Raw genomic sequence first — 144,179 nt, forward strand, 5'->3', positions numbered from 1 at the left:
AATTTCTGTTTTTTTGTCACCTTGCCTCCCAAAAATAGGATAAAAAGTGATCAAAAAGTTGCATGTACCCCAAAATGGTACCAATTATAACTACAGCTCATCCCGCAAAAAAACAGCCCTCATCCCACTACGTCTATGAAAAATAAAATGAGTTAAGGCTCCAATAAGTCAGGAAATAAAATATGCGGTTGTGCAGATCAGAGGGGAACATATCTTCTGTTTCAAGAGGCGATTTATAGGGGCCCTAAAATTAAGGAACCAGGAAGGGGAGGGCCCAAACATATCTTCTGGAAGTAAGGGTGCCCGTATTATACCAGGACAACACTTCCCAGCAAAATTCCCCAAACTGCAAAGGTGCCGAGTGTGGGCCAAAAATGGGGATAATAAAGACACCATTTATCAGTGCGACACCGGACTGTGCTGAATGGATTGCTTCACAGTGTAAGGCCGGATTTACACGAGCATGTGCGTTTTGCGCGCGCAAAAAATGCGGCGTTTTGCGCGCGCAAAAGGTACTTAACAGCTCCGTGTGTCATCACCTTATGATTCGCGGCTGCGTGATTTTCTCGCAGCCGCCATCATTATGGCACTCTGTTTGTATGTTTGTAAGCAGAAAAGCACGTGGTGCTTTTCTGTTTTCATTCATACTTTTACTGCTGTTGCGCGAATCACGCGAGTCACACGGCAGTGCTTCCGTGTGCTGCGCGTGATTTTCACGCACCCATTGACTTCAATGGGTGCGTGATGCGCGAACAACGCACAAATATAGGACATGTCGTGAGTTTTACGCAGCGGACACACGCTGCGCGAAACTCACGGACAGTCTGCACGGCCCCATAGACTAACATAGGTCTGTGCGAGGCGCGTGAAAATCGCGTGCGTTGCACGGACATATTACACTTTCGTCTAAATAAGCCCTAACACACATCTATGGATTATTTTATTGTTTACCCCATTATTATACCACCTAACTATGCCCCTGATGTACTCTGCCCAGATTGCATATGCCCCCAAATTAAATACCAGTAAAACTCCAAACAAAACTAGTACCAAGCAAAATCTGCGCTGCAAAAGCCAAATGGCTCTCCCTCCCTTCTGAGCCCTACAGTGTGCCCAAACAGCAGTTTACTTCCACATATATGGCACCGCCATACCCGGGAAAACCCTTTTAACAATTTTTGGGGTGTGTGTCTCCAGTGACATAAGCTGGGCATTACATATATGCCACTGAATTGGCATATCTGGTAAAAAAAATAAATTTTTACTTTGCACCATTTGCATTCATTTATGGAAAAGACCTGTAGGGTGAAAATGCTCTGTACACCCCTTAATAAATGCCTTGAGGGGTGTAGTTTTTAAAATGGGGTCACTTATCATGGGGTTTCTTTTATTATTTCACATCAGAGCCCTGCAATTGTGAAACAGTTTTCACTCTGCAACACCGAATGCACACTAATTTCTGCAAAACACCTGCAGGGTTAACATGCTCACTACACCCCTAGGTGAATACCTTGAGGGGTTTAGTTTCCAAAATGTGGTCACTTCTGGGGGGTTCCCACTGTTTTGGTCCCACAGGGGCTTTGCAAATGCTACATAGCGACCAGAAACCAATCCAGCAAAATCTGCGCTCCAAAAACAAAATGGTGCTCCTTCCTTTCTGAGCCATGTCATGTACCCAAAAATCAGTTTATGACCACATATAGGGTATTGCCGTACTCGGGAGAAATTGCTTTACAAATGTTGGGGTTCTTTTTCTCCTTTATTTTTTGAGAAAATGAAAAATTTTGCGCTAAAGCTACGTCTTATTGAAAAAAAGGTATTGTTTTTATTTTCATTGTCCATTTCAAATAAAATCTATGAAACACCTGTGGGGTCAAAATGCTCACTACACCCCTAGATTAATTCCCCAAGGGGTGTAGTTTACTAAATGGAGTCACTTTTTGGGCGTTTTCACTGTTTTGGTTCCTCAGGATCTTTGCAAATGCAACATGGCCTCCGCAAACCATTCCTGCTAAATTTGAGCTCCAACAGTCAAATGCCGCTCTTTCCCTCCTGAGCCCTGCCGTGTGTCCAAACAGCCGTTTATTACCACATATGGGGTACTGTTTTACTCGGGAGAAATGGCTTTACAAATATTGTGGTGCTTTTTCTCCTTTGGTCCTTGTGGAAAAGAGAAAAAATTAGCTAAACCTACATTTTCTTGGAAAGAATGTAGATTTTCATTTTCACGGCCTACTTCCAATAATTTCTGCAATAAACCTGTAGGGTCAAAATGCACCCTAAACCCCAGATAATTTCCTTAAGGGGTGTAGTTTCCCAAATGGGGTAACTTTTGGGAGATTTCCACTGTTTTGGCACCGCAAGAGCCCTTCAAACCTGACATGGTGCCTAAAATATATTCTAATAAAAAGGAGGCCCAAAATCCTCTAGGTGCTCCTTTGCTTCTGAGGCCGGTGATCAGTCCATTACCACACTAGGGCCACATGTGGGATATTTCCTGAAACTGGTGAACCTGGGCAATAAATATTGAGTTTCGTTTCTCTGGTAAAATTTTGTGTTACAAAAAAATGGATTAAAAATAAATTTCTGAAACAACAAAAAAATTAAATTTGTAAATTTGACCTCTACTTTGGTTTAATTCCTGTGAAACATCTAAAGGGTTAAGAAACTTTCTAAATGCTGTTTTGAATACTTTGAGGGGTGAAGTTTTTAAAATGGAGTGACTTATTGGGGGTTTGTAATATATAGGGCCCTAAAAGCCACTTCACACCTGAACTGGTCCCTGAAAAACTAGCCTTTTAAAAATTTTCTTGAAAATGTGGGAAATTGCTGCTAAAGTTCTAAGCCATGTAACGTCCTAGAAAAATAAAAGAATGTTCAAAAAACGATGCCAATCTAAAGTAGACATATGGGGGATGTTTATTAGCAACAATTTTGTGTGGTATAACTGCCTAACTTACAGATACATTTAAATTTAGAAAAATGCTAATTTTTGCAATTTTTCACAAAATGTTTGTGTTTTTCACAAATAAATACTAAATGTACTGAGCAAATTTTAACAGTATCACAAAGTCCAATGTGTCATGAGAAAACAATTTCAGAATCGCTTGGATAGGTAAAAGCATTCCGAAGTTATTACCACATAAAGTGAAACATGTCAGATTTAAAAAATGAGGCTCTATCAGGAAGGTCAAAAGTGGACAAAGCAGGAAGGGGTTAATGTCACCTATAATCTATACAATTCCATTGAAAAACAAACTGAAATCATTTAGAGGGGAAAAATAAAAATAACAAAACTACAATAATGTGCCTGAATAAGTGTGAACACCCTCTTATAATTGGGGATGTGTTTGTGTTCAGAATTAGCCAATCACATTTAAACTTATGGTAAATAGTAGTCAATACACAGCTGCCATTATTTAAAGTGATTCTCAGTAACCCCATATAAATTTCAGCTATTCTATTAGGATTTTCCTGACATTTTCTTTGTTGCATGTGACAGTAAAAGCCATGGTCCGTAAAGAGCTTACAACACATCAAAGGGATCTGATTGTTGAAAGGCATCAGTCAGGAGACGGGTCTCCAAAGGATTTCCAAGGCATTAGATATACCATGGAACACAGTGAAGACGGTCATCAAGAAGTGGATTACATTTGGCACAACAGTGACATTACCAAGCACTGGACGTCCCTCAAAACTTGTTGAAAAGACAAGACGAAAATTGGTCCGGGAGGCTACCAAGAGGTCTACAGCAACATTAAAGGAGCTGCAGGACTTTCTGGCGGGTACTGGTTGTGAAGTGCATATGACAACAATCTCCCATATTCTTCATAAGTCTGGGCTGTGGGGCAGGGTGGCAAGACGGAAGCCCATTCTAACAAAGGAAAACATACAAGCCCGGCTATGTTTTGCAAAGACCTACATCAACTCTGCCAAAAGCATGTGGGAAAACGTGTTATGGTGCGGCACGTCTGCTAGATTGAATAATACTGTAGCGTGGCTGCGGCCGGCAGTCATGGTGGGGGCGGTGGAATGGCGGGAGCAGTGGGCCCCACCATCTCAGTGGGCCCCACCATTTCAGTTGGCCCGGGGCCACCGCCCCCCTACTTCCCCGCTAGCTACGCCACTGGTTTGATCAGTTCAGAACTTAGACCAGTCTAACATGGCTATAATACAGATGCAGTTTAGGGTCCGTATTTTGTCGCATGGTTCTACTCAGATCACCACAGTACTTAGACTACCTAGAACTTATGGGTCAGAGTGCTGTGGTACAATACAAACCCTATAATACCTTTGTATTATAGATGCATTTTTCTTAATTGGGGCCTAATGCTGTATTCACATGGTTGTGTGATAAGTAACTGTGCGAACTGTATATTCTGTGCATTAAAAAAAACTGATCAGAACTCATAAGGGCATGTTCAGACTTGACGGAAATTTGCCACTATCTGACCACAGCGGAATTCTGTAGCAATCCGATAAGTCTGAACATGACCAAGAAGAAATCAGGAAAACTACCCCAAATTAAAAGTTTTAAGAAAAGGCTGTCCTGCATACCTCTGATGGGTTTCCTATTTGTTTTTGATATAAAGTATACAGCACTTAGTCTGAGCAAAAATACAATAGTGTGGAATACAGTCGTAATAAGATGCCAGGTGGATTCAGAGGTCGATCTGTCTATAAATGGAGAAAGCTGATAAATAAGCTTCTGTTTGCATTAACATTGATTTCAATGGTAACGCTTCAGTTGCTAATGGTTACTGTTTGTCTCTGTTCTGTAAGGTTTCCATTTCTATGGGTGGAAACAATAGCGTAGTCGACTGTGCTATTGTTTCCGCTAAAAAAACTGAAACCTTATGGAACAGGGACAAAACGCAAATTTGCAACGGAAGCAATACCATTGAAATCAATAGTAATGCAAACGGGAACTATAGTTTTCATTTGGCTTTCTGTTCATGGGTTCCCCTGTTGAAAGGTCTAACGGAATCCGATGCAGATGTGAACGAGGCCTTAAAATGTAAAGTAACGTTATTATTTTTGTCTGGAGTTGGTGAATGTCCCCAAGTTAGTAGGGGGGTCCCCATAAATTAACTGCTCCATATCCTAGACACCCATTTTTTTAATAATATTTTTTATTGCTGTTGATTTATATAACAAAATATTCCATACTACATAACAAAAAAAATTAAGAAAATGGGAACTATAGTTTTCATTTGGCTTTCTGTTCATGGGTTCCCCTGTTGAAAGGTCTAACGGAATCCGACGCAGATGTGAACGAGGCCTTAAAATGTAAAGTAACGTTATTATTTTTGTCTGGAGTTGGTGAATGTCCCCAAAGTTAGTAGGGGGGTCCCCATAAATTAACTGCTCCATATCCTAGACACCCTTTTTTTTAATAATATTTTTTATTGCTGTTGATTTATATAACAAAATATTCCATACTACATAACAAAAAAAATGAAGAAAATGTTCAGAGTTAACATTATATTAAACAAAATATTATGCAGTACAAACACTATCCCAAAAGTGAATGCTGGAAAATCAACAGTCGCCCCCTAAAACCCTGTAAAATATTACGTGGGGAGGAGAGAGAAAAAATAATTTACTTCTCAAACAACTACTAACACATTTTAAACCAGTCCTAAGGTCTTTTTCTTTTCGGGGAATAGTTCCATTATCCATCTATTTTAGATCTTATAAAAAAAATTCCCCTTCCTCTTTAATTAGCGTTAAATAATATGATCTTTCTAAATGCATCACTCTATTCACCCTATGGTGCAATTCTACTTCACGTGGGAAATCTTTTGAGATCCATTTATAAATGATAACCAATCTTGCCAGAAACCAAATCTTTGTAATTAGTTTGCTACAACCACAATCTTTGAAAAGACCGGAGATGCCAAAAATAAATAGCATTGGTTCGATTGGAACCTCTTTCCGAATTAATTTAGAAATAGATGCTGCTATTCCACTCCAATATCTATGTAGCTTGGGACAACGCCACAAGTGGATGAGATCCGCTTGATGTATACCCCATTTCTGACAATTATCGTTATTCCTTAACCCCATAACCTTTAAAAGCTTCGGTGTATAATAAAGTCTATGATTGATCATAAAAAAATAAATAAATCGGTGATCGTGATTTAATGATGCTTCTCCGATATGTTTATAAACTAACCCCCAATCAATCCTAATCTCAAGATCCTTATCCCATTTTCTTTGTGATGTAATATGATTTCCTTCATCTCCTAAAAGGAATATTTTATATAGTGAGAAAAAAAATCCTTTCTTACTTTTCAAACATTCTAATGATTGAAAAGGTGTAAAATCGAACCGTGATTTATATTTAATGGCCAAAAAGGCGTGTTTAATTTGAAAATATCTAAACCATAATCAGGGAACTTGTACAGTCTCTGCAGTTCCGTAAAAGATCCTAAACACCCTTAATCTGCCCCTGCAATCAGGTGGGAGTGCTTTGATGGTAAGTATTTTTCCCCTGAAGTGCTTCTTTAACAAAAAGGATGCTTAAAATCAAGGTAAGACAGATAGGTATTTAACCCCTTCCCGCTCCTTGACGTACTATTACGTCATGGCAGCTGTATCGTTCGCGCTCCATGCCGTAATAGTACGTCTCGGGAGTAACAGCCGTTTCGGCCGTCCTCCCGACACATACAGGAGCTGTGACGCTGATGTCTTGTTCAGCAGCTGTCACAGCTTCTACAGCGGGGACCGATCGCTGTGTCCCCGCTGATTAACCCCTTAAAAGCCGCGTTCTATAGAGATCGCGGCTTTTTAGGGGTTAAGCTGCCATCGCCGGCCTGCTACGCGATAGCGGCCGGCGATGGTGACTATGGCAACCGGACACCAAACAATGGCGTCCGGCTATGCCATAGACGGAAGCCTAGTGGGTCCTGACAACGTCAGGACCCACTATGCTTGCTGTCAGTGAGTAGCTGACAGTTCTAATACACTGCACTACGCATGTAGTGCACTGTATTAGAATAGCGATCAGGGCCTCCTGCCCTCATGTCCCCTAGTGGGACAAAGTAATAAAGTAAAAAAAAAGTTAAAAAAAGATGTGTAAAAATAAGAAAATAAAAGATTTAAAAGTAATAAAAGTAAAAATCCCCCCTTTTCCCTTATCAGTCCTTTATTATTAATAAAAATATATAAACAAACAAATAAACTATACATAATTGGTATCGCCGCGTCCGTAACGGCCTGAACTACAAAATTATTTCATTATTTATCCCGCACGGTGAACGCCGTAAAATAAAATAATAATAAACCGTACCACAATCACAATTCTTTGGTCACTTCACCTCCCAAAAAATGGAATAAAAAGAGATCAAAAAGTCGCATGTACCTAAAAATGGTACTGCTCGAAACTACAGTTCGTTACGCAAAAAATAAGTCCTCGCACGGCTTTATTGATTGAAAAATAAAAACGTTCTGGCTCTTAGAATAAGGTAACACAAAAAGTGAATGATTGTTTACAAAACGTATTTTATTGTGCAAACGCCATAAGACATAAAAAAAAACTATAAACATCTGGTATCGCCGTAATCGTATCGCCCCGCAGAATGAAGTGAATGTGTCATTTATAGCGCACGGTGAACGCTGTAAAAAAAAAAGAAAAAAACAACAATAGTACAATTGCTGTTTTTTAGTCACCACGCCACCTAAAAATAGAATAAAAACTGATCAAAAAGCCGCATGCACCCCAAGATAACTACAATGAATTCCTCAAGGGGTCTAGTTTACAAATTGGGGTCACTTTTGGGGGGTTCCCAATGTTTTGGCACCACAAGACCTCTTCAAACTGGACATGGTGCCTAATAAAAAAGAGGCTTCAAAATCCACTAGGTGCTCCTTTGCTTCGGAGGCCGGCGCTTCAGTCCATTACCGCACTAGGGCCACATGTGGGATATTTCTCAAAACTGCAGAATCTGGGCAATAAGTATTAAGTTGCGTTTCTCTGATAAATCCTTTTGTGTTATAAAGAAAATGGTATAAAGAGGATTTTCTGACAAAAAAAAAATGTAAATTTCACCTCTACTTTGCTCTAAATTTTTGTGCAAAACCTAAAGGGTTCATAAACTTTCTACATGCTGTTGTGAATACTTTGAGGGGTCTAGTTTCTAAAATGGGGTATTTGATAGGGGTTTCTAATATATGGGCCCCTCAAAGCAACTTCAGAACTGAACTGGAACCTAAAAAAATAAATAAATGAGGCAATACTTCGCTTCTTACATTATACTGATAATGAGTCGTGCCCACCCCAAGATGACCCCAGTTTTGACCGTTTGTATAAACTGAGACCCCTATTAGACCGTTCCAGTGCCCGGTTTTCCCAAGCATTCACCCCCGAGAAGTGTATTTCTATTGATGAGTCCCTGGTACATTTTAAAGGGAGGGTTCAATTCCGCGAGTACCTGCCGTGTAAGAGGGCAAGGTATGGCGTGAAGATGTATAAGCTGTGAGAGTGCATCAGGGTATACCTACAGGTTTAGGATATATGAAGGAAAGGCCACCCCCAAACCAGACTGCATCCTGGACTACAATAGGTACGTGGGAGGGATGGACTTGTAAGATCAAGCCTTGAAGCCCTACAGCGCCATGCGGTGTGGTATAAGAAGCTGGCCGGGCACATCATACAGATGGCATTGTACAATGCGTACATGCTACGTCGATGTGCAGGCCAGACGGGAACTTTCCTGGAATTTCAAGAGGTGATTATCAAGAACCTAATCTTGAGGGACCAAGAAGGGGGGGCACCCAGTACTTCTGGAAGCGAGCCCACACGCATCGTACCAGGGCAACACTTTCCAGGAGAAGTTCCCCAAACTGGCAAGAAGGGAAAAAGTCAAAAGAGGTGCAAAGTCTGCTATAAGAGGGGGATAAGGGAGGACACAATATATCAATGTGACACGTGTCCCGAATAACCAGAGCTCTGTATGAAAGTGTTTTAAAATTTATCATACATCCCTTGGTTTATAATTTACCCCAATTTTACTTACCCTGATGCACTCCGCACAGCTTATCCCCCCTCGTCTTTCCCCTCTGGGCCCTGCTGTGTGTCCAGGCAGCTGATAACAGCCACATGTAGGGTATTGCCATACCCGGGAGAACCCACATTACAGTTTATGGGGTGTAGGTCTCCGGTCAAAATGCTCACTACACCTCTAGATGAATGCCTTAAAGGAACAGTGTCATCACAAATTATTTTTTTATATGTTAAAGATGTTAGTGCTTTATTAAAAACGTTTATATTTATTTGTGTGTTTGTGTTTTACTTTTTCTTATTTTTACACTTTTTCTTCCCTATGGGGGCTGCCATTTTTTGTTCCATTTCTGTATGTGTCGATTAACGACACATACAGACATGGAATACGGCAGCCACAGTCCCATAGGGACTGCGAACGGCTCCCGTCCCATTGACTTCAGTGTACGGCGTCTGTGTGGGAACTGCGCATGCGCCGCTCCCACACAGTCCAATTCGTCCGTCCGTCCGGCGCCATTTTCCTGTGGACCGGAAGTCGCGGCCGGACAGTAATATTACTACTTCCGGTCGCGGCTTCCGGATTTGTGCACTTGGACCAGCGGCAGCAAACGGAGCGGACGGGCCGGAGGGAGCCGCGGCGGCAGGAGCAGGTAAGAGATTTCAATGTATGTTCGTGTTTGTGTGTGTTTACTACTGTATGTAAACCTACTACACTGTGTGTTAGCTCAAAAAATGGCGACACACAGTGTAGGATGTTACACCGTTCAAACCCCTCGTTTATCCCGGCACTAGCCAGGATAAAGGAGGGGGGGGATGCTGAGAGCTCACTAGAGCGAGGGCTTTTTACCCAATTTTGCAATGCTGCAATTTTGGGAATAGCTCCATCTAGTGACCAAAAATGGGTAATATTATAAATTAGAATTAATTTATAATATTTCCTGACTCGTGAAAAAAAATAAAAAAATTTGAACAATGTTTAATCACCCACACACTAAATGTTTAATTTAAAAAAAAACAACATGTTTTTCTGGCAACACATTCCCTTTAAGGGTGTAGTTTTTAAAACGGGGTCACTTCTTGCGGGTTTCAACTGTACTGGTACCTCAGGGGCTTCTGCATACATGACTTCGCACTAGAAAATCCCCAGTAGGCCAAATGGTGGTCCTTTCCTTCTGAGCCCTCCCATGAGCCCAAACGGCAGTTTATCACAACAAATGGGGTATTGCGGCACTCAGAACAAATTGCGCAACAGAATGGGGTATTTTGTTTCTTGTGAAAATAAGAAATTTTCAGCCAAAACTACATATTATTTGACAAAAATAATTTTGTTTTCATTCCCAGCCCAATTCAAATAAGTTCTGTGAAGAAACTATGGGGTCTAAATGGTCACATTACCCATAAATGAATTCCTTGAGGGGTGTAGTTTCCAAAATGGGGTCACTTCTGGTGGGTTTCCATTGCTTTGATACCTCTGGGGCTCTGCAAATGTGACATGGCACCCGAAAACCAATCCAGCAAAATCTGAACTCCAAAGAACACACAGCGCTCCTTCCCTTCTGAGGCCTCCCATGGACCCAAACGGCAGTTTATCACCACAAATGGGGTATTGCCGCACTCAGGACAAATTGGGCAACAAAATGGAGTATTTTATTTCTTGTGAAAATAAGAATTTTTGAGCTAAAATGACATATTATTGGAAAAAATATATATTTTTTTAATTCCCAGCCCAATTCAAATAAGTTCTGTGAAGAAACTATGGAGTCTAAATGGTCACATTACCCATAAATGAATTCCTTGAGGGGTGTAGTTTCCAAAATGGGGTCACTTCTGGTGGGTTTCCATTGCTTTGATACCTCTGGGGCTCTGCAAATGCGACATAGCACACGAAAACCAAACCAGCTAAATCTGTACTCCAAAGAACACACAGCGCTCCTTCCCTTCTGAGGCCTCCCATGGGCCCAAACGGCAGTTTATTGCCACAAATGGGGTATTGATGCACTCAGGAGAAATTGGGCATGTAATGAGGTAAACCACCCCCGCTGTTTTGCAATTGACAAAATCCCGAATGTTGTATTTCTCCTGTGTTGCAACACTGGTAAAGCTATTCCCTTTGAGAATGAAGTCACAAGCTTTACAGCTACCACATCTAAAAGTGCCTGGTATTTGTCTATCCAGCCACGTACCCCTAGGTAAAATGGGGTCAAAACAGCTATGCATGACTCTGTCCCTGATGTTTTTCCCTCTCCGATACGTGACAGAGGGCCACTGTGTGATCTGATCAACCAAATCTGTATCAGAACTGAGAATACGCCAATACCTTTTCAGGATTTGCATGATATCATTTTGTTTAGAATCATAGGTGCCTATGAGTCTCGTAACTTGTTCTTGTTTACGTTTTTTAGGAACCAGAAGACATTGCCTATCTGCGTCCCTTGCTCCCTCATAGGCCTTTCTGATTACACCCTTGGGGAAGCCTCTATCCTTCAATCTTATCTTGAGTTCCTGAGCCTGGCACTCAAAATCACCCATGGAGCTACAATTCCTGCGTACTCTCATAAATTGGCCTTTTGGAATACCACGTTTGAGGGGATAAGGATGACAACTGTTCCATTGCAAGAAACTATTGGTTGCTGTTTCTTTCCGGTGTACCTTTGTACGAATTGTGCCTTCTCCTGTTTTTATAATTTTCAAATCCAGAAAAGACAATTCTTTTTCACTGATCTCACACGTGAACCTAAGCCCTATATCATTTGTGTTGAGGGCTGCTACAAAGCTATGGAACTCCTCTGACGTAGAGTTCCAAAGAAGCAGCACGTCATCAATATATCTAATCCATAGTCCAATGGACGAAGTCCATTTGGTAAAATTGTCCCCGAAGACAATTGTCTCCTCCCACCAGCCAAGAAATAAATTTGCATAGGTGGGAGCGGCAGGACTCCCCATTGCAGTGCCACATTGCTGACGAAAGATCTTGTCTTCAAAGATAAATATATTTTTTTCAAGAACAAATTGTAATAACTGCAAAACAAATTGGTTATGGGCTGCAAACTGAGTGCCCCTTGATCCAAGGAAGTACTCGATCGCCTTGTAACCCAATTTGTGAGGTATGGATGAATACAACGCCTCAACATCCAGGCTAGCCAACAGTGTGCCTTTCTCCAAAGAAATACCATCAATCTGTTTCAGAACATCCATAGTGTCACGTACATATGATGTGAGACTCAAGACAAAAGGGCGCAACACCTGATCAACATATGTACTCACATTTTGAGTTAGATTATTAATGCCTGAAACAATAGGTCTGCCACGTAAGGGGGGATACCCTTTGTGGATTTTGGGCAGGCTATAAAAACATGCCATGATGGGAAATTGTGGAAACAGGAACCCAAACTCGCTAGCACTGATCAAAGATCTGCTCTTTGCATCACTCAGAATGCCCAGCAACTCTTTCTTGAACAGTGCTGTGGGGTTATCCTTCAAAATGGTGTAACAGTCAGGGTTAAGTAAAATGTCCTCACACATTTTTTTGTAGTCATCTCGGCCCATGACCACGATGTTCCCACCTTTATCAGATGCCTTTAGAACAATATTTTGTTTTTTCTCTAAAGTGGTCAGAGCTACTCTTTCGGACCAGGACAGGTTGTTGTCTATGCCCCTAATGTCCTGACTAAGATTTTTAATCTCATCTCCCACCATTTCCACAAATAAATCCACATTGGTAAAATCTCCTATAGGTGGCAGCTTCCTACTCTTCAATTTAAGATTGGTGAAAGGACCTAGACCTGGGGTTCTACCAGATTCCTCTAGTAACCCCTCTAAGGCCACCAGGCCTTCCATATCAGATTCTTCTAACCCCAATTCAATGCATTTTTTTCTATTATGGTGTTTGAAGAATTTGATCCATTTAAGTTTGCGAGCAAACAAATTAAGATCCTTTATCCAAGAAAATGAGTCAAACTTAACAGTGGGGACAAAGGAAAGGCCCTTTTCTAGTAGCGTGCTCTCTGATGCACTCAAAATATATTCAGATAGGTTTATGATTCGTAGTCTATCCATATTTCCCTTCACTAATCCTTTTGTCCCCTCAGCATGTAGCGGGAAATGGGGGGATTGTTGGCTAAAAAATTATTGCCACTATTAGAGGAGGCTCTAGCACGGCCTCTATTTCTACCTCTAGCTCCTCCCCTGTATTTTTGTTTCCCACCACCACCACCAAAGAAAGGGCCCACTCTTTCAGAGTCTGTTGTTTCACTCTCTGATGTGGAAGGGTCAGTTTCCCTCGGCCCCCTATTAGTCTGTTGATATTGCTGTTGTTGGGTATTGACAAAGTCGTAAGCTTTTTTCTCCCTAAATTCCTGTAGGTCTCTCTGGAACTGGAAGTGTTTACGTTCCTTTAAATGATTAGTGAACCTTTCTAGAGTTTGTTGTAGGATTTTATCTTTTTTATCAAAACCAGGGGTATCTACCAAAGACTTAGCTGCCTCAATCTCTTTTTTGAGCTCCGCACTAATAGAGTCAAACTGGACTTTCTCTTCCTCCACTAGAATCTGCATCAGCCTAAGTGAACTCCCTGTGATCTCCTGTTCCCACCTTTCTTTTATATTAGTGGTTTTTAATCTTGATGCTGGAACAATGGGGACCCTAAGGCCTCTGGGAACTATATTGTTTTTTAGATAGTTTTCCAAACTCTGGATCTCCCACCAGCTTCTAGTATAATCCTTGTGTAGTCTATTAAGGTTTTTAAAGGTAGTTTTGAGAGACGCACCCTGTGCTGTATACATCAGTTCACATTCAGAAAAGACACTTTTAGCCTCACTCATCCACCCTTCCGTGTTTAAATCAGAGAGTGCAAAGGCTGCCATACCCAGATATATTGAAAGTAATAACTGTATGGATTAAATATAAATTCACTGTATAAATTGATATAAATATAATTGTGCTCCCACAATATAAGGAAATTAGAAGGTTCACTGAAGTGACAACTGAGTAAAATATACCTTTTAATAGTAACTCGTTTTAAAAACAGGGGTAACACACCACTGTGAAATAAGCACCACCGTGAAAATTTAAAAGCGTATTAAACAAAAAAAAAATTGTCTTCGGGGACAATTTTACCAAATGGACTTCGTCCATTGGACTATGGATTAGATATATTGATGACGTGCTGCTTCTTTGGAACTCTACAGCAGAGGAGTTCCATAGCTTTGTAGCAGCCCTCAACACAAATGATATAGGGCTTAGGTTCACGTGTGAGATCAGTGAAAAAGAATTGTCTTTTCTGGATTTGAAAATTATAAAAACAGGAGAAGGCACAATTCGTACAAAGGTACACCGGAAAGAAACAGCAACCAATAGTTTCTTGCAATGGAACAGTTGTCATCCTTATCCCCTCAAACGTGGTATTCCAAAAGGCCAATTTATGAGAGTACGCAGGAATTGTAGCTCCATGGGTGATTTTGAGTGCCAGGCTCAGGAACTCAAGATAAGATTGAAGGATAGAGGCTTCCCCAAGGGTGTAATCAGAAAGGCCTATGAGGGAGCAAGGGACGCAGATAGGCAATGTCTTCTGGTTCCTAAAAAACGTAAACAAGAACAAGTTACGAGACTCATAGGCACCTATGATTCTAAACAAAATGATATCATGCAAATCCTGAAAAGGTATTGGCGTATTCTCAGTTCTGATACAGATTTGGTTGATCAGATCACACAGTGGCCCTCTGTCACGTATCGGAGAGGGAAAAACATCAGGGACAGAGTCATGCATAGCTGTTTTGACCCCATTTTACCTAGGGGTACGTGGCTGGATAGACAAATACCAGGCACTTTTAGATGTGGTAGCTGTAAAGCTTGTGACTTCATTCTCAAAGGGAATAGCTTTACCAGTGTTGCAACACAGGAGAAATACAACATTCGGGATTTTGTCAATTGCAAAACAGCGGGGGTGGTTTACCTCATTACATGCCCATGCCCCCTTAATTATGTGGGTAAAACGGCGCGACAATTTCGGCGCAGGATAAGGGAGCATGTCGGAGACATTATCCATGCTAGGGACACCCCAATATCCAAGCATGTGCATGCCAAACACCAAGGCCATGCAGCATGTTTAAAGTTTCAAGCAATTGAACTCATTAGACCCCCTAAAAGAGGAGGTGACTGGGACAATTTAATTCTACGCAAAGAAGCCCAATGGATCCATAGACTGGCATGCATACAACCAGCGGGTTTAAACGAGCAGACTAATTATACGTGTTTTATTTAATATGTAATACCATTCCTCCTCCTTAGGCGGCCAATATTCACCTTGGGTGGCCTTTTGGGTGGGTGGTTGCATTCTGCATAGTGTACTATATTTGATATGGCCATATTGGCCAGTTAACATATTTAGAGATCTTGTGTCAGGAATTTTTAATGGGAGGGATTCCGCTTTCTTGTCCACCCAATATGTGTTTATAAACTAGAGAGTTGCTTATTTGAGGTAGTCCACTTGCGGTGGGTAACTGTCCCGCAAGACATACTTACAAACAAATTATCGGCTTGCTCTTACCTTCCTCTTACTTGGCAGTCCGGGCGATACGTCCCTGGCTTCTACTGCGCCTGCGCGTTCGGTTTGATGCGGCCGATGATGACCCCTGGCTGTCAGCTGACGGCGGGGGGTCACATGGGCAGGTGTCACGAATCGAGAGGGTGTTGTGATTGGTCAGTTCATGTAGCGCCGCCAAAAACGAGGGGTGGAGTTTGGTGCTTATAGTAACCCAGCGCCTGCAATGAAGTATGCCGTTGACATCGATACGAGCATTTTCCCGTGACGCACAGCAGAATATCTGCTGTTGAATACTATTATCGCTGGTGATGAGGCCAGAGTGACCAAGATACGGACCCCTGAGGATGAGTATCTGAAACGCGTAGGGTCGTTCACTGTATATGGAATGTCTGCATAGGGGACAGTAGCATTGTTTTACACCCAGCGCTAGGAGATCCGGTGTTTTGTTCACGGACACTGGTGCACTTTGGGGATTGTACTACTGTTGTGCCTAGGTTAAATGCTGTTTTCAGTGAAACATTGTTACAAACACTGAGATATATTTATCATAATGACTCAGTGTTTTTTTGTTTAATACGCTTTTAAATTTTCACGATGGGGCTTATTTCACAGTGGTGTGTTACCCCTGTTTTTAAAACGAGTTACTATTAAAAGGTATATTTTACTCAGTTGTCACTTCAGTGAACCTTCTAATTTCCTTATATTGTGGGAGCACAATTATATTTATATCAATTTATACAGTGAATTTACTCAGGAGAAATTGGGTAACAAAATTGAGTATTTTGTTTCCTGTGAAAATAAGAAATTTTGGTAAAAAATTAAATCTTATTGGAAAAAATGTCATTTTTTTAATGTCACAGCCCAATTGAAATAGGTGCTGTGAAAAAACTGTGTGGTCAAAATGCTAACAACAACCATAAATGAATTCCTTGAGGGGTGTAGTTTCCAAAATGGGGTCACTTTTGGTGGGTTTCCATTGCTTTGATACCTCTGAGGCTCTGCAAATGCGACATGGCACCCGAAAACCAATCCAACAAAATCTGGACTCCAACAAACATATAGCGCTCCTTTCCTTCTGAGCCCTCCCATGGGCCCAAACGGCAGTTTATCACCACAAATGGGGTATTGCCACACTAAGGACAAATTGGGCAACAAAATGGGGTATTTTGTTCCCTGTGAAAATAAGAAATTTTGATCACAAATGACATTTTATTGGAAAAAATGTCATTTTTTTCATTTCAGAGCCCAATTCAAATACGTGCTGTGAAAAAACTGTGCGGTCAAAATGGTAACAACAACCCTAAATGAATTCCTTGAGGGGTGTAGTTTCCAAAATGGGGTCACTATTGGGGGATTCCTACTGTTTTGACACCTCAACACCTCTTCAAACCTGGCATGCTGCCTAAAATATATTCTAATAAAAAAGAGGACTCAAAATGCACTTTGCTTCAAAATGCAAAGTGCTTCTTTGCTTCTAGGGCTTGTGTTTTAGTCCACGAGCGCAGTAGGGCCACATGTGGGACATTTCTAAAAACTACAGAATCTGGACAATACATATTTAGTAGTGTTTCTCTGGTAAAACCTTCTGTGTTACAGAAAAAAAAAATGAATAAAATTGAAATTCAGCAAGAAAAATGAAATTTGCAAATTTCACCTCCACTTTGCTTTAATTCCTGTGAAATGCCTGAAGGGTTAAAAAACTTTATAACTGCTGTTTTGAATACTTTGAGGGGTCTAGTTTTTAAAATGGGGTGTTTTATCAGGGTTTCTAATACATAGGCCCCACAAAGCCACTTCAGAACTCAAGAGGTAACTTAAAAAAAAGGCTTTTGAAATTTTCTTAAAAATATGAGAAATTGCTGTTTATGTTCTAAGCCTTGTAACGTCCAAGAAAAATAAAAGAATGTTCAAGAAACGATGCCAATCTAAAGTAGACATATGGAAATGTGAACTAGTAACTATTTTGGGTGGTATAACCGTCTGTTTTACAAGCAGATGCATTTAAATTCTGAAAAATGCAATTTTTTCAAAATTTTCTCAAAATTTTGCAATTTTTCACCAATAAACACTGAATATATCGACCAAATTTTACCATGAACATGAAGCCCAATGTGTCACGAGAAAACAATCTCAGAATCGCTTGGGTAGGTTTAAGCATTCCGACGTTATTACCACATAAAGTGAAATATGTCAGATTTGAAAAATAGCCTCTGAGCCTTAAGGCCAAAACTAGGCTGCGTCCTTAAGGGGTTAAAGAGGAAAAATGTATTTAATCAACCCCAAGGAAACATTTTAGAGTGAAAAATGTGGAGGTTAAAAAGTCCATATCTACTGTGTTGACTATAGTGAGAAGAGCCTGTTATGTAATCCAAACTATGAAGCTATGTGCCATTACTATAGTTTTGACCCTAGCGTGATTTATGTAGGTTTTTATCAAGAGGGAGTGTCAAGTCACATTCATAAATACACACGCATACACATCACACACACTCTTTCAATGCCTTTTTCTTTGTCAGACATGCCTTGGTTTAATACTAGTGTAAAAAAAAATTTGCATAAATTACAAATCCATGACTCGAAGCTTATTAACACTACAATTCAATGTTTTTTCAGGAAACCTAAGCTACCTGCTTCAGGAAACCTCTGCTACCTGTTTCAGGAAACCTCTGCTACCTTGAAGTTTAAGGGGTGTAATTATAATTTAAAAGAAAGCAAAAACAACAGTGTGGTAGTCACCAGTGACTGATTAATTACTAACGGTTTGTGAGTGTGGTCTGTCAAAATCTAAAACTGCATGGGAAAAGCAAGGATAAATCACACAGAATAACCAAACAGATGATACAATTTATCTGAAAGACTCCAATTAAACACTACTTTTTTAGGAATTCTATTTAATACGAAGCAACAAACGTCTTCTTAAAATGTCTCTAGGTAACATCTCACTTGACTTCAGGTTAAACTAATTATTTAACAAAATTTATTACATTAATGAACACCAAAAGGAACTTGATAAGACAATATACTTGACAAATACACTATCATCTTAAGGGCTCATTCAGACGAGCGTGTATCATGTCCGTGTGACGGCTGTTACAAAAATGGTCGTCACACGGACTCGTATATCAATGGAGCTGTTCACACCAATGTTTTTTCAACGGAGATGTCCTATTTTTTTGCGCATCACACATCCCTCCATAGACGTTAGTCTATGGGGGATGCGTGATAACTGCAGTTTTTCACGTCCGAGGTTGGCCACGTTCGTTTGAATCTAGCTTAACTTTTTATATTTATTTTTTCCTATGCACTCATACATAGCTTTATTTGGAATTATCACCTAATAGCAGATGTAATCCCAATTGCCTTTATCTCGGACATGAGCAGAAGCCCAAGTGGCCATCTAGCCCATTTGCCTAAAAGACCTTTTGCACTATGTGTTTTCTTACTTTGGCCTTTAACCAGGGCTTTTTGAGCACAAGTATGTTGGTCACTCAAGGGTTTTTGTTTCTAACACAACTCATTGTACACTATTTACACACAGTATTGCAAAAGATATCCACTGCTTTTGAAATACTTAAACCAGCTCGTCAGAACACTGATGATCATGTCATGTTTAAAATCAGTACGATATCTAACATTTGCCATGTTTAGGACAACACATTCAAACTCTTTGAACCATGTTCTCTCTTATTAACTTTAAAGGGTGCACAAAGTAAGTGTTCACCTTCAGCCCTGGTGATTTGCAAGAGTTTTAAGGATATTTAATTCTTCTCCCTGATGAATATATACATATAGGAACAAACCAAGACAAAAGCTGCTCATATACATTCGATTTTTTTGGATGGTCTTCAGCTCAAACTATGTATGTATGGCATAATTGTCCTATTGTTTGCCACTGCACATGTCCCTGATCTGTCTGTTCAGTCTGGTATGTTCATGGTCTGATCCTTCATACAAACTATCCAACGTGCGATTGATGCATGATGGTCAATCTTAACCTAATGTGTATTAAATATGGATATGTAATTCTAACATCTTTCCAAATAATACACACACAGTTTGAAGCACATGTATGTGCAAGATCAAGTGACCAAAGGATTCTTCTTTTCATTCAGGCCACAATTTGCATGCTCTATAGGTTGCACATTTCTATACTATGGAGAGACTTTGAGCATGGCAGTAAGGAGACAGAAACAGTAAATTCTTATATACTGTAAGGCTATGTTCACATGGCATATGGCTGAAAAATACATGGCTGAAAAATACGTGGCTGATTTCAAGAGAAAACAACCTCTGAATTCCAGGGGTTTTTGGAGCTGATTTTTCAAAGCGTTTTTGATTTCTACAAGTGTTATTAAAAGGAACCTGTCACCAGCATTTCACCTATTGAACTTCACATATCCCTCACTGGCCGCTGCTATAAAAAGTTCATTGTGGTTATCTCCTCTCCTAAACTCCTCCTCCGACTGTAAAAAATGGTCTGCAAACATTTTGCGCCTTTTATCGTGATAATCCGGTGTCCCTTTGTGCGTACACACCAAAAGAGCACATCAATGCACAAGCGCGAGATTTAGTGTGCTGGGGGAAGGCGAGGAACTGTCATTCAAAAGTAAGGAGGCGGGGTAAACTCGGAAAGACTTGAGGAATGAAGATTTGACTCTTTTCAAACGAAGATATGACTCTTTTATGCTCATTAGCATACGGTGTGGGAATACTAAAAAACTGAATAATAAAGCTACAGAGGCGGCTAAGAAGACAATTATAAGTTATATAGAAATGATTTTTCACCCACTTCCACCAGGTATTGCTGGTTTAATAGGTGAAATGCTGGCGACAGGTTCCCTTTAAAGAGTATTTCGAGGTGTATTTTCAAAGTGTTTTTTGAAGTGTCAATAGGTGTATTACAGAAATATCCAGGATTAGAAAAGAGTGGTCTGCTCTTTGTGCCAGAAACAGCGGAACTCTTGTTCATGGGGTTTGCTTGGTATTGCAATTCAGTCACATTCACTTGAATGGGGATGAGCTGCAATACCAGTCGCGAGCTATGGATCTTGGACAACCTCTTTAAGTAGGAGACGGCGAGACTAAATAACTTCTCATGGAGTCCTTTAGTAAGTCACATCTTACATTTACGAGTAACTCTTTTTAAAAAAAATCTGTTTGGACCAGAGGACAAGACACATCAGACATTTTCCAGTTATGACATCACAAATGTTTGAACATAATGCAAACTACATAGCAATGTAAAAGGAGATACTGCATTACAATGATTTCTATGTGTTTGCTTTATCTTGTTTGGTCACACACCAGTTATACCCACATAAACACCAAAGAATTTAATTCTTTTATAAATGTGCGTTTACATGTTGGCAAGAACGGAGCTGTGGATTATAACAACACAAAAATAAACATGCAGATTGCAGCTCGCCAAAGCTTAAAAGCTGGAATCAACAAATAGATAAAGAACAGTTTGTAGCCCTTGTTAACTCCTGATCACCCTATGACACAGTTTTTCCTATCTAATCTAATATTTCAGGATAAGGAAAAAAATTGTATCTATAGGGATTGTAAATACAACCTTTGGTAAAAAGTTATTTTTAACCAGTTTGGTAAACTGTATGTAAATTGAAAGGAGCATAAGCAAACTAACCACATTAACGGTATAGTGCATGTAGCCACATATGAAAGTAGACAAATGAAGAGAAAAAGCACGGTGCCACATAGTGTGAGTAAGCCCAGGAGTAGCAGTCAGTACAATACAAGTGAATGCTTACCACAGGACCGTAGAATAATCGCATTGAAATTGCTGATAGGAGTGAGTGCTGCTGCCGAAATCCCAACCGATCAGGCCAATTGGCCACCGCAATGAAGAAAATGTATAAAGTAGGAAAAACGGGAATAAATGTAGCACTGCTTCTCAATGAACGTACAAATTATGTAAAGTGAAGAAGTTTTATTGATCAACCCAGGCTACGCGTTTCAATGCCGCACCGGCATCTTCCTCAGGCCATATAGATTACAGTACAAACACCAATGCTTTAAATAAACCACACGGTGAGAAAAAAAAAAAACAACGCCAATGTGATCAGGGTCAAAGGGCATCGGTGACGTAATCACTAGTAAAAATTGAAAGTTAAAAGGACATTATCAATATAAAGGATAAAAAGGCATGTACATGTAAATAAATAACAGCGTTCATTAAAAGAGAAAGAAAAACAAAAAAACATATAAAACATCAAAAAGAGGAATCATAGCGTTTAAAACATCCATTTGTATGTTAACCGGAAGGTGAAGCGCAAGTACGGTCTGAAACATCCATTCGGATGTTAAGGTACTAAACATCCTTTTGGATGATTAACAAGATGGTAAGGCACAAACGATGTCTGTAACATCCATTTGGATGTTATGCTCTAAGACATCCATTAGGACGCTAAGAAAAGTGGTGAAGCGCAAATAGGATTTTAAACATCCAATTGGATGTTAATAAGATAGTAAATGGCACATAAGTTTTTAAACATCATATTGGATCCTAACAAATAAGTATAGAGCACATTTGATACAATTGTGGATGTTTCAGACCGTACTTGCGCTTCACCTTCCGGTTAACATACAAATAGATGTTTTAAACCCTATGATTCCTCTTTTTGATGTCTTATATGTTTTTTTGTTTTTCTTTCTCTTTTAATGAACACTGTTATTTATTTATATGTACATGCCTTTTTATCCTTTATATTGATAATGTCCTTTTAACTTTCAATTTTTACTAGTGATTACGTCACCGATGCCCTTTGACCCTGATCACATTGGCGGTTTTTTGTTTTTTTTTTCTCACCGCGTGGTTTATTTAAAGCATTGGTGTTTGTACTGTAATCTATATGGCCTGAGGAAGATGCCGGTGCGGCATTGAAACGCGTAGCCTGGATTGATCAATAAAACGTCATCACTTTACATCATTTGTACGTTCATTGAGAAGCAGCGCCGCATTTATTCCCGTTTTTCCTACTTTATACATATGAAAGTAATAATACAATTAAAGTACTGTTACCATTAGTGTCTTGGTTACCATTATTACTGAAACCATGACAGTTATGACAGATCCGTTGTGTAACAGTACTAAACGAATCCCATTAATTATTACGGGGGTGGTCATGTTCCTGTTTATTTTTATTTTTTTACAGGAAAGAATAATGCAGTAGACAACACTGTCCTGGATGACAAAAAGCAATGGAAACCCAATGGAAAGAACTCTAATAGTAATGTTAACAGAACCTTAAGATCGCCATACACATGAGATAAAAGTAGACATAACCATTTAACAGCTCTCTCATGTGTATGGCCAGCTAGCTAGGTTCACACTCTTTCCACTTGGGTTGTTTTTGCAGTATTAATTTCTTTAACCTGTTCATGCAAATGAGTGTACCATTACATCCTAATTGCGGTCTATTGATCGTAATAGGACATAATGGTATGCCCAGTGGATGGCAACGGGTGCAGGCTGTAATATACAGCCGCCATCCTGCTGCGTTGGGCAGAATCAAAGTTACCTCCGATCCTGGCCGTTTTACCCCTTAGATCCCACTCTCAACGGCGACCACAGGATCTAAGTGGAAACAGAGAAAGGGGACTCCCTCTGTCACCCCATCGGTGCACCATGACACGATCATAGGGCGAAGATGGGTTGCCATGGCCACCATGGGCTTAACAAAGCCCACCAGGCTTGCCATGGCTATATGCCTATTAGGCCGTGTCTGAGTTTACAAAAGCATTATATAAGTTTAGTGAGGGGGAATTCAAGTGGCCTGAACAGAGCCATGACCTGACGCCCATCCTAAACCTTTTGGATGAATTGTAATTGTCACGGCTGTGGGATATGTGGACCCATTAGACCGCTCTCCCGTGGCAGAGAAGCAGCTGGCCAGATAATAGTCAATAACAGTCACAGTACAGGAGTACCTGGAGGGCTATGCAGGCAGATGCTTTGGAGTAGCAGATGACACCAAACATGGCAGATGGCCTCAGACGTGGCAGATGAGGCAACAGGACTCCAACAACGAATTTAGGCACAGGAACAAACGTAACAACAGGATACAGGAAGCAGAATATGGGAAAACTAGGAGCAGGATACAACTAAGGGACCATTTGCTTAATGATCATGGGTAGACACAACAACAGTCAGGCAAGGAGTGAAAGGGCAGAGCCCTTTTTAAAGTCCAAGGTGTTAATTGGATTGGTGGGACACTTTTACTAGGTGCGCGCGCTGGCCCTTTAAGGCCGGGAGTGAGCGTGCTTTTACCCTATGGGAACGAGCAGCATAGAGAGGCAGTACAGCCAGCATCTCCGAGGGGGAGAAGGCCGGCAGAGCGGTGAGTTAATATTGTGGCCGCCATGGGAAGCCGGGTAGCCATCCAGCCGCCATCGCTACAGTAATTGTAAGCCAGACCTACTAGTCCAACATCACCGCCTGACCTCACTCCAGTGCCAGACAAACTCCAGAAAACAGTCGAGGCTATTATAGCCGCAAAAGTGGGCCCAACTTCATATTTATGCCCATGGTTTTGGAATGAGATATCCAGCAAGGAGGTGTGAGGGTCAGGTGTCCACATACTTTTGGCCACATATTGTATGTTTTGCTCAACAATTCTAAAGTGATTGAAAAAGTTAACATACATGTTTTACATCCCCCACCCATTGACCTCTATGATAAAAAATAAACTCACCATGACAGACCCTTTAAAACAATGATCATGACGGAACCATATTTGCTGCTCTAATGATAGGCACTAAAATAAAAAATGAAACAAGGATGAAGTTTGAATATGTTTATTTTATTGCAAGAAATGATAAAATATGTTTACTCTTCATTATACAGTGTATGTACTGTGAATATAAATGTAGCATAGCCGAGTTTGGTGCAATTCATTAGACATATTGATAATGTAAGCACATGTAATAATAGTGGCAAGTACTTAGGATGCAAACATTTGTTCTTATCAAAAACATTTCAAGCTTTTTTAACTTGTGAATGGCATATCAGCCCTCCCCCTCCCACTCCCCCCACATTCACACATTCCGAATTCTGGGGAGTAGATATGAAAACTCCAATGGGGGATGTCATGAATGCTATTGCTGAATAGAACTTTAGGAGAATAACTTCTGCTAGTCTGTGTTTACATGATCTACAGAATAAAAAAGGTCAGCGTAAGTACAGCCGAGTATATGCCTTATTATTGGGACTCTATTATGTTTCTCTAGAGCTCTCACAATTGGGCGCCAAAAGAGTAAAGGTATCTAAACTGATAAAAACAATTGTGCAGGTCTCATGCTTGACAAAACCTTCTACATAGACACTCGGCTTTTCCCTAGGTAACCTTGGGACTTCAACCAGACAAACAATAATGTTGCTATGACTGCGTAATAACTGGATATCACTCTACAGACAGGCCTGTGCAATGACTAGGAGAATCGGCTGTAATAAGCTACAATGTAGAAAGTGCAGGAGTGAATTTAGGATACAATAGAAGAAGAGGCCCTCACTGCACAATAGTAACACAATGGACGCATCTGGCAACTAGAGAGTGCATTATATCTGGATCTTTTGGCACTCTATGCCCTACTAATTTTAATGATACATTTTGTGAATTAAAACTTATTTTAAAACGTTTACACAGGCAGAATAATTATGCATTATATCTAGATGACTTTTTGTGGCTTCCTGTGTTCTTACATACTACAGTATTTTAACCTACATGATAGAAGCAATAACTTGTATTCATTTATGTAACAATGTTGTGCAGTTACTTACATTCAGTGCTCACAAACCATAAGGCCTTATTCACACGACAGTAAAAAAAAAAAGTCCAGTAAAAACTGATGAACTGTCAGTTTTTCATGGCCATTTTGCATCAGTGTGTCTATACATTTTCATCCATTTCCAGTCCGCCTGTCCGTTTTTAATTGCCGTTTGACATCCGTTTTGCATCAGTTTTTCATGGCCGTTAAAAAAAAAGGATGAATTTCATTGGTCAGGCTTTTTTTGTCCCAACCCACTGAAAACACCCAAAGGAAGGTCACATGTTCACCTAGACACTATTTACAGCCTCCCTGTATATTATGCCACACAGCCTCCCTGTATATAATGCCACACACCTCCCTGTATATGATGCCGCACACCTCCCTGTATATGATGCCACGCACCTCCCTGTATATGATGCCACACACCTCCCTGTATATGATGCCGCACACCTCCCTGTATATGATGCCACACAGCCTCCCTGTATATGATGCCGCACACCTCCCTGTATATGAGGCCACACACCACCCTGTATATGATGCCACATATCTCCCTGTATATGATGCCGCACACCTCCCTGTATATGATCCCACACAGCCTCCCTGTATATGATGCCACACACCTCCCAGTATATGATGCCACACACCTCCCTGTATATGATGCCGCACACCTCCTGTATATGATTCCACACACCGCCTGTATATGATGCCACACACATCCCTGCGCAAACACTGCAAAACATAAAAAAAGATATACATATGGTATCGCCGTAATCGTACCGACCCGCAGAATAAAGTAAAATGGTCATTTATAGCGCAGGGTTAACGCCGTAAAAAAATAATAATAAAAACCATTGTCAGAATTGATGGTTTTTGGTCACCTTGCTTGCCAAAAAATGGAATAAAAAGTGATTTAAAAAAATCGAATGTACCCCAAAATGGTACCAATAAAAATTACAGATTGTCCCGCAACAAATAAACCCTCACACAGCTCCGGTGAAGAAAAAATAAAGAAGTTCTGGCTCTCATAATATGGCGATGCAAAATGTGCAGAGTGTTCCAAAAGCGGATAAGATTGGGCACCATTTATCAGTGCGACGCTGGCCACATATCTGTGGATTATTATATATAACCCATTATTATACCCTCTTATTATGCCCCTGATGTACTCCTCACAGATTACATATGCCCCCACATTATAAACTGAAATACCAGCAAAACGCCAAACAGAACTACTACCAAGCTAAATCTGTACTCCAAAAGCCAAATGGTGCTCCCTCACTTCTGAGCCCTACAGCGTGCCAAACAGCAGTTTACGTCCACATATATGGCGTCGCCATACCCGGGAGAACCCGGTTAATATTTTTTGAGGTATTTGTCTTCAGTGGCACAAACTGGGCATAACATATAGTGCACTAAAATGGCATATCGGCGGAAAATTGTAATTTTCACTCCGCCCCATCTGTTGGGGATTAATCCCTTCGCGCACCACGACTTAATAGCATGTCGTGGTGTGGGGGGTGATGTATGGAGCGGGCTCACGCGCTGAGCCTGCGCCATATGCTGCGGTTGTCAGCTGTGTATTACAGCTGACATCCGGGACTAACGGACAGGAACAGCGATCGCGCTGTTACAGGAGCCTGTAAAAATGACAATATACTGCAATACATTAGTATTGCAGGGTATTTTACCAGCTATCTACTTATTGCTTGTTCGAGTCCCCTAATAAAATGTGTAAAAACAAAAGTAAATTATTATTAGTGAAAAAAAATTAATAAATATTTAAAGTCCAAAAAAAAAAAACCTTTTCACATTTTTTCTAAAGTATTGTAAAATCTAATGTAATCTAAAGTAATGTAAAAAAAATACACAAAATTGGTATCGCTGTGTCTGTAAAAGTACAAACTATTACAATATAGCATTATTTAACTCGCACGGTGAACGCCGTAAAAAATAAAGAATTTAAAACGGCGCTGTTTTTTGGTCACCTTGGCTCTACCAAAAATGTAATAAAAAGTACTCAAAAAGTTGTGTGTGCCAAAAAATGGTATCAATAAAAACTACAGCTCGTTCCCGCAAAAAAGCCCTCACACCACTCTATTGACGGAAAAATAAAAAAGTTATGGCTCTTGGAAAGCGGTGCGGCAGAAACGAAAAAGAAAAAGCAAAAATGAATCAGTCTGGAAAGGGTTAATTAATTTCTAATGAAACAATATTTATGACCACATGTGGGGTATTGCTGTACTCGGGAGAAATTGCTTTACAAATTTTGGGGTGCTTTTTCCTCCTTTATCCTTTGTGAAGTTTAAAAAATTCAACATTTTAGTGGAAAAAATGTAATATTCATTTTCACGGCCTAATTCTAATAAATTCTGCAAAAGACCTGTGAGGTCAAAATGCTCACTATAGCCCTAGATAGATTCCTTAAGTGGTGTAGCTTCCCAAATAGGGTCACTTTCTACATGGCACCCAAAAACCATTTAAGCTAAATTTGAGCTCCAAAAGCCAAATAGCGCTCCTTCCCGTCTAAGCCCCGCTGTCGGTCCAAACAGCAGTTTATTACCACATATGGCATATTTCCGTAATCGGGAGAAATTGTTTTACAAATGTTGGGGTGCTTTTTCTCCTTTATTTCTTGTAAAAATTTAAAAAAATTAAGTTTTTTCAGAAATAAAGTAGATTTTCATCTTTACATACTAATTCAAATACATTTAGCAAAAAAAAAAACAAACTGTGGGATTAAAATGCTAACTACACCACTAGATAAATTCCTTGAGGGGTGTAGTTTCCAAAATGGGGTCACTTTAGTTTTTTTTTACTGTTTTGGCACCAGAAGACCTCTTCAAACCTGAGATGGTACATAAAATATATTCTAAAAAAAGGAGGCCCCAAAATCCACTAGGTGCTCCTTTGCTTCTGAGGCCTGTGTTTCAGTCCATTACCACACTAGGGCCACAAGTGGGATATTTCTAAAAACTACAGAATCTGGGCAATAAATATCAAGTTGCATTTCTCGGGTAAAACCTTCTGTGGTACAGAACAAAATGTATTACAAAAGAATTTTGGGCAAAAATAAATACATTTGTAAATTTCACCTCTACTTAACGCCTAAAGGGTTAAAACACTTTCTGAATGCTGTTTTGGGCTCTTTGAGGAATGCCGTTTTCAAAATGGGGTGATTTATGGGGACTTTCTAATATATAAGGCCCTCAAAACCACTTCAGAACTGAACTGGTCCATGAAAAAATAGCCTTTTGAAATTTTCTTGAAAATATGAGAAATTGCTGCTAAAGTTCTAAGCCTTGTAACGTCCTAGAAAAATAAAAGAATGTTCAAAAAATGATGCAAACATAAAGAAGACATATGGGAAATATAAACTAGTAAGTATTTTGTGTGGTATTACTATCTGTTTTACAAGCAGATACATTTAAATTTAGAAAAATGCAAATTTTTGCAAACTTTCTCCAAATCTTGGTGTTTTTTTACAAATAAATGTTGAATTTATCGATCACATTTTTTCACTAACATAAAGTACAATATGTCACGAGAAAACATCCTCAGAATCGCTTTGATAGGTAAAAGCATTCCGAAGTTATTACCATATAAAGTGACACATGTCAGATTTGAGAAATCGGCTTCGTCATGAAGGCCAAAACAGGCGCAGTCTTAAAGGGGTTAAGATCCAAAATTAGAATAAACAATGGATAATCAATCCTAGAATATTTACAGGACTATAGGGTCAAGCAGCAATATTGACCTATTAACAATAGTAAAGAATAAAGTAATCATTGCATGAAAGTGAAGTCACCCTCTTAATGCATTTTCTTGGAAAGAATGTAATTTTTTAAACTGATGCAAAGTTACGTTGCTAACTATACGAATATGCAAAATTGACAGCACCCGTATCTTAGAAATGGTCATCTGCTTGTTATCAAGCCATGTGCTCATAAAATAATTATATTTCAACAGCTCCTACTCTAGATTTTGTTTCACTGCAGGTCCCTTTGTGTTTCATGTATGTCTTATGTGTCATATCTGGAACAGAAGTGCACCTGCACCAACAGAAGAAGCGTCCACCTTCAATGAAAACTGCCGAGATACGTCTGGATGATGGAGAATCGAGGCTGAAATGAAGACTTTCTTGAGGCTAATAAATGCGGACTCTGCCTCTGGAGTCCACACCTTGGCGTTCACACCCTTCTTGGTAAGTGTAGAGATGGGAGCCATCAGAGATTAGAAGTTTGGAATAAACTGCCGATAGAAATCCCAGGAAACTCTGTATGGCCCTCAGGCCTTGAGTACGTGGCCATTCCAGGACAGACTTTAGTTTCTCAGGATCCATCTTGAGACCTTGATCCGAGATGATGTAGCCCAGGCAGGGCAAAGACTTTTTTCAAAGACGCACTTCTCCAACTTGGCATATAAGCGATTCTCCCTTAGTCGCAGTAGAACCCGACGGACATGCTTCCGATGGGTCATCAGATCTGGGGAGAAAATCAAAATATCATCGAGATAAACTACAACACAGATATAGAGGAGATCTCGGAAGATATCATTGACGAATTCCTGACAGACTTCAGGAGCATTACACAGTCCAAAGGGCATCACCAGGTATTCGTAGTGCCCATCTCGGGTATTGAGCGCCGTCTTCCTCTCGTCCCCTTGATGGATTCGAATTAAAATTATAAGCCCCACGCAAGTCTAATTTTGAAAAAATTCTGGATCCTCGTATACGGTCAAACAGCTTGGATATAAGTGGCAACGGGTATTTGTTCTTGACCGTGATCTAGTTTAGACCACGATAGTCAATGCAGGGCCGAAGAGATCCATCTCTCTTCTTAACGAAGAAGAACCCGGCACCGGCTAGGGAGGAAGATTTTCGTAAAAAAACCCTCTTCAAATTCTCTTTGATATAGGCTGACATGGATAAAGTCTCTGGCAAGGAGAGAGGATATACCCGTCCATGGGGAAGAGAAGTGTTTGGAACCAGTTCAATGGGACAGTCATAATTCTGATGTGGAAGCGAAGTCTCAGCCCCTCGCTTTCTGAAGACATCCGCAAAACTGGCATACTGAGATGGTAGATCGGAGAGTGACTGAGGCAGAGGGAGCATAACAGGACAAACTTGTGACAGGCTATGGCATCTGTGACCCCATTGAAGAATCTCTCCGGAACCAGTCAAGAACCGGGGCGTGTAGGCGAAGCCATGGCAGACCCAGCAGGATAGGATTGATAGACTTAGGTAGTACAAGGAAGGCGATCTGCTCCGAGTGAAGAGCTCCAACCCGTAGTGTCAACGGTTCCATGATGAACATAATCGGATCAGGCAATCGTAGACCATTCACAGAGGCAACAGCAAGGAGTCTCTCCAGAAGAACTGTGGGTAGATGTAAACAATCCACTAGATCCTGCTGGATGAAATTAGCAGCTGCTCCGGAGTCAAGATAGGCAGAGGAGGGATGTGACGTCTCTCCGGAGACGATGGTCACATGAATCGATAATTTGGAAGAGATTTTAACGTTTTGAGACATCCCACCTAGAGTTGCCTCTCCAACCCTAGGTGCTGGAGTTTCCCGGTTTCTGTGGACATTGACGCACAAAATGACCGTTAAGGCCACAATACATACATAGTCCAGAGGAGCATCTGCGCTGCTTCTTCTGTTTGGACAACCTGACTCTTTTCTTCAGGTAGCGCACTAGGGGAAGGCAATAGTCTTTGGACCCAGGGTGCAGGTCTGTGAGCCTGGCTCTCTTGAGTGCACTCCCAGATTCTCATGTCAACCCTAGTGGCTAACAGGATGAGGGCATCCACGGTAGAAGGAAGGTCGTGGGCTGCCAGTTCGTCCTTGATGTGAGAGGACAGTCTCTGCCAGAAGGTCACCACCAGTGCCTCATTGTTCCATGCCAGCTCTGCTGCCAGGGTACGGAAGGAGATAGCATACTCTCCTACTGTGGAACCTTCTTGCTTGAGGGTCAACAGAGTGGCAGCGGCAGAGAATGTACGGCCTGGCTCCTCGAACACGGAACGAAAGGACTGCATTAACAAGGCTAGGTCCGAGGATACAGGTCCTTGTTGTTCCAAGATTGGGTTTGCCCATGCGAGGGCCTTGCCAGCGAGGAGGGAGATGATAAACGCTACTTTGGCCTCCTCAGAGGGGAAGAGATGAGCCCGTAGCCTAAAATGAACCGTGCATTGGTTAATAAATCTTCTACAGGCTCTGGGATTAACATCATAGCGAGGAGGAAGAGGCAGAGGAACTCTGGATCTGAAACAAACAGGAAGAGCAACGGGCAGTGGCACAGCAACAGCCTCTGGAGGAGGAAGCGGAGGAGGAACAGCGAGTTGATCCAGACGGACCATTATAGTATTTACCACCTCAAGAAGTTGATCCTGACGTGTGCGTAGGTCATACATCTCCGTGTGTATCTTTTGGACTGGTGTCTTGGGCTGGCCAGCGGGTTCCATGGCCTGAGCGTACTGTCACGATCACAGGGTATGTGGACCCACTAGGCCGCTGAGGCAGAGGCAGCGGCAGCTGGCCTAGTCACAGTCTACACAAAAATTCTACAGCAGTTCGTAACACACGGGTACCTGAACTAGTCCAGACAGTGGCTGTGGCTTCAGCACAGATGGAGGTAGGTGCAGCAGGTTGCGCCAGACGTGGCGAACAGTACTAGACTAGTCCAGGAATCATGTGTAGTTGATGATGATGATTGTTTCACATGTGCGCACGCTGCCCCTTTAAGACAGGGCACGAGCGTGCGCGCGCACCCTACAGGACACAGTGGACCAAAGTGAGCGCTGGCGTCTCCTAGGAAGGAGATGCGAGCCAGCGCTCACTGATCCATGGCTGCGAGCATCGGGAGGTGAGTAAACCCGATGGCCCGCGGCCATGGACGCAACATTAGCTCATCATGGCACTGAAAATTAATGGAGGAGCTGCCTTTTGAATAACAGGCTGCTAAGGTTGCAGAATGCTTTGGCTATAAGTGGTGGCAATGATTAGCAGGGAAAATTTAGAATGCATTCAGCATTAACCAATATTCCATGTTGGATTCATGAAAAGATTTTTAAGGTTTTGTAGGAAAGATGCTAAATCTAAACTTTTGTGATCTTGTTGCGACAATTTTTTTAAAATGTCATTTTGCTAACCCCTACTTCACTTGTATACTAAATCTCTGTACACACCCAGCTTCATGGCTTCCATCATGTCTCCCATTTCTAACAAATCCCTTTTCAGCATATCAAAGTAGAAAGCATTATGCATCATAACGGTAAAACATTTTTAAAAATGGACGAAAAAGTGTTCTGGTCTATGCTATTCTGACCACCAAAAACAATGGAAACCTGACAGCATTTGCCATTAGAAAAATCCTATTTAAATCAAAGGGAACATTTAACAAATTATGGAATAGAATAAAATAGAAGAAAACGCTAGCGTCAATAAAAGCCAAATATATTTGAGGGTGGCATTTCTTTAATGTTGAACAAGTAAACAAGTCATCTAACAAATTCGTCCCAAATGTCTAGGTACTTAAATAGTAGTTGGCCACAAGTCAAGTAAGATGGATCTGTCTTCAGTTTTGTAGCAGTTCCTTGGCAAGAAGTATTTGAATATATCAGCAAAACAATGTTATTTATTATGATCAAACATAACCTAATTTTATTTATTGGTAACTAAGATTAAAGGATGTTATTTTGCCAGCAGCAAAGGCCAACAACATGGAAAATTATGACACTCAGCACCTTAAGACACATGTCAATCCCAAAAGAAATTATGAATATGTTAAAAGATAGAATAGAGTTGATCAAGGGAAAATTAGGTTGCCATTAGTAAAGTCAGAAAATATTTATCCCATATAATTTTCAAATGTTTCACTGCATTTCTTCTATATGTGAATGTTCATGGATTTTTTTTATTTATATGTATTCGACAGTATTATCATAAGTAAAACCTTCCCATTCTGTGAAAATGCTCATTATAAAAAATTTTATCTGACTTTTTTTTATTTTTTTTAACAAAAATACGATATCCACAGCATAGGCTTTAAGCTTTGTTCTCTTCTGCAAATTCTAAAATGAAAACAGCTGTTTTGGGAATGTCATAAAAGTCAAACTTTCTGTGTAGAGAACAAAAGTTTTATAACACAGAAAATATCTACCAGCGCATATTCCATATAGAATATCAAGCCTTCCATGTTTATATCACACTCACTTTAATTATCGTGAGATACTATATTAGCTCGAGTGTTCAAGGTTTATAACACAAAAAGTATCTGCAAGTGCACTTTTTATATAGAATATCAAACATTCCATGTTTATATCACACTCACTTTATTCAATTTGAGATACTATATTAGCTAGAGTGTTCATTGTGTTTTACTTCATGTTTTACTGCAACAAACGTCTTTTCATGACATGATCATTATAAATTTATTATAAAAATCAATACTAAAGCAAAGCAACAGGAAATCTAGATAACATCAGTTTCAACTCCACTACATTGTGCTTCTAAATGTATCAGTGCTGCCACATATATCAGTAGGAGAGCACAAAAAGCAAAAATGGGATATATTTTACAGCGCTGCTGACATCAAGCACGGACACATGCATTATCTTAAGTTTTATTCTCTATTCAGTCTACGCGTTTCAACACTGGACCATCGTCTTCATCAGGCCAATGGTAAATACAAAAACCAAACACAACATTTATAGACTTGAATAAAAACGCTGAGCCATCATCCCCTGGTGTGATGTCATGTGAGGTCAATAGGTTATTAGTGATGGATAGAAAAGTCAGCCAATCAGACTGTGTAGAGTGACAGTCTGAAGGAAAATGATTTTAAAATGAATAAAACTACAAGGATATACATATAAAAGTATTATTGCTGACACTATAAAAAATATTTATCGTAAAATTGATAGTAATTGCATATGTGATTGGATAAATACGGAAAGGGGTGAACAAATGCGGCATTTACGATAGCCAAAAGTATTTATTGGATAAACCCAGTTATATGTACATACATGGTAAACGTTCCATTATGATGCAAAAACGTTGTACAGAAGGCAGATACAGACTGGCACTGGTGGGTAATTGCACAGATTACATTTTCGGAAAGATGTAGGCAATTAAAGTGTTTTTTGTATTTACCATTGGCTTGATGAAGACGATGGTCCAGTCTCGAAACGCGTAGTCTGAATATAGAAAAAACATTAAGATTAAACTAAGTGTCCATGCTTTATGTCAGCGGTACTGTAACATATATCCAATTTTTGCTTTTCCTGCTCTCCTTATATAGTGGTGATGAGCATAACCACTTCTGTCCTCTGCTTCCATCCACCCTGAGGTGACCTGCACAATGAGGTGCTGTGCGTCCTTTTACTTTTAGGTTTAAACATATACCAGTAGGACACTCTCATGCTCCATACATCTGCCCTGCCCACTGTTCAGACCTCATGGCAAACATCTTGTATAGATAATACCTCTAAATAAGCTAAATTGATCAGTAGATTGAACAGAGCCATGGATGAATCAATTTTAAATAGGAGCTGTTAGCTCTCCTGGCATGTTTATTTTTAGTAAATACATTCTCCATTCATTAACTATTCTGAAGACTAGAATACTGCATTGTGCCATTCCTCTATTAATCCTCCTTGAAATATATAGAAATAAGGCTGTGTTCACATCAGCGTTGCTTTCCGTTGAGGGATTCCCTCTGAGCTTTCCGTAGGGGGAACTCCTCAAAGGAAAGGCTAATGGAAACCTTAGCTTCCGTTTGCATTACCATTGATCTCAATGGTGACGGAAACTTTGCTAATGTTTTCCGTTTGTCACCATTGTGAAAGGGTTCGTTGTCGACTGTGTTATTGATTCCGTCTAAACAACAGAACCCTTTCACAACAGTGGCAAACGGAAACCATTAGCAAAGTTTCCATCACCATTGAGATCAATGGTGATGCAAACGGAAGCTAAGGTTTCCGTTTGCCTTTCCGTTGAGGGGTTCCCCCGACGGAAAGCTCAGACAGAACCCCTCAACGGAAAGCAATGCTGATGTGAACAGGCCCTAAAATGTCACATTACAAAAACCTTTGAACTCCCAAAAATTGTTCTTATATCACTCATACTGTAGGATAAGTTACCACCTATATTACATTTTATGATGGAACAAATGAGCACCTGCACTTATGCCGGTGAGCTTATGGTCATGATTACTTTCTTTCGATGGTCCAGTAAAGTTGCAATGTGCTGCCAGTAACTGTATGTAATAAGACCTTCTTCAGTACCCTGAAGTACTCCACTGCCTCAAGGGTGGATGCCATGGTTTTTAAAATTGGCAAAGTTTTCTTAAAAATTACCTTGGGGACTTGTGATGGAGAAATGGAAAATTATTTGATAAAACTGAGTTAATATTCTACCAAGTCCCCTAGAATTTTTTCTGCATTAATGCTAGATTACATTTTGGTAGGTTCATGAAGAAAGCCTCTCTCTAAGAAAGGCTGAGGCCTCAAGCACACAATTTAGTTAGAGTTTTGGATCACTTGGATCCTGAATATAGCTGCAATGCATCTAAATAGGACAATGTATACCACTGTATAAAATAAAAACATTTTTATTTTGTGCAGTCTGCCAAGTTTTCCCCTAAAACACTCTTATCAGCTTCTAGGGGAAAACTCCACATAGTACCATACAGCCCACAATATGGTTACATTTTGTATACCACATTGCTGACCAAGATGAACACAACAGGCATCAGTGCACACAGTGATCTTCAGGAAGTCTCCTCATCTGTGGTTTAGCAGCCATTCCCCCAAGCATAGAAAGTTTGCTTGGAGGAATATTTTTTTCTCTTTTCCCTCTGCTATGTGGATCTAATTAATTTAGGGGTCTGGTCTGAGGTCTGAATTTATATATGTCGCTACAGAGGCTGAAGATGCCTACAGAAGTGAAGAGCCAAAGCTGTCGGCAGGAAACTCTGCAGTCGGCAAGAGTAGTCGTCATGGCAATCTGGGCCGGATGGAGAAGAAAAAGAAAGAGGACCCCTCCCATCAGAGAAGAAGTCACCTGTGAGTCACCGGATTTATAGAAAAGCCGTCACATCTCCTAACATGTCTGTCACTTAAAATAGCAATTCTGGAACATGTTTTCTTAGAACTCTGTATTGAGACGTTCCTCTGTTATTCCTCTTGGACATGTATGAATAAGGCTTGGGCTACATGGAGATTTTTTAGTAACACAACACATTCATATTTACTATGGAGCTACAGCTTAAATATAAAGCCATACATTGAGTTGCATGCTGTCTTGTGGACTGCACGTGCTTATTTTAACAATCGAGTTTTCCAGTTTAAGTGTCGCTAAATGCAGTCTGGCTGCTCAGTTGGCAGCATCTGGCAGACACAAGAGTATCAAAATTGGGCAGCCCCTTTTTATAGTGCCTCAGTGCCCTCTGTAGATACTGTTACAGTGCCTTCTGTAGATAATGCCACCCCCCTAGATAATGCTACAGTGCCCTCTGTAGATAATGACACACACACACACACACACACACACACACACACACACACACACACACACACACACACACACCCTATAGATAGTGACACACACATACCTCCCTGTAGATAGCTCCACTGGGGCTCCCTACAGGAGTGGAATCCTGAGCCAGAGCATTGCCGACGCTTAGGCCAGGGATTCCTCTACTGGAGGAGCCCCTGACGTCACTGTCCTTAGACTACAATTGAACAAAATCCAGGGCATTAACCGGTCACTGTACAGGGGCGGCGTTGGTAGCAGTGGCAACATCAGTGGCAGTACAGTATGGAACATGATGGGCAAGGTCGCAGGAGATGATGTTCAGTGTGTAGGGGTGGTAGTGGTGGTGGCAGCATTGGCGGCATCAGTGGCACTGGCAGTAGAGTATGGAACATGAAAAACAGGACATGCGGATGGCAGGTGTCTTCTCGGTCTTCTGAGGTAAGCATGTTTGTTTGTTTGTTTTGCCTCGCATTGGGAGGCAAAATTCCCCCATTTTGCCTTTATAGCGAGAGTCTTAAAGAATGGCTATCCGATAGTCATTCCTTTGCTTGGTGTAAATGATACACGTATTGGCATGTAAGCCAGAAAGCATGCAGCTTGCCATGCTTGCCAGTGTGTGCAAGGACTCAGGGGCCTACCATGGTCGGTCTTGGCCAGTGGCATTGTTGTCATCATCATCATAATCGCCCAAAGAATAAGGTTCTGCCTCGTCCCATGGCTGTGAAATATCAACGCCCCCTCTACATCTACATCAAACTCCTCCTCTTCCTTAAGTCTGGGACCCAGACCCAGTTCCTCCTACATTTCCTCTTGCACGATAGAGGTCCCTATTAGCCCCAGTGTGGCTACCAAGATGTGGAAGCTGTTGTTGGTCATACTCCATCTGTTTCATGAGTATGAGTGTTTCCTCTAATACACATATGAGGGGAATCAGGGCCAGCCTTAGGAGTGTGTGACCTGTACAAGTGCACAGGTTGCTACAGCCTTCCTGCATGTAGGGGGCGCTACTGTAAAGGCCATTTGATGGGCTCTTTATCCTCTGCTCCTGGTTACCTGGTTAGACACATGGAGGAGACCGGATCAGAGGCAACAACAGGAGAATGAAGCTCCGCCCACAGCCCACCTCGGCAAGAACCTGTAAACTTGTGCAGTAAGGGAGGAGATAAGTGCCTATGTGTGTCTATATGTGCCTACGTGTGTCTATGTGTCTCTGTGTGTCTCTGTGTGTGTATATGTGTTACTGTGTATGCATGTGTATATGTTCCAGTATGTGTGTATATGTGTGCCTGTGTGTCTACATATGTGTCTATATGTCTATGTGTATACTTGTCTGTGAGTGTATATGTGTGTGTATATATATATACACAGTATATATATATATATATATATATATATATATATATATATATATATATATATATATGTATATATATATATATATATATATATATACATATATATATATATATATGTATATATATATATATATATATATATATATATATATATATATATATATATATATATATGTGTGCCTCTGTGTGCTTCTGTGTGTGTTTGTGTGCCTGTGTAGGTATACTTATCAAAATGTGTTATTTGTGGTGTTACATAGGACTGCAGGTAACATCTAGTACATTATGTGTATTCAGAGAGCTATCACCATGTGTTATCTGTGGTGTTATATAGGACTGCAGATAACATCTACTACATTATCTGTACTCCGAGAATAATCACTGTGTTATCTGTGATGTTACATAGGACTGCAGGTAAAACTACTACATTATCTGTACTCAAAGTGTTATCATGGTTATCTGTGGTGTTACATAGGACTGCAGCAGTGGCGTAGCTATAGGGGTCACATCAGTCACAACTGTGGCCGGGCCCCTAAGTCTGGGTGGCCTGCAGGGCCCCCATTGCCACACAGCACTGACTGCTCTGGTCCTGCTTCCAACTGAATCTGCGTCCGCAGGACGCACATTCAGTTGAGTTCAATGATGGAGCCTTGCTCCAGCATTCACTGTGACCCGAGCGGCTCAGCGCAGGCAGGCGCGATGTAGTAACGTCATCGCGCCTGTCTGCACCGAGTCACTCACAGCACAGTACAGAGGAGGAGAAGGATCCTCCACCCGTCGTGGGAACGGGGATACGTAAGTAATTATGCTATTGTTTTTCTATTAGGTACATACATATGGGGGCATTATACTGAGTATCAGAGGGGTGCTCATATGGCATCTGCTGAGGGGGCATTATACTGTATGTGGCAGCTATGGGGGGCATTATCCTGTATGGGGGCATTATACTGTGTGTGGGGCATTATACTGTATGTGGCAGCTATGGAGTGCATTATACTGTATGTGGCAGCTATGGAAGGCAGTATACTGTATGGGACAGCTATGGGGAGCTTTATACTGTATGGGGGCATTATACTGTATGGGGGGGCTTTATACTGTATGGGACCACTATGAGGAGCATTATACTGTATGAGGGCATTATACTGTATGGAGGGCATTATACTGTATGGGACAGCTATGGGGGCATTATACTGTAGGGGGGCATTATACTGTATGGACAGCTATGGAGGGCATTATACTGTATGTGGCAGCTATGGAGGGCATTATACTGTATGGGGGCATTATACTGCATGGGGCACATTATACTGTATGTGTCAGTTATGGGGGCATTATATTGTATGGGGGCATTATACTGTATGGTACAGCTATGGGGCATTATCCTTTATGGGGGCATTATACTGTATTTGATTTCTGTGATTTTCTGCAGGCAGAGCTGTGAACTCTAATGCTGTCTTCTCGCTTTCTTCATCTCCACCAAATGTCTATGTACTGGGTATGGCCTTATATGGTGCCATCAAAGTGACCTCACACTTAATCCCTCATGATTGGTTGAGAGGCTGAATGCAAGGAATTTTGGAATAGCCCGCATAGTCCTTAGTGTCATCTTCTCTCTGCTTCTTTAGGTTTAATCTGGCGGTGGACGTTTATTCTGTTTCGCCCAAAACTAATCTCAAAACTTTCGTATTCGGCAGAAAACTAAACTAAATCCAGTTTCTACCAAGCTGTTTTGCTCCTCTCTTGATTGCCAGGAGTTCACGATATCCGATGCCATAATTTTTTTCGGCTGGGGAGAAGGCTTTGGAAAATAACCCACAGGATTTGGTTTTACCTTTATCTCCTTTATAGAAGAATAGTACACTATTCCTACTGAAGAAGCTTCTACTTCCAGAACAAAAGGTTTGTTGGGCTCCAGTCTATAAAGTACTGAAGCAGAGGAGAAGGCTTGTTTGAGCCTGCAGAAAGCTGAGTTAGCCTCTGAAGTCCAATCTTTGTCATGCCGAATGGTATGACCAAATACTCAAAGTGATCATCTCTAGTATTAAATGCAGTTTTCCACTCTTCCTCTTCATGGATTCTAATTAAATTGTATGTGCCACCTAAAATCTTTGTTCCATGCAGATGGTCAAACAGCTCAGAAATTAAAGGCAGAGGATATTTGTTCATTATCGTGATCTTATTGAGCCCTCTATAATCTGTACAGGGCAGTAAAGTACCGTCTTTTTTCCTCAACAAAAAGGAAGCCAGCTTCAAGAGGGGATGAGGATTTGTGAATTGTCACAGGGACCGTGGATTGTGAAACTGTCATGGGGCCTACAGAAGATGGTGTGGACACAGGACTAATCTGGGGAGTGGAGTCTAAGGGATGACTAGGTCTTCACCCTTAGACCTTCATATGGAGATGTGGCCTTGGCCGCTAGTATCCACAGGTCGCTACCCCCAGAGTAGTATTCCTTGGCAATGGCCGATGTGAATATGCGTGGTGCAGAAACAGCAGACGATATGCAGGATCAGGTACATCATAGGTCACGGCAGGTGGCAGACGAGCATTCACTACTAGCGGAGCCAAAAGTCAGGGCAGGCGGCAGACAGGGATGGTCAAAGTTCAAGCAAAGGTCAATCACAGGTAATCCAAACAAATGATAATGCAGGATTTCCCTGGCACACTAGATGGACATTAATTGCTCTGGCAAAGTAGTGGTGTGGATGGCACCCTTTCATATCTTGGGAAAGCTGAGCCAAAGGATGCCGTGAATAGGTAAATATACGGTGGTGGTGGGGAGCGGCGGCTGTTACAGTACCCCCTCCTTACGCCCCCTCTTTTTATGTTTGTGGGGAAGGGTACAATAAAATTTCCTGAGGAGAGATGGAGCATGAATATTTTCCTTAGATTCCCAGAATCTCTCCTCAGGACCAAGGTTTTTCCAGATGAAGGGGTATAACAGCTTTCATCTATACCACTTGGCGTCTAGGATCCAGCTAACCTTATATTCAGCATCAGGACTAAGGAGGCCAGAGAACAAGGAGATTTCCTGGAGAAGTAATTAAGGACTAGCGGCCTGAGGAGAGACACATGAATATAATTGGGGATTCTCAAAGACTGGGGGAGACAGATTTTGTAGGAGACAGGATTAATTTGTTTCAACATGACATAGGGACCTAGAAACCAAGGAGCCAACAAAAAACAGGGAATTCTAAAGCGAATGTGCTTAGAGCATAGCCAGACCTTCTCTCCAGGGTGAAACTGGAACTGGTAGGGGGATTCTGTGATGCTGCCCATGCACAGGGCCAGCCCTAGGGATGTGTGACCTGTGCCATCAAACAGGGCACAACACTCCAGCAGGTGGAAGGGGACGCTGCGCTGGCTCCCTTCCCCTGCTTGTGTTTCAGATGCGCCCAGGCCCCGCGACTCAGCAGCTGTCTTTCCGCACAGGCGCCTCTTCTCTGAGTGGCGTCGCTACCGCTGTAGCAGCCATAGCGACGACACCGGGCATGAGGATGCACATGCCGCCTGTCGGGACGGCCCCCCTATGGCGACGGCTACGCTAGCAGCCGCTGGGACTGCTACAGCGGTAGCGACGCCAGGACGCAGATACTATTGAACACTATAGCAGAGCAGGAAGGTATCTCCCTTCTCTGCTATCTACTAGCACCATTGTAGCTCCCTGAAGGAGTGGAATCCCCCTGTGGCCGGGGATTCCGCTCCTGGACGGAGTGCTTGATGTCTCTGTCCATATATAAACAGTGAAATCAGGGGCTATTCCTGAAGCGGAATCCCCATCCACAGCGTTGCCGATGCTGTGACTGGGGACTCCACTCCAGGAGAAGCCCTTGACGTCTTTGGCCATTTATGAACAGTAACATCAGGGGCAACTCCTGAAGTGGAATCCCCGTTCACAGCGTTGCCGATGCGGTCGCCGGTGATTCGGCTCAAGGAGAAGCCCCTGACGTCACTGTCCATAAATGGATAGAGACATAAAGTGCTCCATCCAGGAGCTGAATCCCCAGCCACAGGGTGATTCCGGTCCTTCAGTGAACTACAGTGGCACTATCCACAGGAAGGGGGGTGCTATCTTCAAGGGGGTTGTGTGGCACTGCCTACCAGGGGGCTGTGTGGCACTACCTACAAGGGGACTGTGTAGCACTACCTATAGGGGAGTGGCACTACCTACAAGGGGGCTGTGTGGCACCACCTACAAGGGGGCTGTGTGGCACTACCTACAGTTGGTTGGGTGGCACTACCTACAAGGCTTCTGTGTGGCACTATCTACAGGGGGCATCTGTGAGTGGGGGGCTGACCTCCAATTGAAATTAATAGGAGGCAGAAAATACGCTCGTTTGGAGTGCTTTTTTGCTGCGTCTTTTGCATTAGCTTCAATGGCAAAAAAAGTCAAATAACGCTGCCAATTCAAAAAAATGTTCTGCCTTACATAAAACGCTGTGTAAGCATACCCTAAGACTGTAGTGCTTGTTTTTAGAATTTTTTTGTCTTTCTCTAAACAATTTAGGAAGTCCCGGACCGAACACAGTTCAGGGAGCCGGGCTCCTAGCATCATAGTTATGTACGATGCTAGGAGTCCCTGCCTCGCTGCAGGACAACTGTCCCGTACCAAGGGCGTAACTAGGAAAGACTGGGCCCATAGCAAACTTTTGACTGGGGCCCCCCTCCCCTGGGTGTCACACAACCCCCCCTTGTAAATAGTGCCTTTTTTACAGCTATATGGCGTTATCTACAGGGGGGGACTCTGTATGGTGTTATCTACAGGGGGTTTGTATGGCGTTCTCTACAGGGGGGGGGCTATATGGCGCTATCTACAGGGGGGCTTTATGTCGTTATCTACAGGGGGGCTGTATGACGTTATCTACAGAGGGGGCTGTATGGAGTTAGCTACAGAGGGGGCTATATGGCGCTATCTACAGGGTGGGCTGTATGTCGTTATCTACAGGGGGCTGTATGACGTTATCTACAGAGGGGGCTGTATGGAGTTATCTACAGAGGGGACTGTATGGCGCTATCTACAGGGGGGCTGTATGTCGTTATCTACAGGGGGGCTGTAAGACGTTATCTACAGAGGGGGCTGTATGGAGTTATCTACAGAGGGGGCTGTATGGCGTTATCTACAGGGGGGCTGTATGTCGTTATCTACAGGGGGGCTGTATGACGTTATCTACAGAGGGGGCTGTATGGAGTTAGCCACAGAGGGGGCTGTATGGCGCTATCTACAGGGGGGGCTGTATGTCGTTATCTACAGGGGGGCTGTATGACAGTATCTACAGAGGGGGCTGTATGGAGTTATCTATAGAGGGGGCTGTATGGCGCTATCTACAGGGGGGCTGTATGTTGTTATCTACAGGGGGGCTGTAAGACGTTATCTACAGAGGGGGCTGTATGGAGTTATCTACAGACGGGGCTGTATGGCGTTATCTACAGGGGGGCTGTGTGGCGTTATCTACAGAGGGGGCTGTATGGCGCTATCTACAGGGGGGGTTGTATGGCGTTATCCAAAGGGGCTGTATGACGTTATCTACAGAGGGGGCTGTAGGGAGTTATCTACAGAGGGGACTGTATGGCGCTATCTACAGGGGGGCTGTATGTCGTTATCTACAGGGGGGCTGTAAGACGTTATCTACAGAGGGGGCTGTATGGAGTTATCTACAGAGGGGGCTGTATGGCGTTATCTACAGGGGGGCTGTATGTCGTTATCTACAGGGGGGCTGTATGACGTTATCTACAGAGGGGGCTGTATGGAGTTAGCCACAGAGGGGGCTGTATGGCGCTATCTACAGCGGGGGCTGTATGTCGTTATCTACAGGGGGGCTGTATGACAGTATCTAAAGAGGGGGCTGTATGGAGTAATCTATAGAGGGGGCTCTATGGCGCTATCTACAGGGGGGCTGTATGTTGTTATCTACAGGAGGGCTGTAAGACGTTATCTACAGAGGGGGCTGTATGGAGTTATCTACAGACGGGGCTGTATGGCGTTATCTACAGGGGGGCTGTGTGGCGTTATCTACAGAGGGGGCTGTATGGCGCTATCTACAGGGGGGGCTGTATGGCGCTATCTACAGGGGGGGGCTGTATGTCGTTATCTACAGGGGGGCTGTATGACAGTATCTAAAGAGGGGGCTGTATGGAGTTATCTATAGAGGGGGCTGTATGGCGCTATCTACAGGGGGGCTGTATGTTGTTATCTACAGGGGGGCTGTAAGACGTTATCTACAGAGGGGGCTGTATGGAGTTATCTACAGACGGGGCTGTATGACGTTATCTACAGGGGGGCTGTATGGCGTTCTCTACAGAGGGGGCTGTATGGCACTAACGCCATACAGCCTCCACTGTAGAGAACGCCATACAGCCCCCCCTGTAGGTAATGCTATACAGCCCCCCCTGTAGGTAACGTTATACAGCCCCCCCTGTAGGTAACACCATACAGCCCCCCCTGTAGGTAACGCTATACAGCCCCCCTGTAGGTAACGCTATACAGCCCCCCTGTAGGTAACGCCATACAGCCCCCCCCCTGTAGGTAACGCCATGCAGCCCCAACCCCCCCAAAAAATCCGACCTACAGTGCGTCCTACAAAAGACATGTATCCCCTATCCACAGGATAGGGGATACATGTGTGATCGCTGGCATTGATAGGGAGAACGGGGGACCAAAAGTCCCCTGAAGTTCTCCATGACTAACCTCTGACTTCCGGCGTCTGCGCAGCTCAATAAAAATGAAAGGAGCGCTGGTCACGCATACGCACAAGCGCGACCGGCGCTCCATTAATTTATACGGAGCTGCCGACAAAGACCCCGGAAATCCGAGGTTTGTGATGGAGAACTTCAGGGGACTTTCAGTCCCCCGTTCTCCCTATCAATGCCAGCGATCACACTTGTATCCCCTATCCTGTGGATAGGGGATACATGTCATTTGTTTAATGGCAGAGCGGGGAGATACCTCCCTGCTCTGCCGTAGTGTTCAGTGGCGTCGCGCTGTAGCAGCCATAGCGGCTGCTAGCGGAGCCTCCGGCCATGGTAGTCCCACTGTCCCATACTGTAATCATGTTTTCAGTATGGGACAGTTGTCCTGCAGGGAGGCAGGGACTCCAAGCATCGTACATAACTATGATGCTAGGAGCCCGGCTCCCTGCACTGTGTTCGGTCCGGGACTTGCGGCCGAAATACGTTCCGTCCATTACGGACATAACATGGTCGTGTGAACCCAGCCTTATAGTATTCCTCTTTGTGCCCCCAAAGAAATAATCCCCTCTGTGCCCCCGAAAGTAATAATACCCCTTGCAGTCTGCTGAGACAGACTGAGTGGTCCGCTGCCGCCCGCCTTTGATCATGAAAAGTCTTTATTGGCAAAGTATCTATATTGCATACACTAGTATACCTAAACATAAAGTATTTGCAGTTTTTCTTTTTTAAATAACTCACAGTGACCCCTTTATGGCTTTCTCCCTCCATTTCCTTGTCTGTTCCCATTTGGTTGCCCGCAATCCTTGTAGGCCAGCACAGCAAACACAGCTTGTACTTCTACATCAGTTCAACAGGCAGTATTTTAAGATTTGTCTTTTTATATCTTTCATGGGCAGTGAACCCTGAAGTGATAACTACAATGCAGAGAGCATGCACTGAGCTATGCACAGCAGAACACATTATATATAGAGATCTAAATATCTCTGCAAACTCCAGAAGAAAGAAATCAAGAGTTTTTATTTTCGCTTTCCCTGGCAAGTGCAGAGAAGATAAGACGGGAGGCAGGATGCTTGCAGAAGAAGGAGAAGTCCTAGTCTTATCTAATGCTAATTAGCAGCTCAGTTCTCAGATTACAGAGTCTTTGCAGGAGGGAAGGGGGAGAATCACCCAGGCACAGAGACCAGTGCGCACCTCTAAAAGATCTTAAAGGAACAGTGTCATCACAAATAATTTTTTTATATGTTAAAGATGTTAGTGCTTTATTAAAAACGTTTATATTTATTTGTGTGTTTGTGTTTTACTTTTTCTTATTTTTACACTTTTTCTTCCCTATGGGGGCTGCCATTTTTTGTTCCATTTCTGTATGTGTCGATTAACGACACATACAGACATGGAATACGGCAGCCACAGTCCCATAGGGACTGCGAACGGGTCCCGTCCCATTCACTTCTGTGTACGGCGTCTGTGTGGGAACTGCGCATGCCCGCTCCCACACAGTCCAATTTGAAATTGGCGCCTTCCGGCGCCATTTTCCTGTGGACCGGAAGTCGCGGCCGGACAGTAAGATTACTACTTCCGGTCGCGGCTTCCGGACTTGTGCACTTGGACCAGCGGCAGCAGACGGAGCGGACGGGCCGGAGGGAGCCGCGGCGGCAGGAGCAGGTAATAGATTTCAATGTATGTTCGTGTTTGTGTGTGTTTACTACTGTATGTAAACCTACTACACTGTGTGTTAGCTCAAAAAATGGCGACACACAGTGTAGGAGGTTACACCGTTCAAACCCCTCGTTTATCCCGGCACTAGCCAGGATAAAGGAGGGGGGGGGATGCTGAGAGCTCACTAGAGCGAGGGCTTTTTACCCAATTTTGCAATGCTGCAATTTTGGGAATAGCTCCATCTAGTGACCAGAAATGGGAAATATTATAAATTAGAATTAATTTATAATATTTCCTGACTCGTGAAAAAAATAAAAAAAATTTGAACAATGTTTAATCACCCACACACTAAATGTTTAATTAAAAAAACAAAAACATGTTTTTCTGGCAACACATTCCCTTTAATGTCGGGGAAGTACAGCAGCCATTGCACGTCCACCACTGCTGCCTGACACAGCGCAGAGTGTGGCAGAGTGAGTATCCTGACTCCTCCTCCTTAGTAGCAGCCAAGTCAGCGTTAGTGTGGCAAGGGGGGCCTGCGGGCCCCCCTGGCTTAGGAGCCCGGTCTCAACTGTGACCGCTGAGACCCCTATAGCTATGCCACTGGCTGTATTGCACTGTCTACATGAGGGAGTGGGGGGGGCTGTATGGCGCTGTCTACAAGGAGGAGGTGGGGGATTATGGCACTGTCTACAGGGAGGCTGTATGGCACAATCTACAGGGGGGCACTATCTACAAGGGGGGCTGTGTGTAGCAGCTAGGGGAGGGGGCATTATACTGTGTGGAGGCCACAAAGCGGACATTAGGCTGTTTAGGGGCACTAAAAGAGGCAATTTTCTGTGTGTGGCTCTTAGGGGGCATAATACTGTGTGGGCACAATTAGAAGACAAAATACTGTGTCTTTGAAGGCGTTATAATATATTATATTATTAAATATTATTATTATACTGTATGGGGGTCACTAAAGCGCCATCTATCCTAAGGCCGGCCCTGCCCATACACCAAGAGAAAAAGGGGTGGCTGTGTGGATTCCCCAGTATAGTTGTAATAGGCAAACTATTTCCAATGAAGATTTGTCCAGACGTCTTGAAGGGGGTACACAAAATTCCTGAAGTTCTCCAGAACCCGGTTGATCTATTCCACTTGTCCATTAGATTGAGGGTGGTAGATAGATGAAAAGGCCAACTTAACCTCAATTAATTTGCAGAGAGCTCTCATCAGAATCCTGAAGTGAATTGCACTACTCTATCAGATACAATATGCTTAGGGAGTACATGCATGTGAAAAATGTGTTTGATGAAGAGAGTAGCAAGATGATTAGCAGAAGGAAGGCTAGAAAGTAAAATGAAGTGTGCAATCTTCGAGAAACGGTGAACTATGACCCAACATTATCTTTAATGTCCCAAGACAGAGAAGGCCACCAGTAATAAGTGTTTTCAGAATGCCAGGGTGTCTAGTGAGATTGAAGGAATGGCCCCAATGAAGGATTTGTTTTTTCAACTAGGAGGAACAAAAGAATGTTGTGAACTTTGGCCGGTAGCACTGACAAAATGCTCCTAGGGTCAATGATAAATTGAGGACCAGGATCTTCATATTTTTGTGAGCTGGTAATGGAGGAAGAAGTTCATTTGTGAGAAAAACAAAGCCGAACATGCTTCACGAGGCTTTAGTCGATGTGTCATTTTCATATACAATACATTTTTGTGGTCGGTGAAGAAACTGATTGGATGATGAACTTCTTCTAGAAAATGTCTCCATTCTCGAGAGCCAATTTGATAGCCATGAGTTCTCGTCTCTGATGCTATCATTTTTCTCAGCAGACGACAAGACCTGGAGAAAAAATCCAAAGTAAAGGGTTTTCCCTTTATCTTTTTTCTGAGAAAGAACAGCGCCCACTCTTACAGATGAGGCATCCACCTCCACGATGAATAGTTTGCTGAGGTCCAGGCTATGGAGAACAGAGGCAGAGGAGAAGGCTGGTGTCACGTAAGGTTCGTGGACCCATTGGCCCACACCGCCTTAACAGTATGGCAGCTGGCCAACAGGACACAGGTGAAAGTCTATAGTTCGTATAGGTGTACCTGTGGTAGCTTCAGAGAGTAGCAAGGCAGGCTCGGATGGGACTAGGCAGCAGGCAGGCACCGGCCTGGTGTAGCAGAACAGGTGTGGAACACAGCGCAGCATGACTCCAACTCGATAAGGCACTTGACCAGGATAGCACGGGATACAGGTTACAGGTAGCAGGAACGGGAAACACTGGGAACTGGAAGACACTTAGGAGACCATTTGCAGAGACAAACTAGGGTAACGACAACAACCCTCAGGCAATGTAGGAAGGGGCAGAGCCCTTCTTATAGTCCAGGGTGCTCATGGGCTAATTTTCTCTTTAATTCAGATGCTCGCGCTGGCTGTTTAAGAGCGGGCACGAGCGCATATGGGATACGGCAGAGCGAAGCGGAAGTGAGCTCTGGTATCCCCTGAGGAGGAGATGGGCACCAGCACTCATAGATCCATGGCTGCGGCAGTCATGAGGTAAGCAAACCTGGCGGCCCGCGGCCATGGGCATGACAGTATCCCCCCCTCTTACACCCTCTCCTCTTGGGGCCAGAGCGAGAGAGAAACTTCTTCAGGAGGGTAGGAGCATTGAGGTTCTCTTCTGGCTCCCAGGATCTCTCTTCAGGACCAAACCCCCTCCAATCCACCAAATAAAAGGTTTTTCCAGCCACTCTTTTGGTGTCCAGAATCTCCTCAAAATTATCTGATGAACCGCTGAGAGCCACTGCAGGAGTAGAAATTTTGGAGTAGCAGTTCAAGACGACAGGCTTCAGAAGGAGGACAAGGAAGGAGTAGGGGATCTTGAGGGTAGGAAGCAGCCGAAGCTTGTAGGAGACCGGGTTGATCTGTTGCAAGATCTCGAAGGGTCCGAGGAACCTGGGAGCAAACTTGTAAGATGGCACCCTCATCCGGATATTTCTGGAGGACAGCCAGACCTTGGTACCAGGAGATAGGTGAGGTTCTTGTGGTCCGTGAATATCAGGATGGGACGAACTGCGCCCTCTAGTAGATGTCTCCACTTCTCCAGAGCCAATGTGATGGCCGGTAATTCCCGATCCCCAATCGAGTAGTTGCGTTCTGCGGAAGAGAAGAGTTTAGAGTAATAGCCACAAACCATTGTCTTGCCCTTGGAACCTCTCTGGTACAGGAGTGCACCAGCACCAACAGAGGAGGCGTCCACCTCCAACGAAAACTGTCGAGATACATCTGGATGATGGAGGATAGAGAATTACGTGAAGGCACTCTTCAGGCTATTAAATGCGGATTCCACTTCTGGAGTCCACACCTTGGCGTTCATGCCTTTCTTGGTGAGGGTAGAGATAGGAGATGTCAGTGAGGAGAAGTTTGGAATGAATTGTCTGTAGAAATTAGCGAATCCCAGGAAGCGCTGTATGGACCTCAAGCCTTGAGGACGTGGCCATTCCAGAACGGCCTTTACTTTCTCAGGATCCATCTTGAGGCCTTGATCCGAGATAATGTAGCCCAGCAAGGGTAGAGCATTTTTCTCAAGCACGCACTACATGCGATTCTCCCTTAACCGCACTAAATCTTGACGGACATGTCTCTGATGAGTCATTGGATCTGGAGAAAAAAATCTAAATGTCATCAAGATAGACCACAACACAGACATAGAGGAGGTCACGGAAGATGTCATTAACGAATTCTTGGAAGACCAGGGGAGCATTACATAGGCCGAAGGGCATTACTAGATATTCATAGTGTCCGTCACGGGTGTTAAATGGCGTCTTCCATTCGTCACCCTGGCGAATCCGGATTGGGTTATAAGCCCCCAGCAGGTCTAGCGTCGAAAAAATTTTGCCACCTCGTATGCGATCAAACAGTTCAGAAATCAATGGCAATCTATTTTTTACCGTGATCTGGTTGAGACCCCGCTAGTCAATGCAGGGGCGCAGAGAACCATCCTTTTTCTTGACGACGAAGAACCCGGCTCCTGCCGGGGAGGAAGACTTCCATATGAAGCCCCTCTCCAAGTTCTCCTTAACATAGGTGAACCTGGACAGAGTCTCTGGCAAGAAGAGAGGATATACCCTACCACGGGGAAGGTATGCACAAGGAACCATCTCGATAAGACAGTCATATGTGGGGGCAGCGTCTCCGCCTCTTTCTTGCTGAAGACATCCGAGAATGCAGAAAAATGACAAGGCAATCCTGCCAAGGACTGAGGCAGAGGAGGATGAGCCGGACAAGTCTGGACCAGGCAGCGGTTGAGACACTCGGGACCCCACTGGACTACAGGACTGGGGCATGTAATCGGAGCCAGGGCATGCCCCGCAGCACAGGGTTGACGTCCTTAGACAGGACAAAATATGAGATGAGCTCAGAATGAAGGGCTGCCACTTGGAGCTTCAGCGGCTTGGTCACAGCGAAAATAGGGTCAGGCAGAGGTAGTCCATTTACCGAGGCAACAATCAACGGCCTCTCCAGAGGGGTTGTGGGCAACTGGAGAAGATACACCAGGTCTCTCTGAATGAAATTGGCTGCGAATCCTGAGTTCAGATAGGCAGAGACCCGATGCGTCTTTTCGCCGGATACTATAGTCACAAGAATGGACAATTTAGGAGAAAGACCTTCTTCACCTAAGGTTGTCTCTCTAACCAACCCTAGGCTCTGGGGCTTTTGGGGGCACAGACGCACAAGATGGCCTCCGAGGCCTGCAATACAGACAGAGTCCCGAAGTGCGTCTGCGTTGTCTCTCCAGGGTAGACAGCTTGAAACAGTCCATACCAAAAAACTCCTTTGGCGGAACAGCTGATGAGCACAGCAGGGGTATCTGCAAAGTAGAAACCGGGCTAGGGAGTCCTCCCTCCCGATGAGCCTCTTGGAACCGTTCTCGGATCCTTATGTCAATCCGGGCGGCCAGAAGGATGAGATCCAGGGTAGACAGCAGATCTCGGGGTGGCAAGCTCATCCTTAATTTCAAGAGACAGTAGCTGCCAGAATGTAGCCACCAAAGCCTCATTGTTCCACAGCAATTCTCCAGCCAGGGTGCGGAAGTGGATGGCGTAGTCACCCACGGAGCTGTCTCCGTGGCGTAGGTTCAGCAAGGAAGCGGCTGCCGACGAGACTCGTCCAGGCTCCTCAAACAACGTGCAAAATGTCCGTAGGAACCCCTGGAGGTCACGGGTCTCTGGTCCTTGTCTTTCCCAGATAGGGTTCGCCCATGTTAGGGCCCTTCCAGTGAGGAGAGAGACGATGAAAGCGACCCTTGCACCATCAGTCGAAAATGCCCTTGCATACAGGCTAAAGTGGATCTGGCACTGGTTCAGAAATCCCCTGCAGGTCTTCACGTCTCCTTCATAGCGGTGAGGTAGCGGCAAAGAAAAACGGGGATCAGCACTGCCAGGAGGTGTAGTCGGAGGGTCTGTACTGCCAGGAGGTGTAGTAGGAGGAAAGGCAGTTTGCACATCCATCCGATGTGCAATGATGTTCAATGCCTGGTGCAGTTGGTCCTGTCGGGACCGGAGGTCTAGCATCTCGACCCGCATCACTTGCGACATCATCACGGTCTTGGATTGACCAGCGGGGTCCATGACCTGAGCGTACTGTCACGTAGGGTGCGTGGACCCACTGTGCTGTACCGCCTTAACGGTATGGCAGCTGGCCAACAGGACACAGGTGAAAGTCTATAGTTTGTATAGGTGTACCTGTGGTAGCTTCAGACAGTAGCAAGACAGGCTCAGACGGGACTAGGCGGCAGGCACCAGGCGTGGTGTAGCAGGACAGGCGTGAAACACAGCGCAGCATGACTCCAACTCAATACGGCACTTGGACCAGGATACCACGGAATACAGGTTACAGGTAGCAGGAATGGGAAACACTGGGAACTGGAAGACACTTAGGAGATAATTTGCAGAGACAAACTAGGGTAACAACAAGCGCTCACAGATCCGTGACTGCGGCCGTCAGCAGGTATGCAAACCTGGAGGGCCGCGGCCATGGGCATGACAGCTGGTTTGAAGCTAAGGAAAGCAGAATCAGCTGCAGGAATGCAAATTTTGGTATTTTTGTGAGGGTTGAGATGGATGTCACAATGTAAGAAAAATGAGAAATCAATTATCAAATCTTAGAAGTTTGTTATGACCAGCGGATTGTGGACCCACTGTGAACCTCCACCGGTTTGACGTAGAGCCACCTCTAAGGGAGTTATCTAAGTAGCCTCCCCGTTCTTCACCCTTTAACCCACATACGGGGATCTGGACTTTGCCTTCGTGGAGATTACCAGGTCGTTACCTCTTGAGGTGGTACCGGTATGAGAAGCTACAGCGGACCAGGATACAACGGTCTTGTACACCGAGACTACAGGCACTGACAGATGATACCTTGGCAGATAGGCGAGGGTCTGTAGTCACAGTTCGGAACAGGTAGTAAGCCTCAGGCTCTTCTCAGGATACAGGCTAGTAGCGGATAGCTGAATACTGGTGGATAGCTGGATACAGGCTAATAGCGGATAGCTGGATACAGGCTGGTAGCGGATTGCCGGATACAGCTGATCGCAGGTAGCGAGGAGCAGACTGGTGTCAGGATGAAACATGAACCTTTGCAGGACACAACTAGGCTGCACCAAAGTTGCTCAGGCACCAAGTAATCTGAGGAGGTGCCTTAAATAGTCCTGGAGCAACAGGGATTGGATTGGGAGCTTTTGAATAGTGTGCGCGCTAGCCCTTCAAGAGGTGGCCATGCATGCGCTCCCTAAGGAGAATGCAGCCGTAAGAAGGCGGAGATGCAGGAAAGAGATGCCGATGGCCACGCAGAGCAGAGGAACCAGGCCGCCAGCGTGGGAGATAGAAGACCCAACGGTGGGGACTGGCGGCAGGAGCGGTCGCCGCCGCAGGTGTAACAAAGTCTTTGAATGGCTTGAATCCTTGGGGACGAGGCCATCTAAATACTGTGTACAATTTATCTGGATCCATTTGACAGGCAGACAGGATCTCGATAGCTTAGCGTATAGATGATTCTCATCGCATTGCAGGACCAGATGCACCTGCTTGCCATACGTTTAGAGATTTGGGGAGAAAACAAAAATTGGCATCCAAATATACCACAACACAACTTTAAACAAGATCTCTGAAAAAGTTATTAAAAATCAGCTGCATCATTACTGAGACCAAATGGCATGACTAGATACTCTATCACGTAGGGTTCGTGGACCCATGGTGCCGTACCGCGTTGGCGGTATGGCAGCTGGCCAACAGGGCACAGGTCAGAGTCTATAGTTCATATTGGGTACCTGTGGCAGCTCGGACAGTAGCAAGGGAGGCTTGGCTGGGAATAGGCAGCAGGTAGACGTCAGGCGTGGAGTAGCAGGACAGGCGTGGTATACAGCACGGCAATAGCTCAGCACGGCACTAGATCAGGATACAGATTACAGGATACAGAAACAGGGAACACTGGTAGCAGGAAACACTAGGGGACCATTTGCAACACAAACTTAGGATACGACAACAACGCTCAGGCGTGGGAGGAAGGGGCTGAGACCTTCTTATAGCCCAGGGTGCTCTGGGAGCAATCAGCTCAATCTCCCACATGCGTGCGCTCTGGCTTCTTAAGTCTGGAGTGAGCTCGCGAGCGCACCCTGGTGGTCACTGTGGAACAGGATGGCCGTATGTACAGACCTCTCTGGAGAGAAGGGCGTCAACTGGATGGAAGGAGTTCGTGGTCAGCGACCACGGACAATACATACTCAAAGCGTCCATCGCATCCAAAACGCAGTTTTCCACTCATCCCCTTCACAGATACAAACCAAGAACCAAATAACTCTAGCTTGGTGAAAATCTTAGCTCCTTGCAATCGGTCAAAGAGCTCAGAAATTAACGTCAGAGGGTACTTGTTTTTAATAGTGATATCATTAAGTCCACGGTAGTCAATACAGGGCCCTAATGTACCGTTCTATTTCTCTATGAAAAAAAACCTGCTATAGCAGGAGATGATGACTTGCAAATGAATCCCCTCTTTAGGTTTTCCTTGATGTACAGCCACATTGCTTCTGTCTTGGGAATATAAAATGTATATACTCTCACTTGAGGAGGAGTGGAATTGGGTACCAAGCCAATCGCACAATTGTGCAATTTCTGAGGTGGAATAGTCTCTGCTTGGTCTTCTGTGCTGCCGAGGGATTTGGCATATGGCTAAACTGGGGCTGCGTAATCTGAGGCATAGCTAGGTGATCACCCTGTATCCCCAGGTTACTAGCCCCAAATTAGTCTCTGTTGGCAGTCGATATAGAAAGACGAGAAAAAAATGCATGGACTGAAATAAAGTATAGGTCAGGGACGGTGGCAGTCGGTCATTTACGGTTTGGCAGAGCCAAAGGTCATGTCAGGTGGTAGATGGTCGTCACAGTGAACAGGCAAAAGGACAGGCGGCAGGGAGGCAAGGTTAAGTACAGGCAGGGTTGGTAACAGATAATCCAAATAGACGACACAGGGGAATACCACCAGCAAGCAACAATATGGAACCTATTTGCTCAGGCAATGGGGTAGGGTACCTTAACCCCTTAAGGACGCAGCCTAGTTTGGGCCTTAAGGCTCAGAGCCCATTTTTCAAATCTGACATATTTCACTTTATGTGGTAATAACGTCGGAATGCTTAAACCTATCCAAGCGATTCAGAGATTTTTTTCTCATGAGACATTGGGCTTTATGTTAGTGGTGAAATTTGGACGATATATTCAGTGTTTATTGGTGAAAAATTGCAAAATTTAGAGAAAATTTATAAAAAATAGAATTTTTCTGAATTTAAATGCATATGCTTGTAAAACAGATGGTTATACCACCCAAAATAGTTACTAGTTCACATTTCCCATATATCTACTTTAGATTGGCATCGTTTTTTGAACATTCTTTTATTTTTCTTGGAAGTTACAAGACTTAGAACATAAACAGCAATTTCTCATATTTTTAGGAAAATTTCAAAAGCCTTTTTTTTAAGGTACCTGTTCAGTTCTGAAGTGGCTTTGAGGGGCCTATGTATTAGAAACCACCATAAAACACCCCATTTTGAAAACTAGACCCCTCAAAGTATTCATAACAGCATTTAGAAAGTCTATTTAACCCTTTAGGCATTTCACAGGAATTACAGCAAAGTGGAGGTGAAATTTGCAAATTTCATTTTTCTTGCTGAATTTCAATTGTATTAATTTTTTTTCTGTAACACAGAAGATGTTACCAGAGAAACACTACTAAATACGTATTGTCCAGATTCTGCAGTTTTTATAAATGTCCCACATGTGGCTCTAGTGTGCTCGTGGACTAAAACACAAGCCCCAGAAGCAAAGAAGCACCTAGTGGATTTTGAGGCCTCTTTTTTATTAGAATATATTTTAGGCAGCATGCCAGGTTTGAAGAGGTGTTGAGGTGCCAAAACAGGAGGAATCCCCCAAAAGTGACCCCATTTCGGAAACTACACCCCTCAAGGAATTCATTTATGGTTTTTGTTATCATTTTGACTGCACAGTTTTTACACGGCACGTATTTGAATTGGGCTGTGAAATTAAAAAAATGAAATTTTTTCCAATAAAATTTCATTTTTCATCATAATTTCTTATTTTCACAAGGAACAAAATACACCATTTTGTTGCCCAATTTATCCTTAATGCAGCAATACCCCATTTGTGGCGATAAACTGCCGTTTGGGCCCATGGGAGGCTTCAGAAGGGAAGGAGCGCTGTGTGTTCTTTGGAGTGCAGATTTTGCTGGATTGGTTTTCGGGTGTCATGTCGCATTTGCAGAGCCCCAGAGGTATCAAAGCTATGGAAACCCACCAGAAGTGACCCTATTTTGGAAACTACACCCCTCAAGGAATTCATTTATGGGTAATGTGACCGTTTAGACCACATAATTTCTTCACAGAACTTATTTGAATTTAGCTGGGAATTAAAAAAAATATATATTTTTTCCAATAATATGTAGTTTTAGCTCAAAATTTCTTATTTTCACAAGAAATAAAGTACTCCATTTTGTTGCCCAATTTCTCCTGAGTGCAGCAATACCCCATTTGTGGTGATAAACTGCCGTTTGGGCCCATGGGAGGGCTCAGAAGGAAAGGACCGCTATTTGTTCTTTGGAGTGCAGATTTTGCTGGATTGGTTTTCGGGTGCCATGTCGCATTTGCAGAGCCCCAGAGGTATCAAAGCAATAGAAACCCACTAGAAGTGACCCCATTTTGGAAACTACGCCCCTCAGGGAATTGATTTATGGTTGTTGTTACCATTTTGACCGCACGGTTTTTTCACAGCACCTATTTGAATTGGGCTGTTAAATGAAAAAAATGAAATTTTTTCCAATAAGATGTAATTTCTGATCAAAATGTCTTATTTTCACAGAGAACAAAATATCCAATTTTGTTGTCCAATTTGTCCTGACTGCGGCAATACCCCAATTGTGGTGATAAACTGCCGTTTGGGCCCATGGGAGGCCTCAGAAGGAAAGGACCACCATTTGGCCAACTGGGGATTTTCTGGTGCGAAGTCATGTATGCAGAAGCCCCTGACGTACCAGTACAGTTGAAACCCCCGAGAAGTGACCCCGTTTTAAAACTAGACCCCTTAAGGCATTGATCTAGAGGTGTAGTGAGCATTTTGACCGGAGACATACATCCCATAAACTGTAATGTGGGTTCTGACGGATATGGCAATACCCTACATGTGGCTGTTATCAGCTGCCTGGGCACACAGCAGGGCCCATTGGGGAAAGACGAGGGGGGATAAGCTGTGCAGAGTGCATCAGGGTAAGTAAAACTGGTGTAGATTAAAAATCAAGGGATGTATCATAAATTTTAAAACACTCTTTCAAACAGAGCCTGAGTTTTTCAGGAAACGTGTCACATTGATATATTGTGTCCCCCCTTATCCCACTCTTATAACAGACTTTGCAACTCTTTTGACTTTTTTCCCTTCTTGCCAGTTTGGGGAACTTCTCCTGGAAAGTGTTGCCCTGGTGCGATGCGTGTGGCCTCGCTTCCAGAAGTACTGGGTGCCCCCCCTTCCTGGTCCCTAAAAATTAGTTTCTTGATAACCACCTCTTGAAATTTCAGGAAAGTTCCCCTCTGGCCTGTACATCGACGTAGCACGTACGCATTGTACAATGCCGTCTGTATGATGTGCCCGGCCAGCTTCTTATACCACACCGCATGGAGCTGTAGGGCTTCAGGACTTGATCTGACAAGTCCACCCCTCTCATGTACCTACTGTAGTCCAGGATGCAGTCTGGTTTGGGGGTCTCTGCACTGGTACCTCGTACAGGTACATGGGTACTGGTGTGGCATCTCTTTTCTTGTACGTGACACACAATATGTTGCTGCTAGATTCTGCCCTGATCTCACCCCTTCTGAGTGTTTGCCCAAGCAGAGTCTTAGGGAGGCCTCTCAGATTTCTTCTAGCAGTGCCGTATGCCGCTGTACTTCTGGAAGAGAGGCAGTTGAAGAGCGGGACGCTGGAATAAAACTTATCCAGGTAGAGGCGGTAACCCTGATCCAGCAGTGGGTGCACCAAATCCCACACAATTTTTACATTAACTCCCAGTAAGGGGGGTGGGAGCATTCTGGGGGCTGAGCACTGGTGTCCTTCCGTTCATACATCCTAAATTTGTAGGTATACCCTGATGCACTCTCCCACAGCTTACACATCTTCACGCCATACCTTTCCCTCTTACTCGGCAGGTACTGGCAGAATTGAAGCCTCCATTTAAAATGTACCAAGGACTCATCAATAGAAATACACGTCTCGGGGGTGAATGCTTGGGAAAACCGGGCACTGAAACGGTCTAATAGGGGTCTCCGTTTATACAAACGGTCAAAACTTCGGTCATCTCGGGGTGGGCACGGCTCATTATCAGCATAATGTAAGAAGCAAAGTATTGCCTCATTTTTTTTTTTTTTAGGTTCCAGTTCAGTTCTGAAGTTGCTTTGAGGGGCCCATATATTAGAAACCCCTATGAAACACCCCATTTTAGAAACTAGACCCCTCAAAGTATTCACAACAGCATTTAGAAAGTTTATGAACCCTTTAGGTGTTTCACGGGAATTTAGAGCAAAGTAGAGGTGAAATGTACATATTTTTTTGTTAGAAAATCCTTTTTATACCATTTTTTTATAACACAAAAGGTTTTACAAGAGAAACGCAGCTCAATATTTATTGCCCAGATTCTCCAGTTTTGAGAAATATCCCACATGTGGCCCTAGTGCGGTAATGGACTGAAGCACCGGCCTCCAAAGCAAAGGCGCACCTAGTGGATTTTGAGGCCTCCTTTTTATTAGGCACCATGTCCGGTTTGAAGAGGTCTTGTGGTGCCAAAACAGTGGAAACCCCCCAAAAGTGACCCCATTTTGGAAACTAGATACCTTGAGGAATTCATTGCAGTTTTCATGGGGTGCATACATTTTTGATCCGTTTTTATTCTATTTTTAAGTGGCGCGGTGACTAAAAAACCGCAATTGTACTATTGTTTTTTCATTCTATTTTTTTTACAGCGTTCACCGTGCGCTATAAATTACATATTCACTTTATTCTGCGGGGCGATACGATTACGGCGATACCAGATGTTTATAGTTTTTTTTATGTCTTAGGCCGGATTCAGACGAACGTGATTTGCGTCCGTGCAGCCCGTGTGGTTTTCAAGCGGCTCGCACGGACCTATACAAGTCTATGGGGTCATGCAGACAGTCCGTGAGTTTTGCTCAGCGTGAGTCCGCTGAAAAAAACTCACGACATGTTCTATATTTAGGCGTTTTTCGCACATCACGCACCCATTGAAGTCAATGGGTGCGTGAAAATCACGCATGCCCCACGGAAGCACTTCCGTGGGTCAAGCGTTATTCGCACAGTAACATTAAAAGAATGAATGTAAACAGAAAAGCACCACGTGATTTTCTGTTTACAAACATCCAAACGGACTGTCATAAAGATGGCACCTGCGCGAAAAGCACGTAGCCGCGCATCCATATGAACAGGGCACACGGAGCTGTCAAGTGCCTTTTGCGCGCGCAAAACGCAGCATTTTTTGCGCGCGCAAAACGCACACGCTCGTCTGAATCCGGCCTTATGGCGTTTGCACGATAAAATACTTTTTGTAAAAAATCATTCACTTTTTGTGTTACCTTATTCTAAGGCCTCATGCACACGACCGTGTTTTTGCGTCCGCAATTCCACCGCAAATCCACGGCTTAATTGCGGACCCATTCATTTCTATGTGGCCATACCCACTATCCGTGTTTTCACGGCTCTCCGCATGTCCGCACATCCGTGCCGCAGAAACTCCGGACATGTCTTATTACGGGCCGCAAATGCGCTGCGGACATGCCAATAGAAGTCAATGGGCCCGTGGAAATTGCGGATACACCGCCGTGTGTCATCCGCAGTTTGCGGATTTGCGGAAGTGTTGCTAGGCGACGACCGGGAATGACTTCTGTCGTCGTGAAGTCTGGAGACAGTGCATGAAAGCAGCAGAGAGCAGCAGAGAGCAGCATGGCTTCAATTATAAACGTCGAGAAAGTAATCATCCTGGTCCAGCACAAGCCCTGTCTGTGGGATAAGCGGGTGGAAGAGTATGCAGACAGGAATCTGAAAGATCTTGCCTGGCAGGAGGTCTGCAGTGAGGTGCATCTTACCGAGTGGGAGAAGGCAACTAAAGTGCAAAAGAAGCGCATGGGTAAGTTTCACACCTTGATGCGGTTTCTGAGTACTCCTGTCATGTCATAATGACATGCCTGACGTTTTGATTGGTGGCGGTTGGATCACTGAAACACCCACCAATCGCTGAAATGAAGCTGCAGAAGTGCACGTGAGATTGTGGGGGTCTCATGGCTCTGAACAGCACCGATCAAAACGTGACATGTCACTATGAGGGTATGTTCCCACACACTAATTACGGACGTAATTCGGGGGTGTTTGACCTCTATTACGCCCGCTAAATACGCCGCAATAGCGTTGACAAACATCTGCCCAGTGAAAGCAATGGGCTGACGTTTGTGTGTTCAAGCGGCGTGTATATTTACGCGTCAATAGACGCCCGCGTCAAAGAAATGACCTGTCACTTCTTGTGCCGTAATTGGAGCCGTTATTCATGGGCTCCTATGAAAATCAATTACGTCCGTAATGGACGCGGCGTTAAAGCGCCAGCACATGCCTTTACGGCTGAAATTACGGGTGATGTTTTCTCCTGAAAACAGCAACGTCATTTCAGCCGTTACGGACGCTGTCGTGTGGGCACATGGAAAACGTGGCAAGTCCGCTGTAGTTTCTGCAACGTCGGAATTACCTGTCAAATATGCAAATGTAGGTGCAGATTTGTTGCGTAAACAACAAAAATTTGCAGCATCATTTTCATATAATAAACAACATTTCCTAATATCTAGTAATGTACTCTTCTAAAATGTTGATCTGTGATTGGTTTATTTTATATCATAGTCGAAAACGTGAAAACACGCTGGAACACGTGCCGAGACCAATTAAAGCGTGAGATGAATGACAAGGGGAAGAGCGGAGACGGACGTCTGAAAAAAAAGCCATACATGTACACCAAACAACTTTCGTTTCTTCTGGATGTAATGCAGGTTGGGCCGTAAGTATTGCTTATATACTTTGATCATTGTAGTCTGCCCATGTAGGCAGTTGTGTAAGTACCGCTGTAGCAGCCGTAGCGACTGCTACGGGGACCGCGACATGAGGGGACTCCACCATGTGCGGAGGCTCCGCTAGCAGCCGCTATGACGGCTACAGCGGGACGCAACTGAACACTACGGCTGAGCAGGGAGGTATCTCCCCGCTCTGACATTAAACAACAGACATGTATCCCCTATCCACTGGATAGGGGATACATGTGTGATCGCTGGCATTGACAAGGAGAACGGTGGACAGAAAGTACCCTGAACTTCTCCATCCCAAACCTCGTACTTTCGCCAGCTCCGTAAAAATGAATGGAGCCAAAGTCGTGCTTGTGCGCATACATAACCAGCGCTCCTTTCAATTTTTTGGAGCTGCGCAGACGCCAGAACTTAAGGGGACTTTCAGTCCCCCCTTCACCCTATCGCTGCCAGCGATAACGCATGTATTTGTAGGACACACTATAGGTGGCATTTGTCCGGGGGGCGGGGAGGGGGGCCTGTATGGCGTTAGCGGCATACAGCCCCCTCACTAGATAACGCCGTACAGTCCCCCTATAGATAACGCCATATAGTCCCCCGGTAGATAATGCCATACAGTGTACAGTGTGGGGCTGTATGGCGTTATCTACAGGGGTGGGGGGGCAGCAAAAAAGGCACTATCTACAAGGGGGGGGTGACACCCAGTGGAGGGATGGCCCCAGTCAAAAGTTTGCTATGCGGCCCTGTCTTTCCTAGTTAGGGCTCTGCATGTAGTGATGCATACATAGTGTATTTGCCCAGCTGTAGACATGACGTTAAATTACTACAAAAATTCCCTAACATTATGTTTTCATTTTCAAACAGAACCAAGGATAATCTGGAGGAAGAAGAAGACTCTGATGAGACTCAAATTGAAGAGCCTGACGTAGCTTTGGGGACTGCTAGGTCCACTTCCACTCCTGTGACAGCAGAACCAACAACAGTGGATAATACAGTCTGTGCCGCGGACGAAGAAATTATACCCCGAGGTAAACGTCGACGTTCTGCCAAAGGTCCAACACGTACAGAGCCAAGGCAGGACGTCGACTTGCGTGTATTAGAACTCTTGGAGAAAAGAGCTACTGAAACTGAAGAGGGCACCTTCTGTCGCGCTCTCTCTAATATTCTTAAAAGAGTGCCAATTTCCAGACAGATAAGGTGCCAAACAGCACTAATGGAAGTCGTGGAAATATTTGCGACACATCCTGACCCACGTGCAATGCATCAGGCCATCGAGTTTCATAGACGGGGGTGTGATGCAAGCACCTTCCACTCTGTCCCTCCAGCACCTGCAGCAACCGCGCAAGGCATCCAGCAGCCGTCATATGTAGACTCAATGCCGCTATTCAGTGACGATCGTCCAGTGTATGGCATGCCAGGACCTTCTCAACAACAGTATGGGCACATGCAGCAGGGGGAGGCAGTTCCACGACCACATCATGAACCTGCACCTTCGCAATCCTTTTACAATTTATAATTTAGTTATATAACATAGTTTTGGTTATGTTTGTTGACACTATTTTATGCAAGAAATAAAATAAGTTTATAGTTAATTATGTGTTTGTCTTTATTATTATTGCAAAACATAATGAGGTATTGGTTTGCATTTCTGCCAAATGCAAATAATCGCATTTTTTTTTTTTTTAATTAATAAAGAATTTAAAAGAAAAAAACAGAAATACATTAGCTCGCAACCCGCGTCAAGGGTCCTCATTCTCTTGCGAGTCCCTACTCTACTACTGCAACTTTAACTACTAACATTTGTAACATAAACAGGAAATACAACAGTCCCTCTAAAATTTTAATTTGGCAGACGAAGCACATCCCTTTGCCAAGGAACTGCTCCCTCAGGTGATACAAAATAGTCTGTATACAAATTACGGACTGCCAGTCCAGACACTCCAGGTCTTCCATGTGGTGTGTAGTCCAAAGGGATGTAATTAGTTGGGAAATGGTTCAGCTCTGCGTCCACTGCCGACTCTTGAATCCTCAGAAAATTGTGGAGGACAACACACGCTTGTATAACCTTTGTCACATTTTCAGGATTCATCTGAATGGAGCTCTGGAACACACGCCACTTGCTGCTTAGAATTCCGAAGGCGCACTCCACATACCGTCTTGCACGGGTAAGGCGGTAGTTAAAAATGCGCCTCTGTTCATCTAAGCCACGCCTAGGGAATGGACGCATCAGGTGAGGGGACAGTCCGAAACCTTCATCACCCACAATGACAAAGGGTGCTGGTGGTCCTGTAGATCCTGGAAGCTGTCTAGGTTCCGGAAGGTCGAGCTGGTTAGATGCTAGACGTTCACCCATTCTGGAAGCCCTGAAGATGCCAGCATCCGCAGAGCTTCCATAGGCACCAATATCGACAATTATAAACCGATAGTCACTGTCAGCCAAGGCCAACAGCACCACCGAGAAAAACTGCTTATAATTGAAATACTGAGACCCTGAGTGAGCAGGCTTTTTTACGCGGATGTGCTTACCATCTAGCGCACCAACACAGTTGGGAAACTGTGCTGATTGTAAGAAGCCATCGGCAATCCGAATCCAGTCCTCTGGCTTGGGCTTTGGCATAACTGCTGCTCGAAGTTGCTGCCAGATGACTTCGCAGGTAAGCTTGACAATCTTCGAAATAGTGGAGCACCCCAGCAGAAACTGGAAATGTAGCGATGCAAAGGAGTTGCCGGTAGCAAGAAATCTGTAAAAAAAAAAAAACATATATAACAAAATATGCACATACAGGAAAAATATCTGCAGCACGGTGGCAAGGCGGCAATATGAACAGGGGACAAGTATGCTATATTGTTTGCAGGGTAGAGACATGTCGTAGAAGGGGATTGAGGTTTTCTTACCTCAGAGTGACGATCAGGCGTTCCTCTGGAGAAATGCAACGTCTCATGGTGGTGTCCTGGAAGATGAGTCCAGGACGAAGGTCCGCCAGCAGACAGTCAAAAGTTTGCACGGACATACGGCAGTAGCTGAGGAACTTGTCCGGGTGCTGCCGCAGGTCTGAGTACAGCATGTTAAAATGCCCCTTCCTAAGCCGTTGGGAGATAATGGGGTGAACCCAATATCTCCTCCTCCTCCTCCTCGGTTCTTCGTCCAGCATTGGTGGTTGCTGTCCAAATCGCCTGGAGAGGAGTCAGTGCAGGAGTACATCATCCACATCATCAGAAGACATGTTCGCAGTGAGTAACTGACAAAAACCACAGCTATATCAGCAGCGCAATCTCACTGAACTCGCACAAAGCAAAGATCAGGAAAAATGCAGCAGGAAATGGCTCCAGAGCGATCATGTGACCTTCTAAAGGGGGTTTGACCAAGCTTTTGGCATCCTGTTTAAAAGTACTTTTTTTTTTTTTTTTTTCATCCGCATTTTTGCGGATTACATACGGATGAACTGCGGATTACATACGGATGAACTGCGGATGACATTCCACGGAACACGGTCCTGGAATTTGCGGACCAGAAAAACACCACGGTCGTGTGCATGAGGCCTAAGAGCCAGAACTTTTTTATTTTTCCATCAATAACTCCGTGCGAAGACTTATTTTTTGCGCAACGAACTGTAGTTTCGATCATTACTATTTTTAGGTACATGCGACTTTTTGATCTCTTTTTATTCCATTTTTTGGGAGGTGAAGTGACCAAACAATTGTGATTCTGGTACGGTTTATTATTATTTTCTTTTACGGCGTTCACCGCGCGGGATAAAGAACAAAATAATTTTGTAGTTCAGGCCGTTACGGACGCGGCGATATATCAATTATGTATAGTTTATTTGTTTGTTTATATATTTTTATTAATAATAAAGGACTGATAAGGCAAAAAGTGGGATTTTTACTTTTATTACTTTTAAAACTTTTATTTTCTTATTTTTACAGCTCTTTTTTTTACATTTTTTTTACTTTATTACTTTGTCCCACTAGGGGACTTGAGGGCAGGAGGCCCTGATCGCTATTCTAATACACTGAACTAAATGCGTAGTGCAGCGTATTAGAACTGTCAGCTACTCACTGACAGCAAGCACAGTGGGTCCTGACTTCGTCAGGACCCACTAGGCTTCCGTTGATGGCATAGCCGGACGCCATTGTTTGGTGTCCGGTTTCCATAGTCACCATCGCCGGCCGCAATCTTGTAGCAGGCTGGCAATTGCAGCTTAACCCCTAAAAAGCCGCGGTCGGTATTGAACGCGGCTTTTAAGGGGTTAATCAGCGCGGACACAGCAGTCACAGCTCCTGTATGTGTCGGGAGGATGGCCGAAATGGCCGTTACTCCCGCGACGTACTATTCCGTCGCTGAGCGCGAACGTATTGGTTAGCGCGACGGAATAGTACGTCGCTGAGCGCGAAGGGGTTAAGTACCGGGAAAAGCAGGATGAATTTGGTGCGCTGGCCCTTTTAAGAAGGGAAGAATAAGTGCACACATTAATGGCAGACAGGGGAGCTTAAGGAGATCGGGGTAAGCCGCAAGCAGCGTAGAGTGGAGAAAAGGCACGGCGCCGACAGGGAACCAGAAGACAATGGGGACTAGTAAGTACACGGCAGTGGGAGCGGTCGGCAGTAGCTTTTATAATGTGTCTATAACTGGATCTATGTCTGTGTGCAGTAGGCAAAATAACTCAGTGTCAGAGACAGAATATAGTTCATGGAGTGGGAGGTGGTGCAGAAATCTCCATTCAGTACAGCACTATGCATAAATGAGTTTACCGCCTGAAACCTTATAATTAAGACATATTTGGGGTTTCTATTTTATATAATGTTCCAGATGCTCTGGTTTATCAGTTACTTATGTGAGAAAGTGAGTAAGGTGTGTTTATGTGACTCCATTTTGTATGAAGACTCCATTTCATAGTTTGAAGTATCTGTCTCTCTGCGAAATCATGTTTTGACCTTGCATATCTAAGTTTGTCATGAAAAACGTAGACGTGTTGACCTTGAATTGCTGTAAGTTTCTCATGAGAACCTTGTCTTACTCATGATTGGCACAGCTCGAGCCAACTCCCTACTTGTGGGATATAATGTAACTGCGTAGTAACAACAAACTACAGAAGGATTTTGGGTATACAAAGCATGTCTTTGTGTCTCTTACTTCTCTCCGATATATCGATATAACGAATGGATTTGGATCGGGGCAAGTGACTGAAGGGTTTCCGTTGACACACCCATCTAAACCTTCAGTCTAATATATTTTGCATTAGATTGCGTCAAAACTATGAAAGATTTTAATACTAAACAAGAGAATATGATTTTGTGATCAAAAGGCTAAAAGGCCATGTTACAAATATGAGTATAATGAAAGTTACAAAATGCAACTTAATAAAATGTTTTCTGGTGCTAAGGTTAAAGGGGTTTTCCACAGTATAGGTGATAAATGTATGATGGGTGGGGACCCCACCACTAGTACCCCCACCGAAAACTAGCACAATATTAGTGAGGAGAATTTTGAATGGAGCACTGGTCACACATGTGTGCTGCCGCTATATTCAATGTTTATGGGGCGACGGAGACAGCCAAGTACAGTACTTGGCTGTTTCCATCATTCCTATAGACTTTAAATGGAGTGGCAGTCCACATAAAGGAAGGTCCTATAGAATGGTGGGGATCCCAGTGATTGGGCCCCCAGCGATCATATATTTATCACCTATTGTGTGGATAATGATAAATGTCCTATGATGGAAAAACCCCTTTAATGGATCAATAGATGAGTCTGTTAAGCCATCACACATAACCTGGTATAATTGAGTCACACACAGTAAAACACATCCTGCATAGAAGTGGAATGCATGGTTATTATTTACACAGGAAGCCACTGCTAAAGTCAAAGCACAAGTAAGCTTGTATAGAATTGCTAAGGCTCAAATTGGTAAAGGTCAAGACTTTTGGCAATCTAAACTCTGGTTTTATGAGACTAAAATTAATCTTTTTGGATCTAATGTGTCACGAAGCGGGTTAGTGGACCCACTAGGCCGTACCGCCGTAGCGGGGAGGCAGCTGGCCAATTAACAGGAAACCCCAGAAATACAATGTCCCGCACAAGGGTACCTGGATAGTCCAGATGGTGGCCGCAGCTCTGGCACTGATGTAGATGGTTGCAGCAGATAACGCCAAACGTGGCAGATGACACAGGTGCCGCAGGTTGCGCCAGACGTGGCGGATTCCTCCGGACGTGGCAGATGACACAGGACGTGGCAGATTCCTCCGGTCATGGCAGATGACACAGGACGTGGCGGATTCCTCCGGACGTGGCAGATGACACAGGGCGTGGCGGATTCCTCCGGACATGGCAGATGACACAGGACGTTGCACGACTAGATACTAAAGGCACAGCACGGGAAACAGGAACAGGGAACAAGGCACGGGTAACAACTGGAACGGGAAACACTAAGGGACCATTTGCAAGACAGACTGGGAAAACTAACAACGCTCAGGCAAGGATCAGAAGGCCTGGGGCCTTATTATAGACCAGGAAATCGTGGCAGTTGATGATGATGCCGATTTCCTATGTGGGCCCTTTAAGGCCGGGCACGAGCGTGCACGCGCACCCTACAGGACACAGCAGAACGGAGCGGAAGTGAGCGCTGGCGTCTCCTAGGAAAGAGATGGGGACCAGCGCTCACGGATCCATGGCAGCGGGCATCGGGAGGTGAGTTAACCCGACGGCCCGCGGCCATGGACGCTACAGTATCCCCCCTCTAACGCCTCCTCTTCTTGGGCCCAGAGAGAGAGAGGAACTTTTTAATAAGAGCAGGAGCGCTGAGGTTCTCTTCTGGCTCCCAGGACCTCTCCTCAGGACCAAACCCTCTCCAGTCTACCAAATAGAAAGTCCTTCCTCCTACCTTTTTGCAGTCCAGAATCTCCTTTACCTCGAATACATCAGAAGGACCGCTGGGAGCAACTGTGGAACTAGAAGTCTTACTGTAGCGGTTCAGGACCACTGGTTTCAGGAGAGACACATGAAAGGAGTTGGGGAATCTGAGGGTAGGAGGCAGCCGCAGCTTATAGGAGACAGAGTTGATTTGTTGCAGGATCTCGAAAGGACCAAGGAACCTGGAAGCAAACATGTATGAAGGCACCCTCAAGCGAATGTTTCGAGAGGACAGCCAGACTTTAGTCCCCGGAAGATACTGAGGCGGCTCTCTACTCCTAGTATCTGCCTTTCGCTTCATGCGATCTACTGCCAGCAAAATAGAGGACCGGGTCTGTTGCCAGATTTGCAGGAAGTCCCCATATGCAGAGTCAGCCGCAGGTACCTGAGGTGAAGTCGACACAGGAAGAGGGACTCTAGGATGTTGACTGTATACAATGTGAAATGGAGTGGAAGTGGTGGACTCACTTGTGTGGTTGTTGTATGAGAACTCGGCCCATGGAAGAAGCTGTACCCAGTTATCGTGCTGTGAAGAGATGAAGTGGTGGAGTTAATTCTCCATGATCTGGTTGATCCTCTCCACTTGCCGATTGGACTGGGGGTGATAGGCTGAGGAAAAGTCCAAACTCACATCCAGGAGTTTACAGAGGGCTCTCCAGAACTTTGAAGTAAACTGAACCCCCCAGTCGGACACAATGTGTAGAGGCAAGCCATGCAAACGAAAGATGTGTAGAATGAAGAGACTCACCAGTCGAGGAGCAGAAGGTAGGCCGGTCAGCGGGATAAAATGTGCCATCTTAGAGTACGGGTCCACCACCACCCAGACAGTGTTACATCCTGCTGAGGGGGGAAGGTCTGTGACAAAGTCCATCGAAATGTGCTGCCAGGGGGCATTGGGTACAGGCAGAGGTTGAAGCAGGCCGGCAGGCTTGGAGAGAGTAACTTTGTTAGAGGCACACACCGTGCAAGAAGAGACAAAGTCCAGAACATCTTTAGGTAGTGTGGGCCACCAGAAGTGACGAGTAATCAGGTCTCGGGTTTTACGGACACCAGCGTGCCCAGCCAGTCTAGAACTGTGTCCCCAGCGGAGAACTCTTCTCCTGTCTGCCAACCGAACAAAAGTCCTCCCAGGAGGGATGTCTCAAACCTGCAGAGGATTGTCAGTGACAATACAGGATGGGTCTATGATAGTCTGAGGGAACTCCACCGTGTCTGCCGTCTCAAAAGATTTGGACAGGGCATCGGCCCTCACATTCTTGTCCGCGGGACGGTAGTGGAGCACAAACTGAAAACGGGTGAAGAACAGCGACCACCTGGCTTGACGGGGATTCAGTCGTTGTGCAGACTGAAGGTAGGTAAGGTTTTTGTGGTCGGTGAAGATCAGAATGGGGTGAGCAGCGCCCTCTAGAAGATGTCTCCACTCCTCCAGAGCCAATTTGATGGCCAGCAGCTCCCGATCTCCAATAGAGTAATTGCGCTCAGCAGAAGAAAAAAGTCTTGTGTAGTAGCCACATACTACTGCCTTTCCTTTGGAGCTCCTCTGGAACAGAAGTGCACCTGTACCAACAGAGGAGGCGTCCACTTCCAGTGAGAACTGCCGAGATACGTCTGGTTGATGGAGGATCGAGGCTGAAGTGAAGGCATTCTTGAGGCTAATAAATGCGGACTCTGCCTCTGGAGCCCACAACTTGGCGTTCACACCCTTCTTGGTAAGGGTAGAGATGGGAGCCGTCAGAGAAGAGAAGTTTGGAATAAACTGCCGATAGAAATTGGTGAATCCCCGGAACCGCTGTATGGCCCTTAAGCCTTGAGGACATGGCTACTCCAGGACAGCTTTCACATTCTCAAGATCCATCTTGAGGCCTTGATCCGAGATGATGTAGCCCAGGAAGGGCAGAGAAGTCTTCTCAAAGACGCACTTCTCCAGCTTGGCGTATACACGATTCTCCCTTAATCGTAGTAGAACCTGACGGACATGCCTCCGATGAGTCGTCGGATCTGGGGAGAAAATCAAAATATCATCGAGATAAACAACAACACAGACATAGAGGAGATCTCGGAAGATATCATTTACTAACTCCTGAAACACTGCGGGAGCGTTACACAGTCCGAAGGGCATCACTAGGTATTCGTAGTACCCGTCCCGGGTGTTAAAAGCCGTCTTCCATTCATCACCCCGGCGAATCCGGACTAGATTATAAGCCCCCCGCAGGTCTAGCTTGGAAAAAAATTTGGCTCCTCGTATGCGATCAAACAGCTCAGATATAATTGGCAACGGTATTTGTTCTTGACCGTGATCTGGTTGAGACCCCGGTGGTCAATGCAGGGTCGAGGGATCCGTCCTTCTTTTTAACGAAGAAGAATCCAGCCCCGGCCGGGGAGGAAGACTTTCGTATGAAACCCCTTTCTAGATTCTCCTTGATATAGGCCGACATGGATAGAGACTCAGGCAAGGAGAGAGGATATACTCGACCACGGGGGAGAGAGGCATTAGGAACCAGTTCAATGGGGCAGTCATAAGTCCAATGTGGAGGCAGCGTCTCAGCCTCCCTTTTGCTGAAAACATCTCCATACTGAGCAAACTGGGGGCGGGGGCAGTTCCGCCAATGACTGAGGCAGAGGAGGCTTGACAGGATGGATCTGCAACAGACAACGACCATGGAACTCGGAGCCCCATTGGAGAACCTCTCTAGAATTCCAGTCCAGGACTGGAGCATGTAGTCGAAGCCAAGGCAGGCACAGCAGAACAGGATTGATGGCCTTGGGCAAAACAAGGAAAGAAATTCGTTCAGAATGAAGTACTCCAACCTGGAGCTTCAACGGTTTGGTTTTAGAAACGACGGGATCCGGCAGAGGCAGTACATTAACTGAGGCAACAGCCAAAGACGTCTCTAGGGGGACTGTGGGCAACTGAAGATGATCCACAAGCTTTTTCTGGATGAAGTTTGCAGCAGAACCAGAGTCAAGGTAGGCCGAAACTTAATGCGTCCTCTCGTCGGATACTAGGGTCACAGGAATAGTCAACTTGGAACAGAAGGCTTTATTAGGTACTGTTCCATCTAGGGTTGTCTCTCCAACCAATCCTAGGCAATGTCTCTCTGGCCTCTGGGGACACAAATGCACAATATGGCCTCTGAGGCCGCAATACAGACAAAGTCCAGAAGTGCGTCTGCGTTGCTTCTCCTGGGTAGACAATTTGACAAAGTTACTCTGCATCGGATCCTCTGGTGGGACGACTGAGGAAGATTGCTGAAAAGTAGAATCCAGCTTAGGAAGTTCTCTCTCCCGGAGAACCTCTTGGGAAAATTTCACGGATCCTCATGTCAACCCGGGAGGCGAGTAGGATAAGATCGTCCAGGGTAGATGGCAGATCGCGTGTAGCCAGCTCGTCCTTGATCCCTAAAGACAGTCCCTGCCAGAATGTGGCCACCAAAGCCGCGTTGTTCCAGGTCAATTCAGCAGCCAGGATACGGAACTGAATGGCATACTCGCCCACGGAGAGATCTCCTTGATGTAGGGTCAGCAAGGATGCAGCATCTGAAGAAACTCTCCCAGTTTCCTCAAAGATTTAGCGGAAGGTCTGTAAGAAGCACTGCAAGTCCTGGGTCTCTGGTCCCTGATGTTCCCACAGAGGATTAGCCCATGCCAGGGCTTTGCCAGTAATGAGAGAGATGATGAAGGGGATCCTGACGTCATCCCAAGAGAAGGACCTGGCATGTAGTCTGAAATGGATCAGACACTGATTCAAAAATCCCCTGCAGGACCTCGGATCTCCGTCATAGCGTGGAGGTAGCGGCAAGAAACACAGGGGGTTGGTACCGGTACAGACAGGACGTGTAGCAGGAGGAACCGCAGGAATGGGTGCGGTGCAGACTATGGTGGGAGCAAGCAGCCGATGGGCTATGGCGTTCACCGAACAGGAGGAGCCGGTCTTGTCTTGACTGGAGATCCTCCATCTCGGCGGCCAGCATGGCTTGTGTCGTCAAAGTCTCAGGTTGACCAGGGGGTCCATGGCCTGAGCGTACTGTCACGAAGCGGGTTAGTGGACCAACTAGGCCGTACCGCCGTAGCGGGGAGGCAGCTGGCCAAACAATAGGAAACCCCAGAAATACAATGTCCCGCACAAGGGTACCTGGATAGTCCAGACGGTGGCCGCAGCTCTGGCACTGATGTAGATGGTTGCAGCAGATAACGCCAAACGTGGCGGATCACACAGGTGCTGCAAGTTGCGCCAGACGTGGCGGATTCCTCTGGACGTGGCAGATGACACAGGACGTGGCGGATTCCTCCGGATGTGGCAGATGACACAGGACGTGGCGGATTCCTCCGGACGTGGCAGATGACACAGGACGTGGCGGATTCCTCCGGACATGGCAGATGACACAGGACGTGGCACGACTAGATACTAAAGGCACAGCACGGGAAACAGGAACAGGGAACAAGGCACGGGTAACAACTGGAATGGGAAACACTAAGGGACCATTTGCAAGACAGACTGGGAAAACTAACAACGCTCAGGAAAGGATCAGAAGGCCTGGGGCCTTCTTATAGACCAGGAAACCGTGGCAGTTGATGATGATGACGATTTCCTATGTGCGCGCGCGGGCCCTTTAAGGCCGGGCACGAGCGCGCGTGCGCACCCTACGGGACACAGCAGAACGGAGCGGAAGTGAGCGCTGGCATCTCCTAGGAAAGAGATGGGGACCATGGCTGCGGGCGTCGGGAGGTGAGTAAACCCGACGGCCCGCGGCCATGGACGCTACATAATGGCATCCAAATAGAATGGCATCATAAGAGGGGAGAGTATGGGGAGATAATTTAGAAATAGAAATATACTGTGTGTCATGTCCATGGCTGCGGGCCATCAGGCTCACTCACCTCCTGACGGTCGCAGCCATGGGTCTGCAAGCACTGGCCCCAATCTCCTGATCAAGATGCCACTTCCGCTCACCTCGGCCGGGTCCCGGGTCCCGCTCTTAAAGGGGCAGCGCGCACAGCGGACTTTAATGTAAAAATAGCCCATGAGTACCCTGGACTATAAGAAGGGCCCAGCCCCTTCCTTTCATGCCTGAGCATTGTTGTCATACCCAAAGTTTGTCTATGCAAATAGTCTCCTAGTGTTTTCCAGTTCCCAGTGTTTCCCGTACCTGTATACTGTATCCTGTATCCCGTGCTATCCTGGTCAAGTGCCGTGCTGAGCTGTAGTCGTGCTGTGCTGCATACCACGCCTGTTCTGCTACACCACGCCTGACGTCTGCCTGCTGCCTAGTCCCACCCGAGCCTGCCTTGCTACTGTCCGAGCTGCCACAGGTACCCTATACGAACTATAAACTGTTACCTGCACCATGTTGGACAGCTGCCATACAGTCAAGGTGGTACGGCCCAGTGGGTCAACAAACCCAACGTGACAGTACGATCAGGCCATGGACCCCGCTGGTCGATCCAAGATGACGTCACAAGAGATGCGGGCGGATATGCTGGACCTCCGGTCTCGACAGGACCAACTCCTCCAGGCTTTGAACATTCTCGCACGTCGGCAGGAGGCACAAGCTAACGTTCCTCCTACTACAGCTCCTGGCAGTGTTGATCCTCAGACTACACCTCCTGGCAGTGTTACTCCTCATTTTTCTTTGCCCCTTCCTGACTACTATGATGGAGATGCAGATACCTGTCTTGGAATTTTGAACCAGTGCCAGATCCACTTCAGTCTGTATGCTAGTGCATTTTCATCTGATGGCGCAAGGATCGCTTTCATCATCTCTCTCCTCACTGCCAAGGGCCTTGCTTGGGCGAATCTTATCTTGGAGAGACAAGGACTGGAGACCTGTTACTTCCAGGGCTTCCTCCGGACTTTTCGCATGGTGTTTGAGGAGCCTGGACGAGTCACATCTGCAGCGGCTTCCTTGCTAAACCTACGCCAAGGAGACACCTCCGTGGGCGAGTACGCCATCCACTTCCGCACCCTGGCAGGAGAACTGTTGTGGAACAATGATGCCCTGGTGGCTACATTCTGGCAGGGACTGTCTCCTAAGATTAAGGACGAACTTGCCGAGATCTACCGTCTACCCTGGATGACCTCATCCTTCTGTTCGCCCGGATTGATATGAGCAACCGAGAATGGAGAATGGCTCCAAGAACCTCATCGAGAGGGAGGCCTTCCTAGTCCGGTCCCACCCTTGCAGCAACCTCTGCTGTCCTCAGATGCCGATCCTCCTAAGGATTCTGTGAGGATGGACCAGTGTAAGCTATCTACCCAGGAGAAACAACGCAGACGCACTTCGTGACTCTGTCTATATTGCGGCCTCAGAGGCCATCTTGTGCGTCTGTGTCCCCAAAAGCCCCAAAGCCTAGGGTTGGTAGGAGAGAAAACCTTGGGTAAAAAAGGACTTCCGTCTAAATTGTCCATACCCGTGACCATAGTGTCCAGCGAGAAAACGCATCGGGTCTCAGCGTATCTAAACTCTGGATCCGCTGCTAATTTCATTTGTAGAGACCTGGTGGATCTTCTTCAATTACCCACTACCCCTCTGGAGAGGCTGTTGATGGTTGCATCGGTAAATGGACTACCTCTGCCAGACCCAGTTATAGCTGTGACCAAGCCGCTGAGGTTCCAAGTGGGAGCTCTTCACTCCGATCTGCTATCGTTCTTTGTCTTGTCCAAGGTCGTTAACCCCGTGCTGCTTGGGCTGCCTTGGCTCCGACTACATGCCCCAGTCCTGCACTGGAACTCTGGAGAGGTCAGGTCGAGAGGATCAATCAGATCTTGGAGAACTACTTACGCCACTTCATCTCCAAGCAGCATGATGACTGGGTGCAGTTGCATCCGTGGGCTGAATTCTCAAACAACAATCACACCAACGAGTCCACACAGAAGACACCGTGCTTCCTTGTCTATGGCCAACACCCACAAATTCCTCTCCCAGTGCCTGATACATCCGAGGTACCAGCTGTTGACACTGCTTTTAGTGACTTTCTGCAGATATTGCAGCAAACTCGATCCGCCATCCTGCTGGTGGTCAACCGCATGAAACGGAAGGCAGACACAAGGAGAAAAGTACCTCCTCAGTTTCTCCCTGGCACGAAGGTCTGGCTGTCCTCCTGGAATATTCGAATGAGGGTACCATCATACAAATTTGCTCCCAGGTTCCTCTGACCCTTCGAGATCCTACAGCAGATCAACCCTGTCGCCTACAAGCTTCGGCTGCCTCCTACCCTTAAGATCCCCAACTCCTTTCATGTCTCTCTCCTAAACCGGTGGTTCTGAACCGCTTTACCAAGACTCCTAGCCCTGCGGTTGCCTCCAGCGGTCCTTCAGACGCCTTCGAGGTTAAGGAGATCTTGGACACTAAGAAAGTAAGAGGAAAGACTTTTCATTTGGTGGATTGGAGGGGGTTTGATCCTGAAGAGAGATCCTGGGAGCCAGAGGAGAACCTCAATGCTTTTACCCTTCTGAAGAAGTTTCTCTCTCGCTCTTGCTCCAAGAAGAGAGGACGTAAGAGGCGGGATACTGTCATGTCCATGGCCGCGGGCCGTAAGGCTCACTCACCTCCTGACGGCCGCAGCCATGGGTCTGTGAGCGCTGGCCCCAGTCTCCTCCTCAGGAGACTCCAGCGCTCACTTCCGCTCACCTCGGCCGGGTCCCGTAGGGTGGAAACGCACGCTCGTGCCCGCTCTTAAAGGGGCAGTGCGCACACCAGACTTTAATGCAGAATTAGCCCATGAGTACCCTGGACATTAAGAAAGGCCCAGCCCCTTCTTTCTATGCCTGAGCGTTGTTGTCATACCCAAAGTTTGACTATGCAAATGGTCTCCTAGTGTTTTCCAGTTCCCAGTGTTTCCCGTACCTGTATCCTGTATCCCATGCTATCCTGGTCAAGTGCCATGCTGAGCTGTAGTCGTGCTGTGCTTGCATACCACGCCAGTCCTGCTACCCCACACCTGACGTCTGCCTGCTGCCTAGTCCCAGCCGAGCCTGCCTTGCTGCTTTCCGAGCTGCCACAGATACCCTATACGAACTATAGACTGTTACCTGCGCCATGTTGGCCAGCTACCATACCATCAAGGCGGTACGGCCCAGTGGGTCCGCGAACTCAACGTGACACTGTGTTTTTATGTTCTTTAAGATCTTTATGGTGTACTCATTCAGTGTACTGCACATAAAATGTAGTTCTATGCTGTTAACAATGATAGAAGAATACTAATTTTAACCCCTTTACACATTTGGTTGTACCATCAAGTCCTAATTCCATTCTTTTTTCCAGAATTGGACATAATAGTAAGTCCAGTGGATTGCAGGGGCATAGATGTGCTTGCGCCATCAGCAGCGGGTGCCGTCTGTAATATACAGCCAACATCCCAGCTGTTCAACCTATTAAGTGCCACGGTCATTAGCGAACGCAGCATCTTAGTAGCTACAGAGGGAGCGGGCTTTCTCTGTCACCCTGTCTGCACCCTGCAATGCGATCGCCAGGTGCCAATAGATTGCCATAGCAGACCCTGGGGCCGTAAAAAAAGGACCACAGACCTGCCATGGCTATTTGCCTACTAGGCTGTGCCTGTTTACTGAGTCAAAGCATTAGAAGGACAGAAAAGAGCCATAAAGCCAATTCATATAAAAAGTAATCTTTTATTTAACATATATCACAGATCACAAACACGGTATAAAAAGTTAAATAAGAACAAGACCCTAGTATGAACAATGGAGCAATTGTTAACACTTGCAAGATAGTGTCCACAGGTGTAAGGACTATATTAATGAATTACGTAAATTGGGTATAGACCCCAAAAGAGAGAGTTAACCTATTATTCATCCAATAACCCTATTAGTATAATCAAAATAAGTAAAGGATAAGCGGGAAGGAAAAAATATAGGATAAAGCAATAGTGCTTTAAAGTCTCATTTATATCTGGCAGCCTTACCCATGACAGCAAGGGAAAGTAATAGTCGGTGCTATTCTCATTCCGCGAGGATTGAGAGTCCAAGTTTTTCCCTCTTTTGAAATCGAGAGTGAAGATTTCAAAAAGAAGTGGGAGGAATTCTCTGACACATGCTTCAAAGGCTTTATGGAACTTTTAGTTCTTTCCAACCAAATGAGTCTGGTAGAAATTGAGAAGGAGATAGAGGATATCCAATCAATACATAAATCAGAGCTCCCCAGTGCAGCATTAGATAAACTCTCTGAGGACCTCGATAAAGAATATTTAAAATGGGAGAAGGAGATATGTGGAGTTAAAGCCAATAAATTTCAACAGGATGTCCATGATTATCAGCAGCATCGGGTTTACAAATGGCGCATAGGTAGGGGGAGATCGAGAAGTATATCTCACTCCAGATCATCCGCCATCTCATCTCGTACCTCTACAGAGGAGCTCCCCAGACCTAGAGAAGCTAGGAATATATCAGAATCTGGTAATATTCAGAACTCTCAAGGCCCGCGATGGCACTTTGACCGACAAGCAAAAAGGAAGAATGTCTTCAATCATCAGCGGGATAAAAATCATAGGAGTAATTTGGAGGTAATAAATCTCTCTTCACATGCCCTCTCTGATGCCCAATGTGAGATCCTAGGAAAAGGATTGACTTTCTCACCTACCAATTCCTTCAATTTCTTCACAGCTCTAAAAGACTTATACCTTTTCTCAAGGAAAGTGGTTTTAAAGAAGTTACATAGTAAGGGATCTATGGAAGTCACTAGTCAATTGGAAAGGGATGCCCTGTTGGCACTGGAAGAACTTTTGCAAGAACAAACAACTGAAGTGCAAGGTACGTTTCCATCTACTATTTTGCCCAAATCCACCTGGTTTCCCCCCTTGTCCCTGTGTCCCCATGTCGAAATCTTTACTAAATTGGTGATTGAGGACTTTAAGAAGCTATCCACCAATATGACCAATGATAATCTAACGTTAGATCAAAGGAATACATTAAAGGAACTCCAAGCATGGGATGATGTAGTCTTTAAGGCTGCGGACAAAGGGGGAAACATCGTGGTTTGGCCAATGGTAAAATATGAGAGGGAAGCCTTTAGATAGTTACGAGACAAGGAAACCTATGTTAGGCTACCTACAAATCCTATGTGCCTGTTCTCTCAAGAACTATTGAGAATTCTAGACAGAGCTCTCGATAGGGGCATTATCTCCAAAAAAGTTTACGAGGGACTAGTGACCAATGACCCCAAAGTTCCTACTTTGTATCTTCTGCCGAAGATTCACCAGGATCCCATTGATCCACCGGGACGTCCGATCTTGTCCGGTATTGATGGATTATGTGATCCTGTGTGTAAATTTATTGACCACTATTTGAAAACCTTGGTGTCTGACTTGCCTTCATTTGTCAAGGACACGACGGATGTGCTCGGGAGGATCAATGGGATCCAAATTGAATCTGATATGTATTTGGTGACAGCAGATGTAGAGTCACTCTACACGAGCATAAGACATCATGATGGGGTGGAGGCGGTCCGCTTCTTCCTGGGGACTGGCAACTGTGATGGCCAGTCATCTGACTTTATTTTGGACTTACTACAATTCATCCTGAGCCACAACCTATTTGTATTCAAAGACTGTTATTATGTGCAGAGACAGGGTACTGCAATGGGCGCGGCGTGCGCGCCATCCTATGTGAACCTTTTTCTTGGTTTTTGGGAGAGACAGGTTTTTCATGGGTATGGCGCGTGCGCCACGGACCATGTGCATTTGTGGCTACGTCACATCGATGATATTTTCTTTATTTGGCAAGGTACGGAGTCTGGGCTGACGAGTTTCATGCAACAATTAAATAATAATCCATTTAACATTAAGCTCACATATAAATATCACCAGCAGTGTGTAGAATTCCTGGATATACAGATCTTTACAGATGGTCTAGGCTTTCTGCATACTGATGTTTTTCGAAAACCAACATCAGTTAACGCTTTGCTTCATGCATCGTCAGCCCACACTCCGTCCACCATTAAAGCCATCCCAGTTGGCCAGTTCCTCAGGATGAAGCGGATCTGCTCTTCTGACGTTTTGTTTGAACAGCAATTCAAAGATCTGAGATCACGATTCAAAGATAGGGGGTACAGCAATAGAATGATTAAATCTGGCTATAGGAGAGCAAGGTGTACATTTTATATCAACATACAATGGACAGTGGAATAAAATGAGAGCAATCTTGCAAAACAACTGGCCCATTTTAAGATCTGAGCCACAACTGGTCCAAAGCCAATCCGAAAGGCCAATGATGACAGCCAGAAGATCTAAAAACTTGAAAGATTTTCTTGTCAGAAGTCACTACATTCCACGCCAGATATAGCCCTTTGGATCTCGGGGTCCAAGAAAGTGATGTTACCCGTGCGGTGACTGTAGAGCTTGCGCTAATATTTGTCGAGCAGTGACTTTTTCCTCAGCTGATGGAACGAGGCATTTTGATATTAGGGAGTATATTTCATGCAGTACCACACACGTGGTATACTATGCCACATGTGGATGTCCTAAAATATACATTGGACTCACTTCCAGAGAACTGACAATCCGCACAAGAGAGCATGTGCGTGACATTGTGGGAGCCAATGAAATTGAGGATTTAACAATGCTGAAAACCCTACCTAGACATTTTAAATTATACCACGACTGTAATCCAAGAACTTTATCGGTACGTGGTATAGATAAGATACATTGTGGCATCAGGGGGGGCAATGTGAAGAGAGTTCTAGCACAAAGAGAGTGTAATTGGATTGTCATGTTGGGATCCACGACACCTCATGGTCTGAATGAAAAGTTAAGCTTTGTTCCATTCCTATACATCTCTACTATTTATCGTGTTTTCACTAACTTGTGTTTTGTATTGTATGTTTTTAATAGGTCTATGTATGATGCATTTATTCGCCCTATGCCCGAGACCTGGAAGGGGAGAAATCCAGTACTCTACGATATAGTGGGATAATGTAACAAAAATTGTTAGATTCGTTGTTTCTTATAGAATGGTATTGACGGAGGATGGGGGTTTTGTGCTCTAACTTTGTTAGATCGAGTCATGATGATGCTGACCTGAAGTGTTGCTAGAGATATATGAAATGGAGCATATATGTAAGATATAATCACCTATGTTTGCTCGACACATTTAGTATGTTTAGTGTAAGCATTTGGTATTATGTACTACCTATTACGTACGTTAGGCAACCTCAGTATATCTTTTCTTGCAATAATAGGATGATGCAACAAAGATTTTTTATGTCATATTAATTTTTATCACTTGAGATGTATGTTTTTTGATCTTATGATTACACTATTCTACGGTCGTTTGTGTATTGTGTCATTCATGTAATATTATATTTTTCATGCACGTAATGCTACAATGTATTTTAAATTAAAAAAAATGTCATTTAATTTTTTTATGTTATTTATCTGATGATTTGTTTCACCTGCACTGAATATATACACGTTGATATTTGTATTCACTTTTGTCTCTTTATTGTTGTTCTCTGTATTCATCACTTCTTTTTGTGTGGTAATTCATTATTATACAGGGTGGGCCATTTATATGGATACATCTAAATAAAATGGGAATGGTTGGTGATATTAACTTCCTGTTTGTGGCACATTAGTATATGGGAGGGGGGAAACTTTTCAAGCTGGGTGTTGACCATGGCGGCCATTTTGAAGTCGGCCATTTTGTATCCAACTTTAGTTTTTTCAATGGGAAGAGGGTCATGTGACACATCAAACTTATCGAGAATTTCACAAGAAAAACAATGGTGTGCTTGGTTTTAACGTTACTTTATTCTTTCATGAGTTATTTACAAGCTTCTCTTTGTTTACAGCCATTGACATGTCGCAGAGGTTAACACGTGAGGAGCGGATAGAAATTGTGTTGATGTCTGGTGAACACAGTATCTGGGTCATTGCAGCAGATTTCAATGCAAGACACCCTACGAGACCACCCATCTCCCATGCTACAGTTTGCAAACTGCTTGCCAAGTTTCGTGAAACTGGTCCAGTGTTGGATTTGCCCAAATGTGGACGCATGAAAACTGTCACTAATGAAGAAACATCAGTGGCTGTCCTAGCTTCATTCAGCAAGAGCCCACAGCGTAGCACTCGCCGCATGTCACTGGAGAGTGGCATCAGTCGAACATCCCTTCTGCGGATATTAGCTACTCACAAATGGCACCCTTACAAACTCCAGCTGCTGCAGCATCTCAACGAGGATGACCCAGATCGGCGCACTGAATTTGCAGAATGGGCAAAACAAAAATTGGAACAGGACCCTCAGTTTACACAGAACATTTTGTTCAGTGATGAGGCAAACTTTTATGTGAATGGTGAAGTTAACACACAAAACCACCGCTATTGGTCTGACACTAACCCACATTGGATAGATCCCTCCAAGACTGTTGGAACACAAAAATTGATGGTATGGTGTGGTATATGGGATACAAAGATAGTGGGGCCATTCTTCATCAATGTATTTACAAAAGGCTGCTACCAGCAGAAAAATTCCTCTTATACCAACTGCCAATATTCAATATACAAACAAATAAATAAATAAGTTTTTATTGTGCTTCTTGGAGCAAAAAAGACTAACTACACCAATTTATTTAAAATGAATAGCATCACCTCCGTTTTAAATTTAAATTGACTGTGCACCACATATGTATGTATTATGTGCAGTGCTGCTCCTGGCTGCAGTCCAGCGAGTCAGACACTCAACATGTGTGGAAGGCAACTGAGGTACAATACCCCGGACGAAGGCAGTTGCCGAAACGCGCGTCGGGTGCAGACGTCGTATCTACGCATTACAAATGTCAATTGGTATGTCCAACTAATATTGTCATTTTTTAGTAGCTTGCAAACACTGTCTGTCACTTCCATCTTCATCCAATTCGGTCTTCAGTTTTGTCTTATATTTGTAATTTATAGCGTTATTGACATTTTTGTCCACACCTATAGAAAATCGCCATTATCTGTTGACAGTACATTTATATCTGTATGCTTGTGACAGTCTGTTTTGAACCAACTTAACCTCATTTGCTGCTCCAATATTATGGTTACTCTAAACATGTTGGCTAAACAACCATATCTGGCTTACTACTGATTTTGACGTCTTTTTATTGTGTGACCCATTCCCTATTCCATTTTTTAACTTGTTCAAATGTCTTTATTCAATAAAATTTGTGTATTTGTTGCATCTCCATTTGCGTGGTCGATAATTTTTTCTTGATAGTTTCTCATGTCAATTGTTGATCGACGCACCAAGTATACCTTGGTCAATACTAAGGATATATAATATAGTGCCGCCTATATAACTCACAATATTGATTTACAGTTTAATGGTGACCTTTGTACATTATCTGTATTATATATTCTATCTGTTGGTATTTTTTGGTTCATAGTGAAGTGCGCATGTCTGCGTCGGCTGCTGGCGGCGATGCTTTGCCCTTTCTGTTTCCAAGGGCCCATTGCGCAAGTCCGGATCTCCCGTACGCGTCTGGTATCTGGGTACGCGCTGCTGTGCCTGGAACCGGAAGTGGGGCTGGCCTCATTTCCGGCCACGTCATTTGAGATGCGTCAGTATCCACTGCATGAGTGACGTTCCACACACTATTTAAGGGCTGTCAATATTAGGACATACACACACACATTCCCCCTGAGGAAGCAACCGTAGCGAAACGCGCGTTGGGGTTCATGTGAAGGAGCAAATACCTACTATTACTTTCCCTTGCTGTCATGGGTAAGGCTGCCAGATATAAATGAGACTTTAAAGCACTATTACTTTATCCTATATTTTTTCCTTCCCGCTTATCCTTTACTTATTTTGATTATACTAATAGGGTTATTGGATGAATAATAGGTTAACTCTCTCTTTTGGGTCTATACCCAATTTACGTAATTCATTTATATAGTCCTTACACCTGTGGACACTATCTTGCAAGTGTTAACAATTGTTCCATTGTTCATACTAGGGTCTTGTTCTTATTTAACTTTTTATACCGTGTTTGTGATCTGTGATATATGTTAAATAAAAGTTTACTTTTTATATGAATTGGCTTTATGGCTCTTTTCTGTCCTTCTGTGTATAAGCTAATTATGTGGAGCTGCCTGTATGGTAAATTATGGGGGGACGATTGTGCAGTAATCTGTACCCAGCCCTTATCATAAATGCTTTTGGAGTGCATATGGTGGTCAAAGCATTAGAGTAGTGATCATATTATTGAAATTGTAAAGTTCCGTAGTGGGATTAAAAAAAGTAAAACCATTATTTTCCATAAAAAGTGTTTTTTATTGTAAAAAGTGTCAATACTATAGATATTTGGTATTGCCACAATCATAATAATTCATATAATAAAGTTAACACGCTATTAATAACAGACAGGGAATAACTCAAAAGAAAATGCAAAAAATAACGACGGCATTGCTTTTTTTTCCATTCCCCCCCCAAAAATAACAAAAAGGTTAACCAATAAGTCGTATGTACCCCCAAAAATACAACTCGGCCCACAAAAAACAAGCTTTCAGTTGGATACATCGATGGAAAAATAAAAGTTATGTCTTTCAGATAGTGACAAAGTAAAAAAAAATTGTCACGAAAAGTGCTTTTATCGAGCAAAAGTAGTAAAACATAAGACAAACTATACATATTTGGTATTGTCGAAATTGTACCGACCCATAGCATAAAGATAACATGTTATTTATGCTGCACTGTAACTGGCGTCAATAAAAAAAAAACCTATGGCAGAATTGTTTTTTTTTCATTCCCTCCAAAAAAAGTTATGAAAATGAGTCAATATGTTTTATGTACACCACATAAACACAAAAACAAAAAAATCCTGCAATCCTTAAAGTGGATCAGTCTGAGGGCAGCAAAAATAGTGATAAGCATGCTAATTTCAGCGTGATGTTACTTATTAGTTAATGTTATGTATTTTACAAGTATTTTGGACTTATACTCGCATCATGCGGACAGCGCCACAAAGAGTCCATGTATGTTCATATATTTATACTCCACCCGACTCCCCATCCAGTCACTGAATGCCACTTTTCTCCCTTTACACAGTAATAGGGAGAAAGTCTCAATCAGGGGCTAGAGGACGGAGAGAGCAAAAATGTATACTTGAACTCATACTTCTGGCGCTGACCACGTGCCGCACGTGTAAGGCTTAACTCGTGGCGTAAAAATATGCCACAAAATCCGCAACAGTAATTCAGTAGCAATTTCAGCAGTGAAATAGCTGTTGCAGAATTTGTGGTGTATTTGCTCCAGATTTGTATTGCAAATTTCGGTGTTGAATTTTACATAGCACTGAAGTCTATGGTGAAATTCGCAACACTTCTAGAAAAATTCCATGTGGAAAATTAAACCATGTATGTATCTCATAATTATGTGTAAATCCACCCATAGGCCCCATGCACATGACCGTATTTTTCATCCGTAATTACGGACCGTGAGTACGGACCCCAATTACGGACCCATTCATTTACAGATGGGTGTCCGTGCGGTACAAATGATAGAGCATGGCATTTTTTGTCCGTAATTACGGCACGGACTCCCCATAGAAGTCTATGGGCACTTTTGTACCCAAGATTCCTCCCTGTTTTTTTGTGGGTCTGTAAATACGGATGCATTGCGGATGCACTACGGAGAGTATTTACGCACACCCTTCCGTATATGCGGATGATTTACGGATGACTATAAATGACTACGGACCTGTATTTACGGACGGTATTTACGGATGGATGAAAAATACGGTCGTGTGCATGGGGCCTTAGACCTGCTTTTAAGCAATTCCTTCATATTTCAGTGTCTCTAAAGTAAAGTTTCACATCACGTGAAGATACAATTATGTGTCAGACGACAACCTCTCATATAAAAAAAATGTTTTTCATGTCTCTATCATTTTTTTTTTTTAGGTACCAATAATTTTTCAGATTTGATATTACTCCCTATCAACCAATTCTAACTATTATTACATATTAAAATCATTTGTTTTATATTTTTTTACACTTGTGTTTTTTTTGGGAAGTTGCACTTGAAAATAAAAATAGATAGTGTTAGAAATAATTGTAGTAATTCTGAAAAACTACAACTGGATAAAAAAGTAAAACAGTATGTTGGTTAGCTTTTTGGTGTATTATTTGTTTAAAAAATGTTTTGCCATTTTTACTGTTAAGTAATCGGGAGGGAGCCTCATTTATACATAATAGAATTTCTATAGACTGTGGCAGAATGTTAATACAAATGTAGTTGTAATTAGGTTTAAGACTTATCTAAACATATGGCCCATGGGCATCACAGGTGGTATTTTATATACCATGGAAAAATTATGCAGAATGTGAGTAAAGCAAGTGGTAGTCATAGCACATAGATCCACCCCATCAAATTTATGATCGAAAACAGCAGTTTCCTCTGAAACATTCCTATGGAGACACATTACAACTGTTAAGTGGATAGACAGGAAATTCTGGATAAAAAGCTCACTTGTCCCCAAAGGGCTCTCAAATAGAATTCAGGTAAACGTCTTTTCAGAAAGATCTGAGCTTTTGTGTAGGTTTTGTATGAAATCTCCGTACAATGCCTGCCATGTATAACCAAAAACAGAAGAAAACAAAATGCAGAAACATAATGCTAACATCATTTATAAACATCTAACAGATCTTTTTGGCAAACCAGTGACAGGGAGATACAATGCAATTGAGAGTGAGGTAGGAGCTGGGTGAGTGGATCCTACAGGGAGATTTTTTTAATATAATGCACCAGGATTCTGTTGCAAATCACACCAAATAATGGAGTGCATGACATGCACCAAATTAAGTCGGTGTCTTTGAGACTTTTAAAAAGTGTAGAGAGAAAGAGGTGTGGCTAAAATAAGACGTACCGTACTTTTTGGACTATAAAACGCACCTGACTATAAGACGCACCCAGGTATTAGACAACAGAAAATAGGAAAAAAATTCATATTTTACTACTTTTACAAAGAAAAAACTATTGGTTAAAAAAATAATTTGTTCGGTTTCACCACATTTTGAGAGCCATAACTTTTATATTTTTCCATCGTTTGGGCGGTGTGAGGGCTTATTTTTTGCGGAACGAGCTGTAGTTTTTATTATCACCATTTTTTTTGTATATATGATTTTTTTATCACTTTTCATTTCATTAATTTTATGAAATTATGACATTTTATGGTGACCAAAAAACAACGATTCTGGGGTTTTAAATTATTTTTTTTACGCCGTTCACTGTGTGAGTCAAATAATGCTAGATTGTAATAGTTTCAGGCTTTTGCGGACGCAGCGATACCAATTTTTTTAATTATTTTTTTATTTTTACATTGTGCTTGGAGAAAAATGGGCAAAGTTTTTTTGTTTTTTTTAACTTTTTTAATATTTTTTTACACTCCTAAAAATGTATCTAACTTTCTTTTTTTTTACACTTTTTATTAGTTCCCCTAGGGGACTTGAGCCAGCGATCATTAGATCGCTGGTACAATACACTGCAATACATGGATGAGTTACGGAAACAGCGTAACTCGCTGTGCTATGCTGTTTCCGTAACTCCCATAGTAGTGAATGTCAGTTACAGAAGAAGCGTAGCATGCTACGCTGTTTCCGTAAATACTATTCAGTTCTATGGGAGTTCTGAAAACAGTGTAGCTCAGCGAGTTACGCTGTGTTCGTAACTCGACTCTGTACGCTATTTCCGTAGCTAACGAGTCTTGGAAACAGCGTAGCTCACGGTGCTACGCTGTTTCCGTAACTCCCATTCACTTTTTTGGGAGTTACGGAAGCAGCGTAGCTCAGCGAGCACTCGGCTGTTTCTGTAACTTCCGACCACCTAATCAGGAAGCGGAGCCGGGTAAGATAGAATGGGGTTTAGGGGGCCCCATTCTAGAGATAGGTGCGGGTCCCATAGGTGGGACCCGCATCTATCTGACATTTATGACATATCCTGTGGATATGTCATAAATGTGCTTCATGGGAAGAACCCTATAAATGCAGCGGTTGCTATTGACTGCGGCATTTAACTGGTTAAACGGCCAGGAACAGGGCCATCGCTGTTCCTGGCCGTTAGAGCAGCGTGTCAGCTGTAAAACACAGCGGACACCTGCAGTGTATGGAGCAGGCTCAGCGCGTGAGCCCGCTCCGCTCCAAACATCATCCCCTCCACGCTCCATGATTTGCCGGCACATCATGGGTCGGGAAGGGGTTAAGTAAGAAGCGGTCAGGGAGCCCTGGCGCTGACGGGTCCCTTGACTGGCGACTATAAGACGCAGGGACATTTTAGCAAGATTTATTCTTGCTAAAAACGGCGTCTTATAGTCTGAAAAATACGGTGATTATTAAAGATTTACACCCTTGTGGCACAAACTATTGGTGTAAATGTATAGCAATCATGATTTAACATAAGAAAGATTTGTGTAGCATGCTAAGGGCTTGTCCACACGTAACGGAATTGCTGCAGAGAATTTCTGCAGCGTTTCTGCTAAAACTAGCAAACACTCGGCTGCGGATATAGCGCACCGTTTCCTGCGTTTTTCACTGCAGGAACTAGAATGGATTTTGCTGCGTTTTTTTCAAGTCTGTGAGATGGTGATATCTCCTCTGAAAAACGTAGCAATTCAGTCCACTTTCCACAGCAGGAATTGACGTGCTGCGTTAATGAAAAATACGCAAAGCAGGTGAATTTCGGGTGGAAATTTTACACAGCGATAAGATTTGTTAATTCTCACCCACTTTGCTGCTACTGTATTCTACTGCGTATTTTACATCGGCAATTCCGGATGGAAAATACGCACCAATTCTGTTACGTCTGGACAAGCCCTAAGAGAGCTGCCCCTAATATATTATGGCTCATGGGCCATGTTGATTTTGCTAACAAAATTCTTCATTCTGACTCCCTGTATACTACAGCTTCTGCTGTAGGGCCCGGAAGTCAGTTTCTCAATGCAAGTCTATGAGATCCTTTATGTGAGTCTCATAGACTTGCATAGAAAGACTGACCTCCTCCAGTTTCTACAGTAGACGCTGTGGGATACGGGGAGTCAGAATAAAGATCTCGTGACCCAACTGTGGCCAGAATGAAGCATCTACCCGTGAAATACTGCACCAAGTAAGCCGATACACATGACTACATTGCACCACATCACATTTGCAAACGGGAAGGGGGGAGCCAGAGTGCTTCTTTAATATGCTGGTTACTTTAAGCCACCTCTAAGAGGGAGCATGTGAGCTTACTGCATACTGTGTAATTATTGAGTTCAATTTATGTACGCAGTAAGCTCCCATGTTCCATCTATTGGCGACTGCAGCCAGCCAGTTTTTATCTTTTTGCTCCTTGTCTTTGCGGGGGATTTGGAGCTCTGTATCAGAAAAACAGAGCATAATAAACCATCATAATATCTGACCATAATAAAGATATATTAAGAAATTAATAAGCCCAGAATTTTTACCCTTTTTAGAGAAAAAAACTAAATTGAGTCCAAGAGTGAGCATTCAATATACAGAGAATGAAGGGATCAAAGCTTTAAAAACACAAATCCATGCTAACTCTTGTGGGCGTCAATAAAAAAAACCTCCTTTTTTTATTTAAACTGAACATTACTTGAAGGGACAGCACAAATGGGACACTATCTGCAGTATAAGGCCCTATTCACACGACAGGGATTCACAAATCTAAATTTACAAATTAAATTCATCCATTTTTAAAACGAACAGGGAAAACAACAGATGCAAAACGGGTCAAAATCGTTCGTTAAAAACGGAAACACAGGCAGGAACGGATGCAAAACGGATACAAAAAGGCCGAGAAAAACAGACCAAATCGGCCGACACTCAGACCCTGTCGTGTGAATAGAGCCATAGAATAGAATGGAAAATAGACCTGGAAAAGTAATGATTTCCTTAACATGGAATAAAAGCAGCGTTTATTTTTTATGTGTCATGTTTATGTAAAATAGATTATGAAAAATTGCTGTTTTCACATGTGCTGACACCTAATGGCCAGTCATGCAACACTCTTAAATGCTACAAGAGAGCACACTCTATAGCAGGGGTGCACAACCTTATTGCATAACAACAGTATTTGCCATAAATGTCTGATAGGTGGGGACTCCCGGGAGAATGGATTCTCATGCTCGGCTGTTTCACAACTCTCATAAACTACAGAGAGTGAAAGACACCTAGTATCATTCTTCTAGATAATCACACTTATTAGACATTTTTCAGGCAATTCTGGGGACAAGAAAATATGCAGGTATTGTGAATGTTTCACCATACAGGAGTCAGAAGTATTCAAAATGGTCTCCTGGACAGATAGAATATCTGCTTTACATCGTTTGGCTTCATTCCAGAGCAACGATCTTTTATAAGGGCTCTTAAGGCCCTTAGTGTTAAAGGGGTTTTCCCATCAGGGACGTTAATGGCATATCCACAGGATATGCCATAAACGTCAGATAGATGCGGGTCCCACCTCTGGGACCCGCACCTTTCTCTAGAACGGAGCACCCTAAACCCTGTTCTATCTTTCTCTGTTCCCGTCTGGACTTGTAATTTCCAACCATGTAAGTAAAAAACCGCGTAGCGCACATAGAAGTGTATGGCAGTTACTGTGGATATGCCACAAATGTCCCTGATGGGAAAAACCCCTTTAAAGGACATGATTTGTATCACAATAATGAAGCAGAAATTTAGCTGAGTGAGTACTGAGTGAATGGGAGAGGGGACAGAATAATATCACTATAGACCAGGGCATCTGAGCTGGATTGCATGGAGAATACAATAGGCTAGTAATACATAACAAAAAAACAGACAATAAGCCAATAATACAAACTGTAGTAGTAGAACATCAGGTAGGAAAAGGATCAGTATACCAATGGTGTAGTGTAGGGGGAGTTAGAGTATCTCTAATGAAAAACCATAGACTGTGCCCAGGCTACAAAAAAGAACGAGACCTAGGGTCATGTGAAGCCCTAAATGTGAGAAAGACCAGTAAAAAATGGATGTCAATAAAATCCCTGAGGAACATTCAATTTAAAGTAGAAAATGTATAAATGTCACCCAGAGTTACTATAGAGGGCAAAGATGGGTAATATCATAGGTACAAAAGCAGGTAGAGAGCATACGACCTGTGTCAGTCCCATGCTTGTTGGAAGATCTGGTTTCCAAGCCCTTATCTAGATGGGTTGAGTGTGAACGCTGGTGTCTGGTCGGGGATTCAGAAGCAGTACAGCCATTCCAATCCTTCAGGAGTTGCAAAGCTTTGGCCAGGGACTTCACAGCAATCTTGGAACCATTTTTGGTTATCACCATTTTCACTGGAAACCCCATATGTAGGGGATGCAGTGAGCACGTTACATAGTTAGATAGTTAGTATGGTTGAAAAAAAGACAAATGTCCAGCAAGTTCAACCAAGGGATGGGAAATGGGAAGGTAAAAATTTCTACACATAGGAGCTAATATTTTTTTTTTCTAGGAAATTATCTAAGCCTTTTTTAAAGCCATCTACTGTAGATACTGTGACCAGCACCTCACGTAGACTATTCAATAGATTCACAGTGCCTCCTTTGTTTTTTGAGGGGGTTTTACATGGAACATATTTTTTGTATGTGCCATTAATATATTTATATAAGATAATCATGTCACCCCTTAGTCGTCTTTTTTCAAGGCTACATAGGCTTGATTCTATTAATCTTTCCTCATAACTTAGATTCTCCATGCCCCTTATTAGCTTCGTTGCTCTTCTTTGTATTTTTTTCTAACTCGTGGTCATCCTTTCTATGAATTGGAGCCCAGAACTGAACTGCATATTCTAGATGAGGCCGCACTAATGGTTTGTAAAGTGGTAATATTACATCCCTGTCCCGCGAGTCCATGCCTCTTTTAATACACAACAATATCTTGCTGGCCTTTGAAGCAGCTGATTGACATTGCATGCTGTTATTTAGTTTATGATCTACTAGTACACCCAGATCCTTCTCAACTTCTCAACAGGTGACTCCCCCAGTATAGCTCCCCCTAGGACATATGATGCATGCAGGTTGTTGGTACACAGATGCATAGCTTTACATTTATCTACATTAAACTTCATTTACCAAGTGGACGCCCAAACACTTAGTGTGTCCAAATCAGCTTGAAATTCACGAACATCTTCCATAGACTGAACATTACTACATAGCTTGGTGTCATCTGCAAAAATAGAAATAGTGCTATTAATCCCACATTAATAAATAAGTTGAATAATAGTGGTCCCAGCACTGAACCCTGGGGTACACCACTTATAACCGGGGATCATTCAGAGTAGGAATCATTTACCACAACTCTCTGGATATGGTCCTTGAGCCAATTCTCAATCCAATTACAAACTATACTTTCTAAACCTATAGTCCTTCATTTACCTATTAGACGTCTATCAGGGAAGTGTCAAATGGCTTTGCAAAGTCCAAAAACACTATACCCACGGTGGCCCCTCTGTCTAGGCTTCTGCTCACCTATTCATAAAAACAAATCAGGTTAGTTTGACAACCTCTGTCCTTAGTAAAACCATGCTGGCTGTCACTTTTAATACTATTTATTGTCACATAATCCTGTATATAGTCCCTCAATAACCCCTCAAACATTTTCCCCACAATGGATGTTAAGCCTACTGGTGTAATGAATCGGGTAGGGAGACGACAGGTATGCCCTAATCTATGATTAATTGATTAGGCTGATTAAGCCCGGGCGTCGACACAGAACCTGTGTCAGGCAAACCCTTTACAGTACCCCCCCCCTTTTATGAGGGACCACTGGACCCTTCCTAGGTGGGCCTGGCTTGTTGGGGAACCGAAGATGGAACTTCCTGAGCAATATACCGGCGTGAACATCCCGGGCGGGTACCCAAGTCCTCTCCTCAGGCCTGTATCCTCTCCAATGCACCAGGTACTGGAGGGAGCCTTGGACCCTCCTGCTGTCCACAATCTTGGCTACCTCGAATTCTACCCCATCAGGAGTGAGAACAGGGACCGGAGGTTTCCTCGATGTAGCCAAGGACGGGGTGCAGCTTTTCTAGAGGGAGGCATGGAACACGTTATGTATCTGAAAAGACGGTGGTAACTCCAGCCGGTAGGAGACAGGGTTGAGGACCTCAATGATTTTGTACGGCCCTAAATATATAATTTCTTGGACGGAACATTAAGGCGCAAATTTTTAGAAGACAGCCACACCAGATCTCCGACCACAAATAGGGGGTTAGTGGAACGTCTTTTATCTGCCTGAGTCTTTTGGTTGCTCTGGGACACCTCAAGGTTCTTCTAAACCTGGCCCCAGACTGTGTACAGTTCTCGATGAATGAAATCTACCTCAGGATTGTTGGAACCACCAGGTGTAACGGAGGAGAACCGTGGATTAAACCCAAAATTGCAGAAGAAGGAGGAGACCCCAAACGAGCTACTGAGCTATTAAGGGAAAATTCGATGAGTTGAATGAAGGAGACCCAATCATTTTGACAGTCTGAGATAAAACACCTTAAAGGGGTTGTCCCAAGTTGACTCAAATTTTTTTTTTTATACATTCTAAGCAGGAAATGAATTTTAAAACATTTGGTGTTAAAAAAAATTTAAAATTCATTTCCTAAGTGCCTTTTTTTTACACTTGATAACTCAGCAAGTGCTGGTTATCTTTTCTAAAAAGGGGCGTGAGCGGCTCGATGTCAATCAAGCCGCTCCGCTCTGCAGTGTGCGCGCTCCCGATGTTGCTAGATACTGTAGTTCTAGCAACATCGGGAGAATGTTCGTCTCAAGCGGGCATGGTAAGCCCGATTGAGACGAACTTACCGTGAATGTACTGTACACTACACTACACTACATTCACCCCGTTTCGGCAAGCCACTTTTCCCTCCCCCACCCTGTCACTACATTTTTGTACCCGCTGCATCGGTGCTGCATCAGCACCCGGCGAACAACTAAAAATATATAAAATAAAATAATAATCACCTAAGACGTTCTAACGGCGCTCTGAACGGTCCCGTCACTTGCCATCTTCCTTCTTCTTGGCGCCGCTCGCATTCATAGTAACAATGCGTTGTGGCGCAGATGACGTAATCATATCAGGCCCACGTGATTACTTCATCTGCGCCCACCGCTCTGTTATTGTGAATGGGAGAAGAAAAGTGACGGGACCGTTCAGCTCTTCGTGGGAACGTCTTAGGTGAGTTTATTTTTGTATGTATGTTGTTATGTATGTTGGTATGTATGTATGTATGTGTGTATGTATGTATATGTTTTCTTGTATGTATGTTGTCATGTTTGTATGTGTATATGTGCATGTATGTGTATATGTGCATGTATGTTTGCATGTATGTATGTTTTCATGTATGTATGTTTGCATGTATGTATGTTTGCTTGTATGTATGTTTGCTTGTATGTATGTTTGCTTGTATGTATGTTTGCATATTTGTATGTGTATATGTGCATGTATGTGTATATGTGCATGTATTTTTGCTTGTATGTATGCTTGTATGTATGTGTGTATGCTTGCTTGTATGTATGTATGTATGTTTGCATGTATGTATGTTTGCTTGTATGTTTGCTTGTATGTATGTTTGCTTGTATGTATGTTTGCTTGTATGTATGTTTGTTTGCTTGTATGTATGTTTGCTTGTAGGTATGTATGTTTGCTTGTATGTATGTATGTATGTATGTATGTTTGCATGTATGTATGTTTGCATATATGTATGTTTGCTTGTATGTATGTTTGCTTGTATGTATGTTTGCTTGTATGTATGTTTGCATGTATGTATGTTTGCATATACGTATGTTTGCTTGTATGTATGTTTGCATGTATGTATGTATGTTTGCATGTTTGTATGTGTATATGTGCATGTATGTGTATATGTGCATGTATGTTTGCTTGTATGTATGTTTGCTTGTATGTATGTATGCTTGCTTGTATGTATGTATGTTTGCATGTATGTATGTTTGCTTGTATGTTTGCTTGTATGTATGTTTGCTTGTATGTATGTTTGTATGTGCATGTATGTGTATATGTGCATGTATGTTTGCATGTATGTATGTTTTCATGTATGTATGTTTTCATGTATGTATGTTTGCATGTATGTATGTTTTCTTGTATGTATGTTTTCTTGTATGTATGTTGTCATGTTTGTGTTTTCATGTATGTGTTTTCATGTATGTATGTATGTTGTCATGTTTGTATGTGTATATGTGCATGTATGTTTGCATGTATGTATGTTTTCATGTATGTATGTTTGCATGTATGTATGTATGTTGTCATGTTTGTATGTGTATGTGTTTTCATGTAGGTATGTTTGCATGTATGTATGTTTGTATGTATGTTTTCATGTATGTATGTTGTCATGTTTGTATGTGTATATGTGCATGTATGTTTGCATGTATGTATGTATGTTTGTTTGTATAAATGTCTGTATGGCCATGTATGATACTGTCTGCTGGCACCCTGTATCTAAGCCAACTTTGCCGCAGGCTTCTATACATGGTATAATAGTCAGTATCACACATTAATCTGAATCTAAGCCTACGACATGTTTTATTTCATTTTTTTTTTTATATTTTTGATTTTTTACAGGTTTGGTGTTTGGACTACGTCGGTTTCGAGGACTACTTAGATGACGCTTTTTTTTTCATCAATAAAATGGTTAATGAGGGTTGTGTTGGGGGTGCTTTATTTCAATAAAATATTTTATCTATATCTTTGTCTTTTCTTTTCAAGTTTTATTACTATCACTTTAGTAATGGCCGCTGTCTGAGTGACAAGGTCCATTACTAAGGGGAGGCTTAGTGTTAGCCGGTACAGAGGCTAACACTAAACACCATTATTACCCCGGTACCCACCACCACCAGGGGTGCCGGGAAGAGCTGGGTACGATCCAGTACCCGACCATCTGTTGTGATGGTCGGGTACTGGGGCGGCCGCAGGCTGGTATTATGAGGCTGGGAAGGGCCAAAAACAGTGGACCTTCCCACCCTTGTAATGCTAGGCTGCTGCTGCTGTGTTGTATCTGGCTGGTTATAAAAATGGGGGGGACCCAACGTCTATTGTTAAATTTTACAAAAAAACGACGTGGGGGTCCCCCCCATTTTTATAACCAGCCCGATACAACACAGCAGCAGCAGCCTAGCATTACAAGGGTGGGAAGGTCCACTGTTTTTGGCCCTTCCCAGCCTCATAATACCAGCCTACGGCCGCCCCAGTACCCGACCATCACAACAGATGGTCGGGTACTGGATCGTACCAAGCTCTTCCCGGCACCCCTGGTGGTGGTGGGTACCGGGGTAATAATGGGTGGTTAGTGCTAGCCTCTGCACTGGCTAACACTAAGTACCGCCTTAATAATGGACGCTGTCAATCAGCCAACTGCCATTATCTAGGCACTAATAAAGTTTGAAAAAAAAACACAAAGACAATTTTTTTTTATTGAAATAAGAAATCCCCAACAAAACCCTCGTTAACCATTTTATTAAAATGTGAAAAAACGTAGATCTACGCAGTAGTCCAACGAATCGAAAGACGTAGTCCAATCGGTACATCAAAATCTGCAACAACATTAAAAAAAAGTTAGCAATGTGAACAATACCGATACTTATACTCACCTACACACACACAAACAACCACACACAAACATATACACAAACACATATAAACACACACCCATATATTACACAAACACACACATAAACACATATACACACACACATATACACACACACATATACACACACACATACACAAACACATGTACACAAACACACCCATATATACACAAACATATACACACACACACATATATACACAAACACACACACATATACACAAACACACACGTATACAAAAACACACACAAACATATACACACAAACCTATACACATATGCACAAACACACCCATATATACACAAACACACACACACATATACAGACACACATATGCATACATATACACATATGCACAAACACACCCATATATACACAAACACACACATATACACACACATATACATATACAAAAACACACAAACATATACACACAAACATATGCACAAACACACCCACATACACAAACACACACACACACATAAACACACACACAAACATATACACAAACACACATATACACACAAACATATACACAAACACATGTACACAAACAAACCCACATATACACAAACATATACATATATACACAAACACACCCATATATACACACACACACATATACACAAACACACCCATATATACACAAACACACACACATAAACACACCAAAAAAGCACACACATATACACACAAACATATACACACAAACATATGTACACAAACACACCCATATATACACAAACACATACACAAACCCACACATATACAAAAACACACACACACACACACAAACATATACACAAACACACCCATATATACACACACACAAATATACACAAACACAAAAATATACACAAACATATACACACAAATACACCCATATATACACTCACACATAAACACACACACATATACACAAACACACCCATATATACACAAACACAGACACACACACACACACACACACACACACTTACCTTTAGCGGAGCGCAGACTTCTCGCGACGGGTGCCTTCCACTTCATCTCCTTGCATCTCCTGCGCATGCGCCGAGATGCGCCGAGATGCGCGTTCATGAGTAAATGACATCCTCTGCTCCGGACGCAGAGGATGTCATTACGCATGCGCGGCCACCGCTAAAGGTAAATAGCGGTGGCCGGGAACCTAGGCAACGAGCAGGATACAAAGAGGGACCGACCGCAACTTCAATCAACGATATCAAGAAAACGACATCGCTGGACGACGGACAGGTAATTAGAATTCTTCTTATTTTTACATGGGAGAGCTAACTAGCACCATTTATCAACTTGGGACAACCCCTTTAAGTGTTGTTCTAGAGACTGATTAGTCCTCTCAGTTTGGCCATTAGTTTCAGGATGGAAGGCCGAGGAAAAGGACAGATCAATCTCCAGCTTCTTACAGAAAGCTCTCCAAAACAATGAAACAAATTGTACCCCTCTGTCAGAAACAATATTCACAGGAACCCCATGGAGACGCAGGATGTGTTTGACAAACAAGGTAGCTAACGTCTTGCCATTGGATAGTTTCTTGAGGGGTACAAAGTGGCACATCTTACTGAAGCGGTCTACTACAACCCACACCATCGACTTGCCTTGGAATGGAGGCAGATCGGTGATAAAATCCATGGAGATATGGGTCCAATGTTTCTGGGGAATGGGCAAAGAACATAGTAAGCCCGCAGGTCGGGACCTGGGAGTCTTGGACCTAGCACAAATTTCATTTCACAAGCGGTGACGTAGGCCTTAACGTCTTTAAGCAACCCAGGCCACCAATAGGTTTTGGAAATGAGGTGCTTGTTACCTAGGATGCCTGGATGGCCAGATAGAGCGGAGTCATGATTCTCCCTGAGCAACCTTAGCCGGAATTGCAGGGGAACAAACAGCTTGTTATCAGAAAGGTTCTCAGCAGCAGAACCTTGATCAGCCGCAATTTCGGAGGCTAAGTCTGAATCCACAGAGGATATGATCATACCTGGGGGCAAAATACAAGCGGGATCCTCCTCAGGAGGAGAGCTGGCCATGAAGCTATGCGACAGAGCATCAGCTTTGATATTTTTTGACCCAGCCCTATAGGTAACCACAAAGTTGAATCTCGTAAAAAAACAACGGCCATCAAGCTTGTCTAGGGTTTAGCCTCCGGGCAGATTCTAGGAACACCAGATTCTTGTGGTCAGTAAGAACCGTTACCTGGTGCCTAGCCCCCTCCAGGAAGTGGCGCCACTCTTCAAATGCCCATTTAATGGCTAAGAGTTTGCGGTTGCCAACGTCATAGTTTCTCTCAGTGGAGGAACTTCCTGGAGAAGTAGGCACAGGGACGGAGGCATCAACCTCCACGATGAATGGCTCCATTTGGTTAGGCTGAATCAGCACTGGGGCAGAAACAAAGCACCTCTTAAGGATCTCAAAAGTCTGGAACGCCTCCGGGGGCAAGTGGAGGAGTTCAGCACCTTTACGAGTGAGGTCCGTAAGAGGCTTAGCGATGACCGAGAAGTTAGCAATAAATCTCCTGTAATAATTAGCAAACCCCAGGAAACACTGTAAGGCCTTCAGGGAGGCAGGGCGGACCCATTCTGCCACAGAATAAACCATGGCAGGGTCCATGCGGAATTAGTCAAGAGTGAGGATTTGAACGAAAAATTGTATCTCCTCCACCCCAAGCACACATTTTTCGGTTTTTGCAAAGCATTTGTTTTTCCGAAGGGCCTGGAGCACCTTCCTGACATGCTTGGAAAACACAAGTATGTTATCAAGGTACACTACAAGAAATACCCCCAGATAGTCTCTTAAGATCTTATTTATGAAATTCTGGAAGACCGCGGGAGCATTACACAACCCAAAGGGCATGACGAGATATTCTAAATGACCTTCGGGTGTATTAAACGCAGTCTTCCACTCATCCCCCTCTCTGATCCGGATAAGGTTATAAGCCCCTGGAAGAACCATTTTGGCCCCCTGAACCTGATTGAAGAGATCAGGAATCAAAGGAAGGGGATATTGGTTCATTACAGTGATCTTATTTAAACTTCGAGAATCGATGCACGGCCTAAGACCACCATCCTTCTTCCCTACGAAGAAGAAGCCAGCACCTACCAGAGAAGTAGAGGGGCGAATGTAACCCTTAGCCAGGCTTTCCTGGATATATTCTCTCATGGCTTCACGTTCAGAACAAGAGAGATTAAATATCCTTCCTTTAGGGAACTTAGCTCCCGGTACCAAGTTGATTGCGCAATCGTACTATGAGGAGGTAACTCTTCGGAGGCCTTTTTAGAAAAGACATCCGCGAAGTCCTGAATAAACTCAGGTAGAGTGATCACCTCCTCAGCGAGAGAAACCAAATTAATAGAAAAACATGACGTCATGCATTCATTACCCCATTTAGTAAGATCACCAGTATTCCAGTTAAAAGTGGGATTATGCGTCTGCAACCAAGGGAGACCTAAAATCAAATCGGAGGTTAACCCCTGCATCACTAACACAGAACACTGCTCCAAATGAATGGAGCCAACATTGAGTTAAAAAACAGGGGTATGCTGCATAAAGAAACCATTATCAAGCGGAGTAGAGTCAATACCCACTACCGGGACAGGTTTAGGCAAATCAATTAAAGGCATAGCTAGAGACATGGCAAATTCCACAGACATAATATTAGCAGCAGACACTGAATCCACGAAAGCACTGCCGGTGGCAGACCTTCCATCAAAAGAGACCTGAAAGGGAAGCAAGATTTTATTAGGCTTCATGTTAACGGGAAATACCTGTGCGCCCAAGCGACCTCCCCGATGGTCACTTAGGCGCGGAAGTTTTCCGGCTGCTTATTCTTGCCCCTGGGACAGGAGTTCAATTGATGCTTGTCATCCCCACAGTAGAAGCAGAGACCATTCTTGCTGCGAAAATCTCTACGTTGTTGGGGAGACACGGAGGCCCCGAGTTGCATCTGTTCATCCGAGTTCTCCGTGGAAGAACGAAGCAGCGGAACCTCTGGAGCCATCATAGGGGAGCCAGAGGTGAAGGCACCAGAACGTTCAAGTCGTCGTTCCCTGAGACGTCAGTCAAGACGTACCGCTAAAGCCATAGCCTGATCTAGAGAGTCAGAGGTGGGATAGCTAACTAACTGGTCTTTAACAGACCCAATCTAAACTGGCACCTCAAGGCAGGGTCATTCCACCGAGAAGCTACACACCACTTCCTAAAGTCAGAACAGTACTCCTCAACGAGTCTCTTACCCTGACGTAAGGTCACCAGCTGACTCTCGGCAAAGGCAGTCTTGTCAGTCTCGTCATAGATGAGCCCGAGAGCAGAAAAAAAATAAAAATATACGGTCAACAGAAGAAAGCTCAGGGGTGTCAGGAGCCAAGGAGAAGGCCCATTCCTGGGGGCCATCCTGGAGCAGGGACCTAATTATACCCACTCACTGGCTCTCAGAACCTGAGGATTGGGGTCTTAATCAGAAATAGAGTCTACAACTCTCCCGAAAAGAGAAAAAAGTCCTCCGGTCCCCTGAGAGCCGGTCAGGCAACTTGAGGTGGGGTTCAACAGGCGAGGTGAAGGGTACTACCTGGGTAGCATCACGCTGGTTGAACCTCTGAGCCAGGTCTTGGACCTGTAGGGAGAGACCCTGCATTTGCTGAGCCGGGGCCTTAAGGGGATCCATAGTAGAGTCCAAGGTAAGAAAAGGTATAGGGCCTGTGATTATGTAATGGATCGGGGTAGGGAGACGACAGGTGAGCCCTAATCTACCCGCAACTCAGTTCCTGCCTACTTGCACGGCCCGTCCTAAGTGACGGCGTACAACTGGGCGACGGACCCTACGCTCAGTAAGTGCAAGACAGACAACACAAAACAAGGACACACAGAAGCAAAAGAGAAGTAGGGGCAGTGTCCCACAGAAAACCGTGAGCAACAGGCAGTGGTGAACGAGCCGAATCAAACCAGGAGAGTAGGTAGTAACAAAACAGAGCAGGAGAATAGTCAGGCAAGTCAGGGTCAAAAAGTTACAGCCGTCAATCTGGTAAATAGCAGGAATAGCAAAGCCAGGAAACCAGAGAATCACAGGCAAGGAACATGCTGCAAGTGAGGGTATAAATAGACCAAGGGTGGGATAGGTTCTCCCTCTCCTCAGCCTGCAAGCCTGAGTGGTAACAGATCGCATCACTCTAGCAGACCTTGGAGCTGATGAAGGCTGATTAACCCCGGGCGTTGACACTGAACCTGTGTCAGGCAAACCCTTTATAACTGGTCTATAATTACCCGGGGAAGATCTAGAGCCCTTTTTTAAAATAGGCACCAAATTTGCCCTGCGGCACTGTACCAGTCACTAGAGAATCTTTAAATATTATGAAGAGGGGGACAGAAATAACTGAACTAAGCTCTTTAAAAACTCTAGGGTGTAACCCATCTGGTTCCGGGGCCTTGTGTAGATTTATTTAATTACATTTAGCTTGGACCATATCTACATTCAGCCAATTCAGTATATCAACTGATATATTAACAGCACAGGCACCAGTTACAACAGCTGCTCTTTCTTCTGTTGTATATACAGAGCTAAAGAACCCACTTAGTAACTCTACCTTCTCTTGATCCCCTGTGACCAACTCCCCATTGCCACTATATAGGGGTCCTACATGTTCAGACCTTGGCTTTTTGCATTTATATACTTGAAGAATTTTTTGGGATTTGTTTTACTATCCTTGGCCTTTCATTTTGTATTTTTGCTGATTTTATTACAATTTTACAGATTTTATTAAGCTCCTTATAATTTAAAAATGCTGTAGCTGTACCCTCAGATTTGTATTTTTCAAATGCCCTTTTTTTCTCATGTATTGCCCTTTTTACAGAAGGTGTAAGCCATGTGGGGTTTCATTTTAGTCGTTTATACTTGTTATCTATAGGAATAAATTTTGTACTATAATTACCCAAAGTAGATTTAAAAATCTCCCATTTATCATTTGTACCATTATTTGACATTAGTTCTTCCCAGTCTATATCCTGAATGCAGCCCTCATCCTGGGGAAATTGGCCTTCTTAAAATTAAGTGTTTTTGCCCTCCTAGCCTGTGTTTGTTTTTTACAGTATAAGTAAACTGTAACTATATTGTGATCACTGTAAGGGTAAGGCCACACGGCGCAGTCACGGTGCGTTTATGTTGCGTTTTTAAACTGAAGCCAGTCATTTTTCAATAGAAGTCAATGGTGAAATTTGTGTTATGGACAGACTGCTGCTATTATATTACAATGTGTTTTTTCTGCAGTTAACTGCATGTTCATAATGTCCTACTGCATGCTGTTAATGACCGCACTGCCAAAGTCGTTGCTGAACTGCTTGCGTTTTTGCTAACAGTTCTGCAATGCATTGAAATGAACTATATACAGGAAGCACCTAACAAACTTCAACAGCGGTGAAAACTATGTCCATCAATTATTTCCTTTAAAAACACAACAGAACTGCAGCATTACAGAGTCAACAACGCACCATGTGGCCTTACCCTTACCGAGGTTTTCACAAACATTGACATTTCCAACATAGCGTCACCTCTAGTCGGGTCTTCCACAAACTGGCCCATAAAATTTTCCTGCAACAAGTTGAGGAAATTTCTCCCCTTTGCAGTTGAAGCCGAACCATGACACCAATTAATATCCCTGTATTAAAATCTCCCATTATCACAGTACCCCACTGTGCTACCTGCTCCATCTGTTTATATAGCTGACCTTCCATCTTCTCAGTTATATTGGGGGGTCTATAGATTACACCAAAAGTAATATTTTCAGTGTTTACCTCCCTTTGTAATTCCATCCACAATGTTTCAATGTTTCCTCCTCACAATCTTCACCCTCTAATGTCTCTTTCACACTCACCTTCATATCACTTCTCACATACAGACATACACCACCGCCTTTCCTATTTGCCCTGTCTTTCCGAAAAAGTGTAAAATCCTGTAGATTTACAGCCCAGTCATGTGAAGAGTCTAGCCATGTTTCAGCAACACCAACTATATCTATATGTTCCTCCAGTACCAAGGCCTCCAGCTCCCCCATTTTGCTTGCTAGACTTCTGGCATTTGTGAACATACATTTTAACTTGCCTTTAATTTTTTTCACTTTCAGTTTCAGAAATGTGATTATTTGACATTATTTGGGAATATTTATTTTCATTGCTGTTTTGTAACAAAAGGATCTCCCTATCCTGTTGTCTAGTCCTCTTCCCACAGTCTATTAATCCCCCCACCAATATAGTCTGACCCCTCTCTAACCTGAATACCCCTTTATTTTCTACATTGACCTCCCTCCTCAGCCCGTTAAACCGTAGCAGCTGGGAGAAATTTTCTTTGGTGGGAGAGCGTAGTCGCAGATGGTCAGCAAATAGCTGATTGTCACAAAACCACTCAGGCAAATTCTTGGCATCTCTGGCAGTACACATCAGTATCACTTCGAAATTATAGAAATGCAGCCGAGCTATAACATCTTGTGGCCCACCCCTGTATATAGTGTCCCACATATAGCCCACCCCTGTATATAGTGTAACACATATAGCCCAATCCTGTAGATAGAGCCCTACAAATAGCCCACCCCTGTATATAGTGTCCCACATATAGCCCACCCCCAGGGGCCTAGCTAAAGGCTCATGGGCCCCGATGCAAAAGTTCTTAATGGGCCCCCCCCGCAAATTCCTCATGGCCGACGGTCCGCAGCTTTCAGCTGCATCGCTGGGTCTCCTAAGTGACCCAACAATGCAGCACTAGCAGCCGGGGCGTCACTTAGGCTGGGTTCGCACACCCTATTTACGGACGTAATTTGGGCGTTTTAGCATTGAATTACGTCCAAAAATGCGGCTCAAAAGCGTTGGCAAACATCTGCCCATTCATTTGAATGGGTCTTACGATGTTCTGTGCCGACGGTCATTTTTTTTACGCGCCGCTGTAAAAAGGCGGCGCGTAAAATAGACGCCCGCGTCAAAGAAGTGCTTGTCACTTCTTCAGACGTAAATGGAGCCGTTTTCCATGGACTCCAAGGAAAAACAGCTCCAATTACGTCCGTAATGGACGCAGCGAAAGACGCCTGCATATGCCATTACGGCTGAAATTATGGTGCTGTTTTCTCCTGAAAACAGCACCGTAATTTCAGCCGTAACGGACGCTGCCGTGTGAACATACCCGCAGGGCTTAAAATGTCAGGGGAAATAGCACCAATACATATGTGTCCGCCCCAAAAAAAAAGTGTGTATAGGAAACAGCATAGCATATCTATAGCACTACGACCCTATAAACTATGGATAGGATTAGATACATTGGCTCAGCAGACAGTATCACACATGATAGGATTAGATACAGTGGCTGAGCAGACAGTATCACACATGATAGGATTAGATACAGTGGCTGAGCAGACAGTATCACACATGATAGGATTAGATGCAGTGGCCCAGCAGACAGTATCACACATGATAGGATTAGATACAGGGCTCAGCAGACAGTATCACACGTGACAGGATTAGATACAGGGCTCAGCAGACAGCATCACACGTGATAGGATTAGATACAGGGCTCAGCAAACAGTATCACACATGATAGGATTAGATATAGGGCCCAGCAGACAGTATCACACATGATAGGATTAGATGCATTGGCTCAGCAGACAGTATCACACATGATAGGATTAGATACAGTGGCTCAGCAGACAGTATCACACATGATAGGATTAGATACAATGGCTCAGCAGACAGTATCACACATGATAGGATTAGATACAGTGGCTCAGCAGACAGTATCACACATGATACGATTAGATACAGGGCCCAGCAGACAGTATCACACATGATTGGATTAGATACAGGACTCAGCTCGCTGACATTGCGGCTCCAGCGTTGGACCCAGGAAAGGTAAGAATAATAATTTTGCTTCTTTATGTGTTACTGATTATTTTTGTGTGTTTGTGTTTTTTTACAGGTTCGGTTGTTGGACTTCGGATCTCAGGACTTCAATGACGGCGTTTTTTTTATTCTCAATAAAATGGTTAATGGGGGTTGGGTTTTTTTATTTCAATAAAATATTTTTTCTATGTGCTTGTATCTTTTTAAACTTTATTATCACCGCCTTAGTAATGGCCACTGGCTGATTGACAACCTCCATTACTAAGGCGGGGCTTAATATTAGCAGGTGCAGAGGCCAACACTAACCCCCATTATTACCCCGATAGTAGTGATGCTCAGGCACCGGGGCGGCCGCAGGCTGGTAGTACTAGGCTGGGGAAGGCCAAAAACAGTGGCACCTACCACCCTGTTAATTCTGCCTGCTGTTGCTGTGTTGTATCTGGCTGGTTATGAAAATTGGGGGGGGACCCGACATTGTTCTTTCCAATTATTTTATTTTTATTTTTTTTTAAAATGACGTGGGGTCCCCCCCATTTTTCATAACCAGCCAGATACAATAAAGCAGCAGCAGGCTAGCATTACCAGGGTGGGAAGGGCCACTGTATCTGGCCTTTCCCCTCCTGATACTACCAGCCTGCGGCCGCCCCAGTGGCTGACCATCACTACAGATGGTCAGGTACTGGATCGTACCCGGCTCTTCCCAGCACCCCTGGTGGCGGTGGGTTCTGGGGTAATAAAGAGGGTTAGTGTTCGCCTCTGCATCGGCTAACACTAAGCCCCGCCTTAGCAATGGATGCTGTCAATCAGCCGGCGGCCATTACTAAGGCGGTAGTAATATAGTTTAAAAAAAAACAAAGACATAGAAAAAATATTTTACTGAAATAAAAAAAAACACACACAACCCTCATTAACCATTTTATTGATAATAAAAAAAAAGCCGTCATCGAAGTAGTCCTGGAATCCGCCATAGTCCAACGACCGAACCTGTAAGAAAACACAAAAAAAACGATTAGTAACACATGTGTTAGGATTAGATACAGGGCCCATGTGTGATACTGTCTGTGGGACCCTGTATCTAAGCCTACCACAAGGTAGGCTTAGATACAGGGTCCAGCAGACAGTAATCTTATACAGTATAAGATTACTGTGTGCTGGACCCTGTATCTAAACCTACAGTGTGGTAGGCTTATATACAGGGCCCATCAGACAGGATCACACATGGGCCATGTATCTAAGCCCACCATGGGATTGGCTTAGATACAGGGCCCAGCAGACAGGATCACGCATGGGCCATGTATCTAAGCCTACCATGTGATTGGCTTAGATACAGGGCCCAGTAGACAGGATCACGCATGGGCCATGTATCTAAGCCTACCATGTGATTGGCTTAGATACAAGGCCCAGCAGACAGGATCACACAATCTGTGATCCTGTCTCATGGGCCCCCTAAGCCTGCTACATCATAGACTTAGGGGTTGTGCAGTCCCTAAACATTGATGGCCTATCCACAGGATAGGCCATCAATAGCTGATGTGTCGGGGTCCGTCTCTCGGGACCCGCCAATCAGCTGTTTTGAAGGGGCCACAGCACTCGTACGAGAGCTGCTTCCCCTTCATTTCACTACTCGCTCACACTGTGAATCGCCGACACGGATTCACAGTGTGACCGGAATGAAGTGACCGGAATGAAGGGGAGCAGCTCTCGTACGAGTGCTGCGGCCCCTTCAAAATAGCTGATTGGCGGGTCCCGGGAGTCGGACCCTGCCAGTCAGGGCTAATCTTACCTTTCTCTTCAGCCGCGGCGGTAGTTCTGTCGTCTCGATGCTGTGCGCGGCGCATAGCGCTGGGACGTCATGCGCTGCGCACAGCGCTTGACGTCAGGACCTCCACTGCGATCCGGAACCAGGAAGGTAAGTACAGTCTGTTACTATAGTAACGGGGGCCCGCGGCCTGAGTTACTATAGTAACTTTTTATTGATGTGGTGCGGGGGCTGTGGGCCCCCTGGCTTCGGGGCCCGGTCGCAATTGCGACCGCTGTGACCCCTATAGCTACGCCAGTGCCCACCCCTGTATATAGCGTCCCGAATATAGCCCACCCCTGTAGATAGTGCCCTACATATAGCTCCCCCTTTATATAGTGCTCCAGATATCCACATATAGATCCCCCATGTAGATAGAGCCCCCACTATAGATAATGCCACTCATAGATTTGTTAGAAAAAAAATCAAAAACTCTACACACTCACATGATCCCGTTCCCGTGCCGTCCGGTGGCAATGCAGATCTGCTCTCTTCTGAGCAGGTCTGATGGAGCTGAACAAGCGGCGCATCGTTGAAAGGCGCTGATTAGCAAGGCAGAATGACTAGCCTCGTCAATCAGCGCCTTTGAACCACGGAAGCAGCACGATGACGCTATCGCGCCGCTAGCGTCGTTGAGAGGTGCTGATTGGCGGGGCAAAGTGACATCAGTGTCATTATAAGGCGCTGAATGGTCGGGCACGGAACGTGCCCGGCCATTCAGCGCTAATGCATGTATTTGTACCTGCGTGATATAGACGCAGGTACAATTACTGCAAGAGGGGGTGGCTGTTGCTAGCACCGGGGCCCCCTCCGGTGCTAACAATGCCACCGGGCATGAAAGGGCCTGTGCCGCCTGGTCCATAAATGTCAAAGACTCGGCGGCGCGGGCCCCATAGTAGCGTCGCTACTGCTGTAGCAGCCATATCGGCGGGCGGCACGGGCCCCCTCATGCCGCGGGCCGCATAGCAGCCGCTACGGCGGTAGTTATGCCACTGACCCGACAGGAAGAAAGACAGAATAGTGGGATGGGATCAACAAGTAAAACCAGAACCGCCCAGAAGCTAGATTAGTAGTCATGGCGATCTTAAAGGAACAAATGTTTCCTAACAAATATCAGTAATTTTTTTTTATTATTAGCCACTATTCAGTAACAACAACTATCCCATGTGAAAAAAACTGATTTCATAATAATGGTGTGAGTATTTCCAATCCTGTTGATGAAGAATATATCCAGCCATTCCAAGGCTGGGTTCTCACATCACTGTGTAAATATGTTTTTTGCAAAGAACTCGCAAAGTTGCCACGATTTTCATAAAATCTGAGAAAAAATAGCACAGTTTTACGACGATTTGCGGCAAAAATGCATTAAAATCAGGAAGTGAGAACCCAGTCTTAGATGTTAATTGTGAGAATCTACAATATGTCTGCTTTTCCATGGCTATGTATTCTATCTATAGTACCTCCCAAAGAGTAAAATGTATAATGTGACAACAGGCTCTCTTTAGCACATCTTGTGAAGACTAATTAATAAATATTCTCCTTGGTAAAGTTAGCTCTTTATGTAACTCCCCTCTGCAAAAGTAACAATTTATCATTAACCACACAAGAGACGCGTTCATCCTTCTTGTTCTTATTTGCTGCACGTCTTCTAGGTCAGCCTTGCTGCTGCTCACACTGCTTTTTGTTGATCTCAGACAAGAATTGGTAGAAAGCCTTATTTGAAGGCAGACTGGTGCAAGGTTGTGTGAAAGTGCTTGATGAGCGGGATGATATTGGCGGGCTGGCAGCTTCCCATCCACTTGGAAAAACGTATCCATTTTTTTAATTTCAGATCTCAAAATGTATTTTTGGCTATAAACTAAGTTTAAAGGAGTATTCCCATGAAGGACATGTATGACATATAGACAGGATATGTCATAGGTGTCAGATAGATGCGGTTCCCACCTCTCAGACCCGCACCTATCTCTAGAACGGGGTCCCCTAAAACCCGTTCCAGCTTTTTGAGCTCACGCTGCCTCCCGACCACTTACTGATTGCATGGTCGGGAGTTACGGAAACAGCGTAGCTTGTATGCTATGCTGCCTCCATAACTGCCATTCACTACTCAGCGAGTTACGCTGTTTCCATAACTCCCGACCATGTAATCAGTAAGTGGCCCGGGAGGCACAAAAAGCTAAAACGGGGTTTAGGGGACCCCATTCTAGAGAAAGGTGCGGGGCCCAGAGGTGGGACCCGCATTTATCTGACATTTATGACATATCCTGTGGATATGTCATAAACGTCCTTCATGGGAAAAACCCCTTTTCATACTTATAATAAACTATCATATTTCTGTTATATGGAGAATGTTCAATTCTGTGAAGTTAAATTCCTACTAAGTCACATTAAAACATAAAGTACACTGCATTAATGAGTGCATTCTTCTGAAGTTTTTTTATTCCCTGTAAGGGCTCGTGCACACAACCGTTGTTTTCTTTTGCAGAGAGGACACTGAACCATTAATTTCTTTGGAGCCATTCACACGTCCGTTGGTTTTGCGGATCCATGTGTCCGTTCTGCAAAACTATAAAACATGTCCTATACTAGCCTGTACTTTCGTTCCATTTCTCTCATTCAAGTCTATGGATCCGCAAAAACAAAGGACAGCACACGGAAGCCATCCGTTTTTACGGTTCCGTTTACGGAATGGTTGCTAGGAGATGCTTCGAAATCCCTTGCAGACCATGTGATGCTTCAGTGTCATACTTCCAGATTCCTCAGAAGACACATTAAAAAAAACTCTGGTGACAAGATACCACAGAATATTGACGTTGAGCGTCTCATAGTTTCAGTTCAGGCCTGAGTTGTGGGACAGCAGGCAGGACCATGACCGGGTTCAAAAGGATGGCGCATAGCAAGCGGTTACCAAGGAGCTGCTCCCACGCCTGGGAACAATCTACAAATGGCCAGCGACAAAAAGTAAGTAAGGTCATTCATAGGTTTTCCCACTGTTCCCTACCCAGTCCTTCTATTTAACCCAAATAACCTGGGGATTTTAAGCGTAACGACCCCTCAGTATTGTTGCCATGTTGTCCTGATTGCCCTCAAGAAATGAATGCCATGTGACCCAGATATTTTTTGCTCAACCAAAATGGCCGTATTTTCACCATTTTGTCCTGATTGGGTAGATGATTAGATGATGACATTTTTAATTCTGTATATTTTGGATTATATATATATATATATTGTAATGACGGGGTAGGGAGACAGACAAATGAGCCCTAATCTACCCGCCACTCAGTCCCTGCCTACTTGCAACGACCCACCCTAGGCGACGGGGTACAACTGGGCGACGGTCCCTACACTCAATAGGTGCACGACAGTCAAACAGACAAGGGTACAAAGAAGCAGGGAAATGGGGAAGTTGCCCACGGTAAACACCATGAGCAACAAGCAAAGTGAACGAGCCGAGTCAAACCAGGAGATGAGCGAGGTACAAAAACGCAGAGCAGAAGAATGGTCAGTAAAGCCAAGGTCAATCACAAGCAGAGGATCAGTAGTTCAAGAAGCTGCAGCAGGGCCAGAAAACCAGCAGAGAAGAATCACAAGCAAAGGAGGAACAGGAAAGGCAGGTATAAATAGACAGAGGGCGGGAGCTAGCTCCGTCTGGCCAGGCTGTGATAGGCTCTCCCACTCGTAAGCCTGCCATCCTGGGTGGTGGAAGATGGAGTCAGTCTCACAGACATAGAAGCATGTGCAGACTGATTACCTATGGGCGTCGACACAGAAGTTGTGTCTGGCAGATCCTTTACATATATATATATATATATATATATATATATATATATATATATATATATATATATATATAGAAAGCAGCAGCACTCTATAGCAAATTCCACTATAGTAATGGGTGCACAGCAGGTAATCCTGATCCAAGGACTATGTAATATATTGAAAAAAAATCCTGCAGCACTCCAATATTAGCAAAAAGAATGTGATTTATTCAATTAATGCAGAGATGCAACGTTTCTGTCCAGCCTTAGGACTTTTCTGGACACTCTATCCGACAGACTCTATCTCCATGAGCGGACACCCCAGAGAAGACATTCCACCCTGGTCCGTCTTGTTCCAGATTTTCAAGTTGAAGACAAAGATCTGGGACCTCCGATGCTGCTGGTGGTGGTCAGGTCTAGGACACGCGGGCCATTATTGACTCACATGTCCTGGACTGATAAACCATAGTGGAGGGACCTGAGGACGCTTTCCTCAGCAGTATGGTGTCTCATTTAAAGGAGGTGGTGCCAGAACCCTAACTGCATTGCCAAACGGCAATAATGGGGGTGGTGGAGGTATTTAAAACTGGCCGCTGCACTAGAGAGCTCTACTAGGCCAATGAGCATTTCTGGGTAGGACGAAGTCGGAAGTGCACTCACAGTCTACCACCCTAGCACATTATGTCACCCATGCCGACATAATGGCCCATGGAGTACTGGAGTACTGCCCAGCAACTGGTCGGAAGTCCTACTCTGGGAATTATTCTTTCCCGGCGTCTATACAGGAAAGGAGTGAGGGTGGAGGCACACTAGCTCCTTCTGTGCTGTTGCGCAAAATGTTTGATTTATGAACTAAGTTTATTATTTTTTTGTTGTTTTAATCGCTTCCCGCAATTTCACGTACAGTTACGTGATGGGAACTGGTGTTTTCCCGCAATTCCACATAACTGTACGTGAAAGAGATGGAGCTGGCTCAGGAACTGAGCCAGCGACATCACCGCCGGGTGACAGCTGTATGTTACAGCTGGCACCCTGAGGTATCGGCCAGGACCAGAGCTAGCCTCCGATCCGACCGATTAACCCCTCACATGATGCGTTCAATAGAGATCGCAGCATGTGAGGAGTTTACAGCCACCGGCACCCCAGCAACGTGATCGCTGGGTTGCCGGTGGCTGCAAAGGTGATCGGAGGCCTAATACTTACCTCCCGGTCTGACAGCAATGGAATCCTCCTATGCGCCATCGTCGGCGGGGCCCAGGAGGCTCCGGTACTATCGGCAAGATGGCGCCGGTTCAGCTTCTGGCTCAGAAGCTGAGCCGGCGTCATCAGCAGTGGGTGTCCGCTGTATGTTAGAGCAGACATCCCACTGTAAAGGCAGGAACCCGAGCCAGCTCCGATTCCTGCCATTAACCCCTTCAATGCAGCGATTCAATGCAATTGCTGCATCAAAGCAGTTTGTATGAAATCGGCAGCCTACCATGCGATGGCAAGGCTGGCGACTGCTACCATGGCAACAGGAGGCCTAACAATGGCTTCCTATCTGCCATTACGGAAGCCGATTAGGCCCCGTCCGGAGGCGGAGCCTGATTGGCTTGCTGTCAGTGAACAACTGACAGTTCTAATACATTGCACTACATAGGTAGTGCAATGTATTAGAACATCAAACAAACAGTTGGACCTTCAAGTCCTCTAGTGGGACTAAAGAATAGTGTAAAATAAAAGTGTAAAAAAAGTAAAAATGAAAGTTGTAAAAAATACAATAAAAGTTTCAAGTAATAAAATAAAACACAAATCGCCCTTTTTCCCTTATAAGTAATTTATTATTGAAAAAAATATTAAAGCCATACATATTTGGTATCGCTGTGACCGTAACGACCTGAACTATAAAAATATTATGTTATTTATTCCGCACAGTGAACACCGTAAAAAAAAAACTAAAAAATACTGACATAATTGCTATTTTCTGGTCACTTTGTCTTCCAAAAATTGAAATAAAAAGTGATCAAAAAGTCGCATGTACCCAAAAATGGAACCTATAAAAACTATAACTCGTCTCGCTAAAAACAAGCCCTCATACAGCCCTCATATGGCTCTCACAACATGGCGATAGAAAAAATCCATTCTCTTTGCAAAAGTTATTTTATTGTGCAAAAAGTTGTAAAACATAAGAAAGTCCTATAAATTAGGTATCACCGAAATCGGACTGACCCGCAGAATAAAGGTAACATGTAATTTATAACGTGTGGTGAACGCTGTATAAAAAGAACTAAAAACATATGACAGAATTGCTGTTTTTTGGTCACCTTGCCTCCCAAAAAAAAAAGCATAACAAGTGATCAAAAAGTCGTATGTACCCCAAAATGGTACCAATAAAAACTACAGCTCGTCCCGCAAAAAAACAAAACAGCCCCCATACCACTACGTCTATGAAAAAATAAAATTAGTTAAGGCTCCAATAAGTCAGGAAAGAAAAAATATGCAGTTGTGCCGGCCCGAGGGGAACATTTCTTCTGTTTCAAGTGGCGAATTATCAAGGCCCCTAAAATTAGGGAACCAGGAAGGGGAGGGCCCAAACATATCTGCTGGAAGCGAGGGTGCACGTATTATACGAGGATAACACTTCCCAGCAAAATTCCTCAAACTGCAAAGATGCCGAGTGTGGACCAAAAAGGGGATAAGTAAGGACCATTTATTAGTTTGACACCGGCCTGTGCAGAAAGGATTGTGTCACAGCGTAACAAATATCTATGGATTATTTTATTGTTTTTCTTTACCCCGTTATTATACCACCTGACTATGCCGCTTATATACTCCGCCCGGCTTACATGTACCCCCACACTATAAACGGAAACACAAAGTAAGACTCCAAACAAAACTACTACCAAGCAAAATCCACGCTCCAAAAGCCAAATAGCGCTCCCTCCCTCCTGAACCCTACAGTTTGCCCAAACAGCAGTTTACTTCCACATAAATGGCATCGCTATACCCAGGAGAACCCTTTTAACAATTTTTGGGGTGTGTGTCTCCAGTGGCATAAGCTGGGCACGACATATTTCCCACTAAAATGGCATATCTAGGGAAAAATGTTAATTTTTACTTTGCACCTTCCGCAGCGCAATCATTCATTGAAAAGGCCTGTGGGGTGAAAATGCTCACTTCACCCCTTAATAAATGCCTTGAGGGGTGCAGTTTCCAAAATGGGGTCACTTCTCAGCAGTTTCTTGTATTATTTCACATCAGAGCCTCTGCAATTGTGATCCAATACTTTGTAAATTGCCAAATTAGGTCTTAATTTTACATGGTACACTTTCACTCCTGAGCCTGGTCGAATGTCCAGGCAACAGATTAGGACCACACGTAGGGTGTTTCTAAAACCGGGAAACACAGCATAATAATTAGAGAGCTGTCTTGTTATGGTGGCACAAGATGGGCACCCCATATTGGCATATCTATGGAAAAAATCCCATTTTCACACTGTAACATCGAGTGCACACCCATTTCTGCCAATCACCTGTGGGGTTAATATGCTCACTACACCCCTAGGTGAATACCTTGAGGGGTGTAGTTTCCAAAATGGGGTCACTTCTGGGGGGGATCCACTGTTTTGGTCCCACAGGGACTTTGCAAATGCGACATAGCGCTCAGAAAAAAATCCAGCAAAATCTGCACTCCAAAAGCCAAATGGCGCTCCTTCCCTTCTGAGCCCTACTCTGTGCCGAAACAGCAGTTTATGACCACATATGTGGTATTGCCGTACACAGGAGAAGTTTCTTTACCAGTGTTGGGGTGATTTTTTTCATTTATTTGTTGAGAAAATGAAAAATTTTCAGCTAAAACTACGTCTTATTGAAGAAAAAGGATTTATTTTTTATTTTCACTGCCCAATTCTAATAAAATCTATGAAACACCTGTGGGGTCAAAATGCTTACAACACCCCTAGATGAATTCCTCAAGGGGTGTAGTTTCGTGAATATAGTCAATTTTGGGGAGTTTCCACTGTACTGGTACCTTAGGAGCTTTGCAAAAGTGACATGGTGTCAAGAAACCAATCCAGTAAAATCTGTGCTCCAAAAGCCAAATGGCGCTCCTTCTCTTCTGATCCTTGCCGTGTGCCCAAACAGCAGTTTATGACCACAAATGGGGTATTGCCGTATTCCAGAGAAGTTGCTTTACAAATGTTGGGGTTCTTTTATTCCTTTATTTGTTGAGAAAATGAAAAATTTTGAGGTAAAGCTACGTCTTATTGGAAAAAAAGGATTTTTTTTATCTTCACTGCCCAATTCTAATAAAATCTATGAAACCCCTGTGGGTTCAAAATGCTCACTACACCCCTAGATGGATTCTTCAAGGGGGTAGTTTCCTAAATGGAGTCACTTTTTTTGTGTTTTCACTGTTTTGGTCCCTTAGGGGCTTTGTAAATGCGACATGGCCTCCGCAAACCATTCCTGCTAAATTTGAGCTCCAAAAGCCAAATGGCGCTCTTTCCCCTCTAAGCCCTGCCGTGTGTAGAAACAGCTGTTTATGACCACATGTGGGGTATTGTTTTACTCGGGAGAAATTGCTTTACAAATGTATTGGTGCATTTTCTCCTTTTAGTCCTTGTGGAAATTAGAAAAAATTAGCTAAACCTACATTTTCTTTGAAAGAATGTAGATTTTCATTTTCACGGCCTACTTCCAATAATTTCTGCAAAAAAGCTGTGGTGTCAAAATACTCACTATACTCCTAGATAATTTCCTCAAGGGGTATAGTTTCCAAAATGGGGTCACTTTTGGGGGATTTCCACTGTTTTTGCACCGCAAGAGCCTTTCAAACCTGACATGGTGCCTAAAATATTTTCTAATAAAAAGGAGGCCCCGAAATCCTCTAGGTGTTCCTTTGTTTCTGAGGCCTGTGCTTCAGTCCAGTAGCACACTAGGGCCACATGTGGGGTATTTCTAAAAACGGCAGAATCTGGGTAATAGGTATTGAGTTGCGTTTCTCTGGTAAAACTTCCTGTGTTACAAAAAAAATAGATGAAAAATTAATTTCTGCAAAAAAAAAAGACATTTGAAAATTTCACATCTACTTTGCCTTAATTCCTGTGAAACATCTAAAGGGTTAAGAAACTTTCCAAATGCTGCTTTGAATACTTTGATGGGTAAAGTTTTTAAAATGGGGTGACTTATCGAGGGTTTCTAATATATAAGGCCCTAAAATCCGCTTCACATCTGAACTGGTCCCTGTAAAAATAGCCTTTTGAAATTGTCTTGAAAATGTGAGAAATTGCTGCTAAAGTTCTAAGCCTTGTGATGTCATAGAAAAATAAAAGGATTTTCAAAAAACAATGCCAATCTAAAGTAGACATATGGGTGATGTTAATTAGTAACAATTTTGTGTGGTATTACTATCTGTCTTACAAGCAGGTACATATAAATTTAGAAAAATGCTAATTTTTGCAATTTTTTGCTAAATTTTGGTGTTTTCCACAATTAAATACTGCATGTATCGAGCAAATTTTGCCAGTAACATAAAGTCCAATGTGTCACGAGAAAACAATCTCAGAATCACTTGGATAGGTAAAAGCATTCCGAAGTTATTACCACATAAAGTGAAACATGTCAGATTTGAAAAAATTGGCTGCGTCCTGAAAGCCAAAACAGGCTGCGTCCTGAAGGGGTTAAAAACCTTCAGTTGTGTACCATATTGGTGTTTATTTTGTTTACATTTTTGCATTTTTAAGCACCAGAATGGTGTTAAATCAGGGGCTGTATGGCGTTCCCTACAGGGGGGGCTGTATGGCATTCCCTACAGGGGGGGCTGTAAGGCGTTCCCTACAGGGGGGGGCTGTATGGCGTTCCCTACAGGGGGGGCTGTATGGCGTTCCCTACAGGGGGGCTGTATGGCGTTCCCTACAGGGGGGCTGTATGGCGTTCCCTACAGGGGGGGCTGTATGGCGTTCCCTACAGGGGGGGCTGTATGGCATTCCCTACAGACCTCCCCTGTAGGGAACGCCATACAGACCCCCTGTAGATAACGCCATACAGACCCCCTGTAAATAACGCCATACAGTCCCCCTGTAGATAACGCCATACAGCCCCCCTGTGGATAACGCCATACAGCCCCCATGTAGATAGCGCCATACAGCCCCCTCTGTAGATAACGCCATACAGCCCCCTCTGTAGATAACGCCATACAGCCCCCCCTGTAGATAGCGCCATACAGCCCCCCCTGTAGATAATGCCATACAGTCTCCCTGTGGATTGCGCCATACAGTCCCCCTGTAGATAACGCCATACAGCCCCCTGTAGATAGCGCCATAAAGCCCCCTCTGTAGATAACGCCATACAGCCCCCTCTGTAGGTAACGCCATACAGCCCCCTGTAGATAGCACCATACAGCCCCCTCTGTAGATAGCGCCATACAGCCCCCTCTGTAGATAGCGCCATACAGCCCCCTCTGAAGATAGCGCCATACAGCCCCCTCTGTAGATAGCGCCATACAGCCCCCTCTGTAAATAGCGCCATACAGCCCCCTCTGTAGATGGCGCCATACAGCCCCCCTGTAGATAACGCCATACAGCCCCCTTTGTAGATATCTACAGAGGGGGCTGTATGGCGTTATCTACAGGGGGGACTGTATGGCGTTATCTACAGGGGGGGCTGTATGGCTTTATCTACAGAGGGGGTGTATGGCGTTATCTTCAGGGGGGACTGTATGGCTCTATCTACAGAGGGGGCTGTATGGCGTTATCTACATTGGGGACTGTATGGCGTTATCTACAGAGGGGGCTGTATGGCGCTATCTACAGAGGGGGCTGTATGGCGTTATCTACAGGGGGGACTGTATGGCGTTATCTACAGGGGGGCTGTATGGCTTTATCTACAGAGGGGGTGTATGGCGTTATCTTCAGGGGGGACTGTATGGCTCTATCTACAGAGGGGGCTGTATGGCGTTATCTACATTGGGGACTGTATGGCGTTATCTACAGAGGGGGCTGTATGGCGCTATCTACAGAGGGGGCTGTATGGCGTTATCTACAGGGGGGGCTGTAAAAAAGGCACTATCTACAAGGGGGGGGGTTGTGTGACACCCAGGGGAGTGGGGCCCCAGTCAAAAGTTTGCTATGGGGCCCAGTCTTTCCTAGTTACGCCCCTGCCCTTACTCATAGCATATGTATGGATGGAGTAGTTTGGCCAGGTTCACCCTGCCAGTATTTCAAAATCCAGTGTCAAAACTTGGGTGCAGTCATACTCGGCAGAATTTGTTGCAGAAATTTCTACGACTGAAAAGCAGTTGCATTTATCTGACTAAAAATTGAAGAAATACATGCACCTGCTGGAAAAACAGCCCCATTCAAATGAATGGAACAGATTTTTAGATGCAGAAATTTCTGCAACAAAATCTGCCATGTGTGACTGTACCCTAAGGATGCAAACCTGGAAAAAAATATATATAAAAAGTATTTATTTTCCACATGTATTCTTTGTTTTTTTTTTTTGCTGGACTTGTGTCCGCTACAGACACAAGTCCAGCAAATGAGAAAAGAAAAAAAAAAAAGGACTTCAAACACAATTTTTCACACAGTCAACCTTTATTAAAGTACTTACCTATTCGTGCTGCTTCTTCCTTTATTCTTTGTTAAATTTCCTTTTTCTACTTTTTTATAATATTTTTATTTATATTATTTTTGTTTATATTAATTATATTTTATTGTTCTTATTTAGTTTTTTAATTTACATTTGTCCAAATGTTTATGATTGTTGTTCTCTTTTGCATGTTCTTTGTTGCGATAATAAAGTTCTATTGTGTATTTTAGGTGATATCCGTTGTTTCTTAATCCCTTCCTGATGTATGACGTATACCAACATTATAGCTGGATAGGGGAAGTATGGAGCGGGCTCACGGGCTAAGCCCGCTCCATACAATGCGGGTGTTGGCTGTATGTTACAGCCGACACTTTACAGTAACGAGTTGTTGTCGCGCTCGACAGGGCCGCCATCAGGGCACTCCTATCGCCACAATGATGAAAAAAAAGGGCCTCTCCGCTTCTCAGCTGCTTTAAACATTTGAATGAGGGCCCCAGCGTTTGTTACTTGGAGAAAGGAACGGATAATGCAATGTAATAGGGCCCGTTCCTTACTCTGAAGTAACTAACGCTGGGGCTCTGAGACGACTTACAGAAGGGGAAGATGCTGCATGTGTAACGTCCGTGGTCGCTGACCCCGAACTCCTTCCATCCTGTTGGCGCTGTTGTCTCCAGAGATGTCTGAACATACGGCCGTCCTGTTCCACAGTGGCCACCAGGGTGCGTTCGCGAGCTCAGTCCAGACTTAAGAAGCCAAAGTGCACGCAGGTGGGAGATTGAGCTGATTGCTCCCAGAGCACCCTGGGCTATAAGAAGGGCCCAGCCCCTTCCTCCCATGCCTGAGCGTCGTTGTCGTACCCAAAGTTGTCTATGCAAATGGTCTCCTAGTGTCTTCCAGTTCCCAGTGTTTCCCGTACCTGAATCCTGTATCCAGTGCCAGGGGCGTAACTAGGAAAGACTGGGCCCCATAGCAAACTTTTGACTAGGGCCCCCCCTCTGCTGGGTATCACGCAACCCCCCCCCCCTTTATAGATAGTGCCTCCCTATAGATTCCACCACACAGTGCCCCCCTATAGATAGCACCATACACAGCCCCCTGCAGATAACGCCATACAGCCCCCCCTGTAGAGAATGCCATACAGTCCCCCCTGTAGAGAATGCCATACAGCCCCCCCTGTAGATAATGCCATACAGAACCCCTCTGTAGATAACGCCATATAGCCCCCCCCCCCAAAAAAAAACGGCCTATAGTTTGTCCTACAAAAGACATGCATCCCCTATCCACAGGATAGGGGATACATGTGTGATCGCTGGCAGCGATAAGGAGAATGGGGGACCGAAAGTCCCCCGAAGTTCTCCATGACTAACCTCGGACTTCCGGCGTCTGCGCAGTTCAATAAAAATGAAAGGAGCGCTAGTCACGCATGCGCACAAGCGCGACCGGCGCTCCATTCATTTCTACGGAGCTGCCGACACAGACCCCGGAAGTCCGAGGTTTGTCATGGAGAACTTAGGGGGGACTTTCGGTCCCCCGTTCTCCTCATCGCTGCCAGCGATCACACATGTATCCCCTATCCTGTGATTAGGGGATACATGTCTTATGTAGGAACAACCCCTTCAGTGGCGTCGCGCTGTAGCAGCCATAGCGGCTGCTAGCGGAGCCTGCGGCCATGGGAGGGGGCCGTGCCGGCGGGTGGCACGGGCCCCCTCATGCTGCAGGCCCTGTAGAAGTCGCTACGGCTGCTATAGCGGTAGTTACGCCACTGCGTATAGGTTTGTACGGCGTATAACTACAGCTCCCAGCATGGCCTGAACAATGATAAGGATATGCTGGGAGATGCGGTTTCACAAAAAAAATCCTATCACCATCATCTCGCTGCAGATCATACAGTGACTACATTACTGATTAGAGGCAGAATAAATATTTACATTAAGTGACTCACCGGTGACGTCTCAGATTCTAGTTCTTTTCTTCTCCCTCCGGCTCAGACATCTATGATGGATTTCTACCGGCCATGACCCATTTCTGCAGTTTTCCGTTCAGATGTCTTCAGCTTCTCACTTTTAAAACATTTCTGCACCTATAAACAAAGTTAAAATTCTCAACACATCTAAATATAACTGTCACAAACACACAACATGCCCCCTGTAGATAGTGACCTACATAGAAGCCCCTATAGATAGTGCCCACATATGGACTCCAGAGCTGCAAGGCAATAGTGCTAACCACTGAGCCACCGTGCTGCCCTACATATAGCTTCCCCTATAGTTATTGCTCCACGTATAGCCCACCTCTGTACATAGTGTCTCACATATAGCTCCCCCTGTATATAGTGTCCCACATATAGCCCACCCCTGTAGACTGTGCACTACATATAGCCACCCTGTTGCTAGTGCCCCACAGGTAACCCACCCCTGTATATAGTGGCCCACATATAGACCCCCCTGTATATAGTGGCCCACATATAGACCCCCCCTGTATATAGTGGCCCACATATAGAGCCCCCTGTATATAATGGCTCACATATAGAGCCCCCTGTATATAGTGGCCCACATATAGACCCCCCCCCCTGTATATAGTGGCCCACATATAGAGCCCCCTGTATATAATGGCCCACATATAGAGCCCCCTGTATATAGTGGCCCACACCCCCACATATAGACCCCCCTGTAGCTACTGCCCCACATATAGACCCCCCTGTAGCTACTGCCCCACATATAGAACCCTATATATAATAGCCCACATAAAGATGACCCCCCCCCCCACTATAGATAATGCCATTCGCATTTTTATGAGGGAAAAAAACCAAAAACTTGACATACTCACATTCTCCGGTTCCCACGCTGTTCACTGGCGATGCAGACATGCTCTCTTCTGAGCATGTCTGCAGGAGCTGAACGAGCGTCCTCCAATGACGCTGATTGGCGGGGCAGAATGACTTGCCCCGCCAATCAGCACCTTCTAAGCATGGAAGCGGCGCGATGATGTCATCGCGCCGCTAGCCAATCAGTGTCATTGTAAGGCACTGGATGGTCAGGCACGGAACATGCCCGGCCATTCAGTGCTAATACATGTATTTGGCTGCCGCTAGCACTGGGGCCTCCTCCGGTGCTAGCGACACCTACAGGCATGAGAGGGCCTGTGTAAGGCTCGGCGTCGCGGGCCCCACAGTAGCGACGCTACCGCTGTAGTAGCCATAACGGCTGCTAGCGGCGCCACCGGGCCCCCTCAAGCCCCGGGCCCCGTAGCAGCCGCTACTGCTGCTACCGCGGTAGTTATGCCACTGTCCAGTGCTATCCTGGTCAAGTGCTGTGCTGAGCTGTAGTCCTGCTGTGCTGCATACCACACCTGTCCTGCTACACCACGCCTGACATCTGCCTGCTGCCTAGTCCCAGCCGAGCCTGCCTTGCTACTGTCCGAGCTGCCACAGGTACCCTATACGAACTATAGACTGTTACCTGCGCCCTGTTGGCTAGCTGCCATACCACCAAGGTGGTACGGCCCAGTGGATCCATGAACCCAATGTGACAGTACGCTCAGGCCATGGACCCTGCTGGTCGATCCAAGACCAAGATGACGTCACAAGAAATGCGGGCGGATATGCTGGACCTCTGGTCCCGACAGGACCAACTCCTCCAGGCCTTGAACATTCTCGCACGTCGGCAGGAGGCACAAGCTGCCGTTTTTCCTACTATGCCTCCTGGCAGTGTTGATCCTCAGACTACACCTCCTGGGAGTGTTGATCCCCGTTTTTCTTTGCCACTTCCTGACCGCTATCATGGAGACGCAGGTGCCTGTCGGGGATTTTTGAACCAGTACCAGATCCACTTAAGCCTGTATGCAAGGGCATTTTCGTCTGATGGCGCAAGGGTCGCTTTCATCATCTCTCTCCTCACTGGCAAGGTTCTTGCATGGGCGAATCCTATCTGGGAGAGAGAAGGACCAGAGACCCGTGACTTCCAGGGCTTCCTCCGTACTTTTCGCATTGTGTTTGAGGAGCCTGGACAAGTCACATCTGCAGTGGCTTCCTTGCTAAACCAACGCCAAGGAGACACCTCCGTGGGCGAGTACACAACCAACTTCCGCACCCTGGCGGGAGAACTGTTGTGGAACAATGAGGCCCTATTGGCTACATTCTGGCAGGGACTGTCTCTTAAGATTAAGGACAAACTTGCCGCTCGAGATCTACCGTCTACCCTGGATGACCTCATCTTTCTGTCCGCCCGGATTGATATGAGGATCCGAGAACGGCTAAAAGAAGCTCGTCAGGAGGGAGGCCTTCCTAGTCCGGTCCCACCCTTGCAGCAACCTCTGCTGTCCTCAGGTGCCGATCCTCCTAAGGAGTCTGTGAGGATAGACCAGTGTATGCTATCCACCCAGGATAAACAACGCAGACACACTTCGGGACTCTGTCTATATTGCGGCCTCGGAGGCCATCTTGTGCATCTGTGTCCCCAAAAGTCCCAAAGCCTAGGGTTGCTAGAAGAGACAACCTTGGGTAAAAAAGAACTTCCGTCTAAATTGTCCATACCCGTGACCAGGGCCGCCATCAGAAATTTCTGGGCCCCATACAACCAAGGAGTCTGTGGCCCCCCTCACTATTGGGGTGGGCACAAAGTAAAGGGGTGGGAGGTAAGGCAGCGGTAAAAAGCAAACTAGTAGGGTCTCTTTGGAGGGGCAGGGCAGAGACAGCTGGTGGGTATCAGGGGGCAAGGTGGAGAGACTAACTGCCAGGGCTCAGTGGGGGAAGTAGGAGGGGATTTCTGGGAGAACAGGAAGTGGCATGGGTGGCAACACCGGGCATGTGGACGCCTCTCAAAATGGGCCCCCCCATGGTCGGCGGCGTACTATAGCAGAGCAGGGAGGTATCTGCAATCTACTAGCGCCACTGTTAGCTCCCTGAAGAAGCGAAATCCCTGTGTGGCCGGGGCTTTCGCTCCTGGTGCGCTCCTCTTGATGTCTCTGTCTGTATATGGACATTGACGTCAGGGGCAACTCCTGAAGTGGAATCCCTGGTCACAGCATCGGCAACGCTGTGGACGGGGATTCTGCTTCAGGAGTTGCCCCTGATGTCACTGTCCATATATGGACAGATACATTAAGCGGAGCGCTCCAGGAGCGGAATCCCCGGCCACAGGGTGATTCCGCTCCTTCAGGGAACTACGTTTGAAAAGTGAGGAGCAAAAGACATCTGAGCAGCAAACTGCAGAAATTTGTCGTGGCCAGGAGAAGTCATCATAGAGTTCTGGACCGGATGGAGAATAAAAGTAAAAAAGAATGACGAGAATCTAAGAAGGCATAAACCTGTAAGTCACTGAATGGAAATGTTTATTCTCCCACTGACTGCGTTGTATCAGTGCTGTAGTCACTGTATGATCTGCAGCAAGATGATAGGTGGTATCACACTTTTTTGTGAAACAACAACTCCCAGCATATCCTTACTATTGTTGAGGCCATACTAGGAGCTATAGTTTTACGCCATACAAACCTATATGCAGTGGCGTAGCTATAGGGGTCGAAATGGTTGCAGTTGCGACCGGGCCCCTAAGCCTGGGGTGCCCACAGGGCCCCGTTGCCACACAGCTTTGACCGCGCTGGTCTCGCTTCCAGCTGTATCTGCGTCCTCAGGATGCAGATACAGTTCAATTCAATGATGGGGCCTTGCAGGCGCGATGTAGTGACGTCATTCACCTGCCTGCTCTGAATCACTAACAGCACAGTGTAGAGGAGGAGAAGGATCTCCTCCACCCATCGTGGGAACGGGGATAAGTAAGTATGTTATTATTTTACAATAAGGCACATATGGGGGCAGTATACTGGGTATGGGAGGGGGACTGATATGGTGGCTGCTGAAGGAGCATCATACTGTATGGGGGACATTATACAATATGGGGCAGCTATGGGGGCATTGTACTGTATGGGTGGCATTATATTGCATGGGGGCATTATACTGTATGGGGCAGCTATTGGTGGTAATATACTGTGGGGGCAGCTATGGGGGGGCATTATACTGTGAGGGCAGCTATGGGGGGCATTATTCTGTGTGGGGGCAGCTATGGGGGCATTATACTATGTTGGGGCCGCTATGGGGTGCATTATACTGTGAGGGTAGCTATGGGGCGTATTATACGGTGAATGTAGCTATGGGGGGGCATTATACTGTGGGAGCATCCATTGGGGATGTCGGGCAAGGCGGCTGGGCATAGGCGTGCGCAGGGGTCTGGTGGTGTTGGGAAGGGGAAGGGGGCCAAGCTGAATTCTTGCACCAGGGCCCATGAACCTTGAGCTACGCCCCTGCCTACATGGCAGGGGTTAAACTGAATTTGCTCTATTTCTGCTGGTACTTTATAAATTTTACTGAATATGTTTTGGTGCTTTATTTATGTACTGAGCTTAGTTCTGTTGCTGTATTTATGTGCTGGGCTTCATTTTGGTGCTGTATTTACGTACCGAGCTTTGTTCTGGTGCTGTATTTATGGACCGAGCTTGGTTCTAGTACTGTATATATGTACTGAGTGTAACGTCTATGGCCGTGGACCGTCGTCCTGACTTACCCCCTGACGGCCGCGGTCATGGACGAGTGAGTTCCGGCCGGCACCTCCCTCCTGAGAGACGCCAGTACTCACTTCCGCGTTCCGAGACTGGCTCCCGCAGGTTGTGCGTGCATGCACGTGCTTGGCCTTAAAGGGCCAGTACGCGCACATGCAGAATAGCTGCAAATTATCACAGAATGCCTCTGGACTGAAAAAGGTGCTCTGCCCTCCTAATCATTGCCTGAGCGTTGTTGTGTTACCGTGGTTTGTCTTTGCAAATGGTCTCCTAAGTGTTTAACAGTTCCCAGTGTTTCCCGTTCCTGCTACCTGTACCCTGTATCCCGTTCTACTGTGCACCTGTGCCTCAAAGAGTTGGAGTCGTGTTGTGCTCTCCACTGCATCTACTGTATCGCACCCCGCCGGGTGTCTGTCTACTGCCGGAGCCTCATCTTAGCCTGAAATTTGTTTTATTAGAAAAATAGAAAAACATAACAACATGACTAATACATAACATAAATCACAACAATATATACAATATATACACAAAATACATTACTGCATTTTTTTCCCATCCCTGGTCTTGGCCAATTTCCTCATCCATTTGCACTCATCCACATTCAACCTTTATCATATTCCCCCCTCCTCCCACCAGAATCCACTCACCCACACTCACTCCCTTCCGTACTCATTCGAAACAATCAGCCGGAAATGTGTCAAACCCCCGGCATACATACCTATATACATGGTGAAACACCATACACCGCACACATTATATACACCCTAACATTTTTTTTATTATATTATTTTTTTTATTTTTATTTTTTATTTTTATTTTTTTATATTAATATACTGACCCTAACTCTATTTAAACTAACCCATCACAACACCAGGCCAACCCCCCGCCCCATGTCCTCTCATGTCCGCTTAGTCCTGGTGTTGGCCTCCACCACCTCACCCTAAACCTCCCACTCAGACCCTCGCCCCATGTCCTCTCATGTTCTGCATAGTCCGGGCCTGAGTAGGAAAAGAAAAACCACCCCCCTCCCCACTCCCCTCAATTCCCCCACCCAACCTTTCTAAACCCCTTTCACTATCCCTCACATATTCATAGCAACAAAACACCAAAACCCGAAAGCACCAAGTTCGGCTCCTGCAAGCCTTTATACTGCCTTTACGTATCAAAAAACAAAAACCTGAAGTGCACTAATCCAGTCTACCACCAGAAGGGAGGAGACAGGAGACCCACCCGACCCCCCCAAGGCCAGGGTCCACCCACGCCGACACATTCCCTATCGCTTGCCCTATCGCTTTCCCCTATTACTGTCCCTTCTCTTACCCTACATTTAATCTAGCCCTAAACTTACCCTCCTTTCCTTATTATTCTCCCTATCGCTTCATTTTATGTGCCGAAACGAGGGCGAACCCCCCCCCCAGACACGCCGGATGAGCCCCCCCCTGAAGGCCGATACCCTAAGGCACCCTAAATGAAAAGCCCCTCCATAAGCGAGAGGCTTTGGGTGCTCCCAGTCTATCGACCTCCAAAGAACGCACCTTCACCAGGTCACCGATGATATTCCCTACGGCCTCATCAACACGGAGGATTTTGCTCTGCGTAGATACTAAACACCGTGCATTCCAAGTAAAGTGCCTAACCACTATGCTAACTAAAAAGGAAGTGTTACGGTCCCTACCACCTAGGTCTCTGATCATCCCATAAGCCCACCCGGCATAGGAGAGGTTGGCTAAGCCGGGCCAGCCGATGGAGGTACCCACCCATTTATATACTTCTGCATTAAAGGGGCAATGAAGCAGAAAATGCTCCATACTCTCCAGTGTATTGCTACACTCCTCCCGAGGACATCCTCTGTCATCAGTGTTTCTGTACTTCAGATTGCCCCTTACGTACAGTCTCCCGTGGAAGCAGCGCCAAGCCAGATCCCAAAACTTCTGGGGAATCCTCACTGAATTTAAAAGTTTTAATCCCTCCCCGAGGTCACTACTTGGGCAGTCTTTGAGCGCCAGGGGTTTCTGGAAGTGGGTCATCAGAACCCTTCTGTAGAGAAATTTTCTCGGCATGGTCCCGATCTCCCACACCTCCAGACCCCACCGGCACACCATCTTCAAAACCAGGGTGGCATAAGCCGGGAGATGCCCGTGGGGTGTACGCAGGTCTTTCACTTAGCCTCCTCTCCCCCATTCCTGGAAGAAGGGCTGAAATCACTCCCTGCAGGAGAGAATCCACCAAGGAGCCCTCTCTTGTCCGAGGTTTGCTAGATTAATCTTAATAAAAGTGTTCACTAGGAACACCACTGGGTTAACCATACCTAACCCTCCTAGTCTCCTTGGTACATACGTGACTTCTCTCTTAATTAGGTTAAGCCTGCTCCCCCACAACAGTTGGAAGAACAGGCTAAAGACCCGAGCCCAGAGAGGTTCTGGCAAGATGCACACACTGCCAAGGTAGAGCAACATGGGCATCAGGTAAGCTTTGGCCAAATGAACCCTTTGTTTAAGGACCAACCCTTCCATTGGCCGACCTTCTGGGCAACTGAGTTTAGCCTGCCATCCCAGTTTTTCTTGGGATAATCACCCGGGCCAAATTCCACTCCTAAGATCTTTGCAGACCCCTGAGGCTCAGGAAGGGTGTCCAGGAGACCAAAACTAGGATCTCCTCCTCCCAGCCAGAGACTCTCACACTTGTCACGGTTAATCTTGGACCCAGATGCCCGCGAGTAACATTTCACTTCTGACATCACCCACTCCGCCTCCCCTTGCGAGGAGACGAAGATGGAGACGTCATCCGCGTATGCAACCACCCTCTGAGTGGCTTCTGGCCCTTACAAGCCGATCCCGATCCCCGCCAATGGTCCACGGTCAACCCTTCTAAGAAGAGGGTCAATCGCGAACACATATAGCAAGGGACTCAGAGGACAGCCCTGGCGGACACCAGACCCAACCTCAAAGGGGGTTCCAACCCAACCGTTAACCAGTGCAAAAGTCTCTGCCCCAGCGTATAAGGTCTGGAGCCAATTGACAAACCCACCCGGCAGGCCATACCTAAGAAGGACCGACCATAGATACTCATGATTCACCCGGTCAAACGCTTTGGCCTGGTCCAAGGACATGACGTACCCCTTCCACTGGCCAGAATTTCCCCGCTCCACTGCCTCTCTGACACTGAGGACAGCACTAAATGTGCTGCGGCCTGGAACGGAACAATGCTGGACAGGTGAAAGGAGCCGGGGTGCAAATTTCACTAACCGATTAAACAGCACCTTGGCGAGAACCTTTCTGTCCGTATTGAGGAGCGCTATGGGACGCCAATTCTCAATACGAGTCGAATCCTTACCCTTTGATAGAACATCAAAGCTGACCTCCTCATTAACCTCGGCAGAGTGCCCGAGGATAGATACTCATTAAACACCGATGTCAAGAGGGGAACTAGGGTTCCTTTAAAGGTCTTATAGAATTCGGATGTTAAGCCAACCGGCCCTGGCGATTTTTTCAGACCTAGCCCGTCAATCGCCCAGCATTACTTCCTCTTCTTTGATTGGATCTATCAAAACATTAAGAGAGGAATCCTCTCCTGGCTCGGGAACAGTTTCAGCCAGGAAAGCCGACATCTCCTCTCGGTCTGGATCCTGCTTACACAAAAGGTGAGAGTAGAAGGATCTAACGATCTCCAGAATCCCTGACTTGGATCTCCTCAGGGACCCTGTACTGTCTATTAGTCCAGTCACTATTTTATGACTCACTCACATCTTACAGTTCCTGTAGGGGTCGGGCGAGCGGTACCTCCCGAAATCCCTCTCAAGAACCAAAGATGCGTGCCTATCATACTGACACCTCTTGAGCAACGCTTTCACCCCGGAGATCTCCACCTGGCTACCTCCGGCCGAGACCAGACGTCGAGTTTCCTCCTCAGTTCCTGATACAGGCGGTACCTGCTCATGGACCTGAGGCCTGAAAGCCGGCGTAAAAATCCTGCCACCCGATATTTGAACAACTCCCACCACTCTGACTTAGTGCCACCTAGATCCAACAAAGGTACCTGGTCCTGAAGAAAATCCTCAAAGGCCTGTCTTATCTCTGCTTCTTCCAGGAGAGTGGAATTCAGCCTCCTTATACCTCGTCCCATCCGGAAGGATTCTGCAATGTCCAGAGAAAACAAAATCATACAGTGGTCGGAGAATTCCACCTCAACAACGGACACCGGTGAAGAGATGGCTTCCTCCTTCAAAAAAAAACTGTCTATCCTAGACCTACAACTACCTCTTTGATAAGTGAGCCCGGGGTGACCTGGGGTATGCCTAATGTGGATATCCACCAGGCGAGCCAGTCCCTCCTGGCTTTTACAACATCTGCCAAAAGTGACAGTCTGGTCTCTTGCAAAAACAAAACGTCAGCTTCAACTCGGCTGAGAAAATCAAACGCTGCAAATTTAGCCATATCTGACTTAATGCTGGCGACATTAATGGAAGCCAGCGTCAACGGTGCGGGTACCGCCATCCTGAATGATAAAATTAGACGGCTTTCTTCTTCCCTCCCCTGTCATGATCTGAAGAGGACCCTCCAGGCTGTACCCTCTCTTCTTCACCAATACTTTAATATTGGGAGGATTGAGAGTCCTCAGCCACTTGCTCCCTCTGGATCCTCCTGACCTCCTCATCCAGTTCAGCGTCCCAAAGGGCATCCGTCTCCAGGGCAGGCTCCGGGTTCAGGCCAGAGGTCCCCCAAGTTACCTGGGCTTCCCTCAGCTCCCTCTCCTTTTGCCTCTTCTCCAGCCTTCGATGGTAGGAAGGCTGGAGCCCTTTCCTTGATGTCTTCACTTGCCCTTTTGCCCCGCCATCTATGCATGCCTCCTCACCCACAGGAGTCAACCCACTCTCTTCTCCTGCAGGCTTGGCGACAGCATTGACCACGGAGTGAGGACACCTACTGAATGGGTGACCTACCGTAAGTCACCACATAGGTGACACCTAATCTGGTCACACGATGCAGCTAGATGACCTACCGCCACACAGTGAGCGCATTTCTGCACCGTGCAGGCCGCACTCAAGTGTGAGGGGTCGCCACATCGGTGACACAGCCTCGGCTGTCCCTGGTAGAAGACCAGGATGCAATCCCTCCCAAGGAAAGCAGAGGATGGAATGTGGGACACAGTTTGCCCCAGACGCTTACGTTTCACCATAAACGTCCAGGCCCCCGACCAGATGCCAAACTCATCCAGATTTTTGCTGGGCATCTCCGCTACCTCTCCAAACCGACTTAACCAGGTCATGATGTCAACACAAGAAAGTGACTCGTTACGGGTGAGAACGGTCACCTTCTTGAGACCATTCTGGCGGGATATTGCTTGTGCAGCAAAATCCCGCCAGCCGGGCTCGTCCTTCACCAGCTCATAATTCCCCCAGAAGACCTCCAAGCCTCCTGGTTGAACAAAGCTGATGTCAAACTCAGCTGAGCCATGAGGGTGTATCAGGGCAAAGATGTCACGTGCCCTGAAGCCCATCCCCAGCAGCAGCTCCACCACCGTTTTTCTGGGGTGGCAAATCTCATTGCCACGCCACCGGAGACGGACCACATTCCTCCTGACCACAGCCTGCCCGGTTGTCAGGAGTGACCACTGATCCCCTCTTTTCTCTCGGAAGCCCTCCAACCCGTACCTATCTATCCAGACAGATAGGTCCCTCTGCACACCCCCTACAATTAGGGACTGCTTCTCCTCCCTTAAGGCCTGCAGGAGGCGCTGTTGCAAGTAACCTTCCCCAGGGCCAGAGGACGAGGATGGGTCCTGCTTAGGGCACTGGGGAGAGGAGCACCAGGCCTCCCCACATCAACGGCTGATACATTCACCCGCGATCCTACCATTCTCTTGGCCAAGCCAGGTTCTTTATTTTTTTGCTTTTACGTTGCTTTCCCTGCCCTGACCCCAACCCCCACCTCTGCATCATCAGGTGCAGCTATGGAGGGGCCGCCAGATGACATAAGCGGCACCTCCACGCGACCCTCCGCATCATCGGTGTCCATATCGCTTGCCAGGGCAGGAAAATAAATTTCTTTACTTGCAGAAATATTTTTATTCTTATCTTTATTTTTACTTTCTTTATTAACTTTATTGCCTTCGGTGACTTCATTTGCTTTTTCTTTTGCAGGGCTGCTTTGCAGCGGCCGTTCTGCGCTTATTCTTGCCAGGCCACTCCCCTCCTCCGCTCCGGAGTGGCTGGCTCCTCCCCTTGCAGAGGCTCTGACTCCGCCCATATCCGAGGCATCGGGTGCCTGCAGACCTATCACGCCGGCCGGTCCCTGTGTGACAGGACCGGCCACGTTACAGGCACCCGACCCATGGGACCGCGCTGCAGCCGACTTCCGGTCCGTCCCCTCCTCCGATGCACGGCTCACACCGCCCACCGGTCTTCGGGGCTCGCCATCAGCCGGGTCTGGGACCACGCCCCCTGCTGCGCTCCGGCTGGCAGTTCCTCCCACTTCATTGTGAGTAGCGTCCGGCGCTATTTTGGCCGTCCTCGCTTCAATCTTCCCGCTTTCCCGCCCTGACTCCATTGCGGGACCTGCACTCTGGGCCAGAATCTCTTCTGACCCGGAGTGCAGGGGAGACCCATGAACATATACGAGCCTCACCTCTTGTTTTAGCCGTCTCTGCTTCTGTCTTAGCTTCTTCCTTCTCCGCTTCTCTGCTGCCGCACTTCGTGCTTCCTCCTCCGGGGGCAGATCCGGGCCGAAGCTGAAGTTCTCCAGAGACACGGGGGACTCCTAATCCCGGATCTGTGTTAGTATCCCGGGGGGATGCTCTCCCTCCGACCCGGAACTGGACTCTGACAGGCGTGCCATGTTGGGAGAGATCTCCTCCCTCACCGTGAGCTCCCCTGACTCGCGTGGAGCCTCAGAGTCCGACTCACTGTCAGGGACCGGCACCGGCGTGTCAGGGGTTTCTCCCATGGTGACCTCCATGCTGGTCTCCATGCTGGTCTCAGCTGCCTCTTCCTGCTGCTTCCCCCCTCTCTGGCTTGCGTCAGCCATCGCCTGGAATCTGTCTTCATTCTTTAGCTTTTCGGCGAAGACTCCCCCTCCGGCCATTATCGTTCCCCTCCGCTCCTCCACCTCCTTCACTTCCCTTAGCAGGGCACGGACCTGTGCAGCGAACTTCGCCCGCCTGCTGCCTTGGCTGCCCTCTGCGGGCCACGGTCAGATCGCCGCGGATTCGCTGCAGGGACCTCCCCAGATCTTTGTACTCCTCCATGTGGGCCACCAGGCGGGAGCCAAACGTGGCGGCGTCTTCTCCTGGCCTCAGTGACCCCCACTCGGACGGGTCCCTGCAGCCTTGTTGATCCATTCCCAGTTGTCCTTCTCCTCCTCTCCTCGCGGCATGCTGCGATGCCCCAACCCTGGGAGAGGACGAGGCCACGCTGTTACTGCCTCGAGATGTCCTTCTCTCCCCCAGGGCTGGCTCCATTTTCCCAGCTGGCTGGGATGTCCCTCCACCCCCCACCGGCCTTTTCCGGAGGGTGGAGGACCGGGACTCCATCTCCAGATGGAGCCCCCCCTCGGGGCACTCTGCTAGCCCAGGCAGGTGTAATAAACCTGGGCAGATGAAAAGGCAGAGTCCCCGGGAAGGTATATGCTCCAAGCACAGTGCACCACACCCAAAACACTCCTCTCTCCTCAGAGATCAAGCTCGTTCTGGCACCTGTCTTAGCCTGAAACCACCGCTACTGTCTACATTGCCTCAGGTATCCTTTCAGAACTATAGACATTGCATATACCTGTTTGGCCAGCTGCTATCCTGCTACCCGGTACGGCCCAGTGGGTCCACACCTCGCGCCGTGACAGTACGCTCAGGCCATGGACCCCGCTGGTCAATTCAAGGGCCTGTCACCTTCTCAAGCCATGCAAGCGGATCTGCAGGACCTGCGAACACGACAGGATCAACTCCTTGTGGCAGTAAACTCCACAGCACTACAGCTAGGGGCGCTAGCTGCTTCCTCCTCTGCTCCTGCTCCAGTTTCTCCGGCTGATCCTCCTGCTACACCTTCTGTCAGCAGCAGTTCTGATCCCCGATTCTCGCTGCCACTACCGCCTCGTTTTAACGGAGACGCAAGCGCATGCAGGGGATTTCTCAACCAGTGTCATATCCACTTCACCTTGAATGTCAGTGCATTTCCCTCGGACAGCACCAGGATCGCCTTTATTGTTTCCCTGCTTGCCGGCAAGGCCTTAGCATGGGCGAATCCTATCTGGGAACGAAAGGGACCCGAGACTTCCAGGGGTTCCTGCGGTTATTCCGCACTGTGTTTGAGGAGCCTGGATGAGCTACCTCCCTACTGAACCTTCGCCAGGAGGACACCTCCGTGGGCGAGTACACCATCCAGTTCCGGACCCTGACAGGTGAGCTGTCCTGGAACAACGAGGCGTTGGTAGCTGCCTTCTGGCATGGACTGTCATCTGAGATGAAAGACGAACTGGCTGGCCGTGATCTACCACCTACCTTGGACAATCTAATTTTACTTGCTACTGTAAAGGATCTGCCAGACACAGCTTCTGTGTCGACGCCCGTGGGTAATCAGTCTGCACCTGCTCCTAAGTCTGAGAGAGTGACACGATCGTCTACCAGTCAGGCTGGGAGGCTGAGGAGTGGGAGAGCCTATCACAGCCTAGCCAGACGGAGCTAGCTCCCGCCCTCTGTCTATTTATACCTGCATTTCCTGCTCCTCCTTTGCCTGTGATTCTTTTCTGTTTCCTGGCTCTGCTGCTCCTGCTATGATTATTCACCTTGCTTAATTTTTGACCCTGGCTTTACTGACTACGCTCCTGCTCTGCGATTTGTACCTCGTGCACTCCTGGTTTGACTCGCCTCGTTCACTACTCTTGTTGCTCACTGTGTTGCCGTGGGCAACTGCCCCATTCCCTTAGCTTCTGTGTACCCTTGTCTGTTTGTCTGTCGTGCACTTATTGAGCGTATGGACCGTCGCCCAGTTGTACGCCGTCGCCTAGGATGGGCCGTTGCAAGTAGGCAGGGACTGAGTAGCGGGTAGATTAGGGCTCACCTGTCTGTCTCCCTACCCAGTCATTACAGTTACCCTGGTTGATATGAGGCTCAGAGAAAGATCCCAAGAGGTTCGTCGAGAGTGAAGGCTTCCTAGGTTGGCTCCCAACTTCCAGCAACCCCTCTCCGTCCGAGGCCCCTATGCAAGTGAATCGGCTTAGACTATCTGTCCAGGAGAAACAGCGCAGGCGCATTTTTGGACTTTGTCTATACTGCAGCCTCGCAGACCATGTCGTGTGCCTGTGTCCCCAGAAGCCAAAAAACTCCAACGCATAGGATTGGTTGGGGAGACAACCCTGGGCGACACAGCATTTGACAGCGAACTTTCTTCCAAGATGGAGAAGACCCACCTGGCCTCTGCCTATCTGGACTCTGGCTCTGCAGCCAATTTTATACGTAGAGACCTAGTGGGTCTTCTTCACTTGCATACTACCCTTTTAGAGAAGTCATTGATCGTTGCCTCAGTAAATGGACTGCTGCTGCCCGACCCAATATTGTCTGTGACCAAACCGCTGAGGCTTCAAGTGGGAGCCCGTAATTCTGAGCTCATCTCCTTTTTTGTCCTGCCCAAGGCCGTCAACCCCGTGCTGCTGGGTTTTCCTTGGCTCCGTCTACATGCCCCAGTCCTGGATTGGAACAACGGAGAGGTTCACCAGTGGGGTCCCAAGTGCCTCAACTGCTGCCTGGGGAATATCCGGTTCAGACTCCTCCGCATCAGTCATTGGCAGGGTTGCCCACTTGTTACTCTCAATTTTTGGATGTCTTCAGCAAGAAGGAGACAGAGACGTTGCCTCCACACCGGGCGTATGATTGTCCTGGAACCTGATTCGCCTCCTCCTTGCGGTAGAGTATACCCTCTCTCCTTACCTGAGACCCAGTCTATGTCTGCCTATATCAAGGAGAATTTAGAGAGCGGCTTCATACGCAAATCCTCATCCCCAGCCGGGGCCGGGTTTTTGTTTGTTAAAAAGGACTACCGGGGCCTCGACCAGATCACGGTAAAGAACAGATACCCGTTGCCTTTAATTTCAGAACTGTTCGATCGCATACGGGGAGAAAAAAAATGTTCCAAAATAGACCTGTGGGGGCCCTACAATCTAATCCGGATTCGTCAGGATAACGAATGCAAGACAGCATTTAATACTCGTGATGGGCACTACGAATACCTGGTTATGCCCTTGGCCCGTGTAACGCTCACGCGATCTTCCAAGAGTTCATCAATAACATCTTTCGTGATCTCCTCTATGTCTGTGTTGTGGAGTATCTCGATGACATTTAGATTTTTTTCCCCAGATCCAGCGACTCATCAAAGACATGTCCGCCAAATTTTGGCTTCGATTAAGGGAGAATCGCCTATATGCCAAGCTGGAGAAGTGCATGTTCAAAAGAAAGTCTATACCATTCCTGGGCTACATCATCTCCGATCAGGTCCTCAAAATGGATCCTGAAAAGGTAAAGGCTGTCTTGGAATGGCCACGCCCTCAAGGCTTAAGGGCCATACAACGCTTTTTGGGATTCGCCAACTTCTACCGGCTGTTCATCCCCAACTTCTCAATGACAGCTCCCTTCTCTACCCTCACCAAAAAGGGCAAGAACGCCAAAGTGTGGACTCCAGAAGCAGAGGCTGCGTTCAAGAGCTTAAAGAAGGCCTGTCACGTTGGGTGCGTGGACCCACTTGGCCGTACCATCTTGACGGTATGGCAGCTGTCCAACAGGATGTAGCTCACAGTCTATAGTTTGTATAGTGTACCTGTGGCAGCTCGGACAGTAGCAATGATAGGCTCGGCTGGGACTTAGGCAGCAGGCAGACATCAGGCATGGTGTAGCAGGACAGGCGTGGAATACAGCACAGCACGACTACAGCTCAGCACTTGACCAGGTAGCACGGCATACAGAATAAAGGTACAGGAACGGGGAACACTGGGAACTGGGAAACACTAGGAGACCATTTGCTAGACAAACTTAGGGTACGACAACAATGCTCAGGCATGGGAGGAAGGGGCTGGGCCCTTCTTATATTCCAGGTTACTCATGGGCTAATTTAGACATTAAACTCCGATGCGCACGCTGGAATCCGGCCAAGGTAAGCGGAAGTGAGCGCTGGGGTCTCCTGAGGAGACTGGGGCCAACGCTCGCAGACCCATGACTGCGGCCATGGACATCACCGTATCGCCCCCTCCTCTTGGGGCCAGAGAGGGAGAGAAACTTCTTCAGAAGGGTAGGAGCAATGAGGTTCTCCTCTGGCTCCCAGGGCCTCTCTTCAGGACCAAACCCCTTCCAATCCACCAAATACATTTCTTCCTCTTACCCTCTTGGTGTCCAAGATCTCCTTAACCTGCCCTGCCTGCCATATACTTACCTCTCCACGGCGTTCTCTGGCTCCTGGCCGCCAAATCCCTCCATCACTCCGGACTGGACGCGCTTTCCATCGCCGTGGCTCTTCTCCTACACTACCAAGTGCAAACGCGCATACTGACCTTCCTATTCTAAAAGGGCCACTGCTCGCCTAATTATCCACCCAGCTTTTTCAGGGTATAATGGTATCCTCCCTAGTTTGATTCATTGCCAGTGTCACTCTGCTGATCGTATGTTTGTAATTCCTGTGTTTGACTTTGCCTGTACCTTTGACTATCTTTTCCTGCCTGACCTCTTGCTAGTGACCTGTGACAAACCTCTGCCACCTGCCTTGAACTTTTTCTTGACCAACCATTTACCCTGATATTTGCTATACCTGACTTTGCATACTGTCTGCCGAATTTAGTCCTACGCCTGTTGAAGTTGGCCATCACGAAGGGAGACTACTCTGGGGGTAGTGACCTGGGGTTCCCCAGCAGCGAAGTCCAGATTCCTGTATAGGGGTTAAAGCAGGGGTCTCAAGCACGCGGGCCGCATGCGGCCCCTGAGGTTGTCATCTGCGGCCCGCGGGACACAGAGCCGCTAGTAGCGGCTCTGCTCCGGTACTCTGTGAAATCCCTGACATCGCTGTCCATGAATGGACACGCGATGTCTGGGGCTTCCCCAGAGCCTGAGTCCCGGGCAGAGCGCTAGTATAGGTTCTGCTCCGGGACTAAGTGGAATTCCCTGACATCGCTGTCCATATATGGACAGTTTTGTGAGGGTCTTCCCCAAAGCGGAGTTTCGGGCAGAGCACTAGCATAGGCTCTGCTCCGAGACTCTGGAATCCCCTGACATTGCTGTCCACATATGGACAGCGATGTCTAAGGCTTCCCCAGAGCTCAACAGTGATGTCAGGAGCACAGCTGGAGTCCCAGTAGGAGCGCTAGTAGCGCTCTACCCGGGACTCCAGCTCTGGCTTTGCCCCTGACATCTCTGTCCATATATGAACAGTGATGTCAGGAGCAGAGCTGGAATCCCAGGCAGGGTGCTAGAAGCGGCTCTGCCACAGGACTCCAGCTCTGGGCAAGCCCCTGACATCACTGTCCATATAGTGCTTCCGTGTGCTGCGCGTGGTTTTCACGCACCCATTGACAATGGGTGTATGATGCGCAAGAAACGCACAAATATAGGACATGCCGTGAGTTTTACGCAGCGGACACCCGCTGCGTAAAAATCACTGACTGTCTGCACGGCCACATAGACTAACATAGGTCCGTGCGACATGCGTGAAAATCACGCGCATTGCACGGACGTATATCACGTTCGTCTAAATAAGCCCTTATAGTAATATAGTGTTATAGTAGTTCAAATAACGAATTAATTAACAATAATTTTGTAATTTATCAAATTTGAAAGTAATGCGGCCCGTCAAATTCAAATTTTTTCTATATGTGGCCCACTTACCCGGCCTAGTTTGAGACCCCTGGGTTAAAAGGTAAATAGCTGCGACCCTCTTACACTCCGCTCCATCGTTTAGCGCTACATCAAGTCCCTTGGTGACAAAGTCACACCATTCACAGCAGGCCCCATGATAGGCTTAAAGTCCAAGAGCCCTGTGACTTGGGCAGGTTAAAATACCAGTTAAAATACCAGTTCTCAGCAGGATGCTGACAAGCCACAATGTTATAGGAGGGAGATTGCACTGGTGCAAAATACTGATGAACAGCTACTCACATACCTACCATTGATGAGTGGGGGTCGCTGCTTAGTGATATAATTGTACACAGATAGGCATTTTTAAGGTGCTGGCTAGATATTGTTTAAGCACAAACTATTACATCAAAAGGACTGCTCAGCATTCTTAAAATTGCACCACACAAAGAACTAACACCCCAATCTCCCCAACATCACAAGGCCAGGAGGCATCCTGCAGAAATGATAACATGATAAACATGAGGTATTAGTTAATATTTTGGCCAAAATTCACAAGCTTTGTGTGGTGTTCTTAGTAGGTGCTAGGCAGTCTGTTTGTTCTAATATGATGGTAATTGCCAATACAAAATCTGTCCTGGTCATGTGATGGACACACAGGTGCAAATTCACTGCAGCTGATTTGTAACAAAATCCATAGCTGCAAACTACCACCAACTTATTTGAAAGTGCCTTAAAAAGTGGCGCTTCAGTATCCAGGTTTCTTCTTCCTTCCTAGATACTATAATTTTGAGTAACAGTTCTGTTCTTAGAAAGATGACATATGATCAATTATAAGCCACCTAACAAGACCAATTATGAATATTTTGGAAATAACTTGGCCTGAAGTTATAAAGATACATCACTCAGTGAAAACCACTGAGACTGAAGTAATTACAAACATTAAACATTACTTCTTCTGAAAGAAAATGCCTGGCTGTGGAAAAAAACATCTGTGAATTTTAGAATTCAGAATATAGGCATGTGATCTATCAGATATAAATAGCTGACCCCTAAATCAACTCACTGGATTTAATTTTGATTGCCTTTTATTTAAAGGGATGTTATTATTATTATTTCATTTGGAATTGTAAAATTCACACATGCTGATAGATGTTAATAGACAACCGTATGCCAAAAGAGTGTCCTTTGGCATTAGCCGGTATAGGTCACGATACCACAGCCTCAGCTGTATTAAAAAGCTTAGTTGAATATGATATATGGCAACAACAACAAAAAATAATAATTGTATACTGTGTGGTATACTTTTTTTTAAATGAAAGTGAATAGCAAACGTATGCAATTGCGTGTGCCTGTGTAATATATATATATACATACACAGTCCAAAAGCAGATGAACACAGCACTCCAACATACCATAAATTAGGCCATGTGCTCGTTTCCAAGGGATGAATCAGTTCCCAAATTTCAATATTAAATAACCATAGAACAAAGTAATGGCACCAGGACTTCAGAATAGATGAAAGAGGGTGGATGTATTCACCTCAAGTGAGCGACGTTTCGGCAGATGCAACTGCCTTTCTCAAGCTATATATATATATGGCATCCAAATGTAAGTTTGCCAAACATATACCAAGATTAAACTCTTTTGGCATACATTTGCCCTATACAAAAGAGTACTGCACAGTATACTTATTTTTAATTCAAGAGATATGTGCCTTACATAATGGCCAAATGTGGTGTAAACTTAGTTGGTCTCCAGTAACGGTAGGGTAGTTGGGTAGTAAAATGATAGCAATATGTATATAATTCATCCGAGACTCTTGGGAAGATACGTGTAAAAAGAAAAAATCTCCTTTAACTAAGGTTTGGGGACGTTAATGGAATTATTTCTCCATGTTTATCTGTAAAAATAACAGAACAGAATAACTTAAGCTGGCCATGCACTAGAGATTTTGGATAACCAATTTTTGCAGACTGTCGTAACCTTTTCGTGACAAAGATTCCTGTGTAGAAGTTGATTTTGTTGTTTAGTCATTTTTGTTAAATAACAGATCTGCATCCCATCAATAGAAGCCCAGAGCAGGCCACAGGTCAGGGCAGAGATTGATCGGCAATTTATCGTTTTAGCTTACGGTTTTAGCTTTTGTCATCCAAAACAAACACCTTCACAGACCGACCGTAAATGACAAATCATTCAAAAAACATCCATCTGAAATCCCTACTGTATGGCTAACTTTAAGATACAGTAATGGGAACAGAGACATATTTATGAAAACTTGTAATGCTGAATGTAGATTAAGTTGTTTATTTTGGGTCGTTAAAGGGAAAAACTAATTATAATAAATCCCTGATATGTAATTCCTGCAATTATTCTGCATTTTACCGAAGTGTAAGCAATGTGTAATGTGTAAGCTGCCAGAGGGTGACACTGCAAGAGCTCAATTTTCCTGTGGCGATTTATATACATGGGCGTAACTATAGCCATAGCAGCTGCTATGGGACCCAGAGGTCGAGGGGGCTCACTCAAGTACAAGAACATTGTTCATTTTCATTGGGAATAACAAGTTGGTGGTTTTCTGCTGTCTAGCACTACTATGGGGATTCTCTGATATATGGTGCTATTATCCATACCTTTAATTATTGCTACTTATGCTGCTATTTGTTTCCTGTCACTAGTTGGTGGAGGCCCATCTCATTTTCCTTTGGGGCCCTATGAATTCTATTTACGCCCCTGTCTATAGGGGTCCACTCACTAAAGAGAACCAGTGTTAGGCTGCGTTCACACCTGCATTGGAGGCTCCGCAGATTTCACCATAAAATCCCGGACAAAACAGAGCAGCATGCAGCCGTATTTTGTCCAGGAAATTGAAACTTGACGGTACCCATTAAAGTCAATGGGTTCTGTCAGGCGCCGTTGGTGTCCATCAAGTGATGGATCTGGCAATTTCGTTATTTTAATTTCTGTGTTCGTATGACGGAACAGGAATATCAAAATAACGTCAAAGATTTGAACATAGCCTCAGTTGCAGAAAACTAATCCTTTCCCTACTGGTTTGTGCCATCACAAGACTGTGAAAATAATATATTATGTGACGATATAAATCTTTATTAGATATTTTTATAATCATATATATAAAATTTTCAGGTCCCATCTACTTTACGTCAATGTCATAAATGACCTCCAACTTATTAAGCTCTAATGAAATGTGGCATGTTGCTTGTGAGACATTAACAACAAAAAATCAAAAGTAGACATAAGCTGCCAACATCTATTCCTCCTGAATCCCACATACATATGCGCGCTCGGTACACATGTTTATTCAATAGACAGAAGGGAATAAGATGCTGTCAGACCATTCTGGCAGTAACTTATCTCCTGCAGATACAAAGGATCGGACACGTTGAAATACAACATGTGCGATCCTTCTTTCAGTCAGGACACCACCATAAATATCAGATATTTAGGCGGTCACACCGAAATTAGCGGGTTCATGCGGGTTCAGGCGATTGACGTTTGATATGTATGGGCACCTATGCTAATTGAAATTATCGACCCAAAAAGAACAAATAGTAAAGGAGTAGTATAGAATTAATTAGGATTTAGGCTCTAACTCCACAGCCAATATAGTACAGGACATGCTCTCTTTTGGTTATAACTGACATACTTGCCAATTGCTAGTTAAAAGTGGACATGTTCAGCACTGGGTACAGGACTCAAACTGCAGATGTAATTGTACTCCTTTTCCAGCTCAAGATTGCCTGGGGTAGTCATCTGTTGTTACTGTACTGTGAAAAATGCTTTAGGGATTTTATAGAACAGCATGAAATACACTGTGGGATGATCCAAAGCAAAAGTGCTGCAGAGCCTTCTTATTATCCTGGGTACACATGTATTCCTTTGCATATAATTTCTCTTTAATGCTGTGTATGTCATACAGGGAATTGCACTGTTAAGTTACAGCTGTAAAGATGTCAGAGTAAAAAACATCACAAATCACAAAGATGTACCATGGATATTTAAAACATCGGTCACCACAGATAAAGCGAAGACTTAGTTTATATCACCAGCACTAAGTTCATATGCGGCAGATTTGTTGCAAATATTCGATGCAAATTCTGCATTAAAGATATGCAACTAATTACAGTGCAATACTTGGGAATGGGGTTTTCAATATCTGTGTGGATTTCAGGGCATGATTTTAAAATCTGAAGAATGTCTATTATGGTGTGGAATTGCTGTGATACAATGGGTGAAATGCGTCAGTGTTTTCTTCGTACCTTTCCTTCCTTTGGATCCACTTCTGACTTTGGCTTCAAAATCTGCATCAAAACTGTGTGTGTAATCCTCGCCTTATACCTGCAAATTTTGTTAAAAAAATTTGCATCTGAACATTTTTCAATCAGCCCCCACAAAAAAACAATAAACGTAATTTAATACATTATATGTACCCTCAGTTAGTACCATTAAAAAATACAGCTTGGCTTGTAAAAAAATAAGTCCTCATACCCCTTGTACAGTGCTGCAATAAGGTTTAATGGCTGCACTGAAGGGATTGTAGAAGGATTATGACTGTGCAGCGCTTCTGTTAGTGACCTCGTGAGCACAGTGCTTGTACGAGCACCTTAATATACTAGTACATCAAGGTGACCAAACTATTACATCAAGGTGCTGGTAGGTGTTATTGAACTACAGAAACTACAGTTTCATATGTTGCAATGCTGAAGGCTAATAAGCAGGGGCGTAACTAGGAAAGACTGGGCCCCATAGCAAACTTTTGACTGGGGCTCCCCCCTCCCCTGGGTGTCACACAACCCCCCCCCCTTGTAAATAGTGCCTTTTTTACAAACCCCCCCTTTTGATAACGCCATAGAGACCCCCTGTAGATAACGCCATACAGCCCCCCTGTAGATAACGCCATACAGCCCCCTTTGTAGATATCTACAGAGGGGGCTGTATGGCGCTATCTACAGAGGGGGCTGTATGGCGTTATCTACAGGGGGTCTGTATGGCGTTCCCTACAGGGGGGGTGTATGGCGTTCCCTACAGGGGGGACTGTATGGCGTTCCCTACAGGGGGGGACTGTATGGCGTTCCCTACGGGGGGGGCTGTATGGCACTATCTACAGGGGGGGCTGTATGGCGTTATCTACAGGGGGACTGTATGGCGCTATCTACAGGGGGGACTATATGGCGCTATCTACAGAGTGGGCTGTATGGCGTTATCTAGAGGGGGACTGTATGGCGTTCCCTACAGGGGGTCTGTATGGCGTTATCTACAGGGGGGACTGTATGGCGTTATCTACAGGGGGTTGTATAGCGTTACCTACAGGGAGTCTGTATGGCGTTCCCTACAGGGGGGGTCTGTAGTGAACGCCATACAGCCCCCCCTGTAGGGAACGCCATACAGACTCCCCCCTGTAGGGAACGCCATACAGCCTCCCCTGTAGGGAACGCCATACAGCGTCCCCCCCTGTAGGGAACGCCATACAGCGTCGTCCCTCCTGTACGGCTGCTACGGCAGTAGTTACGCCACTGCTAATAAGCCTTAAAGGGGTTGTCTGGGATCAACAAAAAAATCGGGCTAAGGGAGAGAAATGCCGTAAAATATTAAAATATCCATTACTTACCTGTCAGCTCTAGCAGTGCCACTACGATGCTCCCCCACGGTCTTTCTGTTCTGCATCTATGAAATGCCCATCAACACACATGACCACTGCAGCCAATCACTGTCCACAGTGGTGCACAGCAAGACACCGCTGAGGCCAGTAATTGGCTGCAGCAGTCCCGTGTGTTGGCGGTCACATAATTGCTGCAGCACATGAGAGGTTGTGCATTTGTCAGTTTGTAGCTGAAGCTGCTAAATTAGGTATTCTAAAAAGGTAAGACACAATAATAGATTTTAATGAAAATTCCTTTTGATTAAAATACTTAAAATTAAATTTAGGAGGATCACAGTGCATTACATGAAGATAATAACATTCACATGCAAAATATATGTATAATAAATGCCAAAGGAAATTTTCCATTGCTTATTACCTATGGGTTACCTTTTTTTTGATGTTGTATATAATGAAATCTAAAGAGAGTCCAATAGAAAAAAAATTATTCTAAACTTCTGACCCCCTTTATAATAAGCAACAACAGTATGTTGTCTTATTATACAAAACCCCTTTAAAACACAAAATGTCTGTTATGACAAGAATCTGAAAGAAAATTTTACAGTTAAAATTTAGTGTGGTGTTAAAATGCATTCATACCAGGAATTCTGTTTAAAGGGGTGTAAATATGTCCACGAGAAGGGAGACTGTAATCATGTGGAAATTTATGATCCCACAGCTCCTATAATATTGCGAATTGTTTTGGTTAAGTTAGATAGCAGTAGTATTGAAAATATGCCCCAGACCAAAATGCAGATCTATCTATCTATCTATCTATCTATCTATCTATCTATCTATCTATCTATCTATCTATCTATCTATCTATCTATCTATCTATCTATCTATCTAATATCTATCTATCTATCTATCTATCTATCTATCTATCTATCTATCTATCTATCTATCTATCTATCTATCTATCTATCTATCTATCTATCTGTCTATCTGTCTGTCTGTCTGTCTGTCTGTCTGTCTGTCTGTCTATCTATCTATCTATCTATCTATCTATCTATCTATCTATCTATCTATCTATCTATCTATCTCTCTCATATCTATCTATCTATCTCATATCTATCTATCTATCTATCTATCTATCTATCTATCTATCTATCTATCTATCTATCTATCTATCTATCTATCTATCTATCTAGTCTGTCTGTCTGTCTGTCTGTCTGTCTGTCTGTCTGTCTATCTGTCTGTCTTTCTGTCTGTCTATCTATCTATCTATCTATCTATCTATCTATCTATCTATCTATCTATCTATCTATCTATCTATCTATCTATCTATCTATCTATCTATCTATCTGTCTGTCTGTCTGTCTGTCTGTCTGTCTGTCTGTCTGTCTGTCTGTCTGTCTATCTATCTATCTATCTAAATATATATATAATATTCTATCTAAAAAGCAACTAAAGTAAATATTCACATCAAAAGAGGAGCTTAAACACTACCATG

The sequence above is a fragment of the Rhinoderma darwinii genome, chromosome 1 (genome assembly GCF_050947455.1).
Source record: "Rhinoderma darwinii isolate aRhiDar2 chromosome 1, aRhiDar2.hap1, whole genome shotgun sequence".
Lineage (NCBI taxonomy): Eukaryota > Metazoa > Chordata > Amphibia > Anura > Rhinodermatidae > Rhinoderma > Rhinoderma darwinii.